General features: G+C 48.2%; 4 protein-coding genes across 12 annotated transcripts; 2 read left to right on the top strand and 2 right to left on the bottom strand.

Annotated features, from left to right (window-relative positions):
• The first annotated feature begins 21,228 nt into the window (after positions 1–21,228).
• Positions 21,229–23,336, top strand: LOC111151152 (myogenin). Its single transcript, XM_022508947.1, has 3 exons — positions 21,229–21,762; positions 22,532–22,613; positions 23,215–23,336. The coding sequence occupies exons 1-3, from the start codon at positions 21,229–21,231 to the stop codon at positions 23,334–23,336; spliced, it is 738 nt and encodes a 245-aa protein (XP_022364655.1).
• Positions 23,337–28,414: 5,078 nt separating this feature from the next.
• LOC111151168 (PTPRF interacting protein alpha 4) lies at positions 28,415–75,679 on the bottom strand. Of its 3 annotated transcripts, none has more exons than XM_022508964.1 (30): positions 75,355–75,679; positions 64,267–64,899; positions 60,939–61,040; positions 60,406–60,570; positions 60,038–60,112; positions 59,719–59,808; positions 58,954–59,145; positions 58,502–58,648; positions 58,119–58,253; positions 56,195–56,278; positions 55,831–55,962; positions 55,471–55,533; positions 54,710–54,801; positions 52,566–52,674; positions 50,791–50,999; positions 49,048–49,288; positions 48,578–48,613; positions 48,229–48,362; positions 47,763–47,929; positions 45,710–45,803; positions 45,165–45,246; positions 44,704–44,904; positions 43,937–43,999; positions 43,286–43,312; positions 41,439–41,614; positions 37,955–38,052; positions 37,112–37,287; positions 34,935–35,003; positions 31,247–31,421; positions 28,415–30,760 (listed from the first exon to the last, which is right to left on the bottom strand). In XM_022508964.1, exons 2-30 carry the CDS (start codon positions 64,498–64,500, stop codon positions 30,711–30,713), a joined length of 3,618 nt encoding a protein of 1,205 aa, XP_022364672.1. In that variant the 5' UTR covers positions 64,501–64,899; positions 75,355–75,679; the 3' UTR covers positions 28,415–30,710. The 3 variants fall into 3 exon arrangements, with proteins under 3 accessions (XP_022364672.1, XP_022364674.1, XP_022364673.1); XM_022508965.1 differs by lacking the exon at positions 43,286–43,312 and adding an exon at positions 31,004–31,110 and having other exon boundaries at positions 30,697–30,760; positions 75,355–75,678; XM_022508966.1 differs by lacking the exon at positions 43,286–43,312 and having other exon boundaries at positions 75,355–75,675.
• A 4,100-nt stretch (positions 75,680–79,779) lies between these two features.
• LOC111151103 (transmembrane protein 183A) lies at positions 79,780–94,039 on the bottom strand. 7 transcript variants are annotated; one of them, XM_022508880.1, is made up of 9 exons: positions 93,857–94,039; positions 93,571–93,660; positions 92,887–92,931; positions 92,522–92,689; positions 87,647–87,806; positions 86,487–86,667; positions 83,959–84,039; positions 82,277–82,432; positions 79,780–80,478 (listed from the first exon to the last, which is right to left on the bottom strand). In XM_022508880.1, exons 1-9 carry the CDS (start codon positions 93,963–93,965, stop codon positions 80,293–80,295), a joined length of 1,176 nt encoding a protein of 391 aa, XP_022364588.1. In that variant the 5' UTR covers positions 93,966–94,039; the 3' UTR covers positions 79,780–80,292. The 7 variants fall into 7 exon arrangements, with proteins under 7 accessions (XP_022364588.1, XP_022364589.1, XP_022364590.1 ...); XM_022508881.1 differs by having other exon boundaries at positions 87,647–87,803; XM_022508882.1 differs by lacking the exon at positions 92,887–92,931.
• A 13,800-nt stretch (positions 94,040–107,839) lies between these two features.
• Positions 107,840–114,549, top strand: LOC111150946 (alpha-1,3-mannosyl-glycoprotein 4-beta-N-acetylglucosaminyltransferase C-like). Its single transcript, XM_022508642.1, has 3 exons — positions 107,840–107,947; positions 109,167–109,323; positions 113,414–114,549. The coding sequence occupies exons 1-3, from the start codon at positions 107,840–107,842 to the stop codon at positions 114,547–114,549; spliced, it is 1,401 nt and encodes a 466-aa protein (XP_022364350.1).
• Positions 114,550–134,410: the final 19,861 nt, after the last annotated feature.

Genomic DNA, 134,410 nt, shown 5'->3' with positions numbered 1-134,410 from the left:
TCAGTAAGGAAATTGAGTCAGTAGTTTTCCCAAAAATTCAAGAAATAAATAATTCCTATCTCAAAAAAAAACTCTTCTAGAAATACAAAAAAGGGAAAAGTTCCCAACTTATTTTATAAACCTAGCATAACCTTGATACCAAATCCAGATTTAAAAAAAGTATGAGAACAAAATTTTATAGGCCATTTTTCTCATGAATATGCATGCAAAATCTAAACAAAATATTAGCAAACCAGATATAGCAACATATATAAATATACTACATCTTGACCAATGTTTTATTCTAGGAATGAAAGTTGTTCTATCATTTTCTTTAAAAAACCAATTAATGTAATTCACCACATTAACAGATTAAAGAAGATAAATCATCTCACTTGCAACTTAAAAAAAATTTGATTTAAGAGTTTATGATGAAAACTCTTAACACACTAGAAACAGAAGGAAATTGATAAAAGATAGCCTTGAAAAACTCACAGCGAGCACACTACATGATGGCAAATCCTGGAACTATTTCCTACAATATCAGGAACAAGAAGAGAATATACATTATCAACCCATTGATCTGGAAGTTCTAAGCAAGACACAGAAGGTGGGAAAGGAGAAAAGGAAGGGAGGGGGAAAGTTATAAGAATTGATAAGGGATAATCAAAATTGCTGTTTTCCACAGATGATTAATATTATCTGTATGACAAATCCTAAAGAATGCACAGATAAGTAATTAGAACAAATTGAAGGATTTTGCAAGATTACTGACCAAAAATATCAATATACAAAAATCAATTTCACTTAATTTTATTTCCATGACCCAGCAAAAACAGATAGAGAATACAAATTTTATAACTATGGTCATTCAAAATATAAAGTAGCTGGGAATATATCTAACAGAAGATTGCAAGTTTTTTATAAAGAAATATTTAAAACTTTATTGGAAAACATAAAAGGAGAATTATTATTTCATACAACAGTTGCGCAAAACCCAGTACATATATCAATCACTTCTAATGCTTTACAATTATTAACCTACTAATTCCTCATAACCATCCCTACAAGAAAGACATTATTATTATAATCATTGCATTTACAGATAAGGAAACTAAAAACTATCACAAGAAATCTATTGAATGATAGACAGAACTGGGATTTGAACCCAGGCAGCTTAGCCATAGAATCCATGCTCTTAATCTATTATGTTGCCTTTCTTAGTAAATTAAATAAATAGAGACATGGTCCCTGCTCTCATTGAGTTTTTAGTCTGAGTGGGGGGAGGAATTTTGCTTTTATTTATAAAAACATAACTGGGGCACCTGGGTGGCTCAGTGGGTTACAACCTCTGCCTTCAGCTCAGGTCATGATCCCAGGGTCCTGAGATCGGAGCCCCGCATCAGGCTTTCTGCTCACCAGGGAACCTGCTTCCCCCCACCCCTCTGCCTGTCTCTCTGCCTAGTTGTGATCTCTGTCTGTCAAATAAATAAAATCTTTTAAAAAAATAATAAAAATTAAAAAAATAAAAACGTAACTGGCATCAGACTGTCCCTCACACTGAGAACTTTAAAAGCTAGATAAAAACGCTCGAAGGCATGAAGCCATGGCAGCCATCTTGGATGGAGGGCCAAGGTCCAAAGAAAAGAGAAATGTACTCAGCTGATCACAATATTCTAAAGACAATTTTCCATCAAATAATTTGCCTAAATTGTGCATATGTAAGGCAATGCTTCAAGAAACCAAGTAGAAATGTTGGCAATGCTATGGTTCAGGAGAGACAAATTAGAGTTCAGGGCCCCAGGCTTTCAATTTAGCCACTGGAAGAACTAGATCCTCGAAGTAAGGGTAACATGGAAACAGACAAGTCTCAATTGAATCAAGTTAATTTGATCATCATCTATCTGCCTGCCAGAAGAAAATTAAATCCTTATCTGGAGGAAGTTAGCATCATCTAGATCTTCTACAATTTATCAAAAACAATATCTAGCAATCAATCAAAAATTGGCAACACAAGAGATTGAAAGCCAAGAGAAAAAAAAAAAGACCCTTCCCCAAGAAGAAAACCCAGACCCATAGGTGATTCAGATTTGTTATTTATCAGCTACAGACTTTAAAATAACTATGATTAATGTATTCAAGGAAATACATTAAAAGATAGTATATTTCAACAGAGGAGTAGAATCTTGAATGATTCTCTTCTCTTGAAGAGATCCTAGGACTGAAAGATAGAATAACATAATTAACAACAAATAATTCATTTGATGGGTCTAACAGCAGATTAAACAAAGCAAAAGAAAGGACTGGTAAACTGGAAGATGAATCAATAGGAAAAAAATCAGATTAAAATTAAAATCACTCTCTTAAAAGGCAGAAAAATGTGTAAGACATATAGTATATAGTTAAAATCCTGACATATGTGTAATTGGTGCGCCAGAAGAAAAGAAAGATAGGACAGATGCAGTATTTGAAGAGATACTTCAAATATAAGCAATCTGGGGTGCCTGGGTGGCTCAGTCAATTAAGCATCTGCCTTCGGCTCAGGTCATAATCTTGAGGTCTTGAGATCGAGCCCCGAGTCAGGCTCCCTGCTCAGCGGTCTGCTTATCCCTCTCCCTCTGCTCCTCCCCCCTGCTCATGCTCTTTCTCTCTGTCTCTCTTCCCTCCTCCAGCCAAATAAATTTTTAAACATCTTAAAAATAAATAAATATAAGTATGTCAAATCCTAGAACATTTCAAAATGGTAGAGGAAGTGGGTGGGGGGGATAGGTGAAATAGGTGAAGGGGATTAAGAACACACTTACCATGAGGAGAACAGTGTAATATACAGAATTGTAGAATCACTATATTGTCCACCTGAAACTAATATAACACTGTATGTTAACTATACTTGAATAAAACACACACACACACACACACACACACACACACAGGGGAGAAAGAGAAATGAAGGAAACAACAACAACAACAAAAATAGATCCATAGACTAAGAATATCCATACCCCTCCCCTGAAGAAAAAGAAAAAAAAAATACATCATAGTAAAATTGGAGGAAACAAAAACAAAGAGAAAGTCTTAAAAATAGGCAAAATAAAGACACATTGTTGCAAAAGACCTCATACAGTTAGCAAACTCCTCAACAGAAACAATGACAGCTAGGAGACAATGGAATAAACCTTTAAAGTGCTAAAAAGAAATAATTGCACATTTAGAATTTATCAACTGCAAACACAACTTTGGAGTGACATCAGCAAGATGGCAGAGTAGGGGACATCAGGCTTTGTTCCCCCACAAAAAACAACAGACAGTTACCCACTAACAAAAATAGCCCCTGGAGGGCTCAGTCATCCATTTAATAACCTGCAGCGATACCACGGAGCAAAAACAGAAAATGCCCACAAAGAAAGACTGCTAGGGACACTGCCTTACCTGAATGTCTGAAGATGGCCAGGAATAAAGAAGAAGCATGGGGGCTATCTGTATCAGTCACATGGTAGTGCCATCAAGGTCCCCGGTGGCCTGCTCTGTGGGGACACCAGCAGCTTTTGCCATTGGGGACACCAACAGCCTCACACTGTATACAAAACTCAGTTCAGACATAGAGACCCCAATGTGAAAGGTAAAAAACAAACAAACAAACAAACAAAAAAACCCCACTTCTTGAAGAAAACAGAAAAAGGTATCTTCATGACCTTGTCCTAGGCAAAGATTTCCTAGGCAGGAACAAAAATGCTTAACTTTAAAGGAAAAGAAGCAAAAGGACATCTTAAGAGTGAAAAGGAAACCAGAATGGGAGACGTTATCCGTCATACTTCGCTGTGACAGATGACTTCTATCAAGAATATGAGGGATACCTAGGTGGCTCCGTTGGTTCAGTGTCTGACTCTTGAACTCCGCTCAGGTCTCAGTCTTGGGGGTTGTGAGTTCAAGCCCCACATTGGGCTCTATGATGGGCATGGAGCCTGCCTAAAAAAAAAAAAAAAAATAATATATATATATAAATATATATAGATACTCCTACAATCAATAAGAAAATGATAAACAATCTCATAGAAAAATGGGCAAATACTCGAACAGGAATTTCACCAATGAAGAAATATAAATAACCAGTAAATATCTGAAAAAATATTCAACCTTATTAGTCATCAGGGATATGCAAATGTTAACCACAAGAGATGCCATTTTATTTTTTTAAAAGATTTTATTTATTTATTTGAGAGAGAGAGAGACAGTACAAGCGGGGTGGGGGGTGGGTGGAAGGGCAGTGGGAGAAGGGGTAAGCAGACTGCCCACTGAGCGGGGCCAATCCCAGGACTCTAGGATCATGACTTGAGCCGAAGGCAGACGCTGAACTGGCTGAGCCACCCAGACGCCCCAAGAGATACCATTTTAATCCCTCCCAATAAACAAATTTTAAGTTTGACAATATCACTATTAGTGGGAGTGTAAATGGGTGCAGTCACCTTAGGAAACAGGTTTTACGTAGCTAACGGAGTTAGGATGTCTTTACTCTGTGAGGCAACAGTGCCACTGCTCTGTGTGTACCCTAGAGCTGCCCTTCCACGAAGAACACCTGTGGCAGTGTACTATCCAGTACTCCCAAACTGGGAGGGGGGATCCCTTTCCATCAGCCATAGAATTGAGAAGTTGTGGTATATTCACGCAATGGAATCCTGCACTATAATGAAAGAAAAAGTGAAGGGCCACGCAACGCACCACAGATGAAAGAAGCCAGTCTCCAGAGAAGATGTGTCCTTTGATTCCTGTGATAAAATATTCACAAACGTATGAAATCAAGTCATATCTCATTTGGGGATAGAAATGTGATAAAATGGTGAGGAAAAGCAAGGAAATCATAAGCACAGAATTAATGATGAGGGTTCCTTCAGCTCCGCAGGGAGGGGACAGTAAGATGAGAGAGCCATTCAGAGGCAATGCTGTCACATCCTGTTCCTTCAAATAGACCGCAGGACTGTGAGTGTTTGTTGAGTTTTATTGTTATACATCATAACTTATAAATATTACTTTCTATTTGGTAAAATTTGATACATTTAACACTTTACATATCTCACATCCTTATGGATTTCTGAGCAACTGGCTTGTGGTGGGAGAAACATGGCTGTCCCCATCCCAGGGTTCAGCTAAGAAGCAGACCATAGTCGCTGACGTCATCTCCTAAACAGGAAGGCCTGTTGAAATGCTCTTCCTGAGAAGAGGGAGTGTTTATGGAGTACCTCAGTCAGCTCAGGCTGCCATAATAAAATACCACAGACAGGAGGGCTTAAGCAAGAGAAATTTATTGTCTCACTGTTCTGAAGGCTGGGAATCCAAGGTCAGAGTGCCGCCATGGTCAGGGTCTGGTGAGGGCCTCCTTCCTGGCTGGCAGACAGCCGCCTTCGCGCTCTGCTCCCACTTGACCTTTCCTCAGTGAGTACAAACGGAGAGAGGGCAAGCTCTCTGCTGTCAGCTCTCTGCTATGTCTTCTTAAAAGGGCACTAATCTCATTATGAGGGCTCCACCCTCGTGACCTCATCCAACCCTAATTACTTCCCAAAGACTCCATCTCCAAATACCATTGCACTGGGTGTTAGGGCTTCAACATCTGAATTTGGGGGGACACACGAACATTCGGTCCATAACATATAGCCACCCAGATCAGCCATTGTTCTATTTGGGTCATATATATGATACCTAATCATTGCAGGCTGAGAGGGGCCGAGGCACACAGGACTCCTATGTGTTTTAGGGGCAGGAATGAGAACAAAGAAAGGGCCCAGGAATTCTCACCTTATCACCCCAACAAGGTTAAGGGTTTGCTTAGCTCTGGGGACTCTGAGAGCTAGTGCTCCCGAGCCCCTCTGCTGTGGGTTGTGGGTAGGGGGCACGTACCCCACAGGCTGGCAGGTTTTCTGTGCACATTCCATCCGCCGTGTAGCTGCTGACCCTGCCCGGCCATGGGTTAAGAGAGGGAGCACAGTGCTTCTGTGCAATTTCTTTAAACGGGCATTTCCTTCCAAAAGAACCATTCCCCAGAGAGTTCCTCGACATCTGCAATGATGGAGAGTCCACACACAGGCTTGGGAAGAGTTTCAAATTCTAAAGCAGAAAAAATAAAAATCTTGCCAGAAACAGAAGAAGATGGGTAAGGATGGAGACAGGGATCTAGGAAGCTTCTGCTTTTGGGCTCAGTATTGGGGTTTCAGAGAACAGATGGCTGGGGGTTATTTATAACTCACAACAGGCAGAGCTGAGATCCGTGAAATGCCACCGGCTTGTTTGACAATGGTTGGGGCCAGGGTAGGGACTGAAACCTCCCCAAGGACTCCTAGAATGCTAGTCGTGTGTGTGTGTGTGTGTGTGTGTGTATGTGTGGCGGGGAGAAAGGGGTACCATCAAGAAGTTTATGGAACCCCAGCCCCTTCTCCCAGCTAGATGGAAAAATCCCCCAGAAAAGCGTAGAATAATGATGGTCCCACTAATAATAATAAATGGTAACTAACGCATTATCAGCCGACTGGGTGCCAGGCACCAAGCTAAGTGTGTTATTATGCCCATTTTCCAAATGAGAAAGCTGAGGCTCGGTGAGGGTAAGTAACCAATCTAAGGCTTCGTAACTCGAAGCTCTCTGCCTGGCATCCCGGCTTGTGCAGGAGGGAAGAAATGTCAAGGGTCTGGATATCTTCCACAGTCACATCAGCCCTTAGCCACCTGAAAAGGCAAGACCACAAGGGGCAGAAATCTGGACCAGGAGCTTTGGTGAGGGTGGAAGGGGACAGTGAGCTGCCAGAGCCGGGGGAGGTACTGATGGGGGGCTCTGAACGATGTGTGTGTACACGTGTGTGTACACGCATGCGTGTGTGGTGTGTAGGTACACCCAGGTGATCACTCAACTGGAGACAACGTGATTAGACATAGAAGACTTTACATGTATATTAAGTGAAAGTTTCCTGGCTCTGGAAGACAAGACAAGCAGGCTGCTGAAGTCCAATATGGCTTACCCCACTCTGCCATCTGTCGCCTTAGGCAAATCACTTCCTCCTCTCTCCTTCTCAGTTTTTCCTCTTTAAAATGAGACAGTTGGTCTGAGATTCTTCCCAGCTCTGAACATCTATGCAGCTATGGTTTCACTGGAGTTAGCAAGTGTGGAGGAGGGGGAGGGTTAGGGTGGTCAGAGGTGAGAAGTCAAGCTTCTGGCTACCAACCTCCATGGCCAAGAACCAACCCGGCCGAGGACAGCCAGCAAGAGCAAAGCAAAAGGAAGAAAAGTCAGGAGGCTTGTCTCCATCGGCTCCATGTGGCAGGGAATGAGGCACCATGAGCATCACCGATCATGCCAACACCCACTCCCAAGGCTACAGGCACTTGGTGCCAGGTGTGCCCGCCAATGGGAGGATGGCATATTCCTAAATTCATGACTCTAGGAGCGAGGCTGTCTGTCTCAGAATAAGCAAATCCCCAGGCAGCTCGAAGCAGCTCACTATTTCTGCAGCAGCCCTTTTGAAGGTCAACGCGCCCGGCCTGCTGTCTCAACCTGTTTACAATTCTCTGCCCCTCTGCGTGACATCTTCACTTTTCCCACTTTTCCCACCGGCACCCAAAGAGCCAGGAACTCACCCCAGGTCACAGAGTGTGAAGTCTCTGACATTCAGGTCAGCCCAGAGAAGGAAAAATGGCCCAAACTCTCATTCTGTGCTGAAGAAGGGACTTGCTTTGATGACGGGGGCTCCATTGTTTAGCTCAGCTAATCAGTAAGTATGTAGTGAACATCTACACGTGCACTTGCCGAATGCCTACTGTATACCCACTGTAGAGGAGAGTTGCTCACCAGGGTCACCGAAGGCTGGAGTCTGAGGTAGTAGACATTCATGGAGGAGACCGTCCACCAAATCTGGAGTCGACCAGGCTGGGTTCTAATCCTGCCTCCACCTTCTATCAGTACTGTTAACAAATTTCTTAACCATGACTCCTGGTCTGAAAATTGAGGTAATAATACTTACTTCAGAGAATTATTGTAGGGACAAATAGTTTGTGTGTATAAAGCGTTTATCACCGTGCCTGGTAAACAGGAAAGTCCTAAATGGTGAGGTAGTTGTTGATGATGACCTAGAAATGACAGTCACATTGTCCCCCTGAGTCAGTCCTGCTCTGGCCCAGGGTACTTTCCCTGACCAGCCCATGCCCACCAGGTGACACGAGATGGAGAAGGCAGCTGGGGAATTTAAGAAAACATTGCTCCTCACCCCTGGGCCAAGAAGTGTGAGGGCTCACTAGCCAACAAAGGAAACAGTCTCTTTCAAAAATCTGGTTACAGCCAAGAAAGATGAGAAAGAGGCAACTGGAGACTTGGGAAGCCAGACACAATGTTGGGAAAGCAGCCCTATTGAAAGACAGGGGCGGGGAGTGCAGTCCAGTTGGGGGGGAGGGCAGGTGCATGAGTTCCTGTCCCAGTCCAAGCCCCTGACCCACTTCCCAGGGCCTCCACTTCCCCAGCTCTAAATGCAGAAAAGCAAACCATAGGCTGTGGGGAGCCATGGCTAGAGACCTGAAGTCAGGGCTTTGTGACCACTGTGGGAGAGCCAAGAAGGAGTGAGGGCATGGAGCATGTGAGTTAGTGAACTCCATCAGTGGTCTGAGGGTGCAAGGCTTGGCACTTTAGGAATGAAAACAGCCTACAGAGGAAGAGTCCCCGGGGCCTGGGAAGCAAGCCCACCCAACCCCACCCCTACCACCAGGAGGCCATCTGCTTTCAGACGCAGAAAAGCAAATGGGTCCTGCCTTGGGCTGGCCCAAGCCCCCACAGAGAGGGGAATGCAGACAGGCAGTATGGCTCAGGAAGAACACTCCAGGGCCAGAGGGCAGAACGCAGTGTTCCCACAGCCCGCTATTCGGAGAACGCAGCAGATGTATCTGCCCCAACTCCAGGGAAACATTTGGTTTCTTGTCTCACACCAACTCACTGAAGAGGATTGTGAGGACGGGCCTGGGGATAGACAAACAGAAGAGAAGGTCAGAGAAGAGCAGGGCAGCCCAGCCAGGAAGCCAAGCACCGATTTCTTGAGATCCTTCTACAGGGCTCGAGCAGGGGGTGACAAAAATGCCAAAGCTGGAAGGAACCTTCCAGAACACTGAATCCGATCCCTTTGTTTGACAGATCAGGAAACTGAGGTCGCTAGAGAAGTCAGCATAGGACAGTGGAAAGAAACTCTGCAGTCAGAAATGGGAACTCATCATTTATAAGCTGTGTGATTTGATTCAGGTTCCTTAATTTCTCTGAGTCTCAGGTTTCCCCTTTGTAAAACGGGGACTCTGTCTTCACTCCACATACTTGTGAGGAATGAGTGAGGTAATGTACTGGGACCAGTTAGCACTGTGGCCAAAACAAGGTAGAGACAGAGCAAATATCAGCTTCCATTTCTCAAGGCCATGGAGGAGTTAGCCGCAGAGCTAGGAGTCGAATACAGATGTCCTGACTCTCAACCCAGCGAAACACCACATTCCTATCTCAGCTACAGAAAAGAGTCAAAGACAAGACATGCTTATGAAGTGCCCTGAAGGGTGGGGTGGGGGGAGGGTGAAGTGATGTTAAAAGGGATTTTCTCATGGCCGAAGCATGGGAATGCATTACCAAGGGTTCCATTTTGGGAGCTCATTTAAGTGTGTGCCTGGCATGGATTAAAGGCTGGGAGTGAGCTAAATGTCATCCCAATGACCTGTTCAGCCCACAGATGCTAGAATTCAACTTACCAGAAGCATAGCTGGTTGTACCACTCCCCGAGCTTTGCCCCCAAAGAAAGGAACAAATACTCATTCATTCATTCAAAAAACATTTATTGAGTATATGACGGGCCTGAAGAAACAGGTTTTCTAAAGAGCATTTCATCTGTGATTAAAACAGTTTCCAAGATATTAAATGAATAAAAGATCGCACAACTAGCAAGCAGCAAAGCCGGCCGGATTCAGTGTCATCTCAGGCCGTTCTTTACCCCATGCCATCTGCATCTCCCGTCTTCCAATGGAGAGAGAGGAATAAGGTTGTGCCGAGGGCTGATGACCTCAGTGGTGGACGTGGACAGAAGGTCTTGGGACAACTCCTGGTTGGCCTCTTCCTGAGGACAGAAGTAGTCCTTGGAGGCTGCCTTGTGACATCGTTCCAAGAGCTGCCCTACTCTCTCTGGGGGCCACCCTGCCCTGGGTAGGAATCTGTCTACATGGTTCCCTCATCAGGACCCCTTCATGCACCATCCTCGCCTCCTGGGAGCTCCCCTGGACCTGCCACATTCACGTCCCTGTCCTGAGAATAGAGGGGCAGGGAAAGAAGGGTCTGTGGACACAGACACAGTTCCTGTTTAATGGTAGAGACACATGTTATTTCCTTGGGGAGCCCCCTGCTCATTAGGGAAGATGGAGCCCCTCTCCCCAGAGGGCTCCCAGGATGATAGAGTGATAGGAAAAAACACTACTGCCGCTCTCAGGTAGCTCCCAGTCTGATGGAGGAGACAAGGACAGAAGGCAGGTTCAATAATAATAATGAAGCTAAGTTAATTGAGTAGACACTAAGTAACAAGTGCTTTATGAATATGAACCCATTTAATCTATACAAAAATTCCATGAAAAGGTCCTATTTTTATCCTTATTAAAAGAATTAAAAAGTAGAGGCACAGAGAGGTCAAGTCACTTATATAAGGTCACAAAGCTCAAAAGTGACAATGCCAGGACTACAAGCCAGGCATTCCGGCTCAAGGGTCTCTCAAGTAAAAGACCAAGAAAAAACAAGCCACTGAGCAGTGCTGGACAGTCTGAGGATACTTTGATTACCGTGGATTCCAGGTGACTGGACACAGGGGTCTGGTCTGAGAAAGCTATCTGAGGAGCATAGTGTCTGAGGGCTTGCTTGGAACGGAGGACCCGGGGATAAGGTTCCAAAAGGCCTGAAGCAGAGAGCAGGCTCACTGAGATCAGGATGGGGGAGCCAGGCTGGGGGAGCCAAGATGGGGGCAGTAGAAGTAGGATCCCTGGAGGAGAAAGATCAAGAGCACTTGGAAAGAGATTGGATGGAGCATCTGCACAAGGCCAGGGAGCCCGCCATGGAGAGAGCTGGCTGGGGACGGGAGCCCCAGAGCTGAGAGGAATTTGGGTGGGGAAGAGCACGAAGAAACCTCCAATGGGAAACTTTCCATAGGGAATGTTCTTGAGCACTGAGCCTGGTGGTGAGACTGGGGATGGGGAGCTGGAGAGGAGGCAAGCAGCCTGTCAACAGCTCAGCCACGCACTCCCCCACCCCAGGCCCAACAGGGCTCTCCCAGCGCAGAGCTCTCTGCGGCACCCATCTCAAATGGGTGCCCGTCTCTAACTAGTTGAATGTTGAACAACATAACTGAATGCAAGCTGGGCTTTGGCATGAGACGGATCTCAGTTTCTGGTCCTGGCTTTACCATTTACCAGCTGCCTACCCTCTCTGGGCTCTGGATCCTCATTGGCAAAATGGTGACAAGAGTAATGATCTCATGGGGATTATTGTAAGGATTAAGTAAGACACAATTTATCTAGCAGCACAGGACTTGGCAGAAAGGGTTCAATAAGTAATGACTCATGGGTTATCTAAAAGTTTAATTTCCAAATATTGGGGGATTTTCGAGAAACTTCTGTAATTGGTTTCCGATTTAGCCACCGCAGTCAGAGCATATGCTATTTATTATGGTATTTTTAAATCTATTGAGACTTTCAGTGGCCCAGCATATGACCTATGTCATATGTCATATGTAAGTGTTCTGTAAGCCACTTACTGTTAACAAACATGAGTTGGCAAATCGATGGAATGAGTGAAGTCTTCTATTTCCATATTAATTTTACCTATTTGTTCTGTGAATTACTGAGAAAGGATTTTTGATATCTCTAATGAGAGCACCTGGGTGGCTCATCGGTTAACCATCCAACGCTTGACTTCAGCTCAGGTCTTGATCTCAGAGTTGTAAGTTTGGGCCGCATGCTGGGCTCCACGATGGACATGGAGCCTACTTAAAAAATAAAATGTTTTTAAAAATGAAATTTCTAACAGAAATTTTAGGTTTATCTAGTATTCCTTTCAGTTTTGTCATTTTTTGCTTCATCTATTTTGAAGGTCTATTATTAGGTGCATAGACATTCAAAAATTAATATGTCTTATTGATGCATTATTGACCCCTTCATCATGTAATGTCTCTCATTATCCCTAGCAATGTTGCTTGTCTGAAATCTGATTTTCCTGATACTAATACAGCCACTCCGTATTTCTTTTTCAATTTTTTGAGATTTTTTACTTTAAGTAATCTCTACACCCAACATGGGGCTCCAATTCACAACCCCAAGATCAAGGGTCACACGCTCCACTGACTGAGCCAGCCAAGCATCCCAACGTTTCTTGATTAGTGTTCCCATGGTATATATTTTTCTATCATTTTACTCTCAACTTATCTGTCTTTACATGTTAAGTTAATTTCATATAGACAGCCTATAGTTGGATATTGCTTTTTATCCAGTCCTCCTAATTACATTTAATGCAGTTAGAGATATAGTTGGGGGTAAATCTACTATCTTGCAAATTGCTTTCAATTTGTCCCATCTGCTCTCTGTTCCAGTTTGTCTCTTTTCCTGTCTTCTTCTAGATTAACTGAATAATTTTTTTTAATATTCCCATGTATCTCTACTATTGGCTTATTAGCTATAGGTCTACAATTTATTTTTTAGAAGCTCCTCTAGTATTAACAATACGCATCTTTAACTTCTCACAGTCTACCCTCAAATAATACTATACTACTTCACATATAATGTAGAAACCTTAAAACAGTATAATTCTATTTCCCACCTCCCATTCTCTGTACTACTGTTCTCATACATTCTGTTCTTACATTATATATCCTATAGCACATGGTTACTATTTCTGTCTTAAATAGACAGCTATCTTTTAAAGAAATTTTTAAATTTCTTGGGGGTGGAGTGTCATCCTTTTCATATTACTCACATGCTTAGCACTTCTGATTCTCTTCATTCCTTTCTGAAGATTCAAGTTTCCATCTTGTATCATCTTCCTTCTGCCTAAAGAACTCCCTTTAACCCTTATTAGAGTGACTATCTCCTAGTGATAAATTCTGCCAGCTAGTCTCTGTCTGAAAAAGTCTTTACTTCACTTTCATTCTCAAAAGATATTTTTATTGGGCATAGAAGACTTGGTTTATAGTTTTTTCTTTCCTTTAAGCACTTTAAAGATGTTGTTCTGTTGTCTTCTGGCCTTCATAGTATCTGATGATAAATCAATACTTTTTAAAAACTTGATTCTCTTATTTATAGCGTGCCTCTTTTTCTCTGATTGCTTTTAAAATTTTCTCTTTACCGCTGTTTTTTGGAAATTTGATTATGATGTGTCTTGGTGTGGATTCCTTTGTGTTTATGCTTTTGGGGGATAAATGATTTCGATTTATGAATTTATAGTCTTCATCAAATTTGGAAAATTTATAGCCATTATTTCTTCCAAAATTTTTCTGCCCCTTTCTGGGACTTTAATTACCTGTATGTTAGTCTCCTTGATATTGTCCCATGGGTTAGTGAAACTTTTTTTATATATTATTTTTCTCTGTGTTTCATTTTGGATATTTCTATTGCTTTGTATTCAGATTCAGTGAACTTTTTTCTGCAACATCTTATCTGCTATTAATATGGAATGTATGGGATGTTTGTGTTCTCCCCAATATTCAAATGTCAAAGCCCTTTGTGTGATGTATTTGGAGATGGGACTTTGGAGAGGTAATTAGGTCATGAAGGTGAATGCCTTGTCTGATGGGATTAGTAACCCTTATAAGAAGAAACACCAGGAGGCTTGATATCTCTCTGTATATACACACATGCACTGAAGAAAGGCCATGTGAGCACACAGCAAGAAGGCAGCCATTTGCAAACTGGAAGAGAGCTCTCACCAGAACCCAACTATGCTGGCACACTGACCTCAGACTTTCTGCCTCTAGAACTGTGAGAAAATAAATTTCTGCTGTTTAAGCCATCCTGTCTATGGTATTTTAGTATGGCAACAAAAGCAGACTAATATATAATCTTATCCTATGAAATTGTATTTCACAGGATAGGATTCCTTTTTGTATCTTCTAATTCTCTCTTATGTTCATGTTTCTCTTTAAATCCTTAAACATACTGAGCATATTTATAATAGCTCTTTTAATGGCCCTGCCTGCTAATTCTATACCCTATTATTTCTTAAAAAAAAAAAAAAGAAGAAGAAGAAGAAGATTTATTTACTTATTTGAAAGAGAGAGCACATAAGCACACACACAGTGGGAGAGGCAAAGGGAGGGAATCTTCAAGCAGACTCCCCGCTGAGTGAGGAGCCCAACCTGGGGCTCCATCCCACAACCCTAAGATCATGACCTGAGCCAAAATCAGGAGTCAGACACTCCACTGACTGAGCCACCCCTGTGCCCCCTCTATCTTCCCTATCGTGTTTTTTTTTTTAAGATTTTATTTATTTATTTGACAGACAGAGATCACAAGTAGGCAGAGAGGCAGGCAGAGACAAAGAGAGGGGGAAACAGGCTCCCTGCTGAGCAGAGAGCCCTATGTAGGACTCGATCCCAGGATCCTGGGACCATGACCCAAGCCAAAGGCAGAGGCTTTAACCCATTGAGCCCACCCAGGCGCCCCTTCCCTATCATTTTTTAATCCATTTCAATTGGCTTGTTTTTCTCTGCAGGTCACATTGAAATTAAATCTTTAGAGAAGACAAGGGTAATGGGATCAATGGCACAGGGGGAGTTCCCAAGTTTCTGCAATTAACAGGTGGCAAAACTACTTGCTGTTGGCAGGGAAGACAAAATTCATCACTTCCATCTTAAAGATAGAAAAATAAAGCCCAGGGCAAGAAAGGGACTTGCCTCAAACCACACAGTTTGGGACTTGGCAGAAGAGATCCTATCCCCCACACCCGGCCACCTGACTTTCTATCCCAGAAGGCTCCCTTTGTCTCAGTCTAGAGGCTGGGCCACTCCTGCAGAAACCGAGGAAAAGCTGGATGTCTGAGTTCCACAGAGGGGAATGCAGGGAGGGTCTTCCAGCACATTCTGGGAAGGGGTGGCTGTTGGGAGAGGTATTGGGGAGGAGAAGACAGAGCCAGGAGAAAAGCAAAGGCATCTCCACCCAGGCAGCAGCTGCTCCCAAATATGTCACAACTTGTCAAAGAGGCAGAAATAGAAGCTGTCCATGGAGTGGAAGGGGGTGGGGCAGCTCTGAACCCACAGTGGGGGCAGAATGTGGGGGAGTGCTAGGGCATTAGAAGGGAAGGGGGCTAGGTCGGGGGGCTAAGTCTGGGGGCAAGTATGACAGATACATGCCAGCCAGTTCTAGGGAGACTGAAATGAGTCCCGAGAACTATCTGGTTGCCTTTCAGGGAAACTGAGTTTGGGAGTAGAAGTGGAGATGGGAAAAGGACAAAAAAATCCAAGGAAACCTGTCCTCTCTCATCCTACAAGTCCATTCTCTTGGGCCAGGCTCGGATCAAACCACTCTCCAAACAGTCCCATGCTGACCCTATGAGCACTTCCTCCAGACCCACAGGCTGAATCAGAAAAAGAATGTTACCTCTGAAGGGGTCATTTGGATCATTCAGATCAGCATCTTGATTTACAAACAGGGAAACTGAGAACCGGAGAGGAGAATTGGCAGCGACGTGCCCTGCCTCCTTATCCACAGTTCCTTCTTCCACTTGCCCTTAACTTCCCCACAGTATTTGTCTCCATCCGGAGCTGAAGGCCCAGTTCACACAGGAACATGGAATACTCATAAGAAATCCTCACCCCGATTGTCAAAGACCCCCAGGTTCACCCAGCGACACACTGTGCTGAAACCTGGTGTGGTTATTTTTAAACCTAGCTCTGTGCTTTGTGTCCACCAATCACCACCCCCAGCGCCCCCCGCCCCCGCCGTCCCTGGGGACCCATTCCCTTCCGCCTCCAGGCCCACACCCTCCCCCACTCAAGGCCAAAGATTCTTGATGAATGAGCCTGGCCCTGAGCTCCAGATTCCAGGCAGGGAGACGGATTTCCCAGTGGTTATCTGATGCTCAGTCCTCAATGGAAACAATGTGCTGCCTCCGGAGGCCTAGGGCCCCCCCTGCTCCTCACCTCTCAGCTGGGGCTCCCATCTGCCTCTAAACCTCTCCTCCTGTCTCAAACCCCCAGGCTTCCCTTGGTCTCCCTAGCCTAGTGTCTCTCACCCCCTTCACCTGTCTTCATCTCTCCACGTCTCCCTGACTCTCCATTCCAAGCCTGGAGCCACTCCAGTCCCCTCACGGACTGCCACCTGGAAATCACGTACTCACATGAAGTGTGTTCCTTACCTGTCAGCCTCAGGGAGGGAGAGGAGACACCTGGATTCAGCCCCAAGGCCTAAAATCGGGCCACCCAAGAGCGACACCCTTCAGACTTCTGCTACTGGTGCTCTGTGCACCCTTGGACAAGTCTGATCCCACCTCTGGGCCTCAGTTTCCCAGCATGTAGAAGGAAGAAGGTGAACCAGCTAATCCTTTGGCTACCTCCCAGCTCTGACATTCTATGATTCTGTGATGGGTTCTCACCCTGCCATGAGGCTACTGCTCCCCAAATAATCAAGCTGATTTGTATGCCACATTCATGCATCTAGGTCCTTGAAATGTACATACATTCCTGCCACCCAACCCCCACCCAGTTCTCATTCACAACATCCAGAGACCCAGGCGAAGAAAACAAAAAATGAGGTCTGTTTGGAGAAGCCCGAAGCCCCCACCCTTTCCAGACTCTTCTTTTTGCTTCTCTATTGCCAGGCACTTGAGACTCCAGAATGGAAAACTTGCTTTGATGTTGGCCAAGCTACATGGCAGCCCAGGTCAGCCCACCTGTGAGGTCGGCAGGGACTGGAAGGGGCTAGGAATCAGAGAGTAGAACTAGGAGTGCAGCAGAGGGGGAAGGAAGGATCCGAGAGGCAGGGGAAGGGGATTTCTGGGCATTCGGAAACCCAACCACTACCATGCAGATGAGATCAGTCCAGCATGCAAATAGGCAGAATTGAGTTGAGACAGACAGGGTGGGGGCACAAACAGCTTAGCCCTGGAGCCCCAGCCAGAGATAAGGGCTTCTTCTGGAGGGAGAGGGTCGGATGGAGGAGGCTACAGTCGGGCCAGGGGGCCCCCCGTGTGCCCAAGCCAGCAGGGGTGGGGATTAGGGCCCGACGCCCTGCTGTCAGGTTAGAGCTGACGGATCACCGCTGGTGGCGGAGCACAAAGGCTGTTCTGTGCTTGGCACCAATGTGTTCCCATCCATCAGAGGGCAGCCTGCGTGGGGTGGGTGAGTGTGCAGGGGAGGAAGGCCAAGCCCTGAGATGCGGCTGCTCTGCAGCTCAGCTATGAAAGAGGAACGAGGTGGGAACCCCCACCAGGGTTTTGAGGTCAGAGATGCCTGAGCCACCCTAGCTTCTCAGTCCTAGGAGGGTCTGTGCCCCACAGCTGGGGCCTGACATGGTCCTTAGGCCACTTACACGGGGGAGACAGATACAAACACATCTACAGACAGGGATTCACTGAAACCCAGGCACAGAAGACCACCCTAACCTTCCAGCCCTGCCCTCACCTTTGGTTAGAGACAAACATTACACACACAAGACCAAACTCACACCTGAACCTGAGAGTGGCGGCTGAGCCTGTTTCCTGCTCCCACCCAGGTGCAGCCCCAGCCCCGGGGAATGACGCAGAGTGGGCTCCTAGGAAACTGGGTTCAGCCGAGAAAGGGGGCAGGGTTCATAAATTCTTTCTCTGGATTATAGCATAGCACTTTTTCTAAACTACTCTTCCACCAGCTAACACGGCCCACTCCGGCTGGAGAACTTCGTGTACTCATGTCCCTTACCCCACGTGACTAGGCTGCAGGCACAAAGACCACATCTTATTCACATCGGTGACCCTAACACGCAGCACAAGGTATGCGATACATATATCTTGATTGAAAGGTGTGAGTGAGAAAATAGATGCACACCTGGGATGGGGCCAGGTTTTCCCTCCCTGACTCCTGCTCTTCTGGTCCCCTGGAGGCGGTGACAGCCAGGGCCATAGCCTGGGAGAGAGGCCAGGAGTGGAGAGGACAAAGCAAGGAAAGGGACTGATACTTATTGGGTGTTTCCATGGTCCGTGTTCATTACTACAATGACCATTCCCCTCTCACACATATGCATGCACACGCACACCATCCCTCTGCCAGCTGATCCCCACACCCTCTCCTGGTGGAATCTATCTCCCCCCAACTTAGTGGGTTGCTCCGACCTTCAGCACCTCACTCCTGGATCACTGCTATGGTTTTCTATGGGGTCTCTTTGTCTCAGCTTTCGAATCTGCCCATGTCCAGTTGGGCCCCCTCCCATCTGTACAGACTCGTTGGATCGCCTACTTACCGGAACCCCGAGAGCCATACAAACCCTCCACCCAGAACCCCCTTCCCCTCCTCTCTTCTCATCTAAATCCCACCTGTTCTCCAAGAGCCAGCCCAACACTCTCCTCCTCAAGCCTTCCACAGAGACCAGACTTTGGTGATTTTGACTTTCCATAAACTCCTGAAACATTAGTTGGTGAGCCCACTCCTTTGCAATCGATCACGGCCCCCATGTTTCCTGCTGAATTAAAATAGCGCTCTTACATTACAATCTAACATTCACACTTGAGTGTCCATGCTCGCCAAATAGATAGTAAGATCCTGGAAATCAGAACAAGACCAGCTTTCCTGCTTCCATTTTTAGAGGATGTGAACACACTGTTTAGGGGCAAGGCAGACTGCATCCCAAAAGGACCAAAGGATGCAATTTTTTGGTTTCCATAGTAACTTCCACATCACTTCTTTCCTCAGGGCTCATAGGACTGGGGTGTAAACTGAGGCAAGGTTTTTCTTTTTTCTTTGCTTGGCGGGATGTGTTTTAGAAATAGCACTTCTTCTTCAGCCCAGCTGGTCAAAGCAGAGTCAAAGCAGGATTTAGAACCCAAAGCCCCCCCCCCCCGCCGCCCCCAACCGCTGCCACATTGGGAAGGTCCAGAACCCTGTGAAGACCTCACTGCTTCCCTCAACATGCTTAGGGGTTTTTTTTATTGCCCCGGTGCCACCCCTCCTCATCTCTGTTCCCTACCCCAAACAGACACCAGCATTTTCCCGGCTCCTCACCATAGACGGTGAGCGGCAGGAAAGCCGGCTCCTTCAAGCTCCATGCGGGGCTCACCTCCCCTAAGAAGTCCTCTCTGAGGGGCGCCTGGGTGGCTCAGTGGGTTAAAGCCTCTGCCTTCGGCTCAGGTCGTGATCCAGTCGTCCTGGGATCAAGCCCTGCATCGGGCTCTCTGCCCAGCAGGGAGCCTGCTTCCTCCTCTCTCTCTCTCTCTGCCTGCCTCGCTGCCTACTTGTGATCTCTGTCTGTCAAGTAAATAAAATAAAAATCTTTAAGAAGTCCTCTCTGAGTCCCCAGCACCATTCTTCCACCTCTTATCGTCCTTGTCACCGTTTGGAACTTATAACATCAATCTCAAATATCAAGTGGAGGAGGAACCAGACTTAGTCCACTGGTTCCTAGAGAAGAAAACAGGACCAAAGGATAAAAAAGGGAAGACATTACAGCACAGTCCAAAATCCAGAAGGCCTCCCCATGGCCAGAGCTGCACATCAGTGGAACAGGCTGCCTCGTGAGCCACAGCTGGACAATGGCCACCCGTGAGGGGGAATCAGGCATCACAGGTTGGCGAGAACTAGGTAACCATCAGGGTCTACTAATGCTAAGGTCCTTGAGGGCAGAGACCCTGCCTGGGGCATCCCTGTAACTCTTCAGCCCTAAGACTGCGTTTGTCCACCGCTGGTCTCTCAGGCCAGCCCACAGTCTTGGGAGGATTGGTCCTCTCAGACCCCAAACCCTCTGCTGAGAGGTAACCATGGACTGAGAAGCCTAAAGATGGAGTAGTCCCTCTTCCCCCTGACATTTGAGACCTACACATTACATGTAAAACTGATGGCTTAGATGAGAAGATGCAGAACCACGCCAGGTGGTCGAGGAGAGGCAAGATTCAAAGTGAGTCCGCAGGGCTCTGCTTTCTCCCCCTCCCACCCACCCACACCAAGCAGTCAGGAAAGGCTGGCCATGGGGCAGGAAACAGAGTTGAAGAGGCAACACAGAAGGGCAGATAGATGATCCGGAGGGCGAGAGGGAGGAGACAGAGGGTTTCCTAGATCTTGACCTTGCTACTATGGGGAAGGTGGCAAGGGGTAAGCCTGTAAGTCCTCATTCTTTTTTTTTTTTTTTTAAGATTTTATTTATTTATTTGACAGACAGAGATCACAAGTAGGCAGAGAGGCAGGCAGAGAGTAGGGGGGTGGGGGGAAGCAGGCTCCCTGCTGAGCAGAGAACCCAATGCGGGGCTCGATCCCAGGACCCTGAGACCATGACCTGAGCTGAAGGCAAAGGCTTTAACCCACTGAGCCACCCAGGTGCCCTGTAAGTCCTCATTCTTGCTCTGCCTCTGACCAGCTGTGTTAAAGGGAAGACTTCTACCGACTTTTGCCAAAAAGACCAAAAAATTCTCCTTGCCTCCACTTCCTCTATTACTGGAGACCTATGAGATATAAGACATCCAGGCTGCTTTAGAAAGCCAGGAGCTGAAGTCATTTTCCTCTCCAGGTTCCTTCTTACCACTGGACATGGAGCCCCCATACACACCCTGAATTCAAAGCGGCCTCATGCTTCCAACGGATGGAGGCTGGCTGAGGTGCTGTCAGGAAGCAGGGGGACGGACACCTTGACTTCTTCAGGCCCCTTCCAGCCTGAACCCTGCCCTTCCTTGTTCCCTTCCCTAGGCTCTCCCCCACCCCCACTGCACTTCTCTGGGACTAGCAAGGAGAAACCAGGCAGGCCGCCCAGCTAGGAGTAATTGAAAGGAGCAGATGAGAGGAGAATGTGTGTCCTCCCCCACCTCCCCTGCCCCACAGGGGCTGCTGAGAAATGAAAACTAATCAAATTACACCGACGGCCTCCCTCCCCGTGCACAGGAGCCAGCCCAGGCTGGGGCAGGAGGCTGGGTGGGGTGGGGCTGCGGGGAGAGGGAAGGGGAGTCGCATCTAATCCACTGTAAACGTCTTGATGTGCAGCAACAGCTTAGGGGGGGCTCAGGTTTCTGCGGCGTTGGCTATATTTATCTCTGGTTCCATGCCAGCGGGGAGGGTTTAAATGGCACCCAGCAGTTGGCGTGAGGGGCTGCAGGAGCTTGGGGAACGAGTCTTTTCCGACCCCATGGAGCTGTATGAGACCTCCCCCTACTTCTACCAGGAACCCCACTTCTATGACGGGGAGAACTACCTGCCCGTCCACCTCCAGGCCTTCGAGCCGCCAGGCTACGAGCGGGCCGAGCTCAGCCTGAGCCCCGAGGTGCGAGGGCCCCTCGAGGACAAGGGGCTGGGGACCCCCGAGCACTGCCTGGGCCAGTGCCTGCCATGGGCGTGCAAGGTGTGTAAGAGGAAGTCGGTGTCAGTGGACCGGCGGCGCGCAGCGACGCTGAGGGAGAAGCGCAGGCTCAAGAAGGTGAACGAGGCGTTCGAGGCTCTGAAGAGGAGCACCTTGCCCAACCCCAGCCAGCGGCTGCCCAAGGTGGAGATCCTGCGCAGCGCCATCCAGTACATTGAGCGCCTGCAGGCCCTGCTCAGCTCCCTCCACCAGGAAGAGCGGGACCTCCGCTACCAGGCTGGTGGCGGGCCCCAGCCAGGGGTAAGTGGCTGTCCCACCACGGCTGCCCAGGGGGCAGGGGGCACGGGAGACCCTGGACAGCCTCGTGACCCTTGGGGGGGGTGCTCGGTCGGAGGGTGGGAGCAGGTGACAGGTGGGATCTTATGGGCCCACAGGACCCCCTCCTTCGTCAGAACGGGGCTGTCCAACTGACCTCTGGTGTCCCTTTGTCCTTTCCAGCCAGGCTAAAGGGTAGAAGGTAGAAGGGTAGAAGCAGATGTGGAGGGGGGTGGCAGAGGACTGAAGAAGGGGATCCAAGAACAAATCCAGAGTCAGCCTGGGTGGGAGCGAGGGTTCATCCCAGTGCCTGGGGTTGGGGTCTGAAAGGCACGGCCGAGGCCCACTTTGCACCCCCACCCCACGCCATCCTGGGTATGTGGCTGAGCGGAGAGAACAACTACCCAGTGTCTCTCCCAGAGCCCCGGCCGACCCGCACCTGCTTCCTCCATCCTTATCCTAGGGTCAGGAAAACCTGGGACCCCTTTAGGCTGGGTGTCCTGTGAGGATGGACTCACCACCCAGGATGGAGGACAGGAAAGGCCTGGAAGCAGGGGCTCTGTGGTCAGGCAGGAGCATGAAAGTTGCTGCCTGTGAAGATCCTGAGGCTGGGGGCTGCCCTGGGCTGGAGCGCTGCAGCCTGTGGCCCACTGTCCAACCCCACAATGGGAGCTTTCGCCCTGTGGAACTGGACAGAAAGACATCACCAAAAATGGCCCGTGCTCTGACCTTGGGCCTTCACCCTGTCTTTCAGGTGCCCAGTGAATGCAGCTCCCACAGTGCCTCCTGCAGTCCAGAGTGGGGCAGCACCTTGGAGTTTGGCCCCAATACAGGGGGTAAGTGAGACCCTCCAAACCTTGGCTCAACCCCATCAGCCTGTCTCTAGGCCCAGTTGTCTGCTCCAGTCCTCTTCCCTTGGTGTCTCCAGGGAATGGCTGAACCCAGGGTCCCAAACGGTGGGCCGGAAGGCCCTATGCCTCCTTGAGATCTTGACCAGCTAAGGACCGGTCTAGGCCTCCTGCAGCTCCCCAGCCCATGCCTGGGGCCTGACCTGCTCCATGGAGAGGAGAATGTCCCTGCTCCAGGGGTCCCTGGGAATCGCTGAGTCAGTCCTGCACAATGGGGCCAGCAAAAGGCAGTTCCAGTCTCCCAGGAGATGCTGTCCTGGCCCCACCACAGAGTAGCTGCTTTCAAATTCTAACCCAACTAGGGGAGTTCAGAGAGGAGGCATATGTGTTCAGTGTACACACACACAGATAAACACGTGGGTGCATGCAGAGCACTGGGAAAGGCATGGGCTGGGGAGTAGGATTCTTGAGTTTTGCTCACCCATCTGTCCAGGAAAACCTGTGCCACCCCCAAAGAGCTCAGTCCCTGTCCTGGATCTCGACACCCCCTTCACCACCCAGGTAACATCCTCCCTGCTTCTCTGTACAGATCACCTGCTCACAGCTGATCCTGCAGACACCCACAACCTGCACTCGCTCACCTCCATTGTGGACAGCATCACAGTGGAAGACGTCTCTGTGGCCTTCCCGGATGAAACCATGCCTAACTGAGACCGTCTGCCAGGCCGGGTGTCCGTGGGAGCCCCAACGTTGGCCACAGATGCCACTGCTCCCGCAGCACGGGCTTCCTAAGCCAGGCTGTCTTGATGCCAGAAAGCCAGCCCCGGGGCTGCCAAATGCCAGAATGTCCCCTTCCTCATCCATATAAGGTTAACTCACCACCCAGAGAGGGAACAGCTACTCTCATGTAGCTGACTCCCTACAGCAAGGAGCATCCTGTTTCCGGGGAGATGAAGCAGGGGACCAGAGTGCCCCTCATGTGTGCCCCATCTCAGGGGGCAAACTCAGGAGCTTCCCTTTGTTCATAATGCCGCCAATTCCACCCCCTTGAGAAAAGCGGTTTGAGAGCCGGAGACAGTGTCCTGGCTAGGATGAGCTGTGTGCATCTCCTGTTCTTGTCTCTTCCCAATGCCAGTGGCTGGGCTGGGCCTGCCCTGAATCGAGGGAGAAGAAAGGGAGAGGAACAATCCTCTGTTCCCAAGTCCCTGGGGGGCCAAGCTTTTGCAGTGAATACTGGGAACCTTCCAGTGGTTTTATGTTTTGTGTTGTTTGTAAAGCTCCCATCTGACCAAGGTCTCCTGTGCACGAGCTGCCAGGGACAGGCAGGGAGGGGGGCAAGGGCTCTTGGGGTGATTTCTTTTCTTAACTAAGCATCGTGTGGTTTTGACCTTATTTTGTATTTTTTTTTTTTTTTTTTTGCTAACTTATTTGGATTTCTTTTTAAAAAAAATGAATAAAGACTGGGTGCTAGAAGAGCGTCTGTGATGATGGGGGCGTGCCCGCCGCTCCTGCCCCTCCCCCTCTTAGGTGCCTCCTAAGGACTGGATTTAGTGGGGCTTCAAAAGCAGCTGAGGCAACTGTCTTGCTATGGTCACTAAGTCCTGGGAGCTCTGCTCTTGTTACCCCCATGAAGAAAGCTGGGTGTGGCACACCGGCTGGGCAAAGACCAGATCCACAAACCCCTCAAGGCCTGGAGGAAAGCCTGGACTGCGTTCTGCAGCGCGCTTCCTTATTCACGGACACTGCAACAGTCCATGTGCTCCGTCTTCAAGCCCAGACAACAGTCCATGTGCTCCGTCTTCAAGCCCAGACAACAGTCCATGTGCTCCGTCTTCAAGCCCAGAGGGTCCCGTCTTTTCCAACTAATGACCATGCTCTATGCCTAGTGCTCATCCCAAAGCCAGCAGGCAGGGTTGTGGAGGGGGAATTTGTGGGTTTCCCCTCCCTAATCCCTGCCTCCTCTCTGGTGTGACATTACCAGGAGCCTTGCAGGAAAGTGGGAGGTGAATAAATCAGCCTGATGGAGGTCAGACTCTGCCACTTCCCTGCACAACCAGAGTGTCCCCTTGCCACACCCTTCCATCCCTCCAAGCTGAAGCGGATCCTGGCCCCTGCCCACAGCTCAGAGGATGAAGGTGGTTCTGTCGGGGGGGGCAGGGGGGGGCCTCACAAGGAACAATCAGCGGAAGAAAAGCTGGGGTTCTCTTCATGGGATGTTATCTTCCAACTACAGGCTGAAGGGAGAAGGTGGGTGGAAAATTGAGATTCTGGACAGAAATTACATTAACGACTAGCTGGGGAGAGAGCAAAAGCTAGAATTTGAAAGGACCATGAGCATCTACTAAAAATTTTATTAACTCCAACTGCTTTAGGCTAAATTTGCCTGATTTACTGGAAATTATAAGTTTCAGAATCATTACAGGAGTCTGGGGATTCGGAGCGTGATATATTCTAGCCCCCACTCAATTCTTCAGGGTCCCTGACAATGGGTTTCGCCCATTTTGACCCCCCAGGCTCTGCACTTGCTCTGGGCTCACGGACCAAGGTGAGGGTGCAGAAGGGAGCCCCGGGCCCATTTGTCTCCAACCAGTCAAAGCTGGGCCTGCTGGGAGTCCCAGACTGGCTTCATTTGCCCCATCTGTGGGGTCTTCTTGCCTTTGTGTCCCTGTGTTTAGAGTCTTACCTTTTCTGGAAGGGCCGAAGAGGAATACCTACATCATTTGCAGGACCCTCAGCACCCCCTGACTCACTGCCCTTGGAGATGAGGAAGGCCACAGGCCTGGGCGCAGCACCTTGGCTCTCGAATCTACTCACTCCCTCACTACCCACCGAAAACGCTGAACTCCACATTCAAGGGAGGCGGGGGTCTCCCTCAAGTTCATTTCCTCTGTCCCTGCTGCCTCCCAAGCTCCCAGGTGGATACAATCCCACCAGTCACCCTGCTTCTCACTGGGGGCCTAGGAGCAGCCAAAGACAAGCGTACTCATTTCTGCTACACAGCTGACAGGCTCTGGAGTGGCTGGATATATTTTTTAAGCTTATTCTTCTTCACTTATCACATCAATTGGAAACTGAGGCTCATATCCCTAGCCTGATAAAAATGAACAGTCCTCAGCAATGGCCATCAGGATCAACATTCCCGACCATTGTTAGCGGTGGCCATGGTCTACCTATTTCTTCTTTGGTCTTTAAGTCCTTAAGCCTCCCACCAGAGCGACAAGGTGCTGGGATCTCACAGGTGTGAACAGAAAACTTTGCAAATGGAAGCTCAACCTCAGCCATTATTTGCACAGAATACACAACTGTCATCAACGCGCTGGGCCTTTCCCGAGCTAGATGCTTAGCCTTCCCAATTAAATTACAGATAAAACTCCAATTAATGAATAATGAGTGGTAGTTCTTTAGGGAAATTAGCTTAAATCCAGTCTCCAGTGGAAGTACCTGCAATGAATCAAACTGGGTTAATCAAATGTTACCTAATAATGGACTTCAGGGAATCCTCTAGAACGTAAAGATAAGAATTACTCAAGAATTGGCGTACTGGTTGTCTGTGTGTAAACAGGGACTTCTCAGAGCGTTTAGCTAATTAGCATGAACTGCAGAATGCTTCCAGGACTAGCTGTTGTTTCCAATACTATGGGTTGCTTAGGTATCCAACTTCTCAGTCATCTATCTGGCAAACTGGAAAACCTTTTCAGTGCTGCTGGTGTAATAGCTGGTTGGACTAGCTGGAGAGGGAGGTGGAGGGTGCAATGGAGGGTGAGAGAGGAGCCCTCTCAAATCAGGTGTCCCTTTCATGAATAAACCATATCACCAACCTGTCCCATCCCCCCATCACCAACATGTCCCATCCCTTGGACTTGTCTGACTTCCTGGCTTCTGGGCTCCAAGCTGGAGCTGGGATGCCTGGTGGTACACCAGAGCTGAAGAAGGACTGAAGCTTCCAGGTTCAGCTGGAGTCTTGACTAAGGACCCACAGCCCAGGCATGGGTGGGAACCCCCAATCTCCACCCCATGGCAATTGTGGCTGTACCTCACCCGCCAGCCACAGGCAACCACGAGACACAGACTCTTGGCCTCTCGCTCTGCTTGGAGCATTCCTAAGGAAGGCAAAGGAAAGTGTTCTAGGATGGAAACCTAGAATCTTCTTTCTTTTCTACAAACATTGACAGAAAGTTCAGCGTGTCTACAACTAAACCTACATTTCCCCACACGCTTGCTCCTTCCACCTTCCCCATCCCAGTGGATGGCAACACTGGAAAATAGTTTTCAGTCCAAAAAATGTTGTTCTGGATTCTTTCGGATCTTATCCTGCAGCCAGCTGGTCACCAAGGCTGGTCAGTTCTACCTTTGGTCATGGAGTGGGTGGGAGGCGACCCCCCCAGAGGCTTGCAGGCACTAGGCCAGCATCTTCCCTCCTCTGTGTGCCCTTCCTGGGTCACAGATTGCCTTCTCTGGCTCCCATCCTGTCCCCTGTGCCTACGGACTCTGCCACCCTGTGCCATCAGTGTCTGGGATAGTGATAGCCTTGGGAAGGATACAGTGTATTACACTGCTCTGAAGGAGTCCACACATTAGGTGAGCAGAAGAAACACAGTCCAAAGAAGACCATAGAAGCCAAGTGACACATGAGTGTGGGTTTGGGAAAGGGAGCTGGAGGAGGCTGAGCCAAGGGACAGAGGCTTGAGCTCACTTAAAACAGAAGCAAAGAAAAGAGAGAGAGAGAAGCAAATAACATTTGGTAGGCAGTCCTGGCTTTAAGTCAGAAGTTATAACATACATATTGTAGTGAGGACAAGGCACTGCAGTCAGAAGGCCTAGTTCTGGAACCTACATCTGTCTCTTACCAGCTGTGTGGTCTCAGCTTTACAATTTCCTGTCCTGCAAAATAGCCAATAAACACATCACAGGGCTGCAGAATTAAATGAGCTAATACGTTGAGCATACTTAAGTGGGTTCTGGCACACAATAGTTCCCAGTAAATTTTACTTTATTTAATAATAATCCTCATAAAACCCCCCTGAGATAAGATTGATTCGTTTATTTACTCGAGTGTGTCCATCTAGGGATCAGGAGATCGATAAGACAGACCCAAGGGGCTTCCTCACAGCCCCCATGGGAACGGACAAGGAGAAAGCCTGCAAAGCATGGTGGTGTACAGAGTGCCAGGGAGCAAAGGGCTGTTGCTTATGTAATTCTGCTGGGGAGGAGCTGGCCATGCCTCCCCGGTGATGCTCTACGTGGGTCTGGAAGGTTCGTCGCTGCAAAGGGAAGGCAAGAGGCATTCTTGCTGCCTTCTGGTGATGGGGCTGGGGGTCAGACGTTTTGGAACTCGGTGGACTCAGACTGGTGAGGGAGGGGGCACTGGAGCCCAGTCACAGGCAGCCCGTCATGCCATGTGGAGGGGAGGGGCCTCTGATCCACAGGCAGCGAGGGCTGCTGCGCGTGAGCCAGGGGGGATCGGAGCAGGGGCACAGTGGCCCTGGAGGTCAGGAGGAGGGTGGAGCTCGACCGTGTGAGCAGACAGGAAGAAGAGGAAGAAATCAAGCCCAGCATCGGGGCTCCTCACTCCTTGTCCTCAACTCCCTTGACACAAGCAACCTGAACATTAGCTTCTCCAGGAGTCCCATGGGTATGAAAGTAAACAGAAGGTTCCTGACTTGATGTCTTTAAAACTCAGATGTTTACTTCCCAGAGGAGCACAGCCCTGAGGACTGTGGAGGAAGCTGGACAGGTCTGCTGAGATCTAAGTTGAAAAAAAAAAAAAAGAAGAAGACCAGAGCCACGTGTAGGTGTCTTAAAACCAGGTTGTTTATTGGTACGTACACACGCACACTCACACTCATCCACACCCACACACCCACTCCTGATGCACTGAGCCAGTACAGTACTGAGAGGGGTACTGACGAGATACACAAGGCTGGTGAGGGGGGCGTTCAGGGCACTGGCAACAACTCTCCAAGTAGAAAATACTCTGACTGTGAGGCAAGAGAGACACCAGGACAACAGCCTTCCGGCACTGTATGCGCGAGTTCTCTTGCCCCTCACCTCCCTCCAATACTTCCCAGGACACCCTGAATAGACCCAGGCACCTGGGCAACCATGACAGGGCGAAGGTGTAGAGGAGAAGCTGGGGCTGAGTCTCCTACTTGGCTGGTCCATCAAAAGTCCCCTGCCAGCAGTCAGATGGCCTTGTGGTCCCCACCTCCACCAATCTTAGTAATCTAGGGGTTCTCCATAATCTTAACCTCCATTACCCAGGAATTGGGGCCTTTTCCCTCCATCCCACTCATTTTCTGCTCAAGAATGCCTCCAGCTCCATTTGCAGTCAACTGCCAAGCAAGGAGGGCAAGGAACAACGAGGGAGAACAGAGCAGCTGGTGCCGTGCCCACACCCGGGAGCCCACTCGGCCCCAGCACGGGTGGACATCTTCTCTACTGAAAAACAGCAGAGGGCTCCAAGCCCTGGCATCGCCCCAGGCTCCATCACTCATTCTGGCCAGGGTGCTCGGACCCACTATACCACCTGCTAGCTGAGCCCTTGCTTAGAACCCATGTCGATCAGGTTGCAAACCAGCTGCTCAGTCACCTGTAGGACGGCTGGGCACTGGCGCTTCTCCAGGAAACCGGCTCCAGCTACTCCTCCCCTCCTCTTACTGGGGTCCATCAACTCACCCTGAACTTGGGTCTCAAACACTTCCAGGCGTTTTAGCAGGATGAGGAAGTGAGTAAGGAGGAGGGATTTCTTGGGAATGGCATTCTGACCAAACCGGCGGCCAGCACGCTACTGAGGAAAGCAATTAAAATGATGGAGGCTGGCGGTGGTGGAGGGGGTGGGATGTCTCTGGAATTTCCAGAGGAGGCGGTCCCTGCACACCAAAAGAGCCCTGAACCAGGGGCGGGTGATGCAGGGACAAGCAGGAGAGTGATGGCCTTCATCAACAATGTATTTCCTCAACCTAGGACAGGACTCACGGAAGGGGAAGCTTTATTTTCTTCCCAAGAGATCAGGAGAAGAAAGCTTCACACTACATTTTCCCAAATCTGATTTGGAGCTCAATGTATCTTCAACCCACCCATCGTGTATATTCTTGGGGCTGGATTACTAAAGAGGTGGGGCAGAGGAGGACAGCAAGGGAGGGAATACTGGGAATGGAGTGGGCAGTGCACGGGTAGCTCTCTTCTGCCCCAGAGCCAAGACCCCACACAACCCCACCCCCCACCAGCCCTGCCCCAGCAGCAACTCCCCCTTACACCTTATGGCTGGGCAGGACAGGACACCTTCCCCCCTGCCTTTGAGGCTTAAGGCTGACACAGGCAATCGGCTCTCCCTCCAGCTGGCCGACCTGCACCTCTCACTGGGTGGAGGGCTGAGAGTTTCCCCGTCCTTAACCTTGGCTCAAAGTTCAGGAGCCCATTTCTCTCAGATCCATCCCCAAATCACGTCTGGATTTCATCTTAAGCGAAGGCCTGGAATCACCACCTTAGCCTTTCTCCTCCCCAGCCTCACCATCCTGAGAGAGAATGGGGCCTTCTGCAGCCCCTCCCAGCCCCCAAGGAGGTCCTGGAGACAGGAGGTGCCCTGGTGGAGATGAGCTGGGAAAGGTGTGATGCTGGGAGTGCTGAAACCAGATGTTAGACAGCTGGGATGTGCACGGGGACGGGAAGGCCCCAAGGCCCGAGCAAGGCAGAGTCTGAAGTGCCATTTTCTTGGAAGGGCCATCCCTAGTCCCTGGCACCTCATCATGGTCTCTGGTGGAGGTCACAGTCCAGACCAGGCTAGGTCCAGAAGAAGGAGGGTGAAGTCACACCCGGCCCTGGGCTGCTGTCGTCCAGTCCCTTCTGCAGAATCCCAAGCATGGACAACCCGGACACCCAGCCACAGCCACAAGAGACTTACAAAGGGCACACGGTAGGACTCAGGGTAGTGGGATGCCGAGGGGATGGAGGAGTATATTCTGAAGTCCAGGGCAACTGGAAAGTCACGGATGAAACCAGGAGTTGTAAGAAGATGGGGAACGAGCAGGAGGGACCAGGGCCAGCTGAGCCCACTCAGCCGGAGGACGCTGCCCCTGGGGGCCGTGGCTAGTCCCGGAAGGCGGAGAGCATGTGTCCGTAGAGATAGTGGGAGCGAGCTGAGGGAGAGAGGGAGAAAGAGGAATTGCGCGATGAGTGGGGTGTCGTCCCCAGCCCCGGGATGCTGGCGAGAGCAGCGAGCTTGCAAAAGCGCCAGGCGCCCCGGCGGCGGCGGCGGAAGCGGGGTGCGGCGGAGGGTGCAGCCAGACGGGGGCAGCGCGCGCAAGCTGGGGGCCGCCAGCGGCGGTGGCGGCGGCGGCGGCGGCGGCGGGGGGCGTGCGGCCCGGGCCCGGCCCACTTACCCCGCGCCACGGGCACACCCCCGCGAGGGCCGGGGCGGGAGGGGGGGGTCAGCAGGAGTAGGTCCGCACCGTGGAGGGCTCCAGTCTCGGCGCGCCCGCCGTCCCCGCTGACAGGAGTCGGCGGCCGCGGGAGAACACAGGGCGGCGGTTAGTGCGCGCTCGGCGGGGCCCGCCCGCCCGCCGGCCCGGCGGCAGCGTTAGTGCAGCGGCGCCCGCAGGCCCCTCGCGCGGCCCGTCACTCACCCTCCGGCGTGACCTTCTTCGGCGGCGCGGGCGGGGGCTGCAGCGGCCCCAGGCTGGCCACGCGGAAGGCGGCCGGGAGCGTCTCCGCCGAGGCGCCGAGCAGGCCGCCGTGCGGCTCCCGCGGCCGGAAGCGCTTCCTCCAGGACGGCGCGCGCCGGAACACCTTGTCCTCGCCCTGCACGCGACACGCGGGGGCCGTCACTCCCTGCCTGCGCGGAGGGCCCTCGCGGCCGCTCCTGGGGCTGCCGCGCCCGTCCCACCCGGAGGCGGCGGGGAGCAGGCTCACCTCCCCCATTGGACCCCGGGCTTCCGTCTGTCAGATGGACCAGGAGGAGGGAGACGACTCCCGCGGGCCCTAACAGGCTCTGAGGCTCCCCGTCTCCAGGTGGGGTGCGGTCCCCGCGGTCCGACCTGTCACCGTCGGGCAGCCTCCTGCAGTTTAACTGTTTCCCTGCCCGCCCCGTCATCTCAACCTGGGCTGCGGATGCCCACGGACCTTTCAAGTATTTACCCCCGCCCCCACCACTCAGCCTCGTCTGTCCCGTGGGAAATGGGCAGCGGCCAGCCCCCACCCAAACCTTCCTGCCTTCGCTCTGGCTTGGGCCCCGGGCGCTGGAAGTGCACCCATTTTACTAGCTCCGTGTCCCTGGGCAAGTTAAGCGACCTCTCTGAGCTCCCCTTTCTGTAAAATAGGAAGGACATTATCTGCCTTATCTCTTTGTCTGGCTGCCTGTCCCTAGTGGGATCCAGTGAGATCACCTTGGGACAGTGATGGATCAGGTGAATGGCCCATCAGAGGCAGGCTGCTCCAGGGGCCTCTGCCCTCTACCAGCTGAGTCCCTAAACTCTGTCTGCCAAAGGGCACCCAGAGCCATAACCCTACAGGAGGCCCCTCCACACAGTTCACCCTGATGAGCCCACTTCCACCCTGCTTGGCAGCCATGTCTAATCTCCCCCCACCCCCAAACCAACCCCTGTTGTCAGAACTGGCAGGCCGAGAGCTGCCAGAGGAGCAAGGGACACTAACCCACCAGTTCTTGCCTCAACAGCCCCTCCCAGCCCCAAGCCCTTGGGGTTTGCTGCTTGTGCCCTGAGGAAGCCAAGGGCTCCTATCACTTCTTGGCACTGTGGACCTCTGTCCCAGCACTCACCCTAGTATCATTTTTCCATTTACTTATGATATATCAATAAGCTCTCCCTCTCCTTTCCCCTCTACCCCGCTCCCTCAACGCTCTCCGTCTTTCAAATTCTATGCTCCAAGGGACAGAGACCACGATCTTTTTTGTTCCAACCAACATATTCCCAGCTGCAAAGGTAGTGCTTGGGAACAGTAGGCCCTCAATAAATATTTGTTAAATGAATGGATGGCAGCTGGCTTCCTATGCAGGCATCCCACCCGTGAGTTCATCAAGAACCTTCCTCATTGCTTCTGTCCACTCCATGATCCTCCCCTTAACCTAGCCCAGAGTGCATTCCCTCTCTCTCTCTCTTTCTCTCTCTTGCTCCGTCCCTGCTCCTTCCCCCCCATTTCCACCTTCAGCCAACCCTAAGACTTATGTCTCTATCACCTGTCCCCTAATAGATGTTCCTCCTGCTCCCCTCCTCTTTCCCCTGGAATTCTGCTCTCCATGTAGGGGGAGAATTGGATGCAACCCTCGAAGCTTGAGAGGGGGAAACTGAGAACCAGAACAGACAGAGGAACAGTACAAGAGACAGCTCAAGGTTGCTGAGGCTGTACTAGATGTCTGGCCAGGAAGCAGTGTCCCTGGATCTCTGACCTCCCCTGCACCCGCCATCACCAAATCCCACCTCCTTCCCATTACCTTGACTTTGAGCCTCCTGCAAGAACCAGTCCTCTGCAGCCCCACACCTAGCTGCGTCCCAGAAGTCCCTCTGTGCTGTCAATATGACATCATCTCCTCAATATTGAGCCCAATGTCTCAAGCCAGAGAGGCTGGCTAGCTCTGCATGCTTCTAGGAAGCAGCAAGATGTAGGGGAGAGGACAGGACTCAGATATACTTTTGCTCCACCCCTGCTCTGCCACGCATCAGCCCGGGACAGCAGGTAAGCTACCCCTTTGAGCTTAGTTCCTCATCAGTCAGTCCCATGAGGTAATAACCCATCCCCCATGATGACTGTTAGCGTAAAATGAGATGTCTGTCACCACAATACCCCTCTGCCTGGGCCAATGCCTGACCCAGATTAGGCCTTCAAAGAATATTTTTATAAGGACTGAAGGAATAAATAGCTTTCTAATTAGAAAGCCCCACGCGAATGTGTAGAGGTGTCATTTTTCTAAGCAGCATCAAAGAAATCTAAGATCCTAGGTGTGTGGGGGATGAGAGGAGGGTCCACACAGCAGGGGCACTGGCAAAATTAAGATCTCTGGGAGCAGGGACAGCTGGTGGGGTCTGGCAATTTATCTCCTTGACAGGAGTACATACACACACGCATACACACATATATTATGTGTGTGTAAATAACATGCTCCAAATTTCAAGGTGCCTCTGTGAAGAAAAACCCCTCCACAAATTCTGTGTATTGTTGAGTGTATCCTAGCTACTGAAGCAGAACAGCCACTCCACAAAGGTGGCTGTTAAACCTGTTAAACCCAACTGAGAAAGACTAATTGATACATAGGGGACACTAAGGGTGTCCCAAAAAAGAGGCCCAAAAGTCAACAGAGGCACTGGATGGGGCAGGAGTACGTAGAAAGGGAAGCTACGCAGTCCTTGAAGACACGGAAAGAAACAGATCTGATTGAAGATGGAGATGTTACAAATAAATAATCTGGGTTCTTTTTTAACTTGTCTGGAGCCAAGGCAGCCCAGCCTGACCTGATAGGCAAAGCCAGGCAAGGCTGGTGATTGGAAAGTGAGTAGGGAGGAAGGGAGGGGGAGGAGGGAAGAGCGAAGGAGGGCTGAGGAGGGGGCTGCCTCTTCAGGAAACAGGTATCTTCTGTGAGGCATCGACACTGGGAGGGAGCATTACAGCTCAGAACGCCCAGGGCCCCCCGGACACAGTCCAGCCTAAACTCAGGGAAAGGCCTGACGAAACCCAGGGGAAAAGGTTGGCTTTTCACTGACTGGGGGGCGGGGGGGTGGGCAGGAGAGGAGAACCTTAACGTGGCTGGAAGTTAGCTCAAGAGAAGAACCGCAGAGGAAGCAGCACTGAAAAACGTCCGGGCCAGAGCGTCAAACCCCACGGCCAAACGAGTAAGCACACGCTTCTTTAAGGACCTCGGCATAACACCGACCTCCAAACAACCACTCCAGCATGGGATGGGAATCCTGAGAAGCAGGCTGGAGTTGTGCTGTACCAAGGGCACTGAGAGATGGGGTCTGAGAAATGAAGAAAAAGGTGTGATCCCAAAGAGATGGCCTTTGAGGGGAGCCTCCGATCCTGTGTGGTTAGGAGCGCGGTGGGAGCACAGAGCTGAAAGATGCTAGATGAAGTATAACACATAGAAGCCTTTAGTTTTTGTACAAGGAGTTTCATGGAGACTCCTCTAGGCCTGGCCATGCGCCTCTCCCCCAACTCCCTGACTTCATCCTCATCCCCCCAGCTCTCCTCTCCTAGGCCACCCACCAATCATCAGCCCAAGGAGAACACAACTCATGAATTTCAACCCAATGAACCAACAGTGCCCAAATCCCAAAGACCCCTAATTCACAGCCAAGTACTCACATCATCCAGCTTCCGGTCTGTGCCCAAGGCCAAGAGGTTGTTGAACTCTCTTTCCATCACCTGGCGTGCCTGGAGTCCATAGGGTTAGAGGCAGAGAGATGGAAGGGGTAGAGTTAATGACCTCTACGCCATCTTGCCCCCGTTAGGACCCAAGGGCAGAGATGGAGTATCCAATGCATTCAGCCCATGAGCCCTTCACACAATACTGCACCTTCACACAAACCTCCGTGCGTTCTTGGAAGTGAAACTATAAACCTTAGGATTCTTTCATACAGAGCACACTGGAAAACTGTAACTTTGTACAAAGTGGGACCACAGAGCACGTGGCCTCACACTCTGTCTATATGGGAAAATCATGCCTTCCTCCCTTTCTGGAGGGGCAGTAAGCACGTAGATCACAGAATATAAGGATTTAGTTTATTTAAAGAAACATATTTCATAAGGTTCCATATCAAAAATTTAAACCAGGAGGACTGCTCAGGCACAGACATTAGTGGCCCTTGGGCTGACTAGTGCCTATAGGCCTGGGCTTGGCTTCCCAAGAGCCTAACTCAGCAGGAGATTTGGGAAATGCCAGGAACAACAAAGTTTTCGAAACTGCCAGCAGATACTTTTAACCATTGCTGATGAAGAATTCCACATCGGGTCAGCGGCCACTTTCTCTAAGAGCTGAGCGAAATGGACCAGCCAGGAAAACCAGAAGGTCAGCAAGCACCAGAGAGGTCTCCCGCTGCTCTGTGCAAAGGCATTGCTGGCCACAAAACCCGGACGCATTTAGAGACAGGAGAGCAACAAGGGAGAAGAACAAGCCTGTTTCTGGGTGGAAAACGGCAACCACAGAGCTTCATAAGGACCGCCTCTGTCAGTCTTGAGAACGTAATGTTCTCTTAAGGGACGGGAAGGGAGAAGCTTAGTCCACGTCCAAGTACCCGGAAGACACCGCTCCTCCAGGCAGTGGGGGGAGAAGCTGACAAAAACTTCGGAAAGGTCTCCCAAAGCTGTGGGAGCAGGCTAGAAAGCTGAGGAGGTCAGAAGTGTGCACATACAGAAAAACCACAGGGGACATGGGACCTCGGCTCTTCTTAGAGAACAGGGGATCTGTGCTCTCCGTGCTGACTGGTTGGTGGGGTCACCGCAGAGGGCCTACGGGACACACTGGCCCTGCATGGCGCCCGATACGTCCAAAAGGCCAACTCACCCACCCCCCACCCCGCCCCCACGCCCCCACAGAACTATGAGCCGACACGGCCGACCCTCACACGAGCCAACACGCATCTGCTCCCAGAATAGCTTGCGCGGCTCTGGTGGCTGAATTTCAAGAGGCCTGACAGCTGCAAACAGTCCAGACAAGGGCGGCTAAAATGATCAGGGCACAGAGGCGCTATATGAGGAAAGCCTAAAAGAATTAAGACCACTCCGTCTGGAGTGACAAAGGCCTGGGCCCCGAGGCAACACAATCAAAGTTGATGAAATGACAAAAGGTGAGGCTGGATCAAACCCTTTCCTCCCTTCCCCTGCCGGGAGCCCCATTCAGGACAAATAAAATCAGGAAGTACTTTGCACAACAGGTAGTCCATCACCCACAGGAAGTTAGAAAGGCCAAGCATATAAATAGGTTCAAGAGAGTTTAGATAGAGTCTTGGATGGCAGCTCCGTAATAATTACGAAATGTAATTTAAGGAGACATCTCATCTTTTGAGCTGTTGACAGGGAGACACAGCCCTGGCATGGAGAGGCTCTGGGCTGTATTCTTTGGTATATTTAGCTTTCACAAGTCTGGGGTCCCAGGAGCAGATCCTCAGGGCAGGAGACAAAGGAGACAGTGGGTTCTCTGATCCCCTCAGACCCCAGGGCTAGTTCCCCTCTAAGAAAAAGGTCAGAAAAGCAGAGTGAGGGTATGATAGCTGCAGTATCAAATGCGAAGATGGGAGCGGGGTGCCCACGGTGTCCGTGGCAGGGCTTGGGCTGGGTGGGCTTTGTATGTGAAGGACACTGGTTCTCCCTAGATGCCTTGGTTATGCACCGGGACCACTTGGAGTTTTGAGGCCATCATGATTCCCCTCTGAAACAGCCCCCCTAGAACAATCCCCCAACAAATCCATGTGTGGAAGCGCGAGAGAACCGGAGTGGGGCAGAGCAGGGAGCCTGAGGTTGAGACTGAGAACAAGGACGCCCACCTGGGTGTTCTGCGTGGGGATCTGGAGGACCAGGGCCAGTGTGTTGTGGTCAAAGTTCTCGTCCAGGGCCAGCAGGGCCCCGTGCACGCCGCTCTCCTGCAGGTTTCCTGCATAATCCCGCAGCCCGATGGACTGGACCCAGTGAACCACTTGGTCATTGGTCCAGACGAGCACATCTGGAGGGCAGAACAAGAAAAGGACCAGGAAGAGGCAACAGGTTTGGCCACACCCCCTCCAGGGACAGAAATGGGGTTCCCTGGACGCAGAGCGCCAGTCTGCCGCGCTTTCTGTCTTTCATCCGTCTTCCCTGGCTGATTCTCTTCGAGAACCAGCTCCACCTCCCTCCATCCCTGCCAGCCCATAGGATTCAAGGCCAGGCCAGCCGGCTCCTGGCTGTCCTCCCAGAGCCCTTGCCTGGGCCCTCTCCTGCCGCCAGACTGGAATGGTCTTCTTAGTTTTCCACCTTTGAAGAGTCTTCTAAGACTTGCCTCTCTTTTCTGCCCACTGCCGCCCAGATCACCAAGTTCCATGAGTGTGTTCCCACACCAGTTTCTAGCACTGTCCTAGGGGAGTCACTGCGTTTGTCCAGTTGGTGGCCATTGTTGGGGTAGGGTGGGGTTACGGCTGACTGAGCAAGGACTATTTCTTCTCCACCAGATGCAACATCCTTTGGGCGGGACTATGTCTCCCTCTTCGCACAGACTGGGGCTGAGGGTCCCCACTAGCGTTTGGAGCTTCCCTGAGACACAGAATGCCTCTTCTCCCCGCCACTCCCCCAGGGCAGGGAACAGCGAGGCAGGACCCTGCTCCTCAAAGGCTGCCCAAGGAGCCTGGCCAGCTTACCCTTGATCTCGTGCTGGCTTTCCTCCCGCCTTTTCTCCAGCTCCTTCCGGTCATAATTCAGCCTCTTCAGACACATGATACCGTACTGAAGACTGGTTCTGCAGGCACAGAGCCCCCCCAAGCCAAGTCTCCGTGGGGCCACATTCCTACCACATCGACCCCACATCCAACACCAGCACAGCACATCCAGGCCTATGTCTCTCAGCTCCAAGAGCCCCCAGCCTAACCGTGCTCCTCCTCCCAGGATTTACACGTGACCCAGCCCAAGGCCACTTCCCCTCCTCTGCCCACCCCGGGTCCCCCCTTGCAGCCAGGGTATGGGTCTGATTGATGGAAAGAAAGTTCCCTGAATGAAGCAACAGCTCCCCCCACTCTCTAGGCACTGGAATGGCCCTACAGATACCTGACCCATACAGATAGGACCCTACAGAAAGATCCCTACAGATATTTCTTTGAGTCCCCATTTCACTCAGAGTCCTGACAATGACCTATGCATGCTACACGATTTGCCTTGGACACTGACCCCTCTGTTCTTCCTCAAACACAGTAGGCACACTATGCCTGCCTATGTGCCTCAGGGCCTTTGTATTAGCTGCTCCCTCTGCCTGGAACATTCCTTCCCCTATCTGTTGCATGGCTCACCCCCTGTCTCCTTTAAGTCTTTGCTCAAATGTCATCTTCTCCATTCAGTGGTCCCCCTGTCCACCTGATTTAAAATGGTAACATTGCCATCATGACCGCAGCTCATACTCCCAATCCCCTTTACCCTGGTCTAATTTTTTTCCTAGTGCCTTTTATCTGTTAACATACTATATATGTATACACACACAGTACAGATGGATGGATGGATGGATGGATGGATGGATGGATGGATGGATGGATAGATCCTTGTTTGTCTCTCTCAGTTAGAATGTAAAGTCCATGAGGGCAACATGTTTTGTTCACGGATATGTCTCAAACTCCTAGAATCGTGCCTGGCACACAGTAAACACCATAAATGCTTAATGAAGGAAATGAAATAGTTTGCAGAAAATATTAAGAGTACCTAACCAGTACCAGGTGCAGAGTAAGCATTCAATAAATTATAACAAGCCAGAAGACGCTACAGAATCTGTAGGCTGGAAGACTCCACGGACTACCAGCCCAAGCTCCCATCTCATGCAGACGACACCTGTGTAGAATCCTTCTGAGTAGCGTGAGCTCCTCTGAGACAGGGAACTCACTACCTCCAGAGGCATCTTATCCCACCTTTCATTAGTGTTCTTCCTTCCCTTGAACCTGCTTGTCATTCAGCCTCTCTGCGCTTTGTCATCTATCAAACATAGGAATAGACATTCCCTCCCAACTCTATTACTGAAGCCATTGCCTTGTGAAATTAAATCATGCTGCCTGCTCCCTCCTTCTCTCCCCTCAGCTCTCCCCAGGCAGCCCTGCTTCCTAGAACAAGCCCTCCAAGCTCACAGATACCACTTCTAGGAACTCTTTTCTAGCCCAAGGCAACCAGTCATTGCTCAGGCCCCTGGTTTAAGCCATGGTCCACTGGAGGCAGCAGATGCACACATACCTCCTGATTGGAAATGCCTTCTGTCTACTTTTGATCCCACTTGCTATCGTTTTCTGTCTAATTCCTAGGGCTTTGAAAGCCGTTGCATTGCATGGCAAAAATCTAAAGTCAGATCAGCCTGGGTCTGAATGCCAGCTGTGCCACTTCCCAGCCTGGTGGCCCTCAGCACATGGAGATGTGGCCACCTCTGTCCCACAGAGCTGCCATGAGCATCACAGAGAATGGTGCACAGACGGGCTCGGCCTAGCCCCTGTAGCATCCAGGCATCCAGGCACTCAGCAATGGCACCACGATCAGGAGAACATTGCTGATGACCGTGTGCGCGGGTTCTCCTATCAAAACCACTTCTCTAGGAAAGCCACTCAAGAGAATACAATGTTCCAAGGAAAAGAGCTGAGACTCTCCAGGGGCCTCGGCAGAGGGTCGTCAGGAGGACCTCCAGAATGCTGGGTGGGGCCAGGCTGACTGATCCCCTACCCCACCAGGCACATGTCTCCCAGCTCAGCAGGGGGGTTCCCCTCCTCTCCCCAGCCCTATCCATCACTGAGAGGGGAACAGGTGCAGCAAGGCCTGGCAGCCTCCTGGACAGAGACAAGAGATTCCAGCCCTGAGAAGGGGTTGGGGAGTGCCAAGGGAGGTCACAGTAGGGAGTTCTAGCATCACAGGCTCTGCAGAGTGGTAGCAAGAGGGCTGGACTCGGTTACCATCCCTGATGCTCCTTCCCGTGCCTCAGTTTCCTTCCCCGTGAAATGGGGAAGCCAGCTAGATCCCTTCTGAATTGAACCTTCCCTGGTTTATGAGTCAGAGAGACCGAGAAACGTCTGCAGACTCCCAAGAGAACCTTGAAAAGCCAAACGCTCCCAGCCCCAACATTCATCACATTATCCTCTCATTCTCCTGGGTCTGAACACCAGCTGCGCTACTATCCAGCTGAGTGGCACTCAGAGCGCATGAGCCGGGGTCATACCTCTCCTGCAGGCTGGCTGTGGGCATTAGAGGTAAAAGACAAAGAACGTGGCTGATATAGCAACCTGTGTGATTTGAAGCTACGTGTTGAAAAGCCTTCCTAACGACGGTCAAGCCCTAGATTTTACCACCCACCGGGCTCCCCAGCCCCAGTGCTTCCTGCGGTGAAGCAGGTCCACAGCGAGTGAAGCAGATCTGGAGACCGCGTCTACCTGCCGTAGGAGGGCGGCTGCCACCAGCTCCAGCTAGCTGTCCCCACGCTAGAATGTGTCAACACATCTTCCAGTTTTTAAGAGAAGCCAGACATCCAGAATTTTGTGGAAAATTCCCTAGTGCTTAAACACTGGCAACTAAATCCATAATCTTTATAAAATACCGTGTCAGCCCAACAAAACACAATTGTGGGGTCAAAGTCTGCCCACGGGCTGCCAGTTGGAGACCTCCGCCGCAGACACATGTGAACAGAAGACCTTGTCAGCAAGGGGGAGGAGAGCCTTGGACGGCGTCCTGTACCAAACGGCGCGGGCTTGAAGCTGAGAGGCAACGGTCCGGGATGCAAGGAGCAGCAGGGCCCAGAAAGACCTTTCCTCTCAGCCTGGAAGGAAATCAGTAGACAAGGAAGCGGGACCCTGGTTTTGGGCGGAGGCTTCCCAAAGTAAACAGAGAAACCTGGGCAGCCCAAAGGCAGAGAAACGAAAGGCAGACCTAGGAGGGAAAGCTCCAAGGATGTGAAGCTGAGCAAGAATGACTTTCTGAGTCTTCAGGGCCGGAGGAGAGAGTACCAAATCCTCCCTCATGGGAGGGATTTGGAAGGGGAGGGATGGGAAGAGGGATGGGAAGAGGACCCGGCTTTTGCAAGGGGGGCACCCGTTGGCACCCACACGGGCCACAGGCAGAGCCAGAGGCAGCCGCGTTCCTGCAGACAGAGCCCCAGGGCCGGGCTCCCCTGCTCACCGGTGGAAGCTGTCCACCATCTTCAGGTGGACCCGCAGGTCCTTCTTGGTCAGGTGGTCCAGCATGCGCGCGTCTACCAGGCACTCCATGAAGTAGCTGCGGTACTGGGGCAGCCCCAGGCTGGGCAGCCAGTCATTCCCGATCCACTCGTGGTTCATGTCCCCATAGGCCAGGGTCTGGAGGAACAAGGCAGAGTGTCTGTGGAGGAGGAGGGCCTCGCCAGCCGGCCGCAGCTGGCGTAGCCTGTGGAGGGAAACGGCCCCCCCAGCCGCCACAGCCGCTTATGTTCACTGAGAAGCTGGGAGTGGGAGGAGGGGGAGGGGTTTAAATGGCACTTTTTAAGACCTCAGAATGATACGGCTCCACTCACGGATCGATTATCTACACTAATGAACAGAAGCAGCTATCCAGGCAGCAGATAATACGGAGTCCTTCCTGTCGACTCGGGAATGTATTTGCGGTGGTGTGTGGCCGACCTGCCTTCCTGCTTCTCCACCGGCCTCTAGCCCACTGAGCCCAGGGGACAGGCCGAGTTACAGAGGACCGCAGAGCGGCAAGGAAGAAAAAATTTAAAAAGCCGATCTCACTTGGGAAACTGGCCTCCCACATCTACCTGAGAGTTAGGAACAGACTAAAGTCAAAAGCCACAGGAGACGGCCTGCACTTGCACTCTGAGCTCTGGTGTCCACTCCAGGAATTCCCCAGCCCCTCTGTTTGCTGCTTTCGCAGGCACTCTCTGCACATCCCAGCCGCCCCCGTCTGTTGTCACAGACACCGCTCTGTTGTCACCTCCCGCCGACAGCAGGGACTCCTCTGGCCACCTATCCTTAGAAAGACTTTAGGGGGGCCCCTGGGTGGCTCAATGGGTTAAGGCCTCTGCCTTCGGCTCAGGTCATGATCCCGGTGTCCTGAGATCAAGCCCCGCATCGGGCTCTCTGCTCTGCAGGGAGCCTGCTTCCTCCTCTCTCTCTGCCTGTCTCTCTGCCTACTTGTGATCTCTGTCTGTCAAATAAATAAAAAATCTAAAAAAAAAAAAAAAAGACTTTAGGAAGAGCACTGCTCCCTCACTCTGTTTCCTTACCCTACTTCATTTTTTTTAGATTGAAACACTGATTTTAGCTTTTAAAAGTGAAAGTGTTATACAAATAAAAATAAACGTAGCATAATATCATAGTATAGCTTCGATATTAAGCATAAAGAGGAAGGTAACATCAATGGACACCAACCACACCACCCCACGGCTGTGTCTTCCCGGTGCTCGCCTTCCCAGTCCCGTCCCCTGCTGTCCCTCTAGAGGTCATTGCTATGCTGAGGTTCTATCATGCCCTTGCTGGAAGAAATGTTTTTACAGTTTTTCCAATCACCAATGTGTATTTCTCTAAAATTATATATTATTAAGTTTGCTTGTTTTTGAGTTGTAGTATAAAATTCTATGAATCTCTGGGGCTTAGATTTTGCACTTGACATGATAATTGCCGACTCAGTGAATGAGGAAAAGGTCTTTGCCCAGCTCACCAGGGGTGCCCCTTAAAGGGGATGGGTGAGCACGAGGACTCATGTCAATCTCAGTCTCATTATTCCTGGGAAGAGAGGGGAAGAGGCAGGTGTGCCAGGGACACGGCCCTCTATGGCGGTATCTGCCACCCTGAGAAGCCAGAGCAAGTAGCTCAAGGGGAACGAGGAGGAGGGGGCTTCAGCGGGATGAGAAAACCCGTCTAGGACCTTTCGTGCAAAGAGGGGACATAAACAGACTGGGACTCGGGGAGTCCTGCTGGGCAGAGAGCCCGTGGGGAGAACACTGTCCTGAACTCCTGAGAGGTGGCTCCAGACAGAGAAGGGGATCTTACCTGAGCCCAGCTGCCCTCCTCACTGTCCTAGCGGGAACGAGTGCAGCGTGTCAGGGGAAACAGGCAAAGTCAAGAAAGCTGGAAGCATCCACCCCTGGCCCCATCAAGCAGAGGGAGCAGACAGCCCAGTGGCTGGGAAGGGGACTAGGAGGAGCTTGTTGGAGTGGCAAGATGGAACACGAGGTGTCTGTGCTAGTGCAGGTGTCTGTGTTTGCGCTGAGGGCAGAACAAATGTGTGTGTGGTGAAAACACATGCCCACACCTTGTAGGCTTGGCTGGGAGCCCCTCAAAGGGCCAGGCTCTCCCATTCCTTGTCCCCCACCAAGCATCAAGCCCAAGGACTCTGCAGCTTCAGGCCCAGAGCCGGGCAAAGCAATTCCTATTCCCAAGGCCAGCTCTTCTCCACTACAGCACACCAGTGGCCTAGGGTGAGCTTGGGGCCCCCTGGGACGGAACCCCCAGCACCCACTAACTGTTCCCATTCCACTCCTTTCCCAACCCACCACCCTGAGAACAGAACCCAACACACATCAGGATATCAGTTTCATATATAAACCGACTGCCACCCCCTCTGACTTCCCACCACCTTCCCGTCGTCCTTGTGGGGGTCAACAGCCCCAACCCAGGCCCGAGGCCCAGGGCCAGACTCACTGTTTTAGTGGGTGTTGCCAGAGTTTCCATCTCTTCGTGGGTGACCCAGACATTCCCGGAAGACTGTAGGCAGAGAGGAAACCTAGCAGGTCCTGCGTGTGGGTCCCCAGGGTTCCCTGGAGGCTGGGAACCCCAAGGACAAGGACAAACATCCCTTCCCGTGAGTCCTCCCACAGGCGTAGCCCCAAGCCCCGCAGACTGAGGCTCTGAGCACCTCCCCATATCTCTGCAGCCACACTGCTTGGCACAGGGCCTGGCATCTCAAAAGCTCCACAAACATTTCCTGAATGAAGATGGATGAATGGTGCAGATCTAGAATACGGGCTGATCCCAATCAGAGAGATGCATGGCCGTCAGCGACTTTACTCTGAAAGTCCGCGGACTAGTCTGCAGTCAGACAGAGAGGCTGGAGGACCAGGACAGAATTCACAAGTGCCCTACCCCTCTGCATCCCCAAGTCCGGTAACCACGCAGAACCCCTGGAAGCCCCATCCTTGGAAACTCTGCCCAGAGATCTGCAATGGTTCCCAGAGTGGGGATAGGGGGATGGGGCCCATGGGTGGTACGCAGGGAACCTGGAAGGCAGGGAATGAGGCTGCTGGGATCCTCCTGGTATGTCAGCCCCTCCTAGAGACAAGATGGAGCCCTTTGAGGGACTGGAAGGGGCAGGAACCAAGGCTGCCACTTTCCCAAAGGCCAATGGGAAACTTCGCAAATTCTACGCCAGGACTTCAGAAAACAACCTGCATGAGGGATAGGCCACTCACGGTCCTGGAGGTGGGCGGGGCAGAGGGGCTGGTCAGCGACACCATCTCCTGGATGGCCAGCCGGAGCTTGAGCCGGTGCAGGGCATTGCTGATACCAATCTCGCGCTGGATCTCTGTGTCCGACAGGGCCGACATGATGGCTCCGCTCTTGACGTTGGCGCGGCAGGCAGCCACGTACCAGGCAGGCATCCCCACCCAGAGCTGCAGACACGGGCACAGGGGGTAAGTTCAGCCCCTTCCCCACCTTCAAGAGCTTGATGATATCAAGGAACAAGGGCCAGGCCTTATCCATAGTCTCAAAAGAGCAAACACTGTGTGGAATTTAGGAATGTAGAGATGACAACCACCGAATGTCTTTCCTTCCCATTTTACAGATGGAAAAATCTACAGCCTGAGAAGGTGAGGGGATTTTCCCAATATCACATGGGTGATTAGTTTCTGGGGACAAACTATAGGCTTACCTCCAGCCAGGAGACCACAGTAGGGCCATCCCATTGGGCAAAGGGCATTCCTTTTCTGCGGGCATCTTCAAGTAGCTGGTGTCTTGCGGGAAGAGGAAGAACAGACTCCTAGTTTCCTTTTCTCCCAAACATGCTTACTCCTGAGACCGCGGGATGTGCTAAGTGCACTCTCACAACCCGACTCCCCACCACTGGACTGCCGTCCCCTGCTCCGTGCTGCAAGACATGGGCAGGACTCCTCTCCATCCCCAGAGGACAAGGGGCTCCGACTTTGTTTGCACATGGCCTGACCCACAGACATTTCGGTCTGCTCTGCCAGAGACGCACAGGTCCTGGGTCTCTCTCCCCCAGCCCCCCCAGCCTCCTTCTTCCTTGGCTCACCCTCAGAATCACCTCCCAGTCCCTGCTGTGCCCAGGTGCACCAGGCCAACTCAGTTCAGAAAGGGCCTGGCTCTGGCTTTGGCTGCCTGAGCTCAGTCCCACGGCAGGCCAAGAGAAGGACAGTGGGTGAGGGGCTGGGTGCCCCCCTGGCCTGTGGCTCTTACTTCTTCTTCAGCCGCCGGTCCTTCTCTGCCTGGGTCCCCAGCTTGGCAGGCACCATGGGCTCCTGCAGACCAAGCTCGGAGTCTGTTAGCAGAACTAGAAGGAAGAGATGCCATGTGAGCCAGGCCCCTCCTTCTCCTCCCTTGGCCTGGGCCAGGATTGGGGAGCAGACCCACAGGAGGCTCCTCAGCATTTAACAACCCAGGAGGCCTAATGGGACAATCTATCACTCCCAGAGCCTCTGCTCAATGTCCCTACATCCCGGTGGCCCCACCGTGGCATCAAAGGGGTCACCCAAACCAGAGAGTCTCCCCTGGGGAGACTCAGCCCTGGAGGCGTTTTCCAGCCAGATGGACCGAGGCCTTCCTACCTCTCCAACGGCAGAATCCTAGACAGAACATAGCTCTCCTCCAAACCAGGGTGCAAAGGAAACCCACAGAGCCAGACGTGAGTCTACTCCGGGCTCACAGAGGATCATCCTGACCTGGCTGGGGTGGGGGAAGACGGGCACACTGAGAGCTGTGTGCCCCTCAGCCTCTTGCTCAGGGAGCAATCTTGCACAATCCCCATAGGGGAGCATCCCTAGCTCTGTCTTCTTCTATTAAGGATCCCCTGAACAGACGCCAGGCCCCTATAGAGTTCACAGCAGGTGCCACATCTTAGAATTCATCACATTCCCGTCCCTCCACCCAGTGCAGCTGGCCCGTAGGTCCGGGGTGACCCAGGAAACAGGTGAAATGCTGTCTCAGGGTCAGGCACCACTGTGGTGCAGGGAGTGTAGAAAATCCTAAGACTGCCCGCAGAAGATTTTGTCCACAGATGAGCCCTTCTCAGCTCCCTCCCAGCGCCCTCTGTACCTGTTCCACCACCAACCCCCACCCCGCACCCCTCAGGGCTGGGGGCAGGGTGCTCCCCCTCCTTCCCCACCTAGACAGAGGTACCTGCTTTCCCTCTTCCTCCTCCTCACTTAGCTAGCTGGCTTCTGATTCACACCTTCTCTGAGGCAAAGGAAGGTCTAATTATGTCTTTGGGTTCAAAGGTTCCTTTCTTCCAGTTGATCCTGGCATGCCATTGTCAATGCCCTTCTGAGCCAGCCCACCTAGGGTCCACAGCCACCTCCTCCTTTCTTCCAGCCTCTCTCTCCCTCACTCTGAAGAGCCTCAATCGCATACAGAGCTCCCACTCCCAGAACCTGCCTCCCCCAGACCCCCAGACCCCTCACAGACAACTCTTCTTGGCTTGGCTACTTCCCACTTAGCCTTCCAACCTGAGCCCAGCAGTTGCCTAGTAGAGGAAGCCACTGCAGGCGTCCCCACCACTCCGCGGCTGAGTTCTGCGTTCCAGAAGCGCCTGAAGTACACTGCTATCCTAACACTGTTCTGGAATCATCTCTTTCCCTTTTCCCTTTCTATGAGACACTGAGCTCCTTGAGAGAATGGCCAACACTAAGCCTTGTATACGGTAGGTACTCAATAAATGTCTGTTGAACAAATGACGGAATAGATGAGGGAAAGAGGAAGAAGGACGGGGAGGAAGGAAAGGAAAGCAGGAACAGGGGAAGGCGGAGGAGGACAGCTGACATTTACTGTGTACCCACCAGGTGCCAAGCACGCAGCAGAACTTTCTGTTAGCACAGAGGTGGTAATGCCACTGCTGCCCGAGCATTTATGCGAATGTAGTATCTAAGAAGCCATCAAGAGGCATTACGACCTGTGGCATCCTGGAGGGCAGATGCACTAGAAATAAGTTCTAATCAAGAACCGAGTCCTCCCAAAGGTCCTGAGCACAGGACGTCAGAAAACCTCCGTACTACAAGAAACCTCAGAGGTCCAACCTCTCACCCCGGGCAGGAATCCCTTCCACAGCATTCCAAGAGCCACGGCGACACAGCTCTCGTCCACAGCACCTGCCTCTCCTCCCTGGAGTCAAGACCTGCGTGACTGCGGCTTCTACCCACGGGCCCCCAAGAGGCCAGCGCAGAAGGCCAGACCCCCAGGACTCCCTCCTGCTCTGGCCCCTCCACTTGCACCCATTCGCTAGTTCGTGGACAGACACCCTGGCCCGTGGCTCCATCCCGGCTCAGCTGGATCAGCCGGCCCTTCTCCTTCTTCCCGAACAGGCGGCCGATGGACGACTTGATGCCCTTGCGCTTGGCGCCCTTGTGCAGGGAGTCCTGGCTGCTGTTGCTGCTGCTCGGGTTGCTGCCCTGATCCTCCAAAGCACTACAGGAAGACAGCCAGGAGGGGGCGCAATGAAAGAGACAGGCTTTCTTTACACCAGGAGACCTGAAGTGAGACCTCGGGGAGAACTTTCAGGCAGTAAGGTTGGTCGGGGGTGGAGGCGGGGGGTGACTAGAGGTGACCAAAGGAGACATGGGTATGTCCTTCCCCGACGGTGTTTCAAAGAGAAGTGAGATGTTCAGACACCTGGATACGGGAGACTCTGTCCCTCCAGAGGCAGGGGGAGGAATGAGATGACCTTGGGGTAGAGGGACTCGAGGTGTGGGGCCTGTGCCACTTACCTTTTGCCTTCTTCCTGGCTCAGGGCGGGATGGCCAAGCTTCTCTAGCCGCAGCGTCCTGGGTGAGGAAGGAGGAGAAGTCTCACATTTTATGGTGGCTTTATCCTCTCGGTTCTCTTCCCGAGACACTGGCGACTGAACAGACAGTGAAGCCGTCAGGGGATAGAGGGAGAGATCTGGGGCCTGCCTACCCAGCCCAGATGAGGCAGAGGAACTTGGAGAAGTGCAGTGGGAAGACTGGGGGCCTCTCTGAGCCCAGACTCAGACTCAAGGGCCCAGGGTAGAGAAGCCAAAGGGAAGGGCCTGGGAGAATTCACCCGTTAGTACCTGGGTCATCGGGCAGTACTCACCAGCAGCTTCCTCCTATGCTTTCTTAAGTCACTGGGCTGGAAGAGAAAGTAAAGGGTAAGCTCAGAATCACCCTCCAGATGCCTAAAAATCAACCCCAAGGGAGCCCAGTGGCCTTAGGAGGAGAAGGTAGGACTCAGTGGCCTGGAGAGAATACCACAGCCAAAAAAAGCCGGCCTGGAAAACTAAGTCAGGGCTCCCTCTGGAAGAGAGGGAGAGGTATGGGCAGGAGCTGAGGTTCTCGCTCTCTGCTTCTCCACAGGGTTGAGGAAGACATGACAGGCCCCGGCCAATTCCAGGAGGACATGTTGGTGGCCGGACATGCTGGGGTCCGTGCCCAACATGGGAAGAGGATGCCAGGCCCAGCCGAGAGGACTGAGCCCTACCAAGCCTTCTCGGTAACCCTCAGCCAGCCCCCAGAGCAGAGCCCAGAGCCGACTGGGCTGTTCATCAACTGCCTTCAGACTCTCACCAGGGTCATGACCCCCATGCGGTCCAGGTCCTGGGCAGCACTGCGGGAGGTAAGCTTTGGCGTGGAGCGGCCGCTGAGCGGAGGGGACGCGCTGGCCAGCGACAGGGCGGTCAGAGAGGTGGGGATGGAGCCGCGCTTACGCAGCTGAGTCAGGTTGAGGGCCTCCATGCTGCCGCTGGTCACCCGAGTCTCGATTTCCTCAGCACGCAGCTCCGCAGACTCCTTCTCTTCCTGGATCATCCTGGGACCAGGCCCAACCAGACACTGTGTTGGTCCCCCCACATCCCCTGCAAGCCCAGCGGGGGGGCAGGTGCCGGCACCGCACCCCCCACCCTGGGACCCCAGGCAGCAGGCAATGGCAGGGGAACCCACACTGTTTCTGGCATGGCCGGGACACACCAGGCCTCGCGGACACAGCTCGATCTTCCCCCCAACAGCTCGGAAACATTTCTCTGTCTTATTAGCTGACGTCACGTAACAGAACGTGAAGGAGGGCATTTAGTCAGTGGGAATCAAACCATTCTGGAAGGCAGGATTCTTGACCTATCCCTGACTAGGCGGGCCACCCGGAGTCAGACGCTCTGGCCTCAGTTTCCCCCTAGACCCAATGTCAGGAGGGGCCCAAGCCAACAGGTCCCAAACCTGGGTCCCTTAACTGATGCTGACCCCTGACAGAGTTTTTCCTCTTCCAAGAAAAATGAGAAAACCCATGATCATTCTGTATGTGTGGGCGGGGTGGGGGTGGTCACAGAGGCACATGTCTTTGTTCCTTCACTCATGTGCACACACGTACATGCACTGATGTGACAACGCTAACTGTCCGTTAGGAGCCAGACTCGTCTTTATTCTGAGAGTATGTCTTTCCAATGTGAGGGATGTGAAAATGTCCTTTCTTTTGTAGAATGGTTGTGATAGGAGACAGTAGTTACCTTTCATGTTTTCCTTTCCAGAATAAAAGTTGGCGGCCCTATGTTAATATCCTTCTTTCCAGTGTGTGTGTGTGTGTGTGTGTATGTGTGTGTGTGTATAAGAGAGAAAGAGAGAGAGAGAGAGAGAGATGTTTTCTTTCTAACTGGTCTGTGAAATCCCAAAGTATGGAAACCGTGGAACCAGATGTCCCCTACAGCCCTCTAGGCTGAGGCACTCTGGCTCAGATTTTTGCTTGCTGCTGGGCATAAACATTCATAAACCTCCTATAAAGGCAGGGTCAAGTACAGGTCTTGATCCCTTGCCCTGCCCCTGGTTTCTGTTTGACGCCTCATTAGGGATGGGAGGAATGCTACAATACATTGATTGTAGACCTGAGTTTGAATCCTGACCCTGCCACTTACTGTGTGGCTTCAGGCAAATCACTTAACCTCTCTGGTTGCTGGTCCCTTGTCTGGACAATGGAAATAACACTGCGTCCCTCAGAGACTGTGGTAAGACTGCCGGGGGCATCTACAAAGTTCTCCCCCTGATCTGGCCTCAGTCAGTGGGAGCTCCAGTCTCAAACACAGGTGCTGCGGGAACACAGCCTCCCCAGTCCTGGGAGGGGAGATGAAGCCCGAGAAGTCAGGCTGAGCTCTCACCCCTCTCGGTCCGGCACGGGGCCTAATGCCCCGCACAGAGTCCCTAGACTAGGCACTCAGAGGTGCAGCTAGAATAGACAAGCAGATACACAGAGAAGTTGTCCTGCGGTGCCCCAATCTAAAGGGGTCCCGTCCTTCAAGGCGCCCACAGGCCCTCTGCCCCAGCTCGAACCTGATCTCCTCATTGATGGCGTCAAGTTGCTCCTGCAACATCATGGCCAGAGTCTGGGCGTCCGAGTGGCCACTGGGGGAGACAACATCCACGGAGCCCACCAGACCCCCTGGCTCATCCTCATCCACATCAGAGATCTCGGGGTCACTGTCAAAGGCAGGGGCGGCGGTGGGGGCCAGCCCCCCAGGCAGTGGAGAGGGCTCCCAGTCCTTAGCAAAGGAGAGGGGAGAGTAGTGATAAGACACACCGGGCAGCTGAGGAGTCGGCCCCTCCCCACCTATCCCAGCAGCAAAGGCTCCTCCCGGGGACTCGGGGACTCATTAGAACTTAGAAGCGCAAAGCGTCAGGCCCCACCCCAGGCTACACACAAAGTGAGTACCTGCACTTTAACTAGTTTCCCAGGTGATTTATTTGCCACTGGAGTCTAAGAAATACTACCCCAGTTCAAGGAGCAAGGTAGCAGAATGGTTAGAAACAGATTCCAGAGAGAGCCTGTCTTGCTTTGGAATCTGATTATTAGCTGTGCAACAGTGGTAGAGTTGTTTAACCTTTCTGTGTCTCAGTTTGTTCATCTGTAAAGTGGGGATGGTAACAGTACCTACCTATGTGGTAGGTAATCGTGAGAACAGAGTAAGGACTTTAGCACAGTGTCTGGCACAAAGTTAGCACTATGAAAGGCTACGCCTTTCTACGAATACAAACTCTCTAAGAGTAACTAGATCCAGGGGACAAGAGAAGCCAAGCAGTCCTATCTGACTGGCATCTCCCAGGGTTTCAGCACGTCTCAGGACGTACCCAGCCCTGAGAGGCGGTGGTCTCAGAAGTCACGCTACAAACATCTTCAGTGGACAAAGGCCCGGAAGAGGAAAGAGCACAGAAGGGGGCTGAGCGAGCCAGAAGAGCATGGGGCAGGAACAGAGAGGTATACTAACCCCACCCTCTTGGACCCAGACCCACAAGTTCCCCTTAAGGCTCTTTTCTAGGCACCTGCTCTGTTCTTATCAACAGAGAGAGGAAAGGGTGAAGGGAGAAAGAGAGGCCTTCAGATTGTGACCCCATCAGACTAGGGCTTACCTAAGGGCAAAGAGGAGTCCTCCCCCATCAGACTAGGAGCTCCCTCCTCTACCTGTATCTTGTAGTGCCTTTGAGCAAGCCGAGGCCCTGGGCCCAGGGCACAGTGTACTTAACAATTCTGGGGTTAAGAGGGAATCACATTTCCCCAGATAAGAGATGAGGTCAGTCCTCTTCTGTCCTTTCTTTCCTGCTCCCCCCACCCTCAACCCCCATCCCCCAGGCAGCAGTCTCAGCAAGAATGCAAAGCTGCTTCTCAGAAAACGTCAGGTGCCATCCCCAGGGCCACTTAAACCTGCCATCCCTCCCTCATCTCCCCCATAAACCACAACTCGTGTTCCAGAAAGCCGGCCAATTCCACCTCACCCCTGCGTCTCCCACCCCGACCACCAGAAGCACACGCTCGCACCCCAGGCACACGTGCACACGCTTCAGTAGGGCCTCAGGGACCGGCTGGCCGCCCGCCAGCCCCGACCACTTGCCCACCAGGAGGCCAAGGCGAAGGGGCACAGCTGTCGCAGCTAACAATGGCCCCAAGCCCCAGGGCTGCAGCTGTTGTCCGCATGGGGCGTGGGGGTGGCACAGGAGGGGGAGGATTTGCACCGCACGCCAGCCGTCTGTGAAACTGGAGACAGGCACGCGGCCGAACTGACCCCAAACTCCCCCAGGGGAGAGCCTTCCACACTCACCCATCCACCCCTCACCTTGGCAGACTCGTCCCGCAGGGCTGAGTAGCGGCGGTGCAGGCCTGAGGGCACGTGCGTGGCTGTGCTCAGGGTGAACCGCACATCCCCTGCGCTGCCCATGTGCGACCTTGAGTGGTTCAGGGGGAGAAAAGACCGGCCCTGAGGACTGGGAGCCCCAGCTCACACCCACTAGGGCCCAAAGAGTTAAGAGATCTCTGGCTTGGTGATGAGAAGTCTTAGCTGGCAGAGAGCTACTGTAAATAGTTTAAGGGTGGCTGTGTCAACAAGAGATTCGATTTATTCTCTGGTGCCCCAGGGATCAGAATGATCCAGGCGAGAACATTCTAGGGGAGCAGCTTTCCATTTAACCTAAGAAGCACCTTCAGATGGTAAGATTTGGTTTATGATGCAACTGGTGACTTTTAAAGAGCTGAGCTCCCCATCAAAGAGGCATGTAAGCAACAGCTCTTGGGCCATCTGACAAGAATGGATTTTGCAAGGAAGGGTACCTAAAGGTCCTTTTAATCCCAAGGGATTCGTCCTCTCCCAGCAACTTCCCTTGGGTTTCCCCAAAATCTAGACTGAGTTCCTGGCTGAAATTCAACCCAGGCAGACTCCCTATCCCCAGGAAGCTTCGGGGGGCTCCAACACTCTTATCAGAGACATGGACTAGAAAAACCACTTACATGACCCCTGGGTTTATTCCAACCCTAGGATTTTAGAATCCCAGTAATGAGGCTCTGGAAGGTGTGGATGCCTTCCCTAGTGACACTCCTTCCCTATGATGCCTTCCCAAGCCTTCCCAGTTTGAGGGGGCTCAGGGCAGAGGGACAGGGCAAGCCTATAATGGATAAGGTAGCCGCAGGGAAAGGGGAGTTTCTGCTTATCCCCCCTTCTCTCCTCCAACTCAGTCCCAATTCCGCGATAGGTCCAATCTTCCTATGGTCAATGCCAAGAATTCTCAACCATTAAGGAAAGCAATCAGGCAAATAGCTCAGTGTACTAGGAGTCATGAGTCATATTCATTGGGGGCTGGGGCAGGGGGGGGTCTCTTCGGAGAAACCTATGGGAAGGAAGAAGTCAGAGGAATTCCAACTACTATTCCCTGTCTCTGTTTCCTGCCTGTCTCCGTATGTCCTAAACAAAAATTCCTGATGAACTTGAAGGCAGTACTTACGTCTCTACCACCCCAGACACCCACAGGCTTCCCTTCTTCAGGTTCAACATCCCTTTCCCTAATGCAAGCCCCACCCCTCCCCACATAGATGGGCATGTACACCTTTCCTGTCACCTCTCCTCAGGGAAACTGATCCCTATTGCCCCAACACAGCAAGAGCATGACTGAAGGAAACCTCAGAGACTCCCTTCTGTGAGATACTGGTTTGGAGAGAAAACAGCCCAGACCCACAGACCTTGAGGGGCATCGCCTACTAGTGTCCTCAGTCTCTACCCTGCCTCTCCGGGCAGAGAAGTGGAGGCAGGACTAAGGTCTGAGTTCAATGCCAATTACCTCACAGAATGTGGAGAAAAATCCAGAAGTACCCTAAAACATGGACCTAATTCAAGCATTAGGTGAACAGCGCCACTCCCCATCTCTTACAATGTTTTCCGGGACAAGGGTGGTCACAACCATGATGTGGCATCTCAACTTCCAACCATGAGGAAGTTCTGGAGCCTCCTCACGTCAGTCCCTTGTGCTGCCTTGCTGCTCCCTGCCTGCTGTCTGAACCTAGGTGGTCCTGAACTCTGAAGCAACAATCCTCCAGAGCTCTAAAGATGGTGTCTCCAAGGAACTAGAATGAACCAGACACTCTCCATGAGAAAGTCCTGTGGGACATCGGTGAGCAGGTAACTCAGCACACCCCTCTCCAGGGCATGTCCTCTGTCAAGGAATCAGGAAGCACAGCCTGTGTCCCATGGCACTGGGGAAGGAGCATCCTGTCTTTACTGGCCTCTCAGCATCCCTCAGAGGACGGGTGCTCCTTCTACGCGGCCCAAGTGAGCTAGGTGATTTTGACCAAGTTCTGGGAGCCTCAGTGTCCCACCATGGATAGGAGGAGGACCCTGAGGTCCTGGGCGGTCTTTTGGTGGGAGGAAGTCTCCTTCCTCAGGGTCCATCCAGGACCCCATCCCAGCACGCCCAGCCTCCCGCGCTCCAGTACCTGGAGTGGACGCCATCCACAAACGGCCCCCCTCGACCCTTCAGCTGGTCCACCTCTTGGCGCAGCTTCTCAATCTCTTCAGACAGGCGGCCCTGTGCCAGGCAGACCCAGGGTGGGGGTGGGGCCAGGGAGGGGCGGAGAGGGGAGAGAGGGACAAAGAGGACAGCAGAGTTGGGGAGAAGCAGAAGAATGTACTGCAAAGTCCAAAGCCAGGGGCCCCCGGCCAGGCCCACAGATGACACCAAGAGAAGAGGTCCAACTGGAAAGTGAGCAGAAGGGTCGGCAGCGGGCAGGCAGAGGGGCAGGTCCAGAAGAGGGTCTGTCTTAGTAAGGATTCTACTGGAATAGGTCTGATGAGCCCTCAGCACTACATAAATGCATGGCGGTGGAGGCTGGGCAGCCGAGGGGCGCGGGGTGCCCGCCCAGACCTCACAGACGTGGCTGAGCCAGGGCCAGTGACCAGTCCTCCCAGAATCACTGGACTCCTGCCTCACCTGGTTTGAGGCCCCATCAGATCTTTCCCTGGGCCCTGCCTCTGCTGCCCCCGCTATGCCCTAAGCTTATGGCCTCCGTTTCTTCTTTACATGTGGGTGGTGACGCATCCACCGTGAAGGGCTCTAGCGAGAATCAGCGCAATCCCGTCTGTACACAGACTAGCGTGGTGCTGGGTGGCAGAGAAGCTGCAGGAAACACAGGCGTGTTCCTTCCTCACCGCAAGCCCGGCCCTCCCAGACTGGCGGGGCGGCCCAGCAGCTGGGTACCTTGTGATGGTGCTGCTCCTCGATCTGCCGCTGGGAGCTCTCCAGCTCCTGGATCAGCGTGTTCTGGGGGAGAACAGCTGGGAGCTAGCAACCCCGCCCTGGCTCCTCCACCCGATCTAGCCAGCGCCTTCCCCTCCCTAATCAGCCCCCCTCTCCAGGCCAGACCGCCCCTCCTCGACCTTCCTGCTCCTCCCTTCCCCAGCCTCCCCGACGTCTGTCCACCCAGGTCGATGTCCCAGACGCGCCCCGCCCCTGACTAACCTCTTGCGGCCCAATTCCTCCCCTCGGCTCCACCCACACCCTCGCCACGCCACGCCCCGGCCTGGAAGCCCCGCCCACCAGGTCCGTGACCCACCGCACCTTCTCCTCCAGGGCCGCCATTCGCTCCTTGAGGTGCAGCTGCAGGCGCTCGTTGGACTCGCTGAGCAGCCGGTCCACGGTGTCTGACAACCGCTTGTTGTGGTCCTCGTTCATCTTCTCCCGCTGGCGCACCTGCAGAGCCAGCACACCTAGTCCCAGGTCACCCTAGGGCCACCCATTCCGACCTGGTGCCAGCCCACTCACTTGCCCCGGACTCATCCTCCAGAGCCCCCCTCTCCAGCTTCCCAGGACCACCTCCCGGGGCCCCTCCCAGCTCCCACTCCTCAGGCCTGTCCACGCGCCAATCTGGGAGGCTGCCCTGGGGACAAAGAGGGGGCCTGTGAGCCCAGCCCGGTGCCCTCACCCTCGCCAGCTCCTGGTTCTTCTCCTCCAGCTGCCCCTCCAGCTGCCGCAGGTGCTCCTCAATGCTGCCGTGCCTTTCTTCAGCCTGGAGGCGGGCACGGGTCAGTGCATCTCCAGATCCCCTGCCCTCCTGCTCAGGCCCCGCAGCCCACATACCCATTTGGGGGTCAGGGCCTCAGTACCAACAAAGCCCAACCCTCCGCCTCCCCCCCTGGAGCAGAACTCCACCACCACTACCCTTCTTCCCAAGCCCTCTCTACTCCCTGCCAGGTGATCCCCACCCCCTGCTTCCAGCTCAGGGCCTGCCTTAAAACAGCCTGGAACTGGCAGCCCAACAGACTCCCCACTTCCAGAAAAAAACTCCACTTGAAAGTATGAGCTGCCATAAATCTCCTCTATGCCTCCAGGCAGACGGACCTGCACTTAACATGAATGCAAGCCAGACTGCCTGGGTTCAAATCCCGGCTCCCTCTCTTCCCAGGGGTGTGATGTTGGGCAAGTTACTGGACCTTTATGTGCCTGAGTTTCCTCCACTGTAAAATATGGGTAACCATAGCATCTCTGCACATCGGATCACCACGAGGACTACATCAGATAATCCATGGCAAACACCCAGGATGCCATAAACACTCAGCAAATGCTGGCCATGGTTATAACCAGCCTAGGCAGAGGGGGCCCCCTTCCATTCCTGTGTCTCCAGAGGCGGAGACCCCATGTCTCTGCTGATAAAATATTCCAGACTAGCACAGACCTTACAGTCAGGAAACCCCTCCTTAGAACCCCCTACTATGACTCATTTGAACATATGAAGCACTGCAGCCCATCCTGTCTGGTCTAGGAAGCTGGGCGCTGACGGCCCAGCATCACGTGGTGTCCTTCACCGCACGTCAGCCCAGCACCGCCTCCCTGGGCACAAGTAAGACGTCACACACCGCCAAGTGCAATGCTATCATCACTGAGATGACGACATGATCAAAGACATAATGACACAAAAGCCTGATTAGGGAGGGAGGGACTTTTCTCAGGTTACGGAGCCGGTCGGTGGCAGAAGCAGACTTGGTCCTGGGTTGACCAACCAGCACCCAGGCTGGAGGCTCTGGCCACAGAGCCCCCAGCTGTCACACTGGCACAGCCGACAGCCTCTATCCTCCAGAGGCTTCAGAGCCTGCTGCTTACTCAGTGCTGACTTCCTTCTCTCCAAGGCTGGTGGGAGGGTAGCTATGGGGAGCCCACGTGAGCCCCCCCAACAGCATCCAATGGGGTGCAAATACTGAAAAGTCTCCTGATTAGCCCACTGCACATCTAGGTCCCTGCATTTACCCAGCTCTGCCAGATCCCATGATGACTTCAGCCTGCCTACCTCTTAGAAATGATTCCTCCATCAAGTTAACTATCCATCAGGTACAAATCTATTCCCCTTTATGAATCCTCCGGCTGCAGCCTTCAAGCAACCAGAGCTAGTTTCTAGATCCAGAATGCTTCCGTTTGACAAAGAAAGGTATGCTCAGCCCACACTCCCACTACCCACCCCCCAACCTGCTCTGATCTGATCTCCTCTCGGATTTCATCTTTCCAGGGACCAAACAGTCCTGATTTTTCCAGTCCAGCCCCCAGCGATGGCTAGTAGTGACACAATAGTGTCAACGATCATCAAAACATTGCATCGGCAACAGTCTCATCTACTTCTCCGTGAACTTCTGCAGCCCTCGTCAGGGGACCATCACTTCCCTGAGGGGTGATGAGGGCAGGGACGACTCTTCCAGCAGACAGACACTGACGGTGTGTTCCTGGAGTCATGCGGTGACAGGCCATTTCCTGGCTCCCAGCCCCGTGTGCCTCCCACTCTCTCTGCACACCACATCAGAGCTCCATAAAGCTCCGGAAGCCAAAACAGAGGCAGAGCCCTGCACCCTGGGCCCACTTGCCTTGGTGAGAGCTGCGATCCTCTGGGCCAGTTCGGCCTCCACCTCGGGCAGCGTCTCAGCCTTGCGCATGGTCTGCTGCAGCCTCTGCTCTGCAGCCTCTAGCAGCTCCTGCAGGTGCCGGGCCTTCTCCTCACACTAGTACCATGCGGGGACGGCCGGGAGTCAAGAGGGAGCCCCAAAGCCTTCCCCCTGCCCCGGGCCCTGCCCCAGGAGAGAGCAGGTGACAGGCCAGAGGAGCCAAGGATAACCCGGTTCTTGGCTGCCCACGAGGAGACCTGCAGGACCCCCAGGCTCCTGGCCCCTGGGGAAGAGGTTCCAGCATGATCACCAGGACCTCCAGGGTCAAGTACAACGCCCGTCCCCGCACCAGCGGGAGGAGTTACCTGGCGGTGCAGGGACTCCTTATTGGCCAGCTCATTCTCCAGCTTGTCATTGAGGTCATGGATGGACGTGGCCTCGCGCTGCGCAGCCAGGTAGCGCTTCTCTAGTGTTGTGATTCTCTCCTCCATGTCTTCCTTCTGGGCCAGAGCCTGGGGCAGGAGAGGAGGGCACAGGAGGGAAGGACATCAGCTTCTCTCTGCCCCCATCCTGTCTGCACCTCCTCACCAATGCCTGACTGCCTGTATCCTCCCCATGCCTCCCTGCCAGTTTCTGACCTTGACCCAGCCCTCCTGCTATGCCTCCGCACAGTGGACCCCACCCAGTGTTCCCTCTTAAACTCCCCAGCCCCAGCCTGGCCTCCCTCCAAACCTAGGGCATCGTAGCAGCTGCCCTCCAGAGTGCTGAATGCCTGCACACGGCAACCAGGTGGGGGCAGGCGGGGGCCCGAGCTCACCTCCCGGAGGTCCCGCTGATGCTTGCTGCTCAGCTCCTCCGACTTGATGAGGTCCCGGCGGGCAGTGCCCAGATCCTCCTCAAGCTCGGCCACTGTTGCCGTCAGGGTGACCAGTCGCTCCCGAGCCTGGTTCAACTCAAAGTTCTGCTTCTCCAGGAGCTCCTGCAGCTCCTCTACCTGGCCCGTGTCATCCTCCGGGGACAGTGAGCCGTGAGTCAGTCATTGGGCCCGGGGTAGCCCACTCCCTTGGCCCACCCCAGGGACGGCACTCCCAGAGCAGATCCCAGCTCTGCCTCCAATGACTGTGCACACCTCCAGCAGCACCGGCCTTCCTCGGGGCCCCAGGAGCTCGCACCAGACAGGAACCAAACAAAACACCCTTGTTCTCCTGTGTTTCTTTTGAAAAACCGTAGTGTCTAGTTTTACCTGCTGTCTCAGAATCTTGTCACCCGGGAAGGGGCATGATTAGGGGAACAAAGGCTCGGGGAGAGAGAAGGGATCGGATCTGACACCGACACACACAGTGCCTTAAGGATTCCAGCAGACAACAGAGTAGGCGCCTAGCAGCATGTGGGGCACACACACACAAAATCTATCGGTTTCTTTGCGGGTGGGGTAGGGGGAAGAAGGAAAGAGACATGGGAATATTGGAGAAAGCCCCGAATTTCACTCAAGCGTTTGTTCTCCTGAACAAACTCAGGGTGGGGTCTTCACATCCCGTCTGGGGGCAGCCCTGCCCCTGCCACGCAGTTCCCCATGACCCACCTTCCACAGGTGCTTCGGTCCCCTCTCCACGGTCCCCTCCTCTTCCGCCACTCCATCGCGAACCCCAGCCCCCTGCTGCAGGGCAGACACCTGTATGGAGGACAAGGCCCCCAGGGTGGTGAGTCAAAAAGAAGAGAACTTCCGGTGTATTCCAGACCCTTCTGAGTCCCCTGCCTCCTCCCAGCCTTGCGTTGGCTAGTGGTCTCCAGCCATGACCGTGGGAAGAAATCCAGTGCAGAAGCAAGTGAGGCAGAGCAGTGAACCCGCCTTGGCTACCGGGAGCTTCAGCCTGCAGGTGGAGGGCGGGCGGGTGGCTCACCTGCTGGTGGGCCCCTGCCAGCTGCTCTTCCAAGGTGGTCACTCGCTCCAGGGCTGCTCGGAGCCGTTCCCGCACCTGCCCGGGGTAAGGGGAGATGGAGGAAGACACAGGGACCCCACGGGACTCCGGCTGCAGGAGCCTGGCCTTGGTCTACCAGCACAGGGGCAGAGAGAGGGGCCTGCCAAGAGGCCCATCTCCGAGAGGGAATGGAACACAGGACCCGGAAATAAGGCTGGTGGGAGGAGGGGCCGGGGCGAAGCTCAAGGGCAGTTTTCCCTCAACACGGGGTGCAGAAACCGCAGAGGAGGGACGCGCAGAGGCGAGGCCGGGTGGTGGGGTGGGCCAGGCGGCAGGCCTAGGCCGGCTACCTTCTCATCCAGGGCCTTGTGGTGCTCGAACAGCGACTTGAGGGCCTTCAGCACCTCTACCTCACTGGATACCCCTGAAGGCGACTGGGCCTGGCGCTTCACCACAGTCATCCGCAGCGACCGCTCGTGGCGGGACACCAGGCACTCCAGATGTTCCAGGAGCAACTGGCAGGGCACGGGGCAGGGCAAGAGGGAGGGCTGTGAGCAGTGCCCCGGGAGCTAGAAGCAGGACCCCCATGACCACTGAGAAGACATGAGTAGGGCCGTGCACCCCCTTATTAAAATGTTGAAATGCTTCAGGTTGGTGAAGAGCTGCTGCCCCGAGCCAGCTGCCCCAGCCTCTGTCCCAAGACCCAGACGTTCCCAGGGCCACCCTCATCTATGGGGGAGAAACCTACGATCGACCCCAGAACATAAGACAGGAAGAGGTCAGCATGGGGCCGGGGATGTGCCCAGGGATGTGCCCGGTCCTGGCCACGCCCTTGGTGGGGGGTTCACCCCACAACACACACACACCAGGTCACCCCACTTACCCTCGTGTTATTCCGCTCTGCTTTCAGCTCTGATATCTCTTCCTCCCTTTCTAGAAGCTGCTCCCGACACATGCTCAGCTCCCGAGTTAAGGTGGCAAATTCCTAAAAACCCCCAAGGCCCCTAAGTGCTCGGGGATTTGCCCCCTAACCAGTGCCCTGCATGCCCACATCGGTGGTGGGATCTTCTCACCCACCCCTTACTTCTGGCACCTGCCCCCAGAAAAGTCCCCATCCATCCAAACCACAGTTAGCATCCGTGCCCCCAGAGGGGTCCCCATCTCTGGGTCCTCCATCCACTCCAAGTACACATTAGGGTACGAGGGGACAGAGGTGGAAACAAGAGTGAGAAAGTCAAGGAATCTGTTCTGAGGCCCCTTCCCCCTCCAGCCAACAACATAACCTCATTATATCCTGCCCCCTAATTTGTATTTCTGCTCAATGACATTATCCTTTAAAAACAGATGGAGGGGAGTCTCACCTCTGGGTTGGCAAGGCAAGGTCCCGACAGAGACTGGTGGATATTAGATAAGGAAGAGAGGGGGCTTTGAAGCGAGTGCCCCAGGGAGCTCCCTCCCACGCCCCCGCCGCCAGGGCTTTGCAAGATACGGGTGGCCGTGAAATAAAGGGACTGAAATAAGGACCCACGTATGTGGGAACAGGAGAGCCTGTGGCTCTAGTCCACATCCTAGGGACCCCCACTTCCTTAGTCCAGGGCTGCAACCTGGTGCCTGATGCCAGGTCACTCGTTCTGGCCTTACCGAGTACCCATGCTCAAAGTGTCCCTTTGAGGAGCCCTGTCCCCACACTGTCAGGCCCAGACACACAGAGACACCTTCCAGCCCACGCATCTCAGTGAGGACAAGCACACAAGGGTGAGAGGCTGGCCCCGCAGTTCCAGGTCCATCGTGCCCTACTTATTCAAGCAGACATCACCTCATTCCAGAAAAGTTTTCCGAAACGTGGCCCGAGCTGTGGATGTGGAGGGTCTGGGAGGGACTGAACAGCAGCTGCAGCTCTCTCCTAACTGATGCCTCCTTCCGTCCACCAAGGACTCGTGATTGAAGGAAGAATTCCAAAGCAATCCCCTCTTATCACTCCAGCTTAGGCAACAGGGACAAGGGCTGTGGGAAGGGGCCAAGGGACCCAGGGATGCCAGAGCCTGAGAAGCCTCAGATCTCTCCAACCTTGTTCCTTGATTATTGCCTTTCTGTCAAGGCCATGGCCAAAGGTGGCCAAACATCTCACCAGCCAGGCATGGCCCCAGTGCTGCTCCCCTCCTTTACACACACACACACCATGCACATGCACACTCACACACATTCACTCTCACACCCACTCACACGCGTTACACACTCACGCTCACACACATCATGCACACACACACACATGTACATATACCCAGAGATGGAACTCAGTGCGGCCCTAGCCCCACGCCATGGCGCCACCACAGAAGGACCCGTGCTCTCCTCCCCGCCCTTCCCTGGGCTCCCCATCCAGGACATCTGCCTCCTCCCCAACTCTAGCCCATTGGACCAATGCTGCCAGGACAGTCTCCCAAAGCCCGGCGTTGTCCACAACGCGGAATATAAGCGCTGAGGATCCTGTTTTTCAAGCTTCTCTCTCATGGGCTCCTTTCATACACCCTAAAACCTGGTCAACCCAGGTCACCTGCCATGTCCAATCACCAGCAAACTGTCTTGATTCCACACCTTTGCTCAGTGGGCTACACCCCCACAGAAAGTCCAACCCTCTGTCACCAGGTGATGAAATCACATCTATCTTTCAAAGTCCGTCTCAAAGGATGCACGTCCTTGGAACCTTTCCAGACTCCACAGAGGAAGGCTGTCTCCCTGCCCTGAATGCTGCCTGGAACAGCGCTCAACAGCACCAGCTTAGGAACCCATCGTTCAACCACAACTACCGTGAACACCTACCATGTACCAGGTCCTGTGATGCTCCCTGGGGACATAGTGACAAGAAACACATAAGCCCTGCCTGCCAGCAGCTCCCAGCATGGGGCTAAACTCAAATCCCAGCTCTGTCCCATTAGCTGTGTGACCTTGGACAAGTCACCTAGCCTCTCTGAAGCTCCACCTCTATCTATAAGATAGAAGGACATGCCTCATCCCATGTTGCTACGATGATCAAATGAGCCAATGTATGTAAAGCGCTTAGCACGAGTCTGCCAAAGGCAGCAACTTTTAACACTGATACAGTTTAAATGACCATTGGTGCCGCTCTTCTCTTCCCCTACCTACCTGGACTTCTAGTCACTAGGCTTTTTATCTGTCTCCTTTCTAAACCGTTGGCCCCAGGGGCAGGGCCTGGCTCCTTCAATCTATGGCTTGTTCAGGGCCTCCTGAACCCTGTCCTCCCGCAGGACTCCATATCCCTCTCCATGAAGCACCACCAGGCTCTGCCCCCACAACTTCTGAGCACTGGGCAGGAGAGTCCTGTGGTCCACCTGGGTTCACCCTGATTCTTCTCTGGTGGACGTATGGCTCCTCACGGCTGCCTCCCCGGTCCAGGCAGTAACACACACACACACACACACACACACACACGCACGCACGCACACAAACATGCACGCACGCACACACATGCACGCACGCACGCACACACGCACACACAGGCTGGGCAACCGGCTAATCTCCTCAAGCATCACCTTCCATCACTTGTGAAATAGAAATGATGGTGGTAACAGTACCAACTTCATAGCTGTGAGCATTTAGCGAAGCAAACTGCACACAGAGTGCTTAGTACCCAGAAAACACAGAAATGGTGACTTCATTGCTAACAGTGGTGGTGGTGTTGATTAAGGAGCCCAAGACAGGTGTCAAGATAATTGGCTTCTAAATCCAGCTCTGCCTAGACTTTTCTATGCCGTGCCTCTTGTTCTTTCCATCTGTGCGATAAGAGGTGGGCTAGATGATCCTAAGACTTCTCCATTTCCACCCTCCGTTTCCCCACCCACCATCTCCGAGAATAGGGCGCTGATGAGGCGCCGGCAAGGCAGAGGTGTCTTTCCAGTCTAGGATGCCACCTGCTGGCCGCATGGGCTCACTGCAGTGGGCAGCTATGGCTGGGTTTTCTTCCAGCATCAAATTCCATCCATTTCTCCGGGTGAAACCAATCCCAGGCCCAGGAGCTTGGAAGTGGGAAAGGACTTATGCAGGCAGATGAAGGGAAGTTAAAAGATCTGTGAATTCCATTTGTTGATATGCAAATGGTGCAGATAAACTGAGGGCCCAGAGCTCACCGGGTGCTGGGCTCTGAGGGGTTAGGGGAGAGCTGGGGGATGAGGGAGGTGCGGACCACGTGGCCTTACCTGGGGGAGGGCGGAGTTAAGGTGGCGCTGGAGCTGGTCCCGCTCATGCAGGGCGTCCTGGAGCCGGCTCTGCATGGCCGCCAAGGTCTCCTGACTCTCCCGAAGGGACTCCAGCAACTTCTCCCGCTCGTCCAGCATGTTGACCATCAGCTGCTCAAAGTTGGCGTCAGCATCGGTGCCGTGGGGGGGCCCCAGTGGGTCCCCCTCATTGATTGTGGGCATCACCTCACACATGGTGGGGGTGGGCAGGGCCTTCTCGGCAGCAGGGGACTGGGACGGAGTTCACAGGGTTGACACCTCCGGGGGGACCCAGGGCATGGGTCTCTGAGCAGGTGGCGCCAGGCAAGCGGACGGGTGGGCGGGCGCTTCTCCCATGGCATCAGTTGCTCTTGCTCTGGAAGGGGCCTGGTGCCCGGGGCGCCCCTGTGGACTGGAGCCAGAGGGTCAGGTTTAACCTCTCAGGGCTGGGGCTGGGTGCCCTATGTCCCCAGACAAGCAGGCAGCAGCCAAATGTGGCCATGACAGGCAGACGGAGCAGGGTTGGAAGAGGGCCCTCCGCTTAGGCTGAGCGCTGGAGCCTGGCCGAGTCCCAGCTGGGTCTAGCGACACCCATCGTTACTGGAAGGCAGTGGTCTGTGGAAGAAGAGGCTGCCGTGAGGACCAGCTGAGTAGAGAAGGGCATCCAGGGGTGGTGGTGGGGGCACAGGACACAGGACCTGGACCAGAAGGTGGGGGAGGAGAGCGAGGCATTGGCGCATGCCCCTTCTCCAGGCTTACTCACTCAGATGGCGCCTTGCTCACTTCTCCCAAGGAATGCACATGCCCGCTGCCTGCCGTAGCCTCTGCCTCTAGCTCTCCCCACCCCCAGCTGTCAGAAGTGCAGCCGCAGTGGAGTGGTTCCCCACCCACGTGGCTCACTGGCCAAATATAGAAATGATTCAGTCAGTGGCAAGGGAGCAGCCAGCAGGCTGGCCGGAGTCCTCCTGAGACCCGGGGGTGGGAGAGAAGAGTGGGGGGATAGGGTCTCTGCCCTCACCATAGCCTTCTCCCCCGCACTTAGGCCAAGGTAAGCACAGAAGGGGTTAAAGGGCTCTTCATGGGCAGGGGTGCACTAGGGTCACAGGAAACAGGGGCAGGGCAGCTCCTACCCAGACCACTGACACAGTCTGGTTCCTTGGAAAGGCACAGGCTGGGCACAGGGGTGGCAGACAGCCCTGACCGGCTCCATGCCCATCATTTGGGAAAGAGGCTCTGGTTCAAGTCATCCCCACTCCTGAAACCAGGCAGACAGCAGGCTGCCACACTGAATTTGTGGCCCACCACCTCCGTGTCGGCGGAGCAAGACCTGAATGAGGTGAAGGGACCCGGGGTCATGCGGGGGGTACAGGGCGTCGCTTTCCTGATGTGTACGGGCCCTGGCTCATGGCTAGACATCTTCTCCTTCCATGTAATTGTCTACAGCCATCACCAGCCAGGGCGGTTAGCGTGTGCACAGCCTGACTCCAGGAACCCCTGGAGCCTGGCACAGGGAAGCCCAGTGGTCAAAGGAAGGTGTGCTAGGGAAGGCGACTGCAGCTGGGGATTTCTCTGCCCGCCATGGGCTTCCAGTTGTCCTGCCCGCTGCGGGAAGACCACCACTTTAGTCGGTTTTCAGAGGAAGCTGTCTTCAGAGCTCCTGCTGCATGAGAAACAAGATGGGAGGCAGCCAGCACAGCCCTAGGCACACAGGAGACGCTCCATATACGGTGCTTTTCTCCCTACCCTACCCTCCCCATTTGGGAGACATGGGGACAGCGTCTCGCCTACCCTTTAGGTGGCCAGCTTGGGCGACAGGCAGATTGGGACGGTCAGGGAAGAGACAGGAGGTGTCAGGACCCAACATGAGAAGTCAGACCCTGGGCGGCCCCCAGCCTGTGGCAGGGCTGAGCCCAGCAGGGCAACCATAGAAGGGCCACGCCCCTTCCACCTGAACCTGTCATCTCCCCCACCCCCCCACCCCCCACCAAGTACTCGGGATCTAGGCAGAAATGGAAGCAGCAAGAGGGAGGCTGGGGAGGAATGTGAGCCTGGATGGGACACAAGCTAGAGCACCAGCTTGAGAACTCCTGAGCTCACCCCCACAGCCCTTCCCAGGGGGCCCGGGCTTTCAGGCTGGCACAGAGGTGTGCCCACACACACACATAGGCAGACGCAGAAACCTGGGGACCTGGGACCTAAGCATGTAGCCACACACCTGCTCTCGACACAAACTGGACATAGACACTAACCCAGGGGATCCTTTCCCCAAGCTCAACAGCCACTGTGGAGGGCAGTGTCCCAGCAAATCACAGAGGTGAAAAGTAGCCCCCTGGTCTGCACCCCCCACACACCTCAATGTCCCCACCCCACAGAGCAGCAGGGGGTGGACAGGACCGGGCTGCCAGCCCAGTCTTGCCGGGACTGACAACTCACTGATGCTGATAACAGCCATTCCTCCAGTTCTCCCATCCACCCTGAATGCTCTGATCTCTGAGGCTGAAAGCCATGATGCCGCCCCCCCCACCACCAGACCTCTCCAAGCTCACAAGCGGCCGGGCCGTCATTCCCTCCCACACCCTCACCCCACCCCAAGAAAAAAATGAGAGAGCAGGAGGGAAGGCTAGGCTGGGAAATGGGCTCCTAGGGGCAGAATCTGTCCTTTGGAGAAGAGCCATGGTGTGCTCAGGAGCTCAGGGGTCCAGGAGCCGCCTCAGCCCAACAGATCCCGAGCATCCTGCAGGGTAGTGGAGAGGAGGGAGCCCAGAGCTGGGACTCTGGACAGCGAGGCTGTGGTTCTGCCACAGATCAGCGGGATGACCTTGGGCTTGTCACCGCCTACTGAGAGCTCTGCTGTCAGATGGAACACACGACCCTTGTTTTGCCCACCCTCCAGGGAGGAGATCACAGATAAACAGAAAGCAGCGCAGGATTGCAGGGGTGTGTGAAGGACCATCAGTGGTGTGCAAAGGCAGGCCTGTGGAAGGGGCTTGGAAGTTCTCAGGAAGGGAGAACAGACCTCAGGCCGCCCGCTGTGATGTGCTAGCTATTTGGTCCAACTTGGCCTCCTCAAATCCTTCTGGTCATTCTGGCAACAGAGAAGCTGGCTGTGTAAGCAAGGCCCTTTCCCAGCCTCCCTCCCAGCCGGGTGCCACTGTGCTTCCCCTTGTGAAATGGCATCGTGGAGAGCAGGCTGTGGATGAGCCCAGAGGGCGCTGCCAGGTTCGATGCCTCAAGACGACTGCCCGAGACCCCCCGCCCCAGCCCCGGCCGGTGCAGTGAGGAGAGCAAAAGGAACCCCCCGCCCTGGTCCTGCCAGTGCAGCGAGGAGAGCAGAAGGGAGCTCGAGGGCAGCCAGGCGGGGACACCTGGCTCCTTCTGGCTCCGGGGCCGGCTTTAAATAGCGTAATTATCATCTCAGCCTCACAGAAGCCTCCTCGACTCCTGCACAATTTCTAAGTAACGCTCCCAGGTCCTGATTCTGAGGCGACAGCTACCAGCCCCCAAAGTGAGCATTTGAGGGGCTTTGCCAGCGAGGAGTGTGGGCAGGCTGTGAAACGGAGGGAGAGGGCTCCAGAGAGACCAGGCGTGAGGGTGTGTGTGCATGTGGCGGGAGTTGGCGGGGGTGGGGGGGGTGTCAGACCCACACCAGGTGTCTAGGCTCTTCTTGCCAGAAGAGGCAAATCAGAGGCCTCTCTGGCTTCTCAAAAGTCACCCCCATCTCTTCCGCACAAACAGGAGGGCTGTGCACTTGGGCCTGATGCTCTGACCAGCCACACACATGCACACACGCAACCGGCTGGCTCCCCACAGCCCTCCCAGATGCCAGCTGGGCCCCACCTTGTTGAGGGAGCTCCTGGAGGGCACAGCCGGCGGCCCCGTGGGGGCCAGAGGGCCAGGGCGAAGCTGGCTGCCGCTGTGCCCGTGTGAGTGGGCCTCAGGCTGGAGGCCCTGGAGCGAAGCGGTAAGACAGGCGGGCCCTGCCCCCACTGGGCCAGAAGGGAGGTGGTCCTCCGGGAAAATCATACCAATTATGAGAGCAGCTCTGACTTACTGGCTATTTACCCCAGGCCAGGCTGTCCTCCATTCACCTACTTTAATCCTCACAGTCCCTCGCAAGGAAGACACAGTCCTTCCCCCTCCGCAGACTGGGTCTCAGAGTCATGTACCCGAGTCTACAGAGCTGTGAAGAGGAAGAACTCGGATTCTATCCCAATCTGTCTGACTCCAAGGCAGGGAGAGGGATTAAGAAAGGGCAAGAGAGACTGTGACTCCCTCACGATTTCTCACCCTCGCCCAAGGGCATGGCAGCCCAGGGCCAGCTCTCCTTGGCCCTCTTCCACCCACCCCACTGGGGAAGGAAGGCCCCTGACGAGCAACCACCGCGCTCCCCAGGGGGCCACTTCCCCACCAGAGGTGACCCATGTCCAAGGCTTCAGCCACCATCCATCTAAATCCCTCCCCCAACCCCATCTCCCCTAGGGGCTCCCAACTGAGTTGTGAGCAGTCCCCTGAGACCCGCACACCACACCACATCCCTCAGGAACTGAGGACACCCCTCGGCTCCCCTCACCCTGTGGGGTTTCCAGATACTACCCTCCCAGGACAATGACATCCAGCTGCTCACCTCTCCTTCCCTCTAACCCAGAAGCTTCTCCTCCTCCCGTCCCTCTCCCTGTTCAGCCCACCGCCCCAAAAAAGCCTTGCCCTCACTCCTCCTCTCCTGTGAGAGCCCAGTGAGCTTCCTCCCCTGCTCACTGTCATGCTCCTGGACCACTGCTCACGAGATCCTGGCATCTCACCCAGCCTGCCTCAGTCTCCCCTTCCATGTCAGCCTAAGGCACTTCCAATCACCCTTCTAAGCCCACCTCAAACACTACTTCGTCCATGGGGCCTTCTGTGATCCCCCCCAGTAAGATCAAGCCTTCCACAGACCCAGCACGGCCTTTTACTCTTACCTCTCTCCGTGATACATCATCTCATCGGAAGACCCGGGGCTAAGAACCATGGCCTACTTACCTTTGGATGCCCCAACGCAGGGGTTGTAACGTACATAGACTGGAACAGACACGTGTGACAGGGTTTGATTCTGGACAGACCACCCCTGCCCAAGTTCGCAAAATAGTAAAAACTGGCTCAAGGCCTGGGAATAGGTTCATTTATCTTGTCTTCTGAAAATGAAAGCTTCTGGAGAGCAAGACAGGGGCCACCCCTGCTTGGCAAGGCAGACTGTAGAACAGGCTGATGGGTCTGAATGCTGGCTCCTCCACTGACCACCCACGTGGCTGGGAAAAGATGCTTAATCTCTCGGAGCCTCAGTTCCTCATCTGTGAAATGGGGATTGATAGCAATGCCCACCTCAGACAGCTGATTTGAGGATCACTGGAGTTCACGTACACAGAGGGCTGGGATCACGGCCCAGCGCTCAGGGGTGAATCCGAGCACCTCAGGCTCCTAAGGCACCTCCAGGCCAGGCCCACTCTGAACATACTAAGAAAACTAAAAATCTGTATTAGCTACAGGAAGCCACTGCCCAAGAAAACCTCTTGGAAAAGCTCTCCTGACAGTTTCTCATGGCTGCAAGATTCCCTTCAAAAGCACACAGTTTTCCAGGCCTCTGAAAAGACCAACAGTGAGACTTTATTTCTCTGGGCTTCAGGTTCCCAAACCTGGAAGATGAAGGTCATAACACGCAACACGTTTTAGTGGTCTTCTAGGTTGTCATGAGGGTCAAAGGGGATAAGACAGAAACTGATCTGAGGAGGAGAAAATAATACCCAAGGACCCATGGGCACCAACGGCCACCCAGGGCCTCCACATCCTCATGCCGGGCACCTTCAGGTAGGCACAGGGAGCGAGGTCTCTATCCAACAGGCTCCCCTGGGCCTGTCTCTGTGCAGCCCATCTCCCCAGCTGCTCCCCACATACTAGGTATGGCCCACTTCTTCCCAAGACAAGGCCTACCATTTCGGTAAGTATATGACTTACTATCCAAAAGAGCCCTTCCTGAGAATGAATGGAGGCACTGGGAACACTCACACCAGAACACAGGTATAAACTGAGGCACAGCTGGCTTTATGGTCACCCTCACTATCACTGCCCCAGGGGGACTAACGTCAAAGACTAGTGGGGAAAGGAGGACTGGGAGTCTCTTCTTCTAAACACTTTCTCTTCTAAAATACCCAAAAGTGGAGCCATCGCAACTACCTCTTTAAATGAAGACAGGATGGGCGCCTGGGTGGCTCAGTCGGTTAAGCATCTGCCTTCGGCTCAGGTCATGATCCCCGGTTCCTGGGATCAAGCCCCGCATCAGGCTCCCTGCTCTGAGAAGAGCCTGCTTCTCCCTCTGACCCTCCCCGGCCTTCCCACCGTGCACTCTCTCTTTCTCTCTGTCAAATAAATAAATAAAATCTTTAAAAAAATAAAAGAAGACAGGATTTGCAGACTGAGATAGTACCTTTAGGGCCTGCCCGGGGACAATACCACAGCACAGAGGGGAGGCAAAGGCAAAAGGCCCTGAACTCCCTTTTCTTAATATAATCTCATCCGTTCCGAATCTGTCGATGTTTCTGGATGTCTGATTAAGGTCTCATTTGTATAAAAGGGCTCCAAGTCGAAAAAGCATCATATGTTTACATACGGCTTCCAGAAGGCTCCCATTAAGTAAACACCTGCTCCCTCAGAGAATCAGCACATCAGTGCCACAGAACGACCAGCCTGAGAAGGCTGCACAGGTGACATGGGGGGGTCCACCGACTCCTTCCCACATTCTAAAGGGCTCCCAGAGATCTCAACCAACCAAGCCTGCAGCCCCGGAACACAGCACACAACTTGGGCTGAACTGACCTCATTAAGTTCGGCAACCCTGGCTGACTTCTGCTAACCAGAGCCATTGGTTAACGCTCATACATCCCCTTAAAAATTGTTTGCAAAAGAAGAAACAAAGTAATAAATGTGGCTTATTTGGAGAATAAAAATCTTTCAAAACTAGGGGTCCAAAGCTATAGGCCCAATATGACTCTTCTGGCATTGGGAAAAAAAAAAAAAAAAAAAAAAAGCTCAGAAGTATCCGTGTTAGTAGATGAGCCCCTAGATGAGGAAGCTGTCCTGGAGCAGAAAACGGAGCTGCCCGCATCAGGAACATGAGAGGGAAGTGCTGACTGGGGCCTGGGCATGGAAGGTCCAGAGTACTCAGAACTGCATTATCATGTGTGTGCCTGGTGACCAAAGGGTGTGGAGAGGCGGTGATTATCAAAGAGAGAGAATGTGTGTGTATGGGGGGGGGGTGTGCGTCCATGCAACAGTGTGTAAGAGTCATGAGAATATGTGGTGTGCAGGGACGGCCATGGTCATAAGAACGGGGTCCTGGCAAGCAGGTGCATGCACAGCGAGCGGCACGTGTAATGGTGGGTATATACGCATTATGGGGAGACAGACTGTGTGTGGTCATTTGTCAAGGGCTCACGACATAGGACTATGGTCATGCCAACGTGTCGTGCACGTACAGTCATGAGAGTGAATGCGTGTGGCTATGTAAGCACATACACCTGGGAGTCGTGAAATCGCGCGTGCTCAGAAGAGCACGTGGGTTCCATGAGAGCTTCCGCACGTGCGCGATCATGAAGGAGAGTCCACGCATGCGCAGTCTTGAACCTGTGTGAGTGCGTGTGAGAGGGAGAAGAGGGAGGGATGGAGAGGATAAAGAAAGAATGAAAATCCCACTTGTTCCAGGGGCTCTGACCCAAACGAGAGCCAATCATTCTGGGTACTCCGCAGTTGGCCTGGTGGGAGCCGAGACCAAGGAAAGGCACCCAGCCCACCCTTCTGACTGCCACCCATCCTAGCCCAGGACTCCCTGTGCATGAGATGGCAGTGGTCAACCCCTGGATGTCCCGGCGTGTCACTCCTCATAAAACAGCCCAGACCAAGGTCCTGGCCTGGTCCCCCTCCCCAAGCCTTCCACCCTCAGCATCCTCCAAGCCAGAAAGGAGAAGGGGACTCCTCTTCTGGAGTGGCTGCCAAGGACCCCTACCATCCATCGCCTACCCCAACCCATCCCTTACCTAGAACTGCATATTCCAACTTGGAAGCATCTTCTCCAAGGTCACCTAGGCCAACCTCCCACACAGTGTGGAAGTTCCTTCCACACCTCCCTTACAGCTCAGTCTTTCTTTGATTATCTTTCAGGAACAGGAGCTCCCTGCTAAATGAGGAAGCCCTCATTGTCCTAAGGAAACTTCCTCTTCCATTGAATGGAAACCTATCTCCCCTTTGAAGTGACAGTTATCTATCTGAAGACAGTAGCCATGAAGTCACACGGGCAGCATAATTTATCTACAAGAATCCAACTATCTTGGGTGAGCAAAATAAGCCATAAAAGACTCAAATGCAAACCAGCTATTTCATTCCACACTTAACTACAAAATTACATTGTATGGAAGTACTCTTTTTAAAATCACTGTACACATTACATAATTAATATGTAATGTATGCTACGTCTGTACAATAACGTTATTGTTCCACATTAGAAACCTACAGCCATATACCATGCTATACGGGAAACCTGGGGATTTTCACTTTACCTACTGCTATAGAATCTAATTCTCCCACTGAGATGTACCAACACCATACTAGGTCCCCAAAGGCTGCTCTGCTCCAGGTTCAATGTTTCTAGTTTCGTTGAATTCAGGGAATCAGAAGACAGACCTCTTCGATTCAATACAACAGTTAACCTATGGAGTAGATTTCCTTGAATCCAGTGCTAAGAGTTGTCATGGACACAAGAGGTGGGTAAGATATGCCGTCAACCCCCCAAAAGTTTATGGTCTGCTTGAGAGAACACAGTTAGAGTGGTTCCCCCGCCACCATCCATAGCCTCATTTTCTGTGATCTCAGTTCCCAGCGGTCAACCACTGATGGAAGCAGAAGATCCTGACACATCAGGAGGTCAACAGTAGCCTAACCCTACATCACGGCGCCCACATCATTCTCCTCACTTCATCCCATCAGGGAGCCATTTTATTATCCTTTTTTTTAATAAAGATTTTATTTATTTATTTGACAGACAGAGATCACAAGTTGGCAGAGAGGCAGGCGGAGGGGAAGGGCAAGCAGGCTCCCCGCCAAGCAGCAAGCCGGATGCAGGGCTCGGGGCTGGATCCCAGGACTCTGGGATCATGACCACAGCTGAAGGCAGAGGCTTTAACCCACAGAGCCACCCAGGCGCCCCCATTTTATTATCTTGTATCATCGCAAGAAAAAGGGGGAGGTCAGTAAGATATGTAGAGAGAAACCACAGTCCCATAATTTTTATTATAGTAAATTGTTATAATTGTTCTATTTAATATCAGTTATTGTTGTTAATCTCTCATTGGGACTAACATATAGATTAAACTATCATAGGTGTGGAGCTTGGGGAAAAAATAGAGTATATACAGGATCCGAGTACTACCTGTGGTTTCAGGCATCCCCTGAGGGTCCTGGAATGTATCCCCTGCGAAAAGGCAGACTGCCATGCCCACGCGATGGTTCAAAAGCAACAGGGAGTAGCACGTGACCAAACGCCCAATCTCTGGCACAGCCTGGGGGTCAGCGCAGAGAACCACTTGGAGTATGACCAACTGAATTTACTGGTGGCGGTTTCTCCTCCAGCTCTCTCAGAATGAAGCAGCCCCAGCCAGGGCCTGGAAGCCCCACAGGCAACAAGCTGCTCTGTGTTAGAGTTGATTTCACCCAAGGGAATAGAAGACACTTGACGGGGGCGGAAGGGGGCGTGGTCTGCAGCACCCAACCAAGGCTCTCTGAGAGCCAAGCAATGAGCTGTTTCCTGTGTGATCAGAGAGCCATTGCCAAGGAGAAGAGGGCCGTCCTCAGCTCTGCCCAGCCCGGGAGTTTCACACCCTGCTAGCTCAGAGCTCCTTCTCCCACTATCCCCCCACCCCCGCCCTTACCCCTCATGGGTCCTGCCCTCGAGGCATTCTCAGTTCCCGTGGGGTCCTCACAGCACAGCAGAGACTGAGGGGCCCCTAGAAGCTGCCCCTCTCACCACGGTCCATCCCAGTACTTTTTACTCTCCTGGCCATCTGAAGTGCTACGCTCCTGTGAGCCAACACAGGATGCCCTCCAGAGCTAATTATAGGTCAGTGAGCTAGCAGGCCAGAGGGGGGGACAGATGGTGTCTTCATGTGGCTGCGATACACACCGCCCCTCCCTCTGACCTCCCCTTGGTTTCTCCAGGTCCCATACCTGGGACCTAGACGCTGAGGCAGCTGTCCGTTCTGTGTTCCCCCCTGCTCCTTAAGAGCTCCTCTCCAGGACACACATGCCACATGCAACTCTGTGCCCATCAGAAGCTAAACCTTGCTCTACAGTGACCCATCCAAGGGCGCAGAGCCCCATGGGAGAGTATCCCTGGCAGAAAAAGTCTTCAGCTAGGGCCTCCATACCCTAAAGACCCTTGACCCCAGCTCCCTGGCCCCACTGGGCTTGAACCCTGGCTCCTCCTCCTCCCCCCAGCTCTCACCCTATTATTCTCAGAGGCTCTGAAAGGACCCACTAAAGTCCCTGATGACACCTGCCAACTCTGAGATTCCAGCCATCAACTCAGAAAAGAGACCCAGGAGGGCACCTGGGTGGCTCAGTGGGTTAAGCCACTGCCTTCGGCTCGGGTCCTGATCTCAGGGTCCTGGGATCAAGTCCCGCATCGGGCTCTCTGCTCAGCAGGGAGCCTGCTTCCTCCTCTCTCTCTGTCTCTCTGCCTGCCTCTCCATCTACTTGTGATCTCTCTCTGTCAAATAAATAAATAAAATCTTAAAAAAAAAAAAAAGAGACCCAGGAGCCCAGCTGCCTGCCCTGCCCCTCCTCCAATCCCTCCTTACCACCCAAAGACCAGACCTCATATACGCCGCAGTTCTGACATCATGACCTGCTCACCAGCATACACCCAGCTCCTCCGGACAAGGTTTCACTTCACACCCCCTTCCCCCACTCTCTTCTATCTTCCAGAGCCGGCATCTCCCACTGTGCCAGCTGTTCGCTGCATTCTTAGCCCCCAATAACCACTGTGCTACTCACCATCTCATTATTTTGAGATGCTGTTTCTTTCAGGCAGCCTTCTCAGGAGTCAGAGTCTTAGAAAATAGCCAAGCGAAATCATTCAAACTGTTCCTTTTGCTAAGGCAGCTTCTCTCGGGACTACCTGGCCAGTTAACAGTGGTAGGGGGTGGATGGGTTGGAATCCAGTTCGGACAGCTGTTTGAAAGCATGTGGACAGGGCTCTGCTTTTTTATAATGTAATAGCCCATGTAACAAAATGGGGAGTAGGGGCTAAGAGAGTGCCTACTGTGTGTATCTTTCGGCTGCTCCATGGACCTAAATTGCCTTCAGAAGACCCAGCACATAGCATGGTGCTTGGCATAGAGTAGGTGCCCAATAAATATTTGTTGAGTATTGAACAAACTACTAGGTATCAGTTCCAACACCTCCGGAAAGACGGAGGGAAGTCCCTGAAACCTAGCTACGGGAGGGGCCCTGTAAGCTCCCACCAGGAGGGGATCTCCGTGCTAAGCAGAGCCTCCTCCTTAACCACTTGCTCACCACAGAACAGCAGAACAGCAGCCCCAACTCCCATATCCCTCTAATGGATACTACCAGCATACCTCTCCTCAAAGGTGACATCAGCACCTAATGGCACCTTGTCCTGGATCCCTCCTCCTCCTCCTCAAAGAAAACCACCCACACATTTCCAAGTCCTCCAAACCGACCTCTCTCTTCCCACCCACCATCAAACGCTGCAGGATCTATACCGGAAAACACCAAAACACCCCTACTGCGTGGTCCAAAGTCAACTCCCTACTCCCACCCTCCCAGTTCAGGAATCTATTCCAGCCCTCTTTTCCGGTTGCGCCCACTCTCACCCCCGCCCCCGCCAGACCTCAGTTTGGCCGCTCCTTCCATCCCATCGCCCTAGCACTGCGGAGACGGGGGCATTTCTGGCAGAACCTGAGACTGACAGTTCAAGGAACAGAGAGCTAGCGACATTAATAAGGGGCGTTAGCAGCAACGCGGGAAGGATTAAGACCCCCGGTAAGCGCGAAGACCTCAGCACCTCCTGTGTCCAAATGAGCGGAGCTGGCCCAGGAGCTAAGAGGTGCTTTTTCTCTGACTCTCCAGGATGGTTAATGGGGGCGCAGTCCATCCAGCTCCCACCGGGAGACTTGCCAACTCAGCCCCGCTCCTCCGAGGCTGATGGAGCTGAGGGCGAACTCCACGCCCTCCCGCAAACCGGGCATCGCCCCCCATTCTCACCCCCAAGGGCACAGGGCACTGCAAAGGCCAGCAAGGAGCGGCGGAGGGAGCAGCATCTATGTCAGCCACAGAAGACACATCCGGAGTAAAACGATGCTGTTTTCCAATGCGCGCTAGACAGAGACCCCTCCCCAAACTGGAGGGGAGCCGGAGGTGGGGAAAGCGGCATCCTTTCCCCACCCCATGTTCTGGACGCTCACCTGCCTGCAGTAGTCGAAAGACAGGCTGCTCAGCTGCGAAGCGGAAGGGAGCCGCCCCCTACCCCGGGAGCCCGACGCGTCCTAGGGAGCGGAGCCGGCGCGGAGGTAGCTAGCTGCAGCCTCCGCCAACGCCGAAGCGCCCCGCCCCTGTCTCCCGGAGGGCCTCTGGCCCCACCCCGCAAGGGCGGGGCCTGGTCGGCTCCCTCGAGGCCACGCCCCCTCCCCTACACGTGACGAGAGCCACTTTGCTACTGCGCGCCATCTTGACTTGGCCTGGAGAGTCGCGCTGGGGTGGCGGAAAACCATTTTACCCAGGACGACTAAAGTGTCGGGGCTCAGTGGCGCCCCCACTCCTTGCCAGTGAGGTGCAGCACATGTCCTGTCCCTCCATTTGACCTCCACCCTTGTTCCTCATCTAACCACTTGCTCACTAAACTGACCTCGGTCCTGGCCTTGTTCTCCTTGCCAACAGTCTGTCACCCTTCACACCTGCTCTCTTGCGCCCATTTATTACTCTTCTCTTGGTAGCATCTGTTTAAGTGGAGAATCTTGAAATCCAGATACATTGCCATAGTGTGCACTTGAGTGAAATTTAGGCCCCTGGCTGTGCTAACACTGTTACTAGAATATGAAATGTTATATATACATAGTATGAAGACAGTCTCAATGCCAAATTTCTGACAAATTTTAGTTAAATCTCTCCATTTTCCTGAATTGCTCCTTACCCTGTCCTGTGTGGCTATTAATTGCATCTTTCCCATCTGGTTTGTGAAGTGTCATCACAGTGCCTACTCAATCCTTTACAATACCCACTAAGCACTGCTACAAGCGCAAAGAATTTTTACATACGTGCAATGTGTACATATTTATAAATACACATGCAACAGTTTCTACAACAAACACTGCACATAGTTGAGATCGGTGGCACATACAACCTTTCATTTATTTTCTTCCTCCCAATAAATTCACCAACTGGCTTAGTTTCCTTGTATCTTCAGTTAGAAGGCAGGAAATTTGGAGTAATTCTGATTTATTATAAGGGTGAGAAATGAAGCTAAATTTGTGTTATTTTGTTTGACCCTGAGAGCAAAATCAAGACATGTATTTTTAAAAGTGAAAATTACAAAGCAGTTTTTACAAAAGTAGTCCAGAAGTTCCAATTCTTCTCCAGGTGGTTTGGGGTTCTTCAAAAGGAAATCTGAGACACTTCACACATCCTTTCACTAAAATGAATCATCCTATAAAAGGCAACTCCGTCAATGCAGAAGGCAGGCAGAAGCCATAATACACTGTACCAAATGTCTGTCAATATCATGCTAAGAGAACAGCTGAGGTGACACCTAATATTTTACCTATCATCATAAAGTTTAATATAAAAACTTAAAGGATGAGTCGGAACACAATTATTAAATTAAAAATTATTAAATTATTAATTTCACTCCCCTTTTAAAGGTAACTCTCGAATGGGGAAGGACATGGATCCACCAGAATAATTCCCTTCTACTTCTAGGCATCTTCAGTCCAGGGAACCAGAACTCTGTGCTTCTCTTCTTCTGCCTCAAAGAAGCAACTTTTGGTTGTGAAAGGTACTTATTGTCCAAGGTGCTTATTGTCCTTGGGTTCTTTTATTGTTTTTTATCATTTACTTGAGCAAATTCTGATTTTCACTGACCCAGGCTCACTTTCCATGTAAACAGCTTTTAGTACCACCCTCAGTGCAGGGTAAACGTTTAACTGCTAGCAGCTGTATTAAGCAGATGCTTCCTAAGAATATTCTTTAAATAACAGGGGTTAGGGAGGATGATTAAGGAAAAAAAAACACTAATTTAACAGTTTGGTTTGTGATAAAAACTGCCCCACAAGATTTTCATGTTCAAAGAATATTATGTTAATGGCCATCTCATGGCAACATCCAGCTAATACCCAGCTCACTGGCTAACTTGGAGGGCTAAGGAGGGAGGACAAGTAGCAAGGTTATCTTCTTAGCAAAAATAAAATAAAACCAAAATCCTACCCCCTATCCTCTTCTCAGAGTACACCAGCTACAGCAAGCCCTCTAACAGGACATTAGCATTTCTGCAGGGATGAAAGGCCTGTAGGCACAAGGATGATGGGCAGCACAGGCCCTGGCAAAGCATAAGAAGGTCACTAAGTGCTTATAGTTCAGGAGGCTAGTTTTAACATGGGATGCATTTTTTTTAAATGACCTTCAGCATCGTAAATGCCTTTCTAACAATTCAATGAAAATATCATTGTGCTTCTTATCCTTCCTGCCTTTCTTGGTTAGTTTTACAATTTACTTAGAAACGTATCATTTCAGGGGCGCCTGGGTGGCTCAGTGGGTTAAAGCCTCTGCCTTCGGCTCAGGTCATGATCCCAGGGTCCTGGGATCGAGCCCCGCATCGGGCTCTCTGCTCAGCAGGGAGCCTGCTTCCCTTCCTCTCTCTGCCTGCCTCTCTGCCTACCTGTGATCTCTGTCTGTCAAATAAATAAATAAAATCTTAAAAAAAAAAAAATTTTTTTTTAAATTAAAAAAAAAAAAACGTATCATTTCAAAGACTCATCAATGTTATATACCTTTTACACTGATGAGGGATAAGGTATACCACAATCAAATTTTTATTCACCCTTTTACTTTCTTGTCTATGTACCCTCTGCCTAATCCCTTTTGCCACAATCTACCACAGGGAATGAAACTGAACTTTTTAACTGTGGTATAGCAAAAAGACCTGGCCATATGGCATTGGGTAAGTCACTGATGTAGTTTTCTCAATTACAGAATGGGAAGAGCATCCCTACCTTGCAAGATCATGAGAATTAGAGATATTTCACAAAGTTCCTGGTATAGTACGAAGGGCACAAAGTCATCATCACCATCACTATCAAACCTCATGCAAAAAAAAAAAAAAAAAACCTAAAATCCAAAATTGGCAAAAGAATATTTATGCAATAAATATCCGAAATTATTTTTAAAGAAAGATACACAAGTCAATCTTATAAGATTCTGAAAACCCTGTCACCTGCTTTATTTCTGGAGAAGGGTAAAGGGAGAAGAGAAAATATTCACTTGAATTTGAGGGGCAGCTTAATGGGAAACAGCAGTAGCAACAATTTCAGGCCTCAAAGGCTCCTCTCTGATCACAAGGGAATGCTGAAACTTCCATGTTTGGAGATGGATGAGTTTAATTTTTCCCTATAGCAAGATCATCCATTTTTGCTGGGATAAAAGAATAAAGAACAACAAACTCAATAGCACCAAATGGGATTTAACACAGAAAATAGGGCCCAGTTTCTCCTTTCAAATGCAAATTTTTACATTAAAATATGTTTATAAATCATAGTTGTTTTTCCTCTTAATTCAATCCTTCTCCTTCCCCTAACAGGAACCGGAAGAGCATGTGCATTATTAACCAGATATACAATCCAGACACCCCTTCCAAACTGGGATCTGATTACTAATGGACTGGCCTAGCTCAGGGCTGCCCTCAGGGACAGGAAGCAGTAACTATGCTCTCAGGGAGAACGGATACTGAGGATGCCACCAGTCAAAGAGTCGAACGCTGTGCACTGGGTCCAGGATGACTTGCACACCCTGTTCGCTGCGCAGTTTCTGACCACCATGGACAGGAGAATCTTGGAACACCAGTCTCACACGATGATGCCGCATGTCCGTGCTCACATTGATAGTAAACTAGGAGAAAGCAAATTCAGTACCCAAATTAAACAACCTTGTTTTCCCATGGCTCACTCTGAAATAAGACAGTCTAGATAAAATTTACACTAGGCCACGAAATGAAATTCTTCACATTTAAACTATGCTAAAGAAAGCCTCTCAAATGGCTGAATAAATTAGGATACATGCACATAGACTAGCACTGAAACCAATTTTTTTTTTTTTTTTATTTGACAGAGATCACAAGTAGGCGGAGAGGCAGACAGAGAGAGAGAGAGAGAGGAAGCAGGCTCTTGGCTGAGCAGAGAGACCGATGCGGGACTCGATCCCAGGACCCTGAGATCATGACCTGAGCCGAAGGCAGCGGCTTAACCCACTGAGCCACCCAGGCACCCTGAAACCAATTTTTTAAAAGTGGGTTGGAACTATACAAAATGACTTGAAGGGGTTCTGATGAGATATTGTTGAGCAAGTCAACCAAGATGCATGAAACATACATCTGATCACATTTTTGGTAAAATACACCACAAATTCTCTAAATCTGTTTATGTATACGCTGGTCTGAACAGAATTATGTGAATATGAAGTCCACGGAATAGGAGTATATAACTAGATTACTAATGTGACTCAACCTAGAGGGAGGGGTGAGGTGCCTAACAACCAAAACAGCATAAAAGATATAATCTCAATTAAACAAAATTATTTAACAGAATGGGTGTATACAAGTACATAATAACAGATACATGAAAGAACAGTTCCCGAAAGATAAATAGTTATAGGCCAGTAAAAGCCTAGGTCACCTTTACTTTTTCCATGTATTTATACATTATTTAAATTCTTTCCATGAAGCATGGATTGATTATTTCACCATTAAAAAAAGAATAAAGCTGGGTGCCTGGGTGGCTCAGTCAGTTAAGGATCTGCCTTCAGCTCAGGTCATGATCCTGGAGTCCCAGGATCAAACCCTGTGTGGGGCTCCCTGCTCAGTGGGGAGTCTGCTTCTCCTTCTCTCTCTGCACTCCCCACCCCAGCTCTTATTCTCTCCATCACTCACTCTATCTCAAATAAGCCTAAAGGACAGGGAAAACAAACTGAATACACTCTCAAGTTCTCAACCCGGTTAAAATTTTTAAAAACCTGGAAAATATACCAGAGACATATTTGTTATTTACTAATCTAGTTCTTAGCTAAGATGTGAATAGTCATCATCACATAAGGGACAGAGCTGATCACCCTACATTTTAGTATTCCACTTATGACACCATAAGCAAGCCTCAAGGTCCTGACATACAGTCTCATATATAAGCCTCACTATTATCCCTGAAAGGATAATGTTTCTCAAATATTAATGACCACTACACAGAAGATGCAAAAACATTCTCTTTACTGTAAGAAGGAAACAGATAAAATATTCTCAGATATAATTAACTCCATTCCGGGGGCGCCTGGATGGCTCAGAGGGTTAAGCCTCTGCCTTTGGCTCAGGTTATGATCTCAGGGTCCTGGGGTCGAGCCCCACATCGAGCTCTCTGCTCAGCGGGGTGCCTGCTTCCCCCTCTTTCTTCTGCCTGCCTCTCTGCCTACTTGTGATCTCTGTCAAATAAATAAATAAAATCTTAAAAAAAAAAAAAAGAATGAAACATCAATTTAAAAAAAAATAATAACTCCATTCCTAATGTACAAGTCTGCTCTCAGACTTTAAAAACTATTCTTCAAAGATTTTCTCCTCAGTGGTTAAATTTACAAATTTCTTTCAAAACCTAGCTATAGTGAGAGTCTACAAAAGAGCTAAGGATGACAATCTGTCTGCACTTACCAGGGTAAATATCATTCCCATGACAATTGGAATAAAGATGAAATTGAGCGTGGTGACCTGTAGTAGGCAGCAGTCCTGGTCTGGGTTGGTATGAACATCTTCATACTGAATGGGAGGCTGCAACCCTCCCACACACTTGCTCTTTAATCTAGGGGACTGAACAGAACCGAGAATTACTCAAACGGCTTAGAGGAAATACTGATAACTCTAAGACTCCATCATCAGTGAAAATCCTACGGTTCTCTTTATACACATATTGGTTTCTATACAATTCAAGGAAAACCTGCCCTTGGAAAGAAGAGGATACATATTTGGATAGGCAATGTGGTAGTGAGTATATGCTTCGTTTAGATGGTAGTTTCTGCCATCTGGCAAGAAATGGGAGCTTATAGTTCTATCAGAGGCTCCCCAATATTTGAACCTGTGATCCCTCGTGAATCTTCAGGCTCCAAAGAACGTCTGCTGCACAAAAGGGCAGAAGCAGAAGTGGCCATCTAGTTCTAGGCACCAGAAATAAAAGAACCACAAGTCTCAGAACTAAAGGAAACCCGAGCATTCACCTTCCTGTAATTAGTTAATTCCGCTCTCAGCTTGAACCCTGCTGAGATTGCCCTGCAGCCCCTTCCCAGAAAGATCCTATGGTGGACTTTCCATCAACATCTCATGGACAGCAAATTTGAAGAATCTTATTAAAAGCAAGAGACTAGAAACCAAAATTCTTCCCTAAAACCATGTTTATGAAAAAAACAATGGAAAAATATGATTTACTTTAATTACAAACTTAACTTGCCAACCATCAAGTGAGGGATAAGTAATCCTATCTGTAATGGGTCTCCTCGGTGAGATACTAAGGAGGGGAGACAGAAGGACAAAATGAGCTAGTGAGGGTAAGAATAAAGACAAGCAAAGGAGATCCTCTGTGGCCAAGATCTCAGGTACCATCCAAGCAAAAGGCAGAAACAGAGTAGAATACTATCTAGTCTTCTTATAAAGAGCCTCCTAACAGTGGTCCCTTTCCTCAAAACTTCCCCAAACGGCTTCAGGTATAAAGTCACATCAATTTTTGTTGTTTGCAAATACATTTGTTTTGAAAAACAAAAAAGTTATAAGCAAATAACCTCACTACACTGCTGTAACAAGTTTTCCCCTTTTTCCCACCTTTAGAAAGTCTTCAACTATACAGAAAGTTAATAAAATAGTAAATAAATTCCTGTATAGCCCCTACCATTAGATATTTTGCCAAATTTGCTTCCTCTCCTCCCACCTTTCATTTTATGTAGAAAATGGTGGAAGAGGGCAAAGTCATCTGAAAGGAGCACTGACGCTCCACCCCTATTCAGCATGAATAAAGAATAAAGACACATATATAACCACAGTATCGTTATCGCACCTAAGGAATTAACAATAATTTTATGTCATCTAACATTTACAGCATACTCAAATCTCTTGAATTGTCCCAGGTGTCTTTTATAGCCCTTTGTTCCCTGATCCAGTCCCCACTCATTCAGCTTTTACACTGCTGTGTCTCTTTCATACAGAACAATTCCTTTTACCCTTTCTTTTCCCAGCACTTTTGTAAATGTCGATGTGTCCTATTGGATTTTAATGAGGAAATGTTATGCCTAATGAAATTTATTAGAATAACATATTACCTGAAAAACAAAGAGAACATGACTACATACCTGTTTTTTGAACTTAAAGTTGAACTCCCACATTGGTTCCTGTCTGTTCCCAACAATCTTTCTGCACCAGAAAAGTAAGCACTGTAAGAAAATAAAAATAAAATAAGCCAAAGATAAATAAATAAAAGACAGAAAAGGAAAAACTCAAAATAAGGTAATAAAAAATAATCAGTAAAAACCTGTCTGACAGCTCCAAGGCCAGCCACAGCCCCAATGCTGAGATTTCACTTTGGCACAGATAGAGAACCCCCCCAATTTGACACTGGTGCAAAATGAAAAGAGACAGTCCCAGGGCTATTCCGTAAAGAGAAGAGGGACCGACATAAGTCAACCTCCGATGCTATTGAGGGCAACCCCCACTGTTCTCATCGTTAAAAAGACAGAATCATGGTCTCTAGAGACTGGGACATTCTCTGAGTCAGCAAGCCACTCCTCTATATGAAAATATAAGGGCAGCCAGCTGCCACCAGGCAAGATGATAACAAAGCCATAAGGCAGGCAGAGATGGCCGTTCCTGGAACAGGAGCAAGCCACTCAGGACCTTCTGGGAGCAGAGAGCCGGTGTGAAAATGACAGAGCTGGACTGGATTCGGTCTAGAGTAAGCCCCGCTATGAAAGTCAGGCTACAGCTAGGGTTAACACAAGAAGTTAAGTACCTCCCAGGGGATAAGGGGTGGGTCGTCCGCCGTGCCAGCTGTCCTGCCCTTCAGACATGCCCTGTACGTCCTGCTGTTCCATCAAAAATAATGGGCTTGGCTTTAAGGGGCAAATACTTCTGCTGCCATCACAGCGGCTCCAGTGTCCCATACAAGCTATGCTATTGAAGAGAGAGAGAGGGAGAATCAAATACGAAAAGCTGGAGTCCAGGAACCTGGGACAACTTCCTTTAGGCATGCTGCCAACTCCCTGAATGCCATGCGATCGTGGTTATACAAGTGGCAAGGCCATGCATGGGACACCTGTCACTGCAGGTCCCATATCCTCTTCAGAGATCTCTAACAAGGCACAAAAGCAGCGACCAGGTGGCCTGGGCTTACTGTCTGCATTACGACCTTAGTTATCACCACCTTGGCTTTTTATAATCTACTTTAAAAAAAATTCATAAACAGTGACACGAATATGAAGACACAGGTACTTCCGATTTAGGCAGTAGCACTTGCATTGTGCACTGGAGCCGCTAGGATGTGTCCAGCATGAGGAGTTTGCCCAATGCTGCTCTACTCCCAGCAACTGAGTCATACCTGGCATGGTTAGCTTTGGGATGATCCCCACTTCATCATAGTTGGTCTGATACTATCAAATGTTTCTGAGGGAGGGAAACTGCAAATGTGAGATGATACACTGTCCACTCGTATTACTAGCAGAAGCAGCTGCTGGGTGAAATTCTACTCGCCCCGCATTCTACTCCTGCCCTAAAGCCACCAGCTAGTGTGATATTAAACTGAGCTCAGCCCATGGCCCTGACCCTCTCAGTTTGCAACCTCTGAAGGAACCCTGATAATCTTGAGACCAATAGGACCCTTCCAATCAATATGTATCGGGTAGAATATTATCACACTGGAGCCAAACTAGGGGAGAAGAATCATTACAGAACATCCAGAACACAAAAACAAAATAGAAACAAAATAGAAGAGCAAAGAAAGTGCTATAAAACACCAGATTTGGGGTAGGAACAGAGTAATAAAAATTACTCACTAACTCAAAAGAGAGAAAATTCAGACAATGGTATTAGTTGAAGGAGAAACAGGCTGAGACATCAACTTGCCTAAGTAATCGTATCTGTTGTACGGTCTAGCTTGGCAAAGGTGGGTTCATTGGATATTTTGTTATGGAGAAAAGGAGAAAGGGCCAAAGGTTAACAGACCTATTTACAATCAAAAGAACGCCAAACACTTGAATACAATGTATGAATACAAACTACTGGGGAAATCCCAAGATATAAGATACAGCCCAAGACACAGGAAGAATTTTAAGAGAGTTAAAGTCTGTGAGTGGGAATACCTTACAATATCCGAAATGACCTAGCCCAGAGCTTAGCAATAGTGGACACTTAGTGTATGCTGAAGTCCATACCACAGTCTTTTAAAGAGGTCAACAAGAAAGAAGAATCCCAGATACCAAGTCATGTTAGAAAAAGAAAATTACTAAGGTGTTCATATTGTATCTCTGCACCATGATTTATAGCACCCTGAAAAATTAACAGTTAACATCTACCCCAATGTGAGTTGTGCTCTTCCTAACCCAGACCATCAAAATCATCTAAAGTGGTCCAATGTACAATGCATGAGAATAAATTAAAGAGAATAAAGAATATGCTAAAAGCACAAGAAAGCTTTAAGGTAAAGAGAAGAGAAGCCAGCCCAGCAGAGTAGGAATGTCTTAGAGAAGTGAAACCCTGAAGTTTACATTAGCCCCCTTGCAGCCTGGGACCAACAGCCCTAGCCGTCCCCATCAAGGAAGCCAGAGATAAGCTGTATTAACAGGCCCACCACATCATTAGTTAGGCCCCAACAATAATTTGCACTTACTTTGGAATTCTTTAATGTGCTGGGAGTACTTTCTGGAATGGCTGGATTCTTGGAGATTCGAGCAGCAAACGGCTCGTACATATGGTATAGAGATCGGATCACACATGCCCGGAGACAGCGCAGCTTCTCCATTGACTCTGGTCGCAGGCGCAAAGGCAGAGAGGCATCCAGCGTGTAGTGCCTGAAACATGACACATTACTCCTACCAATATGTGACCTGTCTCCCCTGCTCTAGCTCAGTCTCCCAGGACTCCTGGTCTCTGTATGAACTTAATTACACTATTCTAATTGCCAATACTTAGCTTGGCCCCAGTGTTCTCTCATTCACACACACACACACACACACACACACACACACACACACACACACATATCACCACCTCCTTCGTTTCTCAGCTACTTTTGCTTCTTTGCTATGCAAAACCCAATTCACATACACCTTTTAATCCTTCCCTCCATCCATGTTAAAATTTAAATCCTATTTTACTCTAAAAAATGACAAGTCTCAGACCTGACACCAGTACAATATACTTCAGTTGCTCAAAATGAATGTATACTGAAGAACGACCAGGTTCTCCCACCACAGGTCTCGGCAAGTTCTCTACACCATTCCACTTCAACATCCCTTCCTACAACATCCTGACTGACAGTTTATAATCTTCATTACACTTCTGCACCCAATATCAAAAGCTAGCTGTCTGAGTAGTCCTATTATTCACTCCCTCCTCACCACTACAACTATTACATTCAGCAGCATGAGTACAAAAACTCTATGATACTTCAAGATAACTACCCAATAAGAAACAACTAATCCAGTTAGAAAGGTAAGTAGATAGGCATCTGCAGCTTTTGGAAATTCTAGCTAAGATAAACTTCTGAAGACAAGTCAAACACAGCTTTTTAAGACTTGAAGCAAGACTTTTTGCTCAAAGTGGATACTGGATGGGGGAAGGGGACAGCCATAGGGAAGACAATTACCTGGACGAATTAATAATATCAAACTTAAATTAGATAAGGGCTCAAGGAGTCCAAAACTAGGCTCATGCCCAGGCATGGAGTAAAGAAAATGAAAAGAGGTCACCATCCAGGGAGCAGCTCCAAATCACAAACAGCAATGAAATCAGCTACACAGATAACAGAGTGAGTCTCTGTGGTCGCACCTTCGGTACAACCTGGTCCAAAAGGCAGCAGTGCAAGTGACAGTCCAGGCATTCTTACAAATCAGGGAAAAATTCACAATGTCCTCAGGACGGATATAGGAGGCCAGCAACAGCCAAATATCCATAGGATACTCTTCTCCTCCAGCCCCGTCCAGGTCTTCTGAAACAGAAAAAAAAAAAAAGAATTATAACATTTGACCTTCAATTACATACATACTAAGGACCCCAATCATCTCAATTCTCCCAGGGCTTGCACAGTTAAGAAAACAGTTTTAAATAAGTCCAACAAAGCCTCTCAGTCTCATGATTTCCTGCTTCTTCTAGCTGCTGGAAACTTTTGTTTCCTATTGCCCAAGTGACTGGGTCTCATTCTTTAGGCCTTTCTTCAACAATTATTCACACACTATTTTGAAGTTTTCAAAGTTTTTCAAAATTTTGCACACATTACTATCATTCCATTCTAACAATCCTTCAACGGAAATAAGGAAAATATTCCTGTGCCCTTTTCACTAGTAAGAAGATATAACCTCACCACTAGTTAAGATAAAAAGACCCAGGGTTTCTACTTTAAATTCCAGCTTTGCACCATTAACTCTGCCCCGATTTCCCTCCTGGTCCCCTTCCACCAAACACTTTCTTCAGTTCAGTCATTTAACACAACAACTGATTTTAAGATGGTATGAGGAAATGTCAAAGTATAAGCTCAGTAAAACACCCGGTATGTTACAGTATATTTTCATTACTCAATAAATGCCTGTAGACGTTTCTTTCCTTCTAGTTCCTCATTTCATTGCCAGTTTGAGCTATGACTCCAGCCACAGGTGTTCAGTACTCATAGATACCCTATGACAATGTATCCCCACCTCCTCCTCTTTCAGACTTTGTTAGGGTTCATTCTCTTGACCCTGAGGTCCACTGGGTGTCTCAGGTTCAAGTTAAAATCTCACACTCCATAAATACACTTGCATCTGGGCAAATCCTACTTCTAACCTGTAATTCAGACCTAGTTCACAGAACTACCCAAAAACCAGCTTTCTTCTTTCTGTTTCCTGGGCAAAAAGACGCTACACTACCTCCCCAAAGCTGCCTCTACTTTTCGAGCTAACAGCAGCAGTATGACGCAGTCAGGTTATTGCACTGGGTTCTTTCATAAGTCTAAAACGACATCCTCTTTTCTGGTTCCTAATCTTCCCTGTAATCTCCAGTGACCATGTTTGAGCCCCATCTTCTCCCACATTAAGTCTCTCTCTGAAAGAGAAGGTAAATGACTATCAGTATTTCTCCCACTGAGATCCATCGGGACTTTAACATAGCGGAGTGCTATTAAAAAATGTTCCATCTTTAGTGACATAATTCAATAATTACTGATGAGGAATAATTGTCAGTGTTTTAAGCAACATTATTAAGAAATTTCAAAATGGAGATGCCTGGGCGGCTAAGTCAGTTAAGCGTCTGCCTTTGGCTCAGGTCATGATCCCAGGGTCCTGGGATGGAGTCCCACACTGGGCTCCCTGCTTAGCCGGGAGCCTACTGCTCTCCATGCTTGTGCACGCACTCTCTCTCTCTCTCTGACACATAAATAAATAAAATACTTTTAAAAAAAAAGGAAAAGAAAGGAAAGAAATTTCAAAATATAGGAAATGGAATCAGTAAAACTCCACAGAGATAAACCATGAAGGACAGAAAGAACTTTTTGATAGGTACAGGTTAAGAGCAAGAGTATTCCAATTGAAATAAACAGCTAACAGGAAGCCCAGATACTTAGAAAAACAAAATACATGTGATAGCAATAAAGAGACAAGTTTAACAGGATTTTGATGTTATCAAGAAATTACCGTAAACTTTTTTAGACATGATTGACTTTTTTTGTTGTTGCTAAAGAGTACCTGTCTTTTGCAGGGAACTACCAAAACATTTAGAGATAATAATAGGATACCTGGAAACTATCTCAGAATGATATACAGTGGGTGTGTTGGAGTTGGGGAATAGTGGCTGAAACAAAAATGGCCATGAGTTAGTAAGTGTTAATTCTGGGTAAGAGCTAGATGGGATTCCTTGTACAATTCTCTCTTCTACTGTATTTGTTTCATTAAAAAGAAGCTAAAAGATAGGGGAAAAAACAACCAGTCTGACTAGAATAAAGGAACCTAATGGGAATAAAGCAGAGCAAACAACTAAAAAATGAATTATAGTTAAAAATCTGTAAGCCAAAAATCATATATCTGATAAGCAACTAGTATCATGAATATACAAAGAATTCCCACGATTCAGTAATTGAAAGATAACCCGAGTTTTAAATGGGCAAAGGAGGGCACCTAGGTGGCTCAGTAGGTTAAGCACCTGCCTTCCGCTGAGGTCATGATCTCGGAGTCCTGGGATCGAGTCCCATGTCAGGCTTCCTGATCGGCAAGGAGTCGGCTTCTCCTTCCCCTCCCCTCCCCCAGCGTGTACTCTCTTATAACCAATCTCTCTCTCAAATAAGTAAAATATTTTTCTTTTAAAGATTTTATTTATTCATTTGAGAGAGAGAGAGCACAAGAAGGGGGAGAGGCAGAGACAGAGGAAGAAGCAGACTCTCCGCTGAGTGGGGAGCCCGACATGGGACTCAATCCCAGGACCCAGGATCGTAACCTGAGCTGAAGGCAAACACCTAACCATCTGAGCCACCCAGTCATCCCTCAAATAAATAAAATCTTTAAAAAAAAATGGGCAAAGGATTTGAATAGACATTTCTTCTTCTCTTAAGAAGACATACAAATGAGCAACAAGCACACATGAAAAGATGCTCATCATTAGCCATCAAAGAAATGCAACTCAAAACCATGAGATACCACAAAATATCCACTAAAATGGCTATGACTTAGAAAGTCAGACAATAGGGGCGCCTGGGTGGCTCAGTGGTTTAAGCCGCTGCCTTCAGCTCAGGTCATGATCCCGGGTCCTGGGTTCGAGCCCCACATCGGGCTCTCTGCTCAGCAGGGAGCCTGCTTCCTCCTCTCTCTCTGCCTGCCTCTCTGCCTGCTTGTGATCTCTGTCAAATAAATAAATAAAATCTTAAAAAAAAAAAAAAAAAGTCAGACAATAACAAGTGTTGGCAAGAATGTAAAGAAACTTTAACTCTGAGCACATTGCTGGTAGAATGTAAAATGGAAACCTCAAAAAACAAACCAGCAGGGTGCCTGGATGACTTAGTCAGTTAGTTAAATGTCTGCCTTTAGCTCAGATCATGACTGCAGGGTCCTGGGATTGAGCCCCATGTTGGGCTCCCTGCTCAGCAGGGAGTCTGCTGCTCCCTCTCCCTCTGCCCCGCCCACTGGCTCATGCTCTCTCATGCTCTCTCAAATAAATAAATAAAATCTTTAAAAACACATACACACTGACAATTATTCAAGAAGTTAAACTAGAGTTATCATGTGATTCAGCAATTTTACCCCAACCCAAAAGAAATGAAAATATATATCCATGCAAAAACTTGTCCAAGAGTGTTCAAAGCAGCATTATTCAAAATAGCCAACTGAAAAAAACACTGAAGGACTGAGATATCCTACAAAATGAATGAACCTGAAAACACGCTAAGTGAAAAAAGCTAGACAAAAAAGGCCACATATTATGTGATTCTATTTATATGAAATATCCAGAAGAGGCAAATCTATAGAGACAGAAAGTAAATTAGTGGTCAGGGGGGTGAGTGAGGGGGAGTGGGAGGGTTGAGAGAGAATAAGGAATAATGCTAATTATATAATTATATACTTGTCTAGAGTAACAGGAATGTTCTAAACTCAAATCACGTTGACAGCTGCACAACCATGTGAACACACTAAAACCACTGAATTGTACACTTTAAAAAAATGAATTTTATGTCATTAAAGATGTTTTAAAAGTCTGGAAACTGTTCTATGGAGTGTGCCCAAAAACAAAACAGAGCGAGATAAGTCTCTAATAGCATGGTGATGATGAGTAGGGATTTCAAGCAGGAAATTAAAAAACAAAGAAGTGTGAGGAATGTCAGTATTAATTTTGGCCTTCTGGAAAACAATGGTTTCACTGAAAATAGCTGGCATAATTGCAAAGTGATGACAGTCCATTAATTATCAATTATTTCAATATATTTCAGTAAATACAAATGTCTGTTATCTGACTCTCAAGTACAGGTTAAAATTCTGGTAGATCTGAGACCAAAAATACATGTATCACTTATTATATCAGCTTCCCCTAACTCTAGCTGATCACTGGAATCAGATTAGCTTTAAGAATAGCTATTCTGGGTACTAACCCAAGAAAGTCTGATTCATTAAGTCTAGAGCAAACCACTGCATGAAGGTTTGGCATATTATATACTATTAGTTTATTTTTCTTTGTTTCCTTTGTGTGAGTTTTATTGCCTTTAGGTATAAAATCACATATTTTTCTATTTCCCACAGAATCTATTAGACATAAAGCAGACACTAATAATTGCAGAGCACTTAAAAGTCCATAGTAACATCTAACTCCAGCTGAAATGAAATCAGTTATATGCAATCCACATACTTGGGAAAACATTTTTTTTCACATTTTTTTATTCCTTACCTGTTCAGAAATCCAGAAATGTAAAGATTTTTTGTTTTCATGTTACCATATGGGTTTTCACCTAATAATGACATGTTCTCAAAGAATGGCTATTATATTCGAGTTTAGAGCTCCAGAAATCTGACTCTGACCAACTTCCTTTCTTCTTAAATGTAGACAAAATAGAAAGCCCTGGTATATTAAACCTGTCCCACTACTAAGATCCAAACCCTGGTTCTCCACTGGTATGACCTCTTAATGCTACTGAAGTGAACAGCTTTAAGCTATCACCACAGACAGGACTCATTCAAAAGCAAACAAGCCCTATACCTTTGTGCCTCTTGCTTTTCTTTTTTCTGGAGACGGTTCTCTCACGGATGCTCTCCTCCTGGGCATCCATCTCATCACTGCTGTCAATGATGTCACAGGGCTCACCAACCCCAGAAAGAGCTTCCACTGCAGGAACCTGGGAGGCTTCCAAGCCACAAAGAGATTTTACTAGAAGAAAATAAGGGGAGAATGAGATGGCAGAGTCCCATCCAGAAATACAATGACTTAAGACAGGATGAGGACAAGGAAAAAGAGTGGGGGGAAGCAATAGTGTGAGTGAGTCTGCTGTAGAAAGGTTGAGAACTAAAAAGAAAGAAATTTTAGCATTTAAATACTAAAAACTGGAAAGCAATAAACAAACTGACCCCAAAGTTGCAGAGATTGACTCCTTAAAAGTGTCAACTTCAGACCTGAAGAAAAAGGGAGTGCATTATTCTCCCACTATAAGCCCTGCAGGATAAAAACAAAAAGTGAACGCTATTCTCATTTGTGTAAGTTCTGAGGAGCAATGTTTGAGAGAAAATGAAGCCAATCTGACCCTGTTCCTAAGCTGGAAACTAGATGTTATAAAAGCACAAGTCTCAGGGATCTGTGAGTAAAAGGCTTGAAACTTAAGAGAAACGTTGAGAAAAGGAAAGGCATACTTCAGGGTTATTTCACAAAGAAAGCAAACTGCAGAAGACGTGGAGAATATATGTGAATGAATCACAGGAAAAAGATGAATAACCCAAAAGAAAGCAGTTGAAACTACAGAAGAGAATGCAAAGGTTTTTCTTTCTTTCTTTCTTTCTTTTCTTTTCTTTTTTTTTTTTTTTTTTGGATGCAAAGACAGAAATAAAGTATTTCTGCTATAGAACCTGCTACTGCTCTTGGCTAATCCTCCCGTTCCCCTCCTCCGAATACATGACGGGCCACTGAAGACCGCAAACACGTTCACGGGAGGATGCCCAGAGGATTTTGCAAGAAAAACACTGAGGCGGAGTTCCAGGAAATAAAACACCTAGTTCTGCCTTCCCGGCCCGAGTCCGAAAGACTCGTCGGCAGCCTACCTTCCTGCTGCACAGCATTGGCGACGGCTTTCTTGACCCGTCCAGACCTCACGACCGCCGGATCCGAGTTGGCATAATCCGCCACGGTCACTGAAATACAGCAACAACCCTCAAAGGAGGAGGCCTTCGCTCCGTCAGCGTCCTCTCCGCCAAGACCTCCTTCTCCTGCAGGTCCCCGGCCCCAGAGCCCTCCCGTTACAGGCAAGCGAGCGCTTGCCTCGGCGCTGTCCAGCCCCCTCCCGGCCGCCAGCACCCAGCCTTTCAACGCCCCCGCCCCCTCACCCACCTCGTCCAGAGCAGGCGTCGTGGGCCCGGAACTTGAGTCGCTTCCCTCTCTTGGGCATGGCGACCGTGTCGGGGCGAGGCCGGCCTAGCAGGCCGGGCCCCCGGGCCATGTTTTGGGCCGGAGAGCCGGCTCCGGGAGCCGCGCGCCAGCTCCGCCCGGCTCAGCGGCCATCCCGCACCGGAGTCCGCGGCTCTCGCGAGGACTTAGGCCCGGGCCCCGTGTAGCGTTGGCAGTCCGCGCCCCATTCGGAAACCAATCACCACCTGGCCTGCGGAGTACGTCATCATCCCGCGCTTACGGATTACCTGCCCCGGGGTTCGGTAGGGAATCGACCTGTGTGTGGATTGCGGTTCTTCTGGGCAGTGTGGGATTTCGCCGCACGTCTTGTGAGGTGATTGGTGTCTCAGACCTGGATCCCACGCCCGTGCTGACTAAAACTGAGTTTACACCCTGGTCCCCAGGATTTTTCAGCTACTGCCTCTGTCCACACACCGGGTTCGCTTCAGCACCCAAAGGTCCGTACGTTGTCGCCTTGGTGCTTGCTATTCCAACATGAGTCTGTATAAAGAGCCCTCACTCTTATTTCTTATACAAAAGCCATAAAGTTCTGAGTTCTCAAAATGGAGGGAGGGATTCTTAGAAGTTTTTCGATGGACCACCATCCTCCAAACAAAATTCTGGAAGGATCGATGAGAAAAGAAAATTGTCATTCCTTTGTGTTGAGAGAAAAAAAAAGTCACAGTGTAGGTTACAGAACTGCAAGGGAGCAGGATCCTGGACGGGTAGCGCTAGTACGAATAAGAAGCTATTTCTTGTTCTGAGTTATGTTCTTTGTCCTTCTCACTTCCTTGCAGTTCTCAAAAGGTGCTGGTCCAGGTCTTGAGAAGCCAGACATCCAACCTGCTGGACCCACCCTAAGATATTTAGGAAACTCGGGGTTTTTTTTGTTTTTTTGTTTTTTTAAGATTTTATTTATTTATTTGACGGAGAGAGCGAGCACAGGTAGGCACAGTGGCAGGGAGAGGGAGAAGCATGCTCTCCGCAGAGCAGGGAGGCGGTTGTGGGACTGAGTCCCAGGACCCTGGGATCATGACCTGAGCCGAAGGCAGACACTTAACCAACTGAGCCACCCAGGCGCCCTAGTAAACTCTTGTTTTGTTTTGTTTTGTTTTAAAGATTTTCATTTATTCGACAGAGCACAAGTAGGCAGAGAGGCAGGCAGAGAGAGAGAGGAGGAAGAGGCAGGCTCCCTGCCGAGCAGAGAGCCCAATGCGAGGCTTGATCCCGGGACCTTGGGATCATGACCTGAGCCAAAGGCAGAGGCTTTAACCACTGAGCCACCCAGGTGCCCCAGTTTGTTCACTCTTGATCTAAACCTCATTATTTGGGCTGAACATTAAAGTTATCTGGGGGTCTTTTTTTTTTTTTTAAAGTAGGTGCCCAGGCCCAAGACTTACTGAAAAAGAAACTTTGGTTGTGGGGCGAGGGGGTATTTCGTGAATCCCACCAGGGAGTCTGTTGTGCAACCAAGGTTGAGAATCACTGATTCAAACCAGTAAATTTCTAGTTGAAGTGTAGCAAATAATAACTAATTTCATCAAGTTGTTATTGTATTCCAGGTGCTGAGCTAGGAGCTTTCCATATCTTATTTAATCCTCACAACAACTCTATTAACTGGGTGCTATTATTATGCCCATTTTATAGATAAGGAAAGTGAATTTTAGTGAGATTAAGTAATTTGTTCAAGGTTAAGGGTACAGAATATGCCACCCCCAAATATGCCACTTTGTGCTAAAGGTATTTGAGATTCAACAGCTGCAGAAGAAAAGGCCTTTTAGACTTCCCTTACCTGACTAAAAGAAACCACTTCTGGGAAATAATACTACCATAAATTCTTCTTGAGGGCAGATCTACTCCCAGAAGCAAGGATAAGGATGAAATAGAATGAAAATGAGAATGAAAAAGAATGAGAATAAAACCTACCTTAAGTCCTTTATTTAGGGAAGTTTTATGGTCCTAAAGGAGACAAAAAGACCACTTGCACCAAGATAGAAAACCATTTTCACAAACTCTCTTATCTCCTGTTTGTTCTCCTGAAAATCCATTTATCTTTCCAAAAAGTCATTTGTTTTCCTCTAAGTGCTTTGCTCCTCCTCCCTCTCACCTATTAAGATGGTATATAAACCTCAAATCCTAATAACTCTTTGAGTTACTCATCACTGGAGTCTCTCATGTGTGTGCATGTTGCACATGTAAATAAACTGATCTTTTCCTCCCATTAATCTGTCTTTTGTCAGTTTAATTTGCAAGACTCCAGTGACAGAAGCTAAGAGGGTAGAAGAAAAGTTTTTTTCCTCACCTACAAGGTCATTAGCTTTTAGGAGGAGGAACAGGGGTTTAAACCTAGACATCTGCTTCTAGAAACTGAGCTCCCCATTACTAGACTACTCTATTTATTATTGTTTTTAACTGAAAAAAAAAACCCTCCATCTTAAACTATTTTACCACACACTATATTTTAAATAAATTATATAAAAAGTTAGTCATAAGCACTTTTCTCTAGATTTAAGTTAATATACTTTTTCTAGTGCCACTGAATCTTATTTTTGAATCAAATTGTTGACGTACCTTGTCCATGGCTTTGGCACACCATAGAAATTTATTAAGTACCCTTTCAGTTTGTTTTCTGTCCTATAGATTTTTCCCCCTCAGCCACCGTTTGATTCCACATCTGTTTAGGCTATTAATATCATTCAAAGGCAAAGCTTTCATATGACTCCCTTCATTTTGGTGGTAATATGGTGCAGTGATTTTACATATGAGCTTTGAAACCAGATAATCTGAGTTTGAATTCTGTACTGTCTTACTGCATGGTAAGTACTCAATAAGTATCAGCTAGTCTTCTAGCATTTTAATTAACTAGAATGTATGTCTTGCTTCAATTTCTCTCTTTATACATAAGCAAAAAGGACCTTAGTCATCTAAGGTGCCTTTATTTTTTTTTTTTTTAAAGATTTTATTTATTTGACAGGCAGAGATCACAGAGAAGCAGGCAGAGAGAGAGGAGGAAGCAGGCTCCCTGCTGAGCAGAGAGCCCGATGCGGGGCTCGATCCCAGGACCCTGGGATCATGACCTGAGCCAAAGGCAGAGGCTTTAACCCACTGAGCCACCCAGGCGCCCCTCTAAGGTGCCTTTAAATAAAAACACCACTACAATTTTAACTATCACTACCACAACAATAGCTGGCATTTATTGAGAGACTACAATGTGTTATTTTAAATACTTGCCACGGATTAACTTAATTATTCCAAAAACCCTATGAAGCAGGAGTTATCATTATCTTTAGTTTATAGACAGGAATCTGAGGACCCGGAAGATTAAATAACTTTTCCAAGGTCACATGGATAAGGCAGAGACATTTTCTGAACCCAAGTAAGTCTGGCTTCAGAATCCACACTCTTTATTACTTTTCTATATTGCTTTATACCGCTTCCAACAGGAAATGCTACTATTATGTATTTCTTCAAATCAGAAGGAACAATCTTCCAGTCTCTCCAAAACAATGGTTCCTAGGCTTAGGACTTCATAGGCTATTAAAATTTAAAAGAAGATTCTGATAAACAGCATAGATTTGCCACTTTTAAGTTTTGACAAGAAAGGACCTCAAAAAACCAACCACCACCACTATCATTTACTATTAGCCCAAAATAAAGGATGACTTAATACCCCCAAAGTAGGATGGGATATTAGTAGGAAGTAGGAAGATAACATCCTAATGCTCTCTGTATTCATGTATTGTCCTTAATTTTTCCACTTTGTTGAGGACAAAGACTTTAGAACATTCTCCTTCCTTCTTTTTTTTTTTTTTAAGATTTTATTTATTTATTTATTTGACAGACAGAGATCACAAGTAGGCTGAGAGGCAGGCAGAGAGAGAGAGAGGAGGAAGCAGGCTCCCTGCCAAGCAGAGAGCCCGATGCGGGGCTCGATCCCAGGACGCTGGGATCATGACCTGAGCCAAAGGCAGAGGCTTTAACTCACTGAGCCACCCAGGCGCCCCTTCTCCTTCCTTCTTAATATTAGATTAATAGCTACATGCTACTTGCATTTAGATACAACAGCTCTTTTAGTAACGTTTACAACTTGTCTTTCTAAAAAGAACCCGTGTTTTGGATCTGGAAGCTAACAGTGGTACTAATGAAAAGTTATTGCTTTTTAATAAAAAGTGGAATAAAAGACCTACAGGTATTTTGTTCCACTAAAGTGGCCAAAGGACTTAATGGTCTGAGGGGCCTTATTTCTCATTCTTGAAAATTTGAAAGGTGAAATAAAGTTTTGGGATCAGCACTTCTTTCATTCCAATGCATTAAAGTAGTAGTGCACACCATTGAAAATGGGAACATTTCAGTTAAACCCTTTGAGTCCGCAACAGTGACAGCATTTTAATAGGACTTTTTTTATCTTTTGCACCTTTGATTTCCTCCGGAGTCCTGATCCCTGAGTGTTTTCAGCAAAGTGCCACATCAGCAGAAATCTACACGAACGTTGGCCTTATTAATTTTTTATTGATAACATTGTGAAATGAGAAGGCTCAGTGCTTATCAGCTGCATTTTGAACTTGACAACAAACATGAATTATGTATACATAGAAAATTATTTGCAACAATTTTTAGTTAACAGTCTATTGGATCCTTGTTTTATGTTATGCCTTTAGATAAATTAAATTTGAATAGTTCACAATTATAATCAATTATATTCAGCTCCAATTATAATTCCTAATTGATTCAAGCCTATTACGACAATGTTAGGAGAGTGGTTGTTCCTAATGAACTCTTATGTATTACGCAATCACATTATTGAAAACATCTATGCCAGGGGTAGCTGGCTGGCTATCTTTAGAGCATATGATTCTTAATTTCTGGGTTGTGACTTCGAGCCCTGTGTTGGGTGTGGAGATGACTTAAAAATAAAATCTTAAAAAAAAAACTATACTAGACATTGATCCCTCCTCTGTCTACCATTCATGCCTAGTAAAAAGGGCTTTTACCCATGGCCTTTCTTTAGCACCTAGTCATTTCTGGTGTCTTTGAACTCTGGCTTCAAAGTTCATTTGTTCATTGAAGGTTATTCTCCAGGATCACCAATGACCTCCTAATTGTATTTTCTGAGTTCTCTTTCTTGTATTTCTATGGAGATCCCATCCTTCTTCAAACTTTCTCCTCCATGGCATTTCACATTCTCAGTTCTCTTGCTATCTGGCCACGCTCACAGCTAAGAAGCTCTTTGTTCTTCTCCTTTAACCTGTATTCTCTTAATACACTCTGTTTAGGATGGGTATCAGCCCAAGTAGGTGCACTACTTTGCTTTTGTAAGTCGTTATTAACCCTACAAAGTTTGAGAATCGGGTCGCTAACTTGCTAAACCATGGTTTAGTACAAAATGGGACAAGATAAGAAGAAATTGATACTAGTTGAAGAGGTTTGATCAAGCATCATGTCCAAACAGCAGACCACATTAGGGGGTGGACACAACCTTCCTTAGCCTCATAAGCCCACACTTCGTGACTCAGTCAACTTTGAGGGCTAGACTCAAGTCTAACCTCAGAGACCTTTATACCGTTTCCTTCCTTAGGGAACATCTGCTCTGCTCCTTTCTTCTGAGTAACATAGGAGCCCTGTGGGGTGCCAAAAAAAAAGAAAAGAAAAGAAAAGAAAGAACAAATGAACTGCATTGCTACCTGTAAACACTGTACTTGCAACTTACTGATTGGGGCTCAGCATGGGTGGATGGGAAATAGAGGTTATAACCACACAGAGCTAAAAATAGCAAGCTGTACCACTCAGTGAATGCTAAGAATAAACAGAACTACTGGGAAGGGCCTTGAGGAACACATTAGCCTCTTAGCCACATGGGGAGAGTTGACAGCTCCAATGGTACATGTGGGAGAATGTTGAAATGCCGGCCACATTTCCCCTGGACCTTCAGACTTTGGCTCAAACCGACAACCACATTATTACCTAAAATACCTAAACCTTCTACTTAACCTCACCCCATCAGCTTACATCCTCGGCAAATCAAAAACAACCTCCCCCTATCCTGCCTTGTTATCAGAAGCCTAGATAAATAAATCACATACCAGGGGACAGTGACATGGAGGGGGAACTCTATCATTAGTTCCTGCTCTACCCATGGCAGAGAGGCCAAAGGCTTTCCACCCCTGGGTTCATCTACCTCCCATAACCTGAGCTCATTGAGATTGCCTGGCCTAGGCTCAAAGGTTTGACATATATGCTTTTTGGTAAATAATATTATACCAAACATTTTACTAAACCAAAGCCAAATAAATAGGTAACTAGTAAAGCTGTTTGCTACCTCCTCTTACTCATGTTGAACTAGACTATAGAACAACATGATGGGCAGCACCTGGGTGGCTAGTGGGTTAAGCCTCTGCCTGCAGCTCAGGTTATGACCTCAGGTTCCTGGGATCAAGCCCCAATCCCCACATAGGGCTCTCTGCTCAGCAGGGAGCCTGCTTCCCCTCCCCTCTCTGACTGCCTCTCCACCTACTTGTGATCTCTCTCTCTCTATCAAATAAATAAATAAAATCTTTAAAAAAAAAAAAGAACAACATGATGGTGGAAGAGATTTTGACAGGAGGACTTAGTTGGAATTTCCTAATCTCCTAGCTTACAGTCAGTAGCCTTTTTGCCAAACTTATTCCCACACCAACAGAAAACCTAATGAACTGATTTATACAGAAAGGATTTTAAGCAAACCTGCACAAAGACACAGAACATGCCATAAGAAAAGAACACCTTGCTTAATTTGCTTCCAGCACACAGTATACATTCATGGGTGCCCAAGAAACTAGGGACTCCAAAACATAAAGGGTTTTTGCCTTCTCAGCACTACCAATGAGAAAGCACACGATATATAGTATTTTATCCTTAAATGGGTGATCATTCAAAATCCCAAGATTAAATCCACTAGGTTAGCCTGAATATTAATGTATTAAAAATATCTTTTGGGACACCTGGGTGGCTCAGTGGGTTAAAGCCTCTGCCTTCAGCTCAGGTCATGATCCCGGGATCCTGGGATTGAGCCCTGTATCAGGCTCTCTGCTCGGTGGAGAGCCTGCTTCCCCTCTCTCTCTCTGTCTGCCTCTCTGCCTACTTGTGATCTCTGTCTGTCAAATAAATAAATAAATATTTAAAAATTTTTTTCAAAAATAATGCTTTTTTAAGAAAGAGGTTTCTCCTAGAAACAGCAGAACTACATCAGGATCAGCAAAAGATATAGTCCTTTTAGCAAAAAGGACTGCAGGGGTTATGGACATTGGGGAAGGTATGTGCTATGGTGAGTGCTGTGAAGTGTGTAAACCTGCCGATTCACAGACCTGTACCGCTGGGGCTAAAAACACATTATATGTTTATTAAAAATTTTTTAAAATTTAAAAAAAAAGGACTGCAAACATAAGCCTAGGGGCTGATTTTTACATCTATCTTTTAGGTAAAGCACATTACTTTCAATTGATTCCCACCACCAAAACTATGATTTTCCTAGAATGGTGGGCAGAAAATAGGATCTTCAGAAAACGTAAGAAGGGGCAGCTAGTTTGAGTAACATCTTAGATAAACATTCCCCAAACACTCAAAACTACCGCACAGCTGAGCTTCCAGCGCTTGAAAAATTGAAACGCTTGCCCATGGGAAAGAGCTGTGAACACACAAAAGATTCGTACAAATCCTGTCTCTGGCATTTGGAAGTGAGGATTCAGCATGTGTGCTGGGGAAAGGGGCTCCCAGGTAGAATATTCAACCTCAGCTCATTCTGAAGTAGTCTGATTCAGAAGCACCTGGGACAGTTCTCTACTCTGAGAGGTGTTCTAGAATTACGAATGCAAGAAGATAGTTTAGAGGAAACCGCAATCCCTGAAGTCAGGTTTCAGGCCATTAAAGGTTTGTTGTTGTTGTTGTTTTTTAATTGAGGTATAATTCACACACCATAGAAATCGTCTTTTTAAAGTGTACAGTTGGGTAGGTTGATTTTTTTTTTATCATATTCACAAAGTTGTGCAACCGTCGCCAACATCGAATTCAGAACATTTTAATCACCACCAAAAGACACAGTTTTAATTATCAATTTTCTCTATTCTCCCTCTCCCAAATCCCTAGCAACCATTAATCTACTTTCTGTCTCTATAGATCTGCTATTCTGGACATTTCATATAAATGAAATCATACAATACGTGGCCTTTTGAATCTGTCTGCTTTCACTTAGCATGACGTTTTTAAGGTTCATGCATGTTGTAACATGTATAAACAAGCACTCCATTCCTTTTTATGGCTGAATAACATTCCATTGCATGAACTATCTTACTTTGTCTGTTATCAATTGATGGACATTTGGATTGCTTCCACTTTTAGGCTATTTTGAATAATGCTGCTTTGAAGATTGATATACAAATTTTTGTGAGGACATATATTTCCATTTCTCTTTGGTATATACATGAAAGTGGAATCACTGTGTCATTTGGTAATTTTTTTTAAGATTTTATTTATTTACTTGGCGGTGGGGGGGCACAAACAGGGGGAGTGGCAGGCAGAGGGAGAAGACTTCCCACTGAGCAGGGAGCCTGATCATGACCTGAGCTGAAGGCAGATGCTTAACCAACTGAGCCACCCAGCCCATTTGGTAATTTTAACTTCTTGATGAACTGTCACACTGTTTTCCTAAGCAACTGTACCAGTTTACATTCCCACCAGCAGTGTGTGAGGATTCCACCTTCTCCACATCCTCACCAACACTTGTTATTGTCTATCTTTTTTATTATGGCCATTCTCGTGGGTATATCATTGTGGTTTTGATTTGCATTCCCCTATTGACTAATGATATTGAGCATATTTTCATGGCTAATAAGCCATTTGTACATCTTCTTTGGTGAAATGTCTATAAGAATACTCCACTCATAAATGGGTTGTCATTTTATTGCAACAGTTCTTTACATATCAGTTTGGGGAGTGTTGTTATGTTAATAACATTAAATCTGCTGTTTTCTTTTTGACTCATCAATACTTAACATTAATGAACAGGTACAAATTCATATCTTCCAAGATCTATTTTTCTGTCATTGTTAGCCTAATCCTCTCCCAGCCTACTGAGCTGTAGATGTCCAAAGCAATCCCATTGGCTGGAGGTAAAAGCCAGTGTTGCTGTGCTCTGGATTACAGAAAGATGATTTGCATGAATAGCCACTAAACCATTGGTTATTTCCTGTACCTGATCTCCTTTTCTGCTCTGTAGTCCAGAAACATTTCTTTGAAAGACAGAAAATCCATAAATGGAAGCATCCTGTCAAATATATCACCAACCATTTCATCCTTATGGGGTTGTAATGTGAAAGTCACCAAGTTAAATCCAGGAAGCCTCCAGCAGCTGTTCGTTCATATGCTTCTCTACCTAGTAAACATATTTGTTAAAAGTAAGCTATATGGGTCACCTGGTTGGCTCCTGCCATTGGGATTTTGGATAATTTTTATTCTCTTTTTTTTGTAATTAATCCAAAGTTTTACATTGAACATGCATTGTATTTAAACTTGGGGGAAACACCAATAAAACTATTTTTATTTGGAGAAAAATGTGGCCCAGTCCACAGTCCTGGATCTAGGTCAGAATCCCAGGAAGCTGGTATCAGAACTTCCTCACCACTTCCCCAGGACCTTCACCAAGGAGCTGGTGTTTGGTGTGAAGTTGGAGGGTAAACAGGCCCCTTTGAGGGAGAACAATGGTTGTCAGGTGGAGTGTCATCTGAAAGCAGTGACCAACTTTGTCTTACCTCAGAGGGTGCAAATTATGGCCCCAACCCAGCTCCCCCACACATGGTACTTTCTTCTTCTTGACTTTGGAGAAAGTCCGGAACTCTGAAGAATTGTGAAGCTGAGTTCCTCTGCACTTCCCAAAAGAAGTCTCAGAACTACAGCTCCAATAAAGGTGAGGACTTTCATGTGTTGTGGCTGAAACTTTTTTATATATGAATATAGAAATACAAATAAATGTGTATATATATATATATTTAGTAGACCTATAAAGGAGCAGTTTCTATGTTATTGAAGTTAAGCCAGTAGAAATTCAAGTTAAAAAGTTGTAAGTTTAGGATGCTAAATGTAATCCCCATGGCAACCACAGAGAAAATAGCTATAAAATACACACAAAAGGAAATGAGGAGATGATTAAAACATTTCGCTACCAAAAAAAATCAACTAAACACAAAAGTAGATGGTAATGCAGGAAATAAGGGACAAAAATACTGTAAGGCATTTAGAAAACACGTTACAAAATGTCAGAAGTCACTCTTAGGAGTAATTACTTTAAATTGACTAAACTGTCTAATCAAGACAGATGTTGGCAGAATTGACTTAAAAAACTGATCTGGCACCTGGGTGGCCCCGTCATTTGAGCATCTGACTCTTGATTTCGGCTCAGGTCATGATCTCAGGGTCCTGGGATTGGGCCATCCTCAGACTCCATACTCAGGGCAGCCTGCTTGTCCCTCTCCCCCTGCTCCATCCCCTCTCGCTCCCTGTCTCTCTCTTTCTCTGTCTTTCTCTCTGTGTTAAAATAAATAAACAAACAAATAAATAAAATCTTTTAAAATAATCTGATCCAACCGTGCTATCTATGTGAGACTCAATTTTATTTTTTTTAATTTTTTTAAAATTTTAAGTAATCTCGGGGTGCCTGGGTGGCTCAGTGGGTTGAGCCGCTGCCTTCGGCTCAGGTCATGATCTCAGGGTCCTGGGATCGAACCCCGCATCGGGCTCTCTGCTCAGCGGGGAGCCTGCTTCCTCCTCTCTCTCTGCCTGCTTGTGATCTCTCTCTGTCAAATAAATAAATAAAATCTTAAAAAAAAAAAAATTTAAGTAATCTCTACACCCACTCACAAGGCCAAGATCAAGAGTCGCTTGCTCCATTGATTAATCCAGCCAGGCACCCTGAGAGACTTGCTTTAGATCTAAAAACACCAACAGGTTGCAAGTGAAAGGATGGAAAAAAATATTCCATGTATATACTAAGCAAAAGAGAAAGGTGGCTGAACTAATACCAGACAAAATAGACATTAAAGCAAAAAAAGTTTATAAGAAACAAAGAAGGGCATTTTAAGAGTTCATTAAAGTGTTCAACACAGCAAGAAGATATAATTATGAACATTTACATACCTAATAACAGGTCATCAAAATATAAGCAGCAAAAACTGATGGAATTGAAGGGAAAAATAGTTATACAGTAATAGTTGAAGAATTCAATATCCCACTGACAATAATGAACAGAACAACTAGACATAGAATAAGTAAGGAAATAGAGGACTTAAACTGCACAGTAAACCGACTAGATTTAGCAGGCATTTCAGAGCACTTTACCCACCAACCACAGAATACACATTCTTCTCAAGTGCACAAGGAACATTTTACAGGATAGATATGTCAGGCCACAGATTAAGTCTCATTCCATTTAAAAAGATAGGTACCATACAAAGTATCTACTCTCGACAAAATGGGATGAAGTTAGCAATCACTAACAAAAGGAAAACTGGAAATTTCACAAAATTGTGGAAATTAGCACACTTTTAAACAACCAGTAAATCGCAAAAGAAATCACCAAAAAAATTAGAAAATATTTAAATGAATGAAAATAAAAATACAACATGCCGAACTTTATGGGACATAGTGAAAGTGGTTCTAAAGGGAAAGTTTATAGCTATAAATGCTTACACCAAAAAAATAAGAAAAATCTCAAACCAATAACGTAACTTTACAATTCAAGGATCTAGATATAGCAGAACAAACTAATCCAAAGAAAATGGAAGGAAGTAATAAAGATGAAAGCAAAGGTCAATGAAATATAGAAGAGAAATCAATGAAACCAAAAGCTGGCTCTTCTAAAAGAGCAACAAAATTGAAAATCTGTTAGCTCGATGGATGAAGAAAAAAAGAGAACACTAAAATTACTAAAATCAGAAATGAAAGTGGGGACATTACTACCAATTCTACAAAAACAAAAAAGTATAAGAGAGTACTATGCTGGGCGCCTGGGTGGCTCAGTCGGTTAAGTGTCTGCTTTTAGCTCAGGTCACAATCCCTGGCACCTGGGATTAAGTCCCACATAGGACTCCCTGCTCAGTGGGAGTCTGCTTCTCCCTCTGCCTCTGCCCCTCCACCCTGCTCATGCTTGCTCACTCACTCTCTCTCTGTCAAATAAATAAATAAAATCTTTAAAAAAAATGAACAAAGACCTTAATAGACATCTAGCTAAAAGAGATATACAAATGACAGATAGGCATATGAAAAGATGTTCCACATCATATGCCATCAAGGAAATGAAAATTAAAACAACAATGAGGGGTGCCTGCGTGGCTCAGTGGGTTGGGCCTCTGCCTTCGGCTTGGGTCATGATCTCAGGATCCTGGGATCGGGCCCTGCATCGGGCTCTCTGCTCAGCGGGGAGCCTGCTTCCCCCTCTCTCTCTGCCTGCATGTGATGTCTCTCTCTGTGTCAAATAAATAAAATCTTTAAAAATTAAAAAAAAAACAACAGTGAGAAATACCATCACTAACCTATTAGAATGGTCAAAATCTAGGACACCTGAAAGCACCAAATACTGGTGAGGCTGTGCATCAACAGGAACTCTGATATATCATAATGGGGATGTAAAATGGTACAGCAACTTTGGAAGACACTTTGGTGGTTTTTTTACAAAACTAAACCTACTTTTTTTTTTTAAAGATTTTATTTATTTATTTGACAGAGAGAGACCACAAGTAGGCAGAGAGGCAGGCAGAGAGAGAGAAGGAAGCAGGCTCCCCGCCGAGCAAAGAGCCCGATGCGGGGCCCGATCCCAGGATCCAGAGATCATGACCCGAGCCGAAGGCAGAGGCCCAACCCACTGAGCCACCCAGGGGCCCCCCTACTTTTTTTTTTAAGGTTTATTTATTTATTGGTGAGAGCAGGGAGCCTGACACTGAACTCGATTCCAGGACCCTGGGATCATGACCTGAGCCAAAGGCAGACACTAAACCGTCTGAGCCAGCCAGGCATCCCAAAACTAAACCTACTCTTAACATACAATTCAGAAATTGAGTTCCTTAGTATTTACCCAAAGGAGGTGAAAACATGTCTGCACAAAAACCTGCATGGGGTTAATACTAGCAGCTTTTTTCATAATTGCTCAAACTTGGAAGCAACCAAGATGCCCTTTGGTAGGGGAATGGTTAGATAAATAAACCGTGGTACAGCCCAACAGAATATTATTCAGTGCTAAAAAGGAATAAGCTATAAAGTCATGAAGAGACATGGAAATACCTTAAACGCATCTTACTAAGTGAAAGAAGACAGTATGAAAAGGCTACTCACTACGCGATTCCAAATATAGGATGTTCTGGCAAAGACAAAACCATGGAGAAAGTAAAAAGATCAGTGGTTTCCAGGGATTAGGAGAGAGGGAGGGATGAATGGGCAGAGCACTGAGGGTTTGTAGGGCAGTGAAAATATGCTGTAAGATACCATAATAATGGGTACCCGTCATTTATACATTTGTCCAAATCCATCAAATACACCATTAAGACTGAACCATTATGTAAACTATGGGCTTCGAGGGACAAAGCTGTGCTAATGTAGGTTCATCAGTTGAACAACACACACTGATGAGTGATGTTGATCACAGGGGAGGCTATGCCTGTGTAGGAGTGGGAGGTATGTGGAAAATCTCTATATCGTCTTCTCAATGTAGCTGTGAACCTGAAACTGCTCTTTTAAAAAGTCTTTTTTTTTTACATAAGTAAACTGTATACTGTAAAATTCCTTGATTCATGAAAAAAATTACTGCCAAATGAAAACTTTTCTTGATACTCTATAAATTGCAGACATCCGAATATACATCCAAGAGTCACAGACTGAGAAACAGCTCTACAAGCTCCCAGCCCCAACACCATGAAAGATTTTCTATGGCTATTCATTGTTATTGCAACAGTAATGGTGTTCCCAATCTGCTTTTTCATTAGAGAAAATCCCTTTGATACTACAAGTTTTCTATCTTTGGTGAGTACCAGAAACTATGGATGGGGCAAAGTTAAAATCCCTTGACTTAAAAAAAAAAAAAACAACAGATTATCTAATTATCTATTTGTGTGAAATTGTCACTAACACTGTAGACACTCAAAGAAGAAAAAAGATAATGAATTTGAGGACTCAGCATATCATTTTTCTTTGATGGAGAAAATAAGGGATGTGGCACTCCAGAACAGAGAATTTAGGGCTGAGGAAAAAATAACACTTATTTAATACTTCGGCAAAGTTGGCTCTTTTTTAATAGCAATTGATGAGACATAATATACTCTGACAATTACCATATAATCTCTCTGATATGAGGAATTTGAGAGGCAGGGTGGAAGGTCGTGAGGGGGAGGGAAAAAAATGAAACAAGATGGGATGGGGAGGGAGATAAACGATAAGAGACTCTTAATCTCAGGAAACAAACTGAGGGCTGCTGGGCAGTGGTGGGGGGAGGGATGGAGTGGCTGGAGGATGGACAATGGAGAGGGTATGTACTATGGTGAGTGCCATGAATTGTGTGAGACTGATGATTCACAGTGGTAACCCTGAAGCGAATAATACATTATATGCTTATTTTTCAAAATATTCTCTTTGTTTAGTAAGTTTCCCATTTTAGAAAATTTCCTTCAGTTTTAAAGTTAAATATCTCCTCTGGCCCACTTTATATAGTAGGATGCTGAATTTCAGAAAAGTTAAGTCATTTATCGAAGCCAAGAAAAAGTCTCAAGAGTTGAGAAAATTGCTCTAGAAACCAGAAATGACAAGAAAAGGGAGAGTAGTAAACGAATTTGCAAGAGTGAAGTGCCACCTAGAGGAAAGAGTTTAGATTGGGACATTGGGGTGGAAGTACGTTCTCTCCTATATCTCTCACACTTAATAGATGTTTTGCCCTTCACGGAACCCATATCAAGCTATAGTCATAGGGAACCCAGGAAAGCTAGCGAAATTCCAGTTCCCTTCATCCCAAGACCCACAGTTTATACAAGAGCCCCTCGTGTAGAACTTCTTTAGAAGAATAAATATATATAAATAAAAATAAAGAATAAATAAATATTCTTTAGAGAATAAGGAAGAAATTGAAGTCAGCCTTGAGCAACCTGCCCTGTATCCTAGAGATACTTCATTGTGTCATACAAAGAGAATCCACTCAACTATTATTCCCAAAGGGCTTGAATAATAGAGCTGAAACTTAATTTTTTCTCAGGAGGAAAACAAGATGGTAGCTTGGCAGAGAGCCTGGACGCAGATCAACCCCGGTAGAACAAACCACTTGGAAACCTTCAAAAATATGCAGAAAAAGTTAGAACTACTCAAAAACATAAACGCCCAAATCTTGATTGGCGCTCCTCCTTCGAAAAAAAGTGAGTATGCACAAGGGGTATGGAACATGCTGGGACAGGTCAGACAAGAGTAGAGACAGAAGGCAGTAGGAAGGAAATAGACCTATGATAGTATTTGATACAGTGGATCACTCTTCTTTTTTTTTTTTTTTTCTTTTTTTTTTTTTTTAATTTTTTTTTTTTTTTTTAGATTTTATTTATTTATTTGACAGAGAGAAATCACAAGTAGGCAGAGAGGCAGGCAGAGAGAGAGGAGGAAGCAGGCTCCCTGCTGAGCAGAAAGCCCGATGTGGGGCTTGAACCCAGGACCTGGGATCATGACCTGAGCCGAAGGCAGCAGCTTAACCCACTGAGCCACCCAGGCGCCCCTGGATCACTCTTCTTTTAACATTCTTCAATTGCTTATAGAATTCCAAACTCTTCTGGTTTTCCTCCAGCTTCACTAGTAGATCCTCAGTCTCTCTTGCTGGCTTATCTTCTCTCGCCATTGCCTAAATGCTGATGTATCCTAGTTCTTGTCTAGACTCACTGTCTTGGTGACTTCATCTAGTCTCACAGCCTTAATTACCATCATATACTCTCAAAAGTATGGCTCCAGCCTAGATCTGACTGTGGTCCTCACCAACTTCTGCAGTAAGGGTACCCCTCTTTCCCCTATCACTGGTAACTGTGCTAGCATCCGTTATGAAGTCTATGGCTAGAGACTATGTGGCTTTTTTTTTTAAGATTTTATTTATTTATTTGACAGAGATCATGAGTAGGCAGAGAGGCAAGCAGAGAGAGAGACAGAGAGAGGAGGAAGCAGGTTCCCTGCTAAGCAGAGAGCCCGATGCGGGACTTGATCCCAGGACCCTGAGATCATGACCTGAGCCGAAGGCAGAGGCTTAACCCACTGAGCCACCCAGGCACCCCAACTGTGTGGCTTTTATCTGTCAGCTCAACCAGGACTTTGTGATTCTCTTCACTGAACAAGCTTCATTTTGGCATTGCGTACCCTTCTGAGGTCCAGCCATGGCATTCATTTGATCCCCATAAGTTGTGATGGTATTTGATAAGAAAAAATAAACCTTGTGACAGAATAACCATTAACTGACTCGGATACTTTAAGAATTCAAAGGACAACACAAAGTCATTTATTGTCAATAAAATAAGATTAAGTTCAAGAGGGCTTAAGCTTGTTGGTCTTAAAAATACAAAGAACTCTCAGCAAGGGAAAACTACATTTTTCTTTAAGTTTAAATGCATTTTTGAGTTGAATGCATTTTGAAATATCTGCTTGAACCCATGATGTTTTTTATCTTTTTCAGCTGTCTTTTTTTTTAAGATTTTATTTATTTATTTGACAGACAGAGATCACAAGTAGGCAGAGAAGCAGGCAGAGAGAGAGGAGGAAGCAGGCTCCCCACTGAGCAGAGAGCCCAATGTGGGGCTCGATCCCAGGACCCTGGGATCATGACCTGAACTGAAAGCAGAGGCTTTAACCCACTGAGCCACCCAGGCGCCCCTTTTATCTTTTTCTAAAAAAAATTTTTAGGGGGCACCTGGGTGGCTCAGTGGGTTAAGCCTCTGCCTTCGGCTCAGGTCATGATCCCAGGGTCCTGGAATCAAGCCCCATATTGGGCTCCCTACTCAGCGGGGAGCCTGCTTCTCCCTCTCCAGCTCCCCATGGCTTGTGTTCCCTCTCTTGCTATCTCTCTCTGTCATAAATAAGTAAAAAGACTTAAAAAAAAGGTTTTTTAGCTCTGTCCCCTAGGGCCTAGAAACGACCCACTAGGAATGAGTAATTCCATTTTATAATAAAATAACCAGTCCTCCTTGGAAAAAAAAAGGCTGATTTCACATCCAAGGCAGGAAGTGTCATACCGATAGCAAGGAATCTTTCAAAAATAACTGAAGTTGAGGGACACCTGGGTAGCTCAGTTGATTAAGCATTCAACTCTAGCTTTCAGTTCAGGTCATGATCTCATGGTTTGTGATGCTGAGCTCCACGTGGAGCCCCATGTCCAGTCTAGCTCAGTGGGGAGTCTGCTTGAGATTCTCTCCCCCTCACCTCCCCCTACTCTAAAACAAACAAATAAATCGTTTTTAAAAAAATAAAAATTGGGGCACCTGGGTGGCTCAGTGGGTTAAGCCTCTGCCTTTGGCTCAGGTCATGATCTCAGGGTCCTGGGATCGAGCCCCACATTGGGCTCTCTGCTTGGCAGGGAGCCTGCTTCCCCCTCTCTCTCTGCCTGCCTCTCTGCCTACTTGTGATTTCTCTCTGTGTCAAATAAATAAATAAAATATTTTTTAAAAAAAGAAAAAGAAAAGAAAAATTACTAAACTTGTATTAAATGGGCTCAGGACCCAACTTCAAGAGACTACTTGCCTAAGATAGGACAATTTAAACATCGATAAAATTTCTGTGGTTTGAATCATAAAATTCATAAGTTCATATGGATACCAAAACAAACAAACAAACAGAAACCAACCAAACAATTTCATCACAATTGGAAAATGCTAGGCAACCAATCATTATTTTGAAAGCTGGTGAGTAAAAGGAAAGAATCAAATACTTATCTCATTTACCTATATGAACTATACCACTGGGTAACCAAAAAGGAGATTAAGGGAATTTTCACTTCATAGAAACATTGCAGGTAATGAATGCAGAAGGAATGTTTGACTTAAAATATCACCATATTACAATCCTTAGAGTATTAATGGATCTAGACACTGAACATCAAAGGCTGCTAAGATCCGAAAAACAGAAACAGTTTACCATTGTGTGCCTTCTGATGGAAGAACATATCAGATAAACCTAAGCTGAACTCGATCAAGTCACCATATCCATATTTTCTACAAACTTCTTTTCATACGAGCCTGTCCTTTTACCAAAAAGTATTATTTCTTCTTCAATCTCTCTGAGGATTGATAGTAATATATTTGAAATGTTCTTCATTTCAGGATTCCCTCTATTACATTTTTACAGTTTTCTTTCTGGTCGAGTCACTGTTTTTCTTCCATTATGTTGGCGATTCTTGTTTCATATTTATATTCAAATGTTCTTTGATTCTTGTTTCAGATTTATATTCCAGGATCTAGAATGAACAGTGTAATTCTCTACAGATAACCACTCCTTTTTGCCTCTCTGTAGAAGTGTATTGTGATTATAGAAGCCTGCCTCATTAGATTATGGGGGAGCAGTGACACATACAGGAAGTAAGGAATGTGGATAAAAGATCTTCTGGGCGAAGTGTCCTGCTAATTCTCCCAGTAGAACCCTAAGTCATGTGGGGAATTTCCCCCATTTACCTGCTTACACACTCTGGCAGGCTCTACATTTCTGAATGTCTACTTGAGGGAGTGTAAAGGTAAATGCCATAGTCAGCTATGCTCTCTCTTTTCCCCCTTCTTCTGTTGCCTGGAGTTCTTGCCTGCATTTCTGATGTTCTTTCCACCCCCAGGATTCACACCCTGGGCCTTTGCCTGGCAAACCTTCCACTTTATTTAGACAGAAATCCTTATGACTTTTACCTGGGCATGTGTGTTGCTACCACCAGCCTCTTGGTGATCACTGGTCTAGTGGTTCTGGAAACAGTTCTGTAATTATCCAGGTGACCATTCCAGAGTTCATACCTCTTCTATCTAGTGGCTCAAACTGAGAACTTTTCTGAAGTTCTGATACAGATGCATCTGTGCAGTTGTTTTCTCTGTGTGTCTTTGGGGCTATAAATTCTACTTAGATTTCTCCACCAATCCTGTTCCAAATTCTATATTCCGGGAATTCTTCAAATATTATTATCTTTTCATGGCAACCTTCCTGGTTTCTCAGTGGGACTTTGGGTGGGAGGAGACGTGGATGCAATGATTTTAGTTTATCTTCTTTATCTATTTCTCCCACAGTAGTTTTTCAAAGATAATCTTTTTAACTCATAGCTTATGACCAGATATTTTTAACTCCTAATATGGTCCATACCCAGGCCTGGGGAAGAGAAAATGTAAAATAACCGGAGGGACAAATGAATTTAGCATATGGAAAGACCTAAGAAAGATTTATAACCTCACTCATAGCAACTATTCTCCTCACTTCTCTAAGTTGTTAAAGGTCCTCTTTTCTCCCCAATCCTAGAACTGCTGACCATAGGGATTTCCTCAGTTCAACATTCCAGTGGGAGCTACCTCTTGGACACCCTGCAATCTCTCTTCATTGCTTCCTCCTCATCTGAGCGGAAACACTTCATTGTCTTGGTACACCTGGCAGATCCTGACCCCAAGTGGCTTGGTCAAATGATCTCCAACATCTCAACCCTGTTTAAACCATATATCCAGGCCAGACAGCTAGTAGTGATCAATACACCTCTTAAAAACTATCTTCTTTTAAAGGACCTTAAGAAAAACTTTCATGACACCCCAGCCTATGTAGCCTTCCACTTCAAGCAGAACATGGATTATGCCTTCCTCATGAACTTTGCAACCAACCTCTCTGACTATTTTCTGATGATCGAAGATGATGTGACATGTGCTCCAGGATTTGTCACCCAGATAGCTACTGCAGTGTCTGCCTGGAGAAACAAACCTTGGCTGACTCTAAACTTCTCTCAGCTGGGCTTCACTGGAAAACTCTTTCGTACTAGACACCTTCCCTGCTTGGTTCACTTCCTTTTCCTCTTCTACCAAAAAACGCCCTGTGACTACCTCCTCACTCATTTTCATGACCTTCTCATGGAACCAGCACCAATCCAATTCTTCCCTTCTCTTTTCCAGCACATGGGTAATTACTCCTTCTTTGACAGCAAATTCAATAGCCTCAAAGATAAAGAGATTGAGGAAAATGACCCTGGTTCTCCCAGCAACCCTGCTGCTTCCATCTACACCAGCTTGAAGGTTGCCAATGACTCTGTTCTCATGAATGCCTATAGCTTGGATAAGAATTTCTTTTATACCAAATCAGCGGAGGCTGGCAGTCATCTGACTGTGGTTTTGGATGTACCTGCCAAAGTGTTCCAAGTTCAAGTGCTGACTGGCTCTCACCTAAAAGGCAAGAATCAGCTGGAAGAGGGACAAGTAGAACTGGGCTATGATGCTACTAATAGGGTCAATGACTGTGATGACTATATTCTACTGGGGCTACTAGAAAATGGCACCCTGAATAAGCAGGTATTATCTGATGAGTCTGGGAAGAAGGTAAAATGTGTGAGATTGCTTGTGACAGCCACTCCACCCTCTGGAATAATAGTCAGGCACATCAACCTATGGATTAAGTGAAGTTTAATAATATTGAAGAAGCCATTGGGAGTTCTGGGAGGGATTGAGTTGGAGTTTAGAATGTATAGAGATTTAAAAAAATTAAAGTCTTGAAATTGGTCAAGGACATCTCACTCTTGGGTTCTTTCAGGATTCTTTTTTTTTTTAAGATTTTATTTATTTATTTGACAGAGAGAAAGATATCACAAGTAGGCAGAGAAAGAGGGGGAAGCAGGCTACCAGCTGAACAGAGAGCCCCGTGTGGGGCTCGATCCCAGGACCCTGAGATCATGACCTGAGCCAAAGGCAGAGGCTTAACCCACTGAGCCACCCAGGTGCCCCTCCTTTCAGGATCCTTAACACAGAAGACACAACATGTTGAAAGGCAGAGTGAAGGTAACATCCTCTTGGTCCCAGAGAGCCACTGGTGGAAGAGGCAGGATTTTTAACCCTTCCATGGTTTTCTTTTTTTTTTTTTCCTCCCTGTTTTTCTATACAAAAGGATCTACCATCCAAAATTCTTCCCTTGGAGCAAGAACACCAGACTTCTAGAAGCAACAGGAACATATGGGTAGGACTGACTGGATGCTCATATCCCAAGACTCTAGCAGTGCATGAGTGAAGACAGAGGATCTTTCCAAGAGCCAAGAAATAGGGTCATTAAAGGCTGTGCTTCCTATGTGACAAAAAAAAAAAAAATTAGTTGGTCAGGAGAGGAACATGACTATTTTCTCTGTGATCTCATTATCCCATTACAAGGTAGTCATTCATTTGATAAATACTTATTGTATAACCTTCATATTAGGCACAGATTTTCCCCTACCTGATCACCTAATATGTCAGGGTATTCCTTTTTAAATAGCATCAAAATTATTAAAAAAGTAATTTTCTCTGATTTTTGGCTGCCCTTGTCTCCAGCATAGTCTTATCTCTGGGACTATAAGACAACTGGGATGTTTCTGATAGGAAAAACTGGATATTTTGCTAACATTTTTTCAGTTCAGTTTTGCTATGAGCTCTCTATTCCAGGAAGAATCTGAGCTCTGAGCCCTGAACTCAACTAATGTGCATTGTCTGGTTTTCACTAGCTTGAGAACTATAATCCATGAAGGTGCAGATTAAGGAAAAAGAAAGGACCGCTTGAAAAGGGATATTTGGGAAGAAGTGGAATAAAAAACTAGGCAGTATGTCCAAATGAGTTGTAATAAAAATGGATAGAAAGAGCTGGGGGATTCAGAAACAGGATAATGGGATGGAAACAAGGAGAGGGATATGGGGGAAGCCAAACAAGGATGTGAGGCAGAGGCTTTGGGAGCATCATATGCAAGGAAATGGGGTGAGTGTATATGGTTGGCATAAAAATGTATTGTTGAAATTGGCTACAAGCATCATGACTAACTGACAGCTCCACTGCTGTTCTCTGGATTCACCACAGTGTTGGTGCCAAGGCCATTCTTCCTACAGAATGCTCCCAGTCAATAAGTGACTATAGCAGGCGTGCTAGCAAGGCCCATCCTTGGAAGATGGGGGACTCCTCCAACAGGTGACATTGGCTCCATCAGCCTGTTTGAAGCTGTCTTAGAACGATGCTGTAGTCCTAGACTCTTCTTAGCAATTTCTTCTTCTCTGCCACCTTCCACAGTTTTCACACCTTCACTACACTCTGAAGCCTCTCTGGGCCTTCTCCTTCTCCCTCCACTAATCTCTTGCATATCTAACCCCATTTTCATGTCAGCTTGTTGGCAGGCATGAACTAATACAAGAGGTACTAAGAGTGCACTGAGGAAGTGGATAGTAAGGTGAGGATTTGCAGCCGGTTACACAGGACCCTTGGGAAGTTGTAGAAATAGAGGTTAAATAGGTTAATAGAACATGTCATCACTGTGGACAAAACAGGCAGATAAGAAGACTGCTACTTGATATCTACAAGCAAGAAAAGGCAAAAATGGAGGAACAGGAGGTTGAAGGCCCTCTCCCCAGTGAAAAGTCACAAACTCTCGCTTAGTTCCTGGACTCAAGCCAATTTTCAGGCCTATATACATGGACAGAAGAAGTGGCCAAGTCCCCAGAAAAAAGACCCTGTAACAATATCTCCTGTAAGCATTCCCCAATCTCCCCCCCAAAAAGGGACCTATAGCCATTTACTTGGATAATTGTACAACAGGAGAAGGGGAATATCCAGACATTTTCACAACTATTGCATGCAAGTTCTGGGCTGATATTGATATCCAGAATCAAAGCATAATCATGGCCTCCTGTTAGAGTGGGAATTTAAGGGGAGCACATTATAAATGGTGTCCTCGACAAAGTCATGCTTACAGTGTGACGACTGTGTCTACAGACCCACTCAGTGGCCATCCTTCCAGTCCCTAAGTGTCTAATTGGAATTCATGTATTTGGCGGTTGGAGTAACCCCACATTGGATCCTTGGTCTATGGGCTAAGAGATATCATAAAGGGGAAGGGCAAGTGGAAAACGCTGAAACTGCCCCCTATTCCTGGCCAAGATAATAAATCAAAAACAGAATGCCAAGTGGGGAAGGGAAGGATGGCAGAGATTAATGTTACTAGTAGACACCTAAAGTATAAATTGTGGAGGTCCCTACAATATCTATTTAATTCACTAGTCTAGCCCCTGAAGAACCCAGACAGCTCCTAAAAAATGACCATAGACTACCACGAGCTCATCCATTTGATAGTCATGATTGCAGCTGCTGTGTCAGATATACTGTGATTGTTAATGCAGATTAATAAGCCCTTGAGCTCATACTATGCAGCCATTGACTTAGAAAATGCATTCTTGAAACAAGATGGGATTGGGAGGGAGACAAACCATAAGAGACTCTTAATGTCACAAAACAAACTGAGCGGGGCTGGGGGAAGGGGGGTAGGGAGAGGATGGTGGGGTTATGGACACTGGGGAGGGTATGTGTTATGGTGAGTGCTGTGAAGTATGTAAACCTGGCAATTCACAGATCTGTACCCCTGGGGCTAATAATACATTGTATGTTTATAAAAAAATTTTTTAAAAAAATGCATTCTTTTCTATTCTGATTAGAAAAGAAAATCAGAAAGACTTCACATTCACGAGTTGATAATATTCATTCACATGACAATATTGATTTTTGCCCCACAACTATGTAAACTCAGGGGTGCCTGGGTGGCTCAGTTGGTTAAGCATCTGCCTTCAGTTCAGGTCATGATCCCAGGGTTCTGGAATCAAGCCCCACATTGGGCTCTCCACTCAGCAAGGAGCCTGCTTCTCCCCATCCCTCTGCCCACTGCTCCCCACTGCTTGTTCTCTCTCTCAATCTTTCTCTGTGTCAGATAAATAAAATCTAAAAAAACAAAAGCAAAAAGAACTATCTAAGCTCTCCTGCCCTCTGTCATAATATAGTCCAAAGATATTTGGACTGCCTAGATATCCCACAGAATATCATACTGATTAGACAGGATAAGTAGGTGGCTAGATCCTGGAGGTCTTGATAAGAGGCTAAAATTCAGGAATTTGCTACTCGAGTGAAGTATTTTAGAATCCAGTGGTCAAGAGAGTACCAGAACATTCCCTCCAAACTAAAGAAGAAATTACTGCATTTGCATCCTCTACTACAAAAAAGGAAGCATGGTGCCTGGTAGGGTTCTGAGAGCAACAGTTTCGTAATCTAGGAATGCTACTCTGGCTCATTTACTGGGTGATACTGAAAGCTGCCAGCTTTGAATGGGCCTTGGAGCAAGAAAGAGCTTTGTAGCTGGTCCAGGTTGCAAGACAAGAAGTTTTGCCACCAAGATCATACAATACACCAGACCTGATGATTTTAGAGGTTATGCTGATGGGAAAAGATAAAGTGTAAAGTTTATAAAAAGCCCCCATGGGAGAATCACAATGCAGCCCCCTAGTACTCTGGAGCAAGCTCGAGCCATTTGTAAGAGAAAATTACACACATTTTGAAGAACAGCTCTTGGCATGTAATTGAATCCTGATAGACACAAAATGCTTGAGCATGGAGCACCTAGTGACCATGTGTCCATAACTTCCCTTTATGAGCTAAATTCAGTTATACCCACCAACTCATAAAGTCAGGCAGACCTTGCAGCAGTCCATCAAAAATGGTGTATCTGGGATCAAGTGGGGCCAGAAGGCAGAAATAAGCTGCAATTGTAGATAATTCATACCATTCAAAACAATTACACCATACTTTGCCCCAGCTCATACGTATAGTCATATGGAGGGTTCATATTACTAGCTGAAGGAAAGGGGAAAGGCCCAAGCCTGATTTACATATAGGTGTGCTTTACATGTAGTATAAGCTGAAAACAGATGTTGGTTGCATTATGGACATATTTAGGGGTGACTTTGAAAGAAAGTAGAGGAAAATCTTCCCAACAGGAAGAACTCTAAACAGGTACCTGGTCTCTAAACAGGTGTCATGATTTCTGGACAGTGACTGAAGTTCTAACTGTCTTATAAGGTTCCTGGAAGGGAAAGGACTAGAAGCCTGAAGATACCAAGGACTGATAGAGGAATGTGGAAGGACATATGGGTATGGGCACAAATTGTGAAAAATGCTAATAACCACCAGGAAGCATCCCCGTGGAAGAAACCCTTTACGGCCAAGTAGACAAATGATTCAGCCAATTAACATTAGGCAACATGGAAGTGGCACCATGGCCACATGAATAAGGTGACCATGGTCGTAGATATGGAGACTACATATGGGCTCAAGAGCATACATTCCCAGTGACCAAGACTGACCTAGCTATTGCTACCACTGAATACCTAACCTGCCAACAAAAGAGGCCAGTGTAAGTCCCCATTATGGTCCTATTCCTTGAGAAGACCAGCCAGCTTGCTTGGTGGCAAGTTCCATCTTGGAAGACCCAGCAGTTTATCCTCATAGGATTAGGGATCTACTCTGGGCATGGGTTGTCCTTTCCTGCCCAGAGAGTCTCAGACAGGACCACTATCTAGGAGCTTATGAAATGCCTGATCCTCACCCATGGACTCACACACAACATAGCATCCAATCAGGGGACCCATTCACAACAGAAGTGGGTCCCTGACCTTGGGATCCACTGGTCATGTCATATGGTACACCATCCAGAAGCGGCTGACCTCATAGAGTACTGGAATGCCTTTCTAAAGGTACAGCTGAAATACTAGCTCAGAAATACTCACAGTATGGGATGGCATCCTTCAGATGCAATATACAGATGAAATCAAAGGGTCTAAATCATCCTCAAAAGAAAGAATATATGGGTCTGGGAACCTAAAGGTGAAAGCAGGAGGGGACCCCACTTTACCATCACTCCCCATGACCCACCAAGGGATTTTGTGCTTCCCATATCTGCAACTCTGGACTCTCCAGGGCTGAAAGTGCAGATTCCCAAAGAGGTTGCCCCCTTGCCAAAGGGCACAGCAAGGGCCCTGTTGAACTACAAGTTATAGCTGCCATCAGAGCACTTTGGACTCCCATATCCAGAGACCAGAAGACAAGTAGTCACCATTGTGTGAAGAGTAAATGTCCTTGATCAGCAAGAGGAGGTAGGGTTACTTTTACACAGTGAGAACAGAGAAAATACATATGGAATCCAGGTGACCCACTTGGGCACCTGCAGGTACTCCCTCGCCCCAGTGTCACTGTGAATGGACATTTGCAGCAACCCTAGTACAAGAAGCTTTGTGACTGACAGGAACTCAAACCTCTTAGGAATGTGGGTTTGGGTCATACCACCAGGGAAGGGAAGCCACCAAGATCTGCCAAAATAATAATTGAGGGTGAGAGGAATTTAGAATAGGTGGGAGAAGAGAATGAAGATGAGTATGAGTCATGGTCCTGATGCCAGCTACAGCAATGAGTGCTATAGCTCACTCTTTGAGGTTCCCCCTCAGGAAGAGAGACCAATGGGAACAAGGGAGAAGCCACTCCCCAACCTTGGCTGAGAAGTAGATCTGTGTGGTACGAGGGGTGGACTATAGCAGCCATGAAAATGCGCTCCTTGGCTCTCCTGCTGTGAGGAGCATAATTCACTGAAAGACTGAGCACACTTCCTACAGACTGTTCCTCACCAGTTGAAGGAGCACATCAGGGTTACTAAAACAGGCCAATTCCAACAAGATCAGGACTCTTCCACTGGGCAACTTTGGCTTTGGAATTCCCTAACAGCCTACCTGAGGTTTCTTGAGCCTGCACTGATGCACAAGATGCTTTCTACCCAATCTTCCTTCCCTCCCCCGATGTCAAACTTCCATTGCATTCTTGAAGGCTATAAATCCTGGTAAATCACCCACATGAATCCCACCTTGCACAGAGTGGATTCAACCCAGTCTATACTACTCTTTTACACAAATTAGAAAAAAAGCACTCCTCCTAAGGTGGCTGGCTCCCAGTTGGAAAATCCAAGCCAGGGTTTATAGTGGTGGATTTTAGTTCCCTACCATTCCCCTCAAGCAAACACAATCTGTACAACCACACAGATGTGGAAGCACTGACTTCAGACGTCAGTTCATAAATGGGTGCATTTCTGATCCAAAACTGGATCATACCAGGGGCGCCTGGGTGGCTCAGTCAGTTAAGCGTCAGACTCTTGAGTTTGGTTCAGGTCATGATATCAGGGTTGAGAGATCGAGCCTTGCAACAGACTTTGCTGGGTGCAGGGATTTAAGATTCTCTCTCTCCCTCTTCCTCCGTCCTTCACACTGCTCACTGGCTCTCTCTCTTTCTCTCTCCCATCATCTTTTCAGTAACTACTGTTTTTTTGTTTTTCTCTTACTGTATTGTCCCCACCCATCTTGTATGAATCTCTACATCAGGCTGTCTTTTATAGACCTTCCGCCCATTTTAAAAGCAATTTGTTGTGTGCTGATGGGAAAACACAGTTGGTTACTTGTGATCAAAATTAAGTTGGGATATCTTAAGACAACTGAGCAAAGTCTCCCAAGAGTTAGAGTCTAGAAATGCAAATACCAAGACCCAAGGCCAAAGGCTGGGACAAAGCAGAATCTATAAATAACAGACTCAATAAATATTTCTTCTCCTTATTTAACCACATTTCATCATATGTAGGGACAATATTATATGCATTCAATGGCATTTATGAGGACTGACTAAGAGCACATTAGCAAGTAACTTCCCATTCCATCACTACCATGTCTGCCATAAAAGTTGCTCAGTAAATACTCTCTCTTAGCTCTTTTTCTTTGCATTATATCCAGAGGTGGTATTAAAAATTTAAAAACTAGGTGGAGGGGCTCCTGGGTGGCACAGTCGTTAAGCATCAGCTCTTGGCTCAGGTCATGATCCCAGGGTCCTGGGATCAAGCCCCGCATTGGGCTCCCTGCTCAGCAGGGAATCTGCTTCTCCCTCTCCCACTCCCCCTGCTTGTGTTCCCTCTCTCGCTGTGTCTCTCTCTGTCAAATAATAAATAAAATCTTTTAAAAAATAAAATAAATAAAATAAAATAAAAACTAGGTGGAACAAGAACATTTCAATTAAAACAGGCACTGGCCCCAGCACTAGGACACAGTCCTAGAAGTCTCCTGAAGTGCCAGTTCTTAACTGTTGTTGCTAGGTCATGGAAGGCTTAGGGAGTATCAGGGAAGAGGAAGAGATGCCTCCTGGGACACTGGACCACACCCAAGGCCAGGTGTTTACTAATTGGTTAGTAACTGGGTTGAACATCAACCCTGTATTACTCATAAGAGTCTCACAATCTGGATCAAACTTCTCAGACTCATATTTTTCTACCTCCTGCAGCCAAAACTCAGATGAACTAATACACCCTTTCCCTTAGATCCACCTGGAAAATTCCCAATCCACTCTCAAATTCTAGCTCAAATGTAAATTCCTCTGGAGAGTCTTTCCTGATCACCCAGAGATAGAGTTAACACCTTTCTGGTATTTTTCATAATATATTATGTTGGACTCTCTTATAGCACTTTGTTCAATCAAGAAATTATACTGAGTCCCTTCCATGTCATAAGAATTGAGCTAATAAATGCCCTACAGGTATTATAACTTTCTATCTTCTACATTCGACTGTATCTCCAAAAGTCACTAGGCAAAGTCTTGGTGTTCTTTTCATCTCCTATAAGACTAGTGCAGCACCAGGCAACCAATAGAAACTCAACATGTATTTGCTGAAAAGGTGAATTATTTTCGTTCAGGCGGTCTGAACTTGACCCATTCTGTCAACATTGATTGAGTGCCCTCTATGTTCTAAGCATTATGCTAAGCACTGGGAATTCGAAGATTGCTGATATAGTCCCTGGCCTCAAGATGTTTACAGACTAGAGGCGAGACTAATAACATTCTAGAATATCACATCATCATGTAATGGGAAATGCTAGTTAGAGATAAGCACAGAGAGTAAGGACAGCAGAGAGGAATGCCCCCACCCACACTTCTCCAAAGCATGGATGGTGTGTTCCAAGAGATTCCTCAGGATCCTAAATTCTAGGCTGTCAGATACAGAAGTCTATGAGTAGGGGACTTTTGTGAAAAGATACCCTATAATGATGAGTTCTTAACCTGGATCTAACCTGAACTGCAATACAAAAGTGTGTGTGAGATGTGTGTGTGGTTTTCGTAAGAAGGTATCTGTATGGGTACTAATGGGTATGGATGGAGTACACCGGTGTGTGGGTAGGTGAGTGGGTAAATGTGTTAGTGAGAAGAGTGTATTATGTGTATAAGCGGATATATTATGTCGGTGTGTGGGGTTGGTGTGTGGAAGGTTGATGTGTGGCCATGTGAGAGTGAATACATGCGCGGGTGTGTGGGGGTGTTAACGGGTATATGTGTGGGTGGTTGGAGGAGTTGTGATCTTTGTATAAGTAGGTATTGGGGAGTGTGTGAGGGGCTGGGTATGTTTTATACATTTTGCTGAGGAGATCCAAAGAGGTCTATGTCTAAAACATGATTAAGAACATCCGCTGGATATTCTTCCCTTTCCCTCTGAAGAACATCTGAGCTTGTCAGTCTAGAGCATCCCCATATAGGACCATCCCTGAGTATAGTACAGGCCTCGTGAACTAGATATCATCCAGCTGTTCTGCAGGGACACAAAACGACTCCTAAGGGAAAAAGGGCACCTGTTACTGCACATTTATTGCCTTTATTCTATTTCTGGGCCTTCCTTGCATCGGAAGGGCAAAAAGGAGGAGGTAGGTTGGTGAGCTCCAGCTTCAGAAGTAAAAGGAGCTGGGGTTCCAGTGCCCATAATGGACCTACAAGCCAGCCCTGAGCCTCCCCTTGAGCGCCTGCTGAACTACTAGGCTTCCAGTCAGGTCCTGGGCTGGTCAACCCCTGAGATGCGCGATGCACCCCAGGATATCCAGGCATGACCCTGCTTGCCGTATTGATACACCCACCCTGACTGCCTCAGTTCCCCAATCTACACAGACGCCTGCCCTGGGCTAGGCAAAGCAAGTGACACCATGTGGCCAGCGATGTTCAAAACCTGACAAAGCATCTGGCAGCTCTGCTGGGCTCTCCAGTTCGGTAAACCAGCCCAGCCCTGATAATATCATCCCTGAAAGCTTTTCTTGAAATTACATTTTTAAAAACCAGCACCATTCCTTTTATGATGAAGGCTCGTAGCAGTGAAGCAATTCAAGTATCCTCAGGTGAAGTTTCATGAAGGGCAGCCAGGAATGCTGCCATGTTCTTCCTGGGTTACTCGCTGGATGGCTGACTATCTGGGATAATCCATCTTTTCAAATCCCTGTTAAGGGGCTCAGGGAAAATACCACCTTCTCAGCATACCCACAAAATGCACAGGTGTAGGTCTAGAAGTCTGGCCAGGGCTGCATCATGGAAGTGAGAGGTTGTCTATAGACTCATGGAATTGTACCCAAAACATCAGCCGAACAAGAGCAAGGCTGGTTGTGTCCATGAGCATGGGAAATATACTCCCATCTCATTGTTGGCATTGGCCTCTACGGCCGCTACCCTTTCTGCTCTGAGCATCTTCACCGGATTGACTAGGTGAAACAAAATTTAGCCACCCATGTTTCCTTAATCCCATCGCGATCCCTTGCGCACTGTATGTATATGAGAAAAATTGGCTATTTCCTGCCCAGGGTTCCGGGACCAAGAGGGGCAATCAGGACCAGGCCTCAGGCCAGGGCTTATCTAGGCAAGATCTTAATGCGCCCTGCCAGAAATGCAGGAAGCCAGGAGATGACAAATGGTGCCAAAGAGAAGACTGACAAGACAAGCCATAGAAGCCAGATCTGCTTCAGGTTCAAACAGTTATCTGGTCAGAGACTGAAAGCCAAAAAGTCGGGATAGGAGTGAGGTGGGAAACCAAAAGCAAGGTCAGAGGAGAAGATTTTGCCAAATATTTGGCAACAGCGTAACAATGATGGTGTATTAGAGGGCTACCCTGGTCTCAAGGATTATAATCAGACAAAATATGCTCTCAAACCAAAAAGGAATAAAAGTAGAAACTAAGAACAATTACATACCTAGAAAATCTCCAAAGATGTATAATATTAAACAACATTTCTAAACAGCTCATGGGTCAAAAAAAGAAATTGCAGGGACGCCTGGGTGGCTCAGTTGGTTGGACGACTGCCTTCGGCTCAGGTCATGATCCCGGGGTCCCGGGATCGAGTCCCACATAGGGCTCCCAGCTCCATGGGGAGTCTGTTTCTCCCTCTGACCTTCTCCTCGCTCATGCTCTCTCTCACTGTCTCTCTCTCAAATAAATAAATAAAATCTTAAAAAAAAAAAGAAAAGAAATTGCAAATGAAATTACAAACTATTTTGAACTGAATAATAATGAATACACAACCCCTAAATTTATGGGATACAATTAAAACAGTCCTGAGAATAAAGTATATAGTTTTAAAAACTTCTTTTAAGGCAGAAAATGATAAACATCATTAACCATTAGGAAAATGCAAATAGAAAACACAATGAGATACCACCATATACCTATTCGAAGGGATAAAATGCTTTTAAAATAACCTAACAATCCAGGTATTGATTGGGAGCAACAGGAACTCTCCTCATTTATTGTGGGGTGAGGAGAGGGATGTTCAAAATGATCCACTACTTCAGTAAAAAAATTAGCAGTTTCTTATAAAGTAAGCACGCACTCAGCAATTGCTATCCTGGGTATTTATCTGAGAGAAATGAAAATGTGTGTTACACAAAAACCTGATAGGGAACATTTTTAGCATTTTTATTTGTAATTACCAAAACATGGAAATGACCCAAATGTCTATCAGATGAGTGAATAAAAAGGCTGTGGTCCATTCATAAAGTAGACTACCACTCAGCAGTAAAAAGGAATGAGCTACTAATAGACACAAAAATATGGATGAGTCTCAAAGGTTGTATGCTGAGAAGAGCCAGACTCCGAAAACTACGTACTACATGATTCCACTAGGGTATGACATTCTGGAAAAAGCAAAACTATGGAGAAAGAAAGCAAGTGAATAGTTGCCAGGCTGGAGGTGAGGGAAAGGACTGACTACAAGAGGGTATGAGGACATTTGGGAAGGTGATGATGGTGTTCTCTATCTTGAATATATGGCAACTACATGACAGTGTATGCATGCCAAAATTTACAGAGATCTATGCTTTAAAAAGGTGATTTTACCCCATAAAAATTAAATCTTAGTTTACAAAAGAAAAACAAACACAATGAAGTACCAGTATATACCTATGAGAAGCAGACAGGAGAATGGTGGTTGCCAGGGCTGGGGAAGGGGAAAATGGGGGATCTTCGTCAAAGAGTACAAAGTTTCAATTATGCAACATTACTAAGCTCTGGGGATCTCAGGTACAGCAATGTGAGGATAGTTAATAATACTTTATTGAATACATGTAATTTGCTAAGAGGGTAGATATTAAACGCTTTCATCAAAAGAAAAGAGGGGAAAGAAAGGAAAGAAAAAGGAAAAGAAAGAAAATAGTCGCTATGTGGGGTGACAGATACGTTATTGAGCTTGATTGTGGTGATTATTTCACAATGTAAACATGTGTCAATACATCAAGTCGTATACCTCAAATACATTTAATTTTTATTTGTCAATTACCACATACCTCAATAAAGCTGGGGAGAAAATTAACACTACAAAGCTTCTAGAAGAAAATGTCAGAGACTATCTCTGCAACCTCGTAGTGTGTGATATTTCTTAAACAGGAAAAAGAATCACTGACCATAAAAGAAAAAATAATAATAAATTGAACACAAAATTATACATAATTTAAATGCAAAAAAAAACTGTCCTAGATTTCCTCTAATCATCTTAACTTCAATGTAATAGTTTTTTTCTTTACTTGTTTGTTTGTTTGTTTGTTTGTTTTTTGGTTTCTAGAGGAGAAAGGAGAGGAGAGGAAAAATTGGAAGAAGAGGATTCAAAGAGGGGAAGAGAGGGGTAGGAAAAAGGGTTTTGGTTCAAGGTAGTTATGCTGTGGTAGAAGACAGTATTTTTTAAATACATGGACTTCTCAAAACAGCATTATGATGGGGAAAGAAAACTGTGTGTAATACTCTTAAGCCATCAAAATGAGGAAAATCAGGGGTACCTGGATGGCTCTGTCCATTGAGCATCTGCCTTCAGCTCAGGTCATGATCTCAGAGTCCTGGGATCAAGTCCCATATCAGGCTCCCTACTCAGCAGGGAGTCTGCTTCTCTTTCTGCCCTTTACCCTACTTGTGCTCGCTCTCTCGCTCTCTCTCCCTCTCAAATAAGTAAATAAAATTTTTATTTAAAGAAAAAAAGAGGAAGGGGCACTTGGGTGGCTCAGTGGGTTTTTTTTATATAGCAAGCACATGTGTACTAAAGACCCAGATTTATTTAATCTTTACATTTTGCTTTAACTCAGGTTGTTTTTTGGTTTTGTTTTGTTTTTTTTTATTTGATAGACAGAGATCACAAGTAGTCAGAGAGGCAGGAAGGAGGGAGAGGAGGAAGCAGGTTCCCCGCTAAGCAGAGAGCCCGATATGGGGCTCGATCCCAAGACCCTGGGATCATGACCTGAGCCGAAGGCAGAGGCTCTAACCCACTGAGCCACTCAGGCGCCCCCCCCACCACTTTTTTTTTTTTTTTTCTCATTAAACTTTTGTTTTAATGGGTCTCAAAATTCTGTGACAGATTTTCGGTCAAGTTGTTTCCATTAAAAAGTACTGATTTTAAAAACTAATAACTTAAAACTGCCACACACACACAAAAAAACAAATGGTCCACAAAACATTCTCCTTTCCTTCTGAAGGTTTTACGATGCATTGTTATCATTAACCAGTCTTTTACTATTAAACTTAAATGGCCAATTGACACAAACAGTTCTGAGACCGTTCTTCCACCACTGATTAAGACTGGGGTGGCAGGTATTGGGGATAATATTCATTTAGCCTTCTGAGCTTTCTGGGCAGACTTGGTGACCTTGCCAGCTCCAACTGCCTTCTTGTCTACTGCTTTGATGACACCCTCTGCCTGGGTCATGGTCCCAGGATCCTGGGATCGAGCCCTGCGTCAGGCTCTCTGCTCGGCAGAGAGCCTGCTTCCTCCTCTCTCTCTGCCTGCCTCTCTGCCTACTTGTGATCTCTGTCTGTCAAATAAATAAATAAAATCTTAAAAAAAAAAAAAGGAGGAAAATCCTGCCCCCTGTGACACCATGGATGGACAAGGAGGGCATTATGCTAAATGAAATGAGTCAGACAGAGAAAGAAAAATTCTGTATGATCTCTTTTATATGTGGAATCTAAAAAACAAGCAAATTCACAGAAAAAGAGATCAGATTTGTGGCTAGCAGAAGTGGGATGTTGAGGGGAGAAGGAAGTGGAGGAAGGTGATCAAAACATACAAACATAAAATAAGTAAGTACTGAGGATATATTGTACAACATGATGACTATGGTTAACTCTGTTGTGTGGTATATTTGAAAGTTGCTAAGAGAGTAAACACTGAAAGTTCTCATCACAAAGAAAAAAATTGTTTTCTTCCTGTGTGTGTGTGGTCTTGTGTGTGCATGGGATAATGGGTGTTAACTAAACCTTATGGCTGTAATCATTTTGCAATATATGTAAGTAAAGGCACTAGGCTGTGCACATTAAACCTATGTATATAGTTCTTAACTATATCTCAATAAAACTGAAAGGAAATAAAACATTATTGTAAGTATAATCTTACCCTAAATGTAGGTTCTGTTTTTCTTTAATTTTTTTAAAGGTTTTATTTGCTTATTTGAGAGAGAGACAGAGCACGAGCCAGGGCAGGGCAGAGGGAGAGGGACAAGCAGACTCTGCACTGAGCATGGAGCCCAGCGTAGAACTCGATCGCAAGACCCTGGGACCATGACATGAGCCAAAGTCAGGTGCTTAACCAACTGAGCCACGCAGGTGCCCCAGGTTCTATTTCTTCATATTTAAAAAGCTGAACTGGGGCGCCTGGGTGGCTCAGTCATTAAACATCTGCCTTCAGCTCAGGTCATGATCCGAGGTTCCTAGGATCAAGCCCTGCGTCGGGCTCACTGCTCAGCAGGAAGCCTGCTTCCCCCTCTCCCAATCCCTCTGCTTGTGTTCCCTCTCTTGCTGTGTGTGTCTCTCTCTCTCTTTCAAATAAATAAATAAAATCTTTAAATAAATAAATAAATAAATAATAAAATAAAAAGCTGAACCGATAAGAGACGATGTCATTGGGTTCTGTTCTTTCCTTGGTAAAAGGCCAAATCTATGTTTTGCCTAATGCCAAGTCAAACAAGGAGGGGAGGGGTGGGAAGAACAAGGAAGAACTGGAAATGTGATCTTGGTAATGAGACAGAGCAGAAAAAGAGAAGAAAAGGAACCTTCAGAGGCCCACTGGGCAATTCTGGGAAGTAGGAGGCCCACGTCAGAGCTGCAGATTTGAGGACCAATTTGCAGTGACTGCCACATCCCCCAGGCAGCACAGTGTCACAGAGCCTGGGTTGCCAGGGGGCAGAATGGGAGCGATAAGTCCTCCAGGAACCATCTGTGGCAGGCCTCTAAGAGGGGAAAGGGACATTTAGTATCTGCTTTTGTTAATTAGATTCAAACCGACAGTTTATTTCCACACTTCTGGGTTTGAGATAAAAGACTGGAAAGCCAGCTTTAAAACTTTAGCCACACCTTATCCAGAAACAGGTACTTGATGTGAGGCTAGAGTGGTAACCAGCCCCCCATTTAGGCTGGACAATGGTTGTCAAGCAGAGTCTCCTGGGGGGGTGACTAGTTTCTGCTACCTTAGCAGAGCCACTCTGGGACCCCATCTTGCATGCATAAAAATACCCAAGTGTTTTCTCCTTGATTTCAGAGAAATTCCAGCCCTCCAATAAAACCTCAAACCACATCTTCTGTTAGACAAAAAGACTCCATGGATATAGCACTCCAAACATGGTAAAGACTTACATGTGAGTAGAAATTTCTGGTCACTTTTAGGTTTCCATCCTACTTACCAGTTCAGGATGGGGTGTGATATACAAGATATATCAAGAGTTTCCCTTGGTCCCTCTGACTTGATTCCAAACATCATAATCTGCCCATCATAATCCTGGGAAGAAAGATCAGATACAAAAGTAAATGGGGAACTAACAGACAAGACCCAATTTATTGATCAACGACATCAAAGTAGAGACTTTGACTTGAATTTAGAGTTTAGGGAATAATATGATTAATGCCTAACACTTGATTTCCTCTTCTTGGTAACACAACTTCTCTGGTTGGGTGTCTACTCCACAAGTGGATAAACAAGAGAACCTACTTCAATTTCACCTGGAAATCCAGACAGGAGGTAAAGAATGTAGAAGTGGAATGGAATCAGACTTCTTGGCCTTTGTCTCTCCTTAGCTGGCTGCAAGTAGGAAGGAGGGTTGAAGTGGGTGGGGAAAAGACAACTAAAAAAATTTGGCAATGGTGTCCAGGAGGAGGGAAGAGGGGGAAAGGAAGTGGGAGGCTTCCAGGCAAGAGGAGACCATCCCCATGCTTTTCGGAGCTGGAGGCCCTCAGGTTTTGTATCCTGCTCACATTTCTTTGCAGAGCTCCTCCAAGCTCCAGCACCATGCATCACTACCTATGGGAATATATCATATTGGCTGTGTCCTTAACCTTCCTGAGCCTCCTCCTTCAAGAGAATAATAAAGAGCATCTTACATATAACTTATCATTGGTAAGTACCAGAGACTGAGATTGGACTGCTTGTCAATCCTTTGGTAAGGAGGAGTTTTTTCCAGTCATGCAAACACTCTAGTTATCGCCACAGAATTTCTAAGAAGAGGACACTTGAAGAATCAGGAGAGTGTCAGAGAAAAGGTAAATTCTGAACCAGCCTTGAAAGATGTATAATATTTGAATAAAGGCAAGGAGGAAGAGGAGGTAGTTTAAGTGTAGAGAGAGCAATGCACAGACACTTCTAGAAAACCATGCTGACTGACAGGACCTGCATGTGATGAGGCCTGCCTGAGTGTGGCCATTTCCCTCACCAGAGCCTGGCATGAGAGATGTCATTCGTCCCATTTCTCATACAAGGGAATTGAGACACAGAACCCTAATTTAACTTCTCCCATATGACACCTGCAGGTAGAGAAAACCAAATCCAATATGGGTCATGCTCGGGTTTTGGGAGTCTGTATTTCCTTAATGCCTTCCCTTAATGCCAGCTACAGCAAAACATAGGTGGATGTGGGGAAGTGGTTGAGAAACGTACACATAGTCGGAGTGGAGTAAAAGAAAGGGCTTTAGAATTGAAGCGTTGTGGGCAACTTCCGCAAGGACAGGACCAGGCACCGGACTTCAGTACTTGCCACAGAAGCCAGCACAGTCTAAGCCAAGTTAGATGACTTTGGCCAGACTGATAATGGTAGGAGAAATTAGGTGTGAGGCATGGTGGGGCAAGCATGTTCTACTCTACAGAAGCCTAGGAACCTCCTACAGGTATTCCTACTTTCTACCTGATTCCAGGGCCCACCACCCCTTCTGGAAAGTCCTGTGTGTTCTCATGGTGAGGTGTGGAACAGCAGTCAGCTAAGTCCTGACACTGGGGCTCTCTGGTGACTGGATCCTGAGGCTTGCCCCGCCTGCCTTAAAAGGGGGATCTGCCCCTTACTTGTCTCCAGGGGCCTCAGGATGAACATCAGGGCTGATGTTTATCTTATCCTCAGCAGGAGGAAAAGAAGAAAATACTGTGGCAGCTCAATCAGGAGCAAATCAGCTCTGAAAGCAAGAACCATCTGGTGACCTTCAAGGACATGCAGAATCCCTCCCCTTTACCCCAAGAGGCCAACTACAAATTCCTGGCTGGATCCCCTCCCCAGGAAAAGAGTGAGTATAGGGGAGGAAGGGGTCAGACTGGGACATCAGACAAAGTGTTCCAACAAGAAAAAGGAGGATGGGTAAAAAGGGAACATGAGCTGGTGTCTGGAGAGGAAAGCAGGGTGCTCTGAGAGAGGGCCATGCTATGAAATTTGGTACAGTTTATAATGCTGAGTGGACTTTCTTCCCACTGGTCTCCCCCGTGAATGACTAACAAGTTGAGAAGTCCACAGTGACTGGTAAGTGACCTGTTAAGGAGCCATCCCCTAGTGAAGCTCATTCATGCCCCACCCCCCTCGGAGGAGGTAGGGGTAAGACAGGATGGAAGAGCAGGAGAGGAGAGAAGAAGAGAGGGGAGGGGAGGGGAAGAGAGGGGAAGAGAGCTATGGTAAAAAGCACTGGGTAGAGGAAGAAAAGGTTGGGTAGGTACTGATGATCTGTACCCTAGATTGCCAGAACCCATGGGTTTATGCAGGTCCCTGGAGATCCTCTAATCCAGGTCTGTCTGATCCACAGTAGCTGAGATAAGTCCAACGTCCTGATTTTTCTGATTTCTGATTTTTCTAGATTACTCAAGATAGGTAACACAGCCTAATGAGGAACAGAGACAAGACAATGTCCTCTGGATTCCAAGGACCAGAAAGAGGGAAGGAGTCACCATGAACTGCCTGGGTTCTCATCAACAAACAAGTATAACATCCCAAGATCTTCCATGAAGGAGTTATTGCCCTATCTAGAGTTATGGCAGTCTTTATAGCGGTGGAATTATGATCATGGTGGAACTGACTTTGGATCAGATCTATACACCTGTCCTGGTCTGTTTGGGCTGCTATAACAGAATTCCATAGATTGAGTGCCTTATAAACAACAGGAATTTATTTCTCACAGTTTTGGAAGCTGGGAAGTCCAAAGTCAAGATGCTGGCCGATTTACTGTCCGGTGAGGGCCTGCTTCCTGGTTCATAGATGACTGGCTGTATCTTTGGGTAAAGGAACTCTCAAGTTTCTTTTATAAGGGTATTGATCCCACTCATAAAGGCTCCACCCCCAAGGCCTAATCACCTCCCACAAGCTCCATCTCCTAGTACTATCACCTTGGGGGTTAGGATTTCAACATATGAATTTCGGGGGACATATTCAGGCCATAGCAAGACCAAAATCTCCAGTGTTCCAAGGTTGAGACCTTGCTGAGGCAAAGTTTGCTTAGTTGGGATTCAGGAATGGACATTTAAAACATCTATGAATAAAACAAAATACCTTGAATCCCCTAGAACTGTATGCAAAATTTGGTAGGAATTCATATGTGCATTTTTCCTAGAAGAAAATACTTTCATCACAGCATTAAAATATCATATCTACCTTTATTTATTTATTTGAGAGTGACAGAGATAAGCAAGAGAGAGCAGGAACCGGGAGAAGAGGGAGAAGCAGGCTCCCGCTGAGCAGAGAGCCCATTGCGGGGCTCAATCCCAAAACCCTGGGATCATGATCTGAGCTGAAGGCAGATTCAACCAATTGAACCACCAAGGTGCCCTGAAATTATTCCTGAATTTAAAAGAAAAAAATATTTGACTCTACCAGTTGCCTCTCACTAGAATATTTATTCTCTCATTTCTTTTTTTAAAGATTTTATTTATTTATTTGAGAGAGGAGAGAGCACAAGTCGAGGGAGAGGCAGAGGGGCAGGGAGAGAGAGAATCCCAAGCAGCCTCTCCAGTGAGCACAGAGCCCAACACGGGTTTCAGTCTCACAACCCTGAGATCATGACCTGAGCCAAAACCAAGAGTCAGACACTTAACTGACTGAGCCACCCAGATACTCCAATTCTCCCATTTCATTAGAAACGATAACATCACAGAAAACCACGAACACATCTAAAAAAGAATAAAATTCCCATGTTCCTTGCAATTTGGTTGACCAATAAAATGAAAGCAAAACTTTGGGGGAGATTTCCATTAAAAAATTCCAATAGAGGTTTAGCCAGCCGGCAGAAACCTTTTTCGCATTGACCTAATAATTCTTCATCTTGTTACTTTGCTATTGCTTTCAATCAGATGCTATTTATATTTTGTTCAACTTTTTCTAGCTGTCTTGCATAAGAGGTTCAAATACCTAAATTGCTATTATAAAAAAACTTTATGTATAACTTGAAAAAATTGTCAAGACACACCATTAAATGAAAAATCCCCAGCTTCAATATAATATATACAAAATTATTCATTCATGTGAAAAAATTCTATGCATTTTCATTCAGCATCATTATAAAAAGAAACTACAGAAGACTCTATTACTGGCAATTTGTCTATGAATCCTATAAAAACTCTCCTGATTAAAACAACTAAATATACTACACATACTACATAAAAGTTGTTTTTAAGTGTATCAAAGAAATGAAAAGAATATAAGAAATACTGAAAGACCAAAAAGTTAAACAAAAATAAGAATCCAGATAAGTTAAATAAGGACTTAAGCTGAATTTTGCCCTGAGGAAATTAACCAAACATCAGTAACACTGACCTCCATTTTTTAAATTTATGTTTTAATTTAAATTCAATTAATTAACATATAGTGTACTATTAGTTTCAGAGGTAGAGTTCAGTGATT

The sequence above is a fragment of the Enhydra lutris genome, unplaced genomic scaffold (assembly GCF_002288905.1).
Source record: "Enhydra lutris kenyoni isolate GAN:26980312 unplaced genomic scaffold, ASM228890v2 scaffoldscaffold25, whole genome shotgun sequence".
Taxonomy (NCBI): domain Eukaryota; kingdom Metazoa; phylum Chordata; class Mammalia; order Carnivora; family Mustelidae; genus Enhydra; species Enhydra lutris.
The sequence above is the reverse complement of the archived record's forward strand: the minus strand, read 5'-3'. Positions and strand labels throughout refer to the sequence as shown.

Bases quoted from the DNA above. Each gene is read 5' to 3' on its own strand.
- LOC111151152 (XM_022508947.1), top strand. From the start codon at position 21,229: ATGGCACCCAGCAGTTGGCGTGAGGGGCTGCAGGAGCTTGGGGAACGA. The intron at 21,763-22,531 runs GTAAGTGGCTGT...CCTGTCTTTCAG, and splicing joins GTGGCGGGCCCCAGCCAGGG to GTGCCCAGTGAATGCAGCTC. The intron at 22,614-23,214 runs GTAAGTGAGACC...TTCTCTGTACAG, and splicing joins GTTTGGCCCCAATACAGGGG to ATCACCTGCTCACAGCTGAT.
- LOC111151168 (XM_022508964.1), bottom strand. From the start codon at position 64,500: ATGTGTGAGGTGATGCCCACAATCAATGAGGGGGACCCACTGGGGCCC. The intron at 59,146-59,718 runs GTGGGTCATGGG...CTGTCCCCGGAG, and splicing joins GACCGAAGCACCTGTGGAAG to GATGACACGGGCCAGGTAGA. The intron at 35,004-37,111 runs GTGGGCGTCCTT...TATGGACTCCAG, and splicing joins TCCCCACGCAGAACACCCAG to GCACGCCAGGTGATGGAAAG.
- LOC111151103 (XM_022508880.1), bottom strand. From the start codon at position 93,965: ATGGCCCGGGGGCCCGGCCTGCTAGGCCGGCCTCGCCCCGACACGGTC. The intron at 93,661-93,856 runs GTGGGTGAGGGG...GCTGTATTTCAG, and splicing joins CGACGCCTGCTCTGGACGAG to TGACCGTGGCGGATTATGCC. The intron at 86,668-87,646 runs GTGCGACCACAG...GTCATGTTTCAG, and splicing joins TGGACCAGGTTGTACCGAAG to GCACTACACGCTGGATGCCT.
- LOC111150946 (XM_022508642.1), top strand. From the start codon at position 107,840: ATGAAAGATTTTCTATGGCTATTCATTGTTATTGCAACAGTAATGGTG. The intron at 107,948-109,166 runs GTGAGTACCAGA...ATTTTTTCTCAG, and splicing joins CTACAAGTTTTCTATCTTTG to GAGGAAAACAAGATGGTAGC. The intron at 109,324-113,413 runs GTGAGTATGCAC...CCCCAATCCTAG, and splicing joins CGCTCCTCCTTCGAAAAAAA to AACTGCTGACCATAGGGATT.